Genomic DNA, 144,179 nt, shown 5'->3' with positions numbered 1-144,179 from the left:
CAATCCTCAGTTTCTCTGACCTCATAGCGGAACGACACAGTTCAGCACCATTCTCACAATCCATCCATAGAGCTAAAACCACCTCAAAGCTGACCATTTTATTTGTAAAGTCAAGTTTCGCTACAGTACAGATGTGTGGAAGAGGTAATACTAGGACTGCATTTTCAAATTGCTATTGGAGGAGCCCTGCCTACATCTCGGACTACAAATAATAAAGAAAATTGGAGATCAGCATATTTTCCAGGTCCCTGAGGATACCCACTGGAATGCAGCCACTTTGTTAAAGACCTGAACTGGAGGCCAAAGCTTTAGGGAGAAGGTCCCGGTTAGCAACCTTGACTAAATTTTTGGGATAATGTATAGGCTTCTGCAGAACAGCATTATTTTACTCTTGGCTCGAAAATGAAATGTTTAAATACTGGAAAAGAAAAGAAAGACTGCCTTGTTTTGGTTTAAGATTTGTAACAATGGTGATCACCTAATCTAGCCTTAGTTTTGTTTTACCCAGGCAATGGCACTTCACAGTTAAAGAAGATGTAATATCTTAACAGTACTCACGCTCATATACGGGTTCCCACAGCAGCTAGACAGGCACTGGCCATCAGGCTGCTGGTCACAATGGTCTGTCTTCCCCTTTTCGTGTTCATCTCATATGCACTATACTTCTGATTCATGACAATCTGTAAAGTAATATATTCCTCACCAAAAGCTGATGACACATCCTCCAGAAGAAGTCGTCTCAAAAGCTTTTGAGTAAAGAAAATAATTCACACATCTAGGAAAAAATTTTTTACACTGAGGGTTGTAGAGCACTGTCACAGGTTGCCCAGAGAGGTGGTGGATGCCCCATCCCTGGAAACGTTCAAGGTCAGGTTGGATGGGGCTCTGAGCAACCTGATCTGGTTGGAGGTGTCCCTGCTTCTTGCAGGGGGGTTGGACTGGATGGGCTTTGAAGGTCCCTTCCAGCCCTAACGATTCTATGATTCTATGATTCTATCTCTGTTTTCTAATATAATCCCAGGAATTATTATGGCTCATGTTGGCACGGCTTTATTCTTTAAATAGACATTGGAACATAGCCAGCTGCCAGAAACAATCACAACAGAGTTATCTACCTTCTTTCTAGGTTGAAGAAGTGTGTCCAGTACTAAAATCAGATGGTACTTGGCTTTACTAGCTCACAGCAATTGAAGATATGGCTGACTTTAAATATATGTACACACACAGTTATTATATACACAGCATTTCTACACCTCCTCAGCTGGAATTACATGCCGTAGTTCTAACAAAGAGTGTAACATTGTGCTGAACTGAGACTTCAGCGTATTCAAGTTTGCAAAGACAAAAAGGCTAGAAGAAGGAAATCAAGAAACCCAAGCAAATTCTGCTTTCGGTGCGAGCCTTTTTTCATATCGAGAACGTACCATTTCCGAGACATCCAATGGCAAATGTCTTATTACATTTTTCCCTGTAATACCTGTAGCAGGAAACACTTCAAGTGTCACTGTAGTGAGAGGGAGGATCTGAAGATCTTTCATCAAAAAATTACAAACACCGTATCAAGATCAAGCAGCTCCCACTATCTCCTGCTGTTGGCACTCAAAGCCAGACAAGGTTATTCAGTACAGATGGCTAAATTTTTATGGCAGTGATGCATCATCTTCAATCAGGATGCCCACCAGCATGTTGGTACTTGCACAGAAATTATACTGGGTCTGCACTGCGATCTATTTTGTTAGCTATCCTATCTTTGGTAATGTCCAGATCCTTTAAAACCAAGTGCACAAATACTGGTGGTTAGTGGTTTCTCCCTAACTGCATCACTTATACTTTGGCTACATTCATACCGTGGAATTGTAGCGTTTATATCTCTTCCATGCCACAGTTTGATATCCTTTAAGTGGAGATGGTCACATTTTTCATGAAAATACTCAGAAAATTCTCATGAAAAATTCAGAAAATACTTTATTCAGCCCGGCTGATCTCTAACCCTAATACCTCGTAAGTCAATGGACGTTGCATAGTGTTTGAAATAATGTTTCCCTCCTTCCCTTTCACACTCACTGCTATTTTATTTCAGTGAATGGCTTCTTGTGAAAAGCACATGAATGGAAGAATCCCAGCATGCCCCTTTTAAGCATTCATTTCATGCACTTCATCATAGTCTCCCTTCATCATCCCGTTTCTAAAATTAAGTTTTAGCATTTTTCCGTTAATACCCATGGTTTTCCATTCTTACATGATTTTTACTGCCCATCTCTCAACCTTTTTCTTTCAGCTATATTCTTTATTAGACACAGGGGCCAAGCTGAGCACATTATTCCAGAATATCCCTTCAGTAGCTCTGTGCTCTGTCTCCAGGTCTCTCCTTCCTTAAATAATACTGACTGGTCTGCAGGTTTTGCCTCCCTACTTCGCACCTCTTTTCCAGCTCAGTAATGAACACTCATAAATAAACCCAAGGACACCACTCCAAACAAGGAATATAATATGAGTATCCCCCAGATGGCAATTTTACCAATAATAATACAAGTTGTTTTTCTTATTACATAAGTAAGAGTTTGATTTGGGTAGGAAATGCTTTAGTGATGTCAGTTTTATGATGGTTTTCCTTTGGAGAAGTCATGGCAAGTAGAAAGAGCATTTCTTCTCTCATTTAACCTTTCTCACCAGAACGGCTCTTGGGACAGCATTGCTTCTGGAATTTATGATGGAGTAGGTGACACCGTCCCCACCATCACTCCTAGGTCTGTATAACATGTTATTACAGCAAAAGTGCAAGTACTGTGATAGAACACCAAGCCCTGAGGACCTGGATGTTTCCTGCCATTTGGCAGTGTGGCAAGGCTGCGCTGAGTACTGTGGCTTCTACTCCAAACTTTTGATTACTCAGCATTAACTCTTGGCCACAATGAACATGAGTGGATTAAGTATTGATTTCTCCTGTCTCTGGCCTGTGAGGGTATTTTAATTCTCTCAGATAGCTTAGTTATTCCTTGTAAAGAACTTATTATTCAAAAGCTCATTCAAGTGCAACTCTCTGTCACCTGATTCTTCTCCTCTTTTGATTTTATTGATGGATTCAGAGTACTGTAATTTAAGGGTGAGACATAAATTTCCTTTTCAAAAGATGTGTAAGGCTCTGTCATATTTTTATCATCTTTCTAGTTAATCATGCTAGTTTGAGTTGTAGCTCAACCAGTATCCTAGGCACTGAAGCATGACTTCTCTACTAGCTGTGAACATCGGCTGCCCACGTTCTTTCTGAATAGTAGGCACTTTTAGTCTGTGACGCGATACCTTCCTCGAGATTCAGCTGTGACTCTGGACGAAGTTACCACAGACTTGTTGGAGAAGGTCCAGAGGAGGCCACAAAGATGATCAGAGGGCTGGAGCACCTCTCCTATGAGGACAGGCTGAGAGAGTTGGGGCTGTTCAGCCTGGAGAAGAGGAGGCTCCGGGGAGGCCTTATAGTGGCCTTTCAGTACTTAAAGGGAGCTTACAGAAAAGTGGGGACAAACTCTTTAGCAGGGCCTGTTGTGATAGGACAAGGGGTAGTGGGTTTAAAATAGATGGTGGTACATTCAGACTGGACATAAGGAATAATTTTTTTTTATGATGAGGGTGGTGGAACGCTGGCACAGGTTGCCCAGAGAGGTGGTGGATGCCCCATCCCTGGAAACATTCAGGGCCAGGTTGGACAGGGCTCTGAGCAAACTGATCTGGTTGGAGATGTCCCTGCTCCTTGCAGGGGGGTTGGACTGGATGGCCTTTGAAGATCCCTTCCAACCCAGCCATTCTATGATTCTATGATCATTCCCAAATGTTCTTCACTTCCATGGATTCCTGCCCATATCTCTCAGCTGAGTTGTTCATGCAAACACTTCTAAACCTATCTCTGGCAAAGGTACCTAGATTGTGAAAATTAATTATTTAAACTCTCTGAGCTAAGTTGGCTGGTTTTCACTCAAATGGTTTAGAAAGCATTCCCACCACTTCATCAGAAGAGACCTACGGAGTTGATATTTTTAAAAGGTAGAAAGAATAGCAACTTTGCTGAGGAGACACAGGCAGAAGTGGTCACTTGTACCAACAACTAGCTGTGGAAGAGAACACCTGTCTGTAGATTCTGTCTGGAGGATGGGCTGTTGGCCTGTGGACCCTAAAACAGTAAGGTGTGTGGATGGGACTGAGAGAAGAAACCCCAGGAGATGAAAACCCAGGGTGGAGAGTTAAAAGTAGACTTAGAGGACTCAAGAGCAGTGGCCCATATGTACCTGCCAGATACTTATGCTGGAACATATACAAGGAGAGGGAAGTTATCTGCTAGGCAAAGGAGGCAGTTTGATGTGGTTAGCACTTGGAAGGCTCTGCAGCAGAAAAGTTTCAGAGAATTTTAGCCCTTTGAAAAGCTTTTAGTTTTGTTCTTACATAGGAATGATCTAGAGGTGACACTGAATTTGTATTACCATATTGATTAGTGCAGGGACTCACAGTTCTCAGCTGGGAGGATGTAGCCCTGGGCAAAATAAGTGCTTTCTGACATTGCACATGGCTGGGTAGAACACTTACAGCCACAATATATCACTTTGGCCAATACTTAAAGACAATTCCATGAACAATTAGACATGTACACGCATTCCAAGGCTATCCAGACTTACCATAGGCAAGGCCAAAATATGTTTTTGGAAAGAACATCAAACACCACACTTCAAATTTAAACCTACCAATACGGTCTACCGATATGACTTTCATATGGGATGCATTTTCCTACTTCTGCTTTCCACAGGGCATCTTCTCCAGAAATATGACAGTGGATAAGATCAGGAACATCTCTACCATATAGACTTGCAAGTATGGATCAGCAATTACTAAAGGATGCTCTACACCCTGCTCATCTGCATGACATAGACAAGCATTCAGGAGGAGACTGTGAGCTGGATGAGCTCGACCTAAATCTAGCCAGGATGTCCAACTAGAGCAACCACAGGAGTGATCTTCTGTTTCACACCTGAGACAGCAGTGTAAGGTTAAATGAAGCGCATATTGCTGATGCTCCTTTTCAGAGACAAATATTGGCGTTTCCAGACACAAAATAGGCATGGATTCCCCTGTTCTCTCAGCACTAAATTACTGGATGAGCATGCACTGCATGTGCAGTTTTATTGGCATCTCACTGAATCTTAAACTCTTTCAAAGCTCCACAATGAGTATCCACACTTTTTGAGTCATGTTACCATTTATTCTACACTCTTGTAACTTCCTTCCTTAGTCTTTGCTAATAACCTCTTTTTTTTTATCCTGTTCTCTGCCATTTCCCAGCATGCTTTGTGAAGAAAACCAATGCTGAAAAAATAACCTAATTTCTCTGCATGGTCTTCTCATTCTGTACCACTCCCCTCACTCTCTGACTGCACTATGAACAGGACTTACAGGCAACTTACCATTACATTTCCTATATATCCCATGCAAAACATCGTGCATATAGGCTGGAAATTTAAGTAGATGCCAGATGGAAGGTTGTCCTAATTCCTTCCTCCTGTGAAATCATTCTGTACCCTGTTCGTTGGGACAAAATTGCATGTGATTATGCAAATAAAGATGAAATTCTAACATATATGCTGTAGTTGAACAACTAGTACCCTTATTCCTTAGGTTTTCAGGGATGAAGGAAGGAACAAATATTGCATATGTAGAACCATCGTGAATCTTGACCCGTCTGCTTGGCCGCTCAGGCTGCCTGAGCTATAGGGACCAATTATATTCATTGGCAGTACAAAGAGGTGATTGTCCCGTAACAACAGTCAGCATGCACCCTTGTGCTAGAACACAATTACTCAAGTATTTTCAGGTGTTTTCAGGAAATTTAGGTGGGATTCATTGTCTCCAGTGCCCCGTGTCCATAGCAGAGGTGATTCTGTCTCAGAATTGGGGGATTGTCTCACTTTGGGGTCCATGTGCGATCAGTGGAGGAGGCAGCACCATTCATCTACTCTTTTATAGATGTTTACTGTAGCACAGGGCAATTTCTGTCCTATGTGTCTTGCTAAGAGTGTAGTAGAGTTCCAGTAAATCCTGGAACTGTCTTAAAGAAAGTCATGTGCAGATGTTACCAGAATGTCAGGATCAACAGATTTGAAGTAGCAGCAATCACTGCAAGCAAATAATTAACATCAGATAAGTTCACTGCCTCTCCTAAAGCTTACTTCTGTGGATGATAAAACAGCAAGCTGAAGATTAGGTCCTCCTCTGTAGACAAAATAACAAGTAGAGCACAAGTTGCTGCTGCCAAGTGCAAAAGGGAGTTAGAAAAACTATTAAGGACATCTCTTGTCCTTGAGAAAGGGAGGATTATTTCCATTCCACCAGGTATTCTCCTCCCTTTCTCTTGAGAATTTATATTCTTGCATGAGGAGCTCTTTCTTTATCAGAGTAAAATATTTTTGCGCATCTGCAAAAGCTTTCAGGCATCATGTCAGACCAACAGCATTTCCCAACACATAAGGCAGCAGAGAGCCCAAAACAGTTCTCCAGAGGAACAGGGAACACAAAAGAAGGCAAAACTGTTGAGGTGCCTACAAAAAGGCTTGGCAGAGTTCAGAGGGAATGCTGTCTGATCGCACTGAGATGGAGCTTGTAAGGATGTCTGTTCCTGCTGAAACCCCTATAGCCATCTCTACCCCTTCCCGAGCAGCTCCGTTCAGCCACAGCCTGCACTGACAGATGCTTTAACCCTAGAGCCGGCACAGACAGATGTTCAGTGATGACAGGCACCCGAGCTAGGTCCCTGATCAACTGGTTTTGCTCCCTGACAGCGCTCGGTTTCATACATTTGGGAAAAACAAGTTCAGTGAATACATAGTCCTCGCCTCTGGAAGATACTTGCATTATTAATTATTGATGTGTAGTAGTTTAATTCTTCCACCTATTGTCTCCTCACCTAGATTGCACTGGAGATGAAACAGAAGTAAGACACCATGTAAAACCAAAGACCCAAAGAAACTGCATCTCTGGAAATGATACCCTCGTTTCAAACATGAGGGTTGTTTGAGTGTAGGATAGGAGGTCTAGAAGGACTCTTTGAAGTAGGATATTTACCTCCTAGAACTGTAATCACGGCTGTAACTGCTCTGTGTGGATTCCAGGCTAGGATGGCACTTGTTAGCCACTCCATAAAATCAGTGGAGGTTTTCTATCTGTTCTAAAGTAATTCCTTATGAGATGTTTAAATATCTGTTTATATAGAGTAGAACAGCATCCTTTGGTAAAAATAATTCTTAGATTATTGATGTAGCATTAACTGCGCTTTTTCTAGACCAAATGTGGTGGTATCCCAAGGCCTGGGTGTATATTACACCTTTCCTGGTATCTTTCATCTGTTTCTTGTTTCTATGGCACGAAATATGTTACATTTTGGACATATTTGGGACATAGGAAGGACTCATATTTTGGAAAGTTGTCTAATTTTTCAAGCTATACCAGCTGGTCTAATAAAAAAAGGTTAGCAATAAACCTTGTCTCACCAATACCCAACTGAAGTGCAACCCTTTCTGTCTGGGTAACAGATGGTAGAAACCTGCTGCAGCCTGGAAGCTTTCTGCCTCTCTTGGGCATATTCAAAAAGGTAGTGATTTTTTTTCCTAAAATGCAGTAATTTACAGACACAAAAAAAAAAAAAAAAGAATTTTATCCAAAAAGCGCATGCTTACAACAGTGTGTTAGCTTCAGGACCTAACGAAATTTTTTTCAACGAGAAGTATGAAAGAATCAAAACCAGAAGAATGAAGAATTTATAACAAAGGGAGCACAGTGCTAGTGTTTATGAAAGAGGTCAGTGGAAATCTCCACAGGAAAATTTTTGTGAAAAGTTATTTACCCTTGATTTTTCAAAATTTATTTATCTGACTGTTATTATTTACTGGTGGTACTATGGGGGCTCAGGAGCAGATGAGCTCAGCACTGTGTATAGATGGGCAAATAGCTTTACAATTTAAATCCAAGACAAAGGGCAACAGACCTATATGGAGAGTGAGGAAACGATGCAAGTGCATGAGTCAGCAAGACAGCACGTATTGCCAAGTATTTTCTAGGCATCAGGGCCAAGGAGAGCTACGAGGAGGAATCTGAAGGAGAACAATGAAGGGGACTGATAGATATTTAACGGGAGTAGGGTTTTTTTCTGACAACGTGGCAAATATGAGACAGAAGCAGGAGCTGCTCTCTCAACATAGATGATAGGAAGAGATAGGAAGGAAAAGCTGTGGACCTCAGTGAAGGTGAAGAGATAGTTCAGGTTTGATGAGCACAGAAGGGCAACCCAGTAAAATCGTATAGATGTGGCTATGCATACAATATATGGATTGTATATAATAACTGCATAGCTGGAGTTATCCATATTCTAAGTAAAGTTATAAATGAGTTTCATACTCTTAAGTAGTTTGATTGTAGACATTTTCTACAGCTTCCTCATGAAAAAGACTTAAAGATTGCACAGAATTTCTGCCTGGGAGATGCATAGGAAAGGCTTTATCCTAGAGGAACCTAAACAATTGAGACAGTGTGTATTTAAATGAATTCAAAAAAGGTCAAAGAAGTCAAAACTGATACCCAGCATATGAGTCTGACTGACAAGCAAGATCATGGTACATTACATGGTGACTGAGAAAATGATAAATAGATTTGGGTAGCAAAGGCTGAAATGTCTCCCTTAGGTGGAGTATAAACCAATTACGCATCCACAGAAGATGTCAAATCAGGATGAGATTTTACTTTGAGCAGAGGGGGTAGGGCTCAGATGTCACTATTAGATATATTTCTACATCTGAGCTAATCACCCAAGCTCCCTTTATGTATGGTGGAGTGGATTAAGTGGATTTTAGGGCAAAATCAATTTCATCCAGGCTAAATATCTAACACAGACCTGTTCTGAATAAAAAGGTCCCTAACCTTGGTCTCTAAAAATGTCTGTTTCTCTCCACTGACTACAACAGACAATTCAGATGCCTAATTTAGCTGTAGACATCTATGTTACAGATGCCTAACCTTAGGTGAGATGACTCAGCCCTTGAGGCAGATCTGGAGCAGAATGGGAAATCTCCACAGTAGACCAGGTAGATTAACATACATGTGAGTGTGAGGCTTCCCAGAAATAAAATGCAAAGAGAATGAAAGTCCGTATGTTTTTTGTATAGTGCTGCTCGTCAATCTATCATGTATGAAATTGCTGCTTTTAGAAAGGATGGAAAAGTTCCTGCTCTGGACAGAGGCTCGCCCTGCATTGCACATTGGCTGTACTAGCATAAGGAAAGCAACAAAGTGATTTCCCTGATGATTACAGTTAAGCCCAGTTCCAAGAATACTGTCTGTGTATCCAGCAAACTCTCTTGGACATGTACATTTCCTTTGGCTCTCAAGTACTAGGGCTACAAAATACCATATAAGTGCATGAAATGTCCAGAGTTTTTTCCTTGAAAAGAAAGCTTTCATCATTGCAGAGCTGAATGCAGACTTTAATATATATTTATTTTACTGTTGGCAAGGACAGGTGGCTGTTCTGTGTACATGGCACATCCGCAAATAAAGCCGGTCTCACAATTTTAAGTTGTCTCTTATTTCCCACCCAGATATCTCGCAGCTGCGAATGAAGAGTATTTGGAGATAAACATGTTTTTAAAATAGTCACTTTGATAAAGAAAGCCGAAGCTCAACATTTTAATTAGAGTCTCACCACTGCAATAAACTGAATTGTGCCAGGATGAATCCTTTGGATGGATAAATAAGAACTGTGTGGATAAATAAAACAACAAATGCTGTTAGGTAATAAATCTAAGGTCTTTGGCTGCATGGTAAATCACTCTGTCGTGCCTATATGTGGGAAAGGATGAAAACACTTTGTGACTTTTGGCCTCTACAAATAAACAGAGATTCATAAGTTACAGGGGAAGGGGAGAAATAAAAAAATAAAAAAAAAAGCAAATTTGTAGCTGCACTAATTCCTGTGGTTAGAAAGTATTTGGATAATGATGGGATATCAATAATAACCAGGAAGCAGAACAACAAACAACATAAAACAGCAAACTCAAAGGCAATCAGCCTAGAGTTTTCCATCAAAGTCAGTTCTGAAAAAAAAAAAAAGGCAGATCTAAAACAACTATTGTGGATGAACTCACCACTGTGTTTCTACAGGCTGATGACATGATGACTGCTTTGATTTCAATGTGATGTAAAGCCAGACCAGCACGCTGTTGACATAGACCCATTGTTTCATACCAGCGGAAACACTGTTGAATTAACAGGACAGGTCTTGACTGATCCAGACCAGAATCTGAGATTGGAATAAGCCAACTGAAGCAGATTATTTGATGCTACTGGAGACCTTTCAGTCCTCTGACTTCCCCAGCCTGTAGATAGATCAAGTGTCAGGTAGCTGATATGCTGAAGTACCAGAGCAATGAGTGGCACGCGGGGGCTGTAATGAAATTCCCGAAGTCCCATCAAATTTCTCCTTGCACAGAGACAATACAGGACCAACATATATATATATATAAAGTCCTGCAAGATCTGTCCCACAGAGTCATAAGCCTAAATTTGCACGGGTAATACAGGGCCAGGGTGAAGCAGTATGCTATAGCAACCAAACGTGCAGGTCGTGTAGCTGCACCAGGGATGGCAACGTATGACAATGCAGAAGGAGACAATGGGTGGTATCTGGGCAAAAGATTCTCTGTGCCCAGACTCACGTCGGTGACATCACACCCTTGGCAGAGCTATGTAAGTGCTCTCAAATGTCTGTTTGGAGATGCAGAGCACAGTTTTGGCCTGAGCTGCCTTCTGTTCCACAGGGTAAGGAAAATGCCCTCATAGGAAAGACGTGTCCCCTGGCAAAATCTCTTGGCGTAGCACGTTGACTGCCCATCTCCACCGATGACACTGCTGTATAGCAACATCCCTGCCTACGTCACATCCCTTCATCAGCTTCTTGAAACAGAAAAGCCCTACATACTTACAAATTATTTTATTTATTCTGTTAGAACAGCAGATTCCCTTGTTTCTTATGTTTTAGTACCCACCTATGAATTTGGAAAAGTCAGAGCAATTTGCCCATGCATGAAAACCTACAAAGCAGAGTTTTCTTCCCACATTATTACCAGTCATCTCTGGCCCTAGTCTGAAGCTTGAAGACATTGGGTTCAATACAACATTACTATTTAATGACGTATTCTCCTGTATCAAGGCCATTAGCAGACTATATAAGTACTTAAATGAAGCTCATGTGCAGTTTCAACATCTTACCGAATTAACATTTGGTTAAATTTTTGTTAAATTTATGCTAAATTGTGTTAAAGTGCAGAACCTTGGCGTCAGAAATAGGGACCCCTTGTTCCCCCTGTGCATACAAGGAAAGCGCTAGGTCCCTTTCGGAAAAGAAATCTAAATTCACCCCGAGCATCATTTGGATGTCTGAGTCAAAGGTTTAGTAACATGTCTAGCCAAGCCACAGAACGTTTTCACATCTGGATGTGTCCCATTTGCTAAACTGCTTCAGTCTGTGAACAATTCCAAAATACACTCGGCTTTATTATTGTAAAAGAATGTAATGTTATATAACTAAACGTGAAAGCACATATTGTGGAATATTTCAGAAAGAACAACATGTTAAAACTGCACTTTTAAAACAAGGTTTGAATTTAACGGAGAAAATGGCCTCAACTGGTCTGCATATGTCAATAGTTTACTTTACGTAATCGGCTGAGGGCAGAGCAGCCTGCCAGGAGAGCTGCTTTTAAAATTAAAATCACACCAGTGGAATGGGGAATAGCTTTCTTACCTTCAGAGCAGAGATGGGCCTAAGCCGCAAATGTCAGATCTGGGCTGTTCAAAAGTTTGAAGCATTTAGATCCTGGGGTGTTACCCCGGTACATCTTTGAAGCAGATTTAGCAGTTATCCTCAAGGAATTACAGCTGTGTCTCTCTTTATAGTTCACAAAGAAATCCTGCAAGGTTATAAAAATAAGATCTTGAGATGAGGTGGATTTTCTGTTAAATATTAGCAATATCAAGACTGACTTTGCTCTGGTTTTATTGAATGGCTTCTTAGGCTCTGAAAAGTATCTCAAGTGCTTCTTCATCCTTTGCTTCTGAGTTGCCAAAATAACAACTAAGCTCATTCCAGGCCCAGATCTGTGGCGGTGTTAGGAGGGAGGTTGTGGTGCAGTGGAAAAATGCCAGGCCAGGCCTTTCAGAGACCTTTTGGAAAGGCCTTTAACTCGTCCACGTCTCAGATTCCTGCCTATAAAAAAGAGAAGTAGCCTTCCACCTTAGAACTGCTGTGGGAACGTGTGAGAAATATGTCTTTGATTGCAAAAGGCACTACTTACTGACAAGACATCGTGGTGAAAAAAGATGTTAAGATTTTTATACTTGGGCATAAGCAGAAGGTTTAATGTAAGAGAAGGGTAGACACCAGAGTGGACTCCTCTTTAATTCTTTGAGTTTTCTTTTAAGTTTCATAAAGATGGACCATCTATAAGTTGTCTGTTCCTCTGGAGTTTTTGTCCTTTATTATGCTGCAGAATTGCCTTTTTTGTTTAAATTTGGAGTTTAATAGCTCATCAGCTAATGGTGGTCCTCCCCGTCACTTTCTAGGCTTGACGAAACAACTCTCCCCATTTCTGCACCATTATCTAAGGAGGATACCAGCATGCTTAATAAACTGTGGGCAAAGTCTACCTCTCAGACACGCAGCTTCTCTTGAACACATTGAAGAGTACGAATACGGTTCTTTTTGTACAGACAACCCTCTCTAGTTGCATTTCAGTAGCAGGCAATCTCTGCGGTGGGAAGCACGGCAGCCTTTCCCATTCTGTGCCACCAGGATTACACAAAGGAAGGGAAGTGAGGAATACGTCATCCAACTGAAACTACAGAGAAAATTCAAGAAGAAAGGAAAACATCTGAGTTGGAACGTAGCCATGTCTCAGAGGTTAACAACCTACTTCTGTGAAAAGTCCCGTAGTCACAATGATAAAAAGTGGTCAAGGCCTCATGTTTCATTCAAACAGAAGGTTTATCAATGACATTTCCATTTTTAAAAGATCAAAATTCAGAGCAAGGCAGTTCTTTAGTGGGCATACTAAAGTTCTGGGTGAAACGTGTGACAAAGATGATACCTTTTTTGGTTAGGAGATCTTTAAAAATGGGGTATGTGTCAGAATTCAGTGAGTAAATCGATTAATAATTCTCAGCCTATGGCTTATTTGTGAATCATTTGTTTGCGTACTTTGCTATCCATTACTCACGTCGTGTGGCCAATTGCTTAAGGCGCTGTTTTCACTGCAAAAGGGATCTGTTCTTCAGTTGGAGATACCTGGGCCAGATCAGCTTTGCTCCCCCCAGCTGCATTTTTCCTTGAGTTTACAGAGATAGCAACCGCTGTGCCTTGCTTCCATTAGGATTTATACTGGGATAGCCAGCTGGAGAAAGACAGCTATTTTAATGGAAAAAACCACTGGGCTTGTGTTTGTTTTTTGTTCGCTTTGCAGCAAACATGTCACTTTTGTCCAAGACATTGTTTCAGCTCCCTAATTGAATGACGGAAATTTTTAAAGCAGAACAATGAAATGGCATTCTTCTGAAAAAAAAAAAAAAATCTGGTTGTCATCCAACTATTTGCAAATAATTCTGATTGCAGAAGCCAGAGTAAAACAAACTCATTGAAGTATTTGTGAATACATTTGGTATTTTGTATTTTTCAGTAGGTTCTGCTTACTACCACACTTGGGCATCGCTCTGTTCAGGGAAGGGAATCTTATTTCCCATCCAGCATCACCGGTTTCTCTCCCATTTGATCCTACTCAGTAAATAAAGTCACGCACCATGACAGCTCAGCTTTCCTCCATCTTACGCTCCGTGAAGCTTTAGCTCATTCTGATAAGAAACAAGATATCTAGAGGTAAGCAGGAGGCCCAGCTAAAAATATAACTGAATTAAAAGCTCACTTGTTGAACGCCTTTCTTGTTATTTAAGGTCTGCTTGTCAAGTGAGGTGACATTCAGCATTGAACTGGATCTCAGAATCTCAGCCTCAATCATTTCTGCTTTAACACAATAACCTCTTGAATGAAATAGTTTATTTCCTGGCAAAGGGCTTAACAGAGAAATTAGACTGTGCTTTGGCATGGCACTTAAATTGGCTTCCAGAAAGCTTGTGATTATCTTCTGAAGCCGGTTGAGCCAAGAGTCTGTTCTTTATCAGTGCTTCTTGGTCTGTTCCCTCCTTTTCATACCAGTTCTGCACAGGACTTCAAGTTAATGACTGGGACTGCTTGAGAAACTGCTCTAATTTGGTTCAGGACATCACTTCTAACTTTTTGTATCTTCATTTTGTTGCTGCAGACTGTCTCTTGTGCACATGTAGGAACCTTGGTCATCATCATCTGAAAAAAATGACTCAAGCTTTTAACTGACTGCTAAAAATCTCAGTTATTATTGAATATTCTTCCACTCATCTTTCTTTTTACCTGCATACTGCTCCACCTGGCTACTCTTCCAAAGGCAACGTGCTGAACTTCACTATTTTTTTCTAGTCTAACACCCACTGAAGTCAATGGAAGGATTCATATTGACTTCAGTGTCTCTGGGTTATGGCCTAGGTCTAGAAAGATATTTTCAAGTTACGATACTCATCATAGCTTAAGAGATAAGCGCTTACCTCTGGGAACATAGTTCACAGTGCTAGGTAGGCACTTACTTAAAAAATTTAATTATCTTTTTCAGCTTCTACAAAGAGAATTGTGTATCATTCCTAGAAGATAGGTACAATTATCATTCTTCCAGGATAGGCTAGAATCTCAGCAGAGAAGGCAATATTCAACCAGTGCATTAATGAAATTATCTTCTCTCTCTGAAAAATTGTCCCTCTAGAAAAAGACTGGAACATGTGGGATGAAAGACATGTTAAAGCTTCCATTGCTGCTGTTTACACAGATCTTGTTTTTAATAATGTCCAAAAAGACACAGTATTCTGTAAACATTAGTTTGTCAGATAGACAGCCTGACTGTGTAAAAGAGAAAAACACTTTAATTATTAATATAATAAATCACTCACAAAGGACTACAGAATTACCTTCTTCTTTCCTTGGGACATATCCTCTACAGGCAAAGTGGTTGGTCATCCCTCCACCATTCATTTTTTAGTCTGTTAGCCTGGAAATGCCCACAAACTCACAGAAAATGCCAGGCAGTATGAGGTCTGTGACAGACATTCCCGTGTAGCGAAATGGGAGTGCAAGTGTGAAACATTTTTCAGTGTGCCGCTGGCCAGTCTTGAAATCATTAGAACTTGCAGTCTAGAAGTGAGTCACTAGGAGGTGAAAAACTTCAAATTCCTTTTTACTAATCCCTTGAGCTGATCAGGCCCTTTCCTCTCTTGGGCACGAATGAAATAAATTAATTTTCCAGAATGCTTAAAACAACATCTCCATCTAAGTATTTTTGCATAAGCAGGCAAAACACGTAAAACTATAAAAGCAACAACAGAAAAATACAGAGGAATGTGAGCTATTTCCAAGTGACCAAATGTCACAGAGGCTCCTTCTTGAAATGTATGTGGTTTGCTAGAGAAAAAAACCCTTGCTATTGTTTGTTCCATCATCCTGGAGAGCTCTACAACAGGAATACAAACCTGTTTAATTCTGGAGAGTGATCAAAAGTAGGAAGAAATTCACAGAAACTTTGCTCTATTGCCTAACAACAGGACATGGAGTTAAGGGAAGAAACAACCAGGAACCACTGCTTGCATGGTGCCATAAGAAGGGTGCTTCAACCCTGATCTCAATTGCTGGCATCTCCCAAGAGGTTTAGGTGTAGCTGGTCAGCACCAACTTCCAAGCCTGAAGTCTACAGAGAAGTTATTGGCAGTGTTCAGGGAACTTACTCTCCTTTCACTTGCTTTCCAGCCACTAAATTGCTTTAAGGGAGAACCTAAAAACACATTAAATGCTTCCTGATAAATATTTTTCCATGTACACCGTTTCTGTACTTGTCACAGAGCTGTTATGGGAGTAAAATGTTCTACCAGCCGCTCTCTCTGCTAAGATGCCCGGCACATAATGACTGTGTTTGAGAGCCTGGGATTTGACTGTCAATACATCCAAAGCAGAGGAAACCCAAAGAACTTCATAGCTCTAACAGGGATGTGGAAAAGTTTCCTGGTTTAAAAAAAAAAAAAAAAAAAACTAATAATAGTCAAACAGCCTGTGAAAACTGGTAACTCCACATTTATGCCTGGTGTTATGTGATCCTTCCTCCCTTTGAGTTACAGTGGATACCTTGTTCCACCTTTAGAAAACATCCGGCTCAGTGGAAGGAGGATGTTTGTTCTGTTCTTCTGAAGAAGTTTGAAGCAGAGCCCAGTCTGGGGCCCCTGATGAAAGGCTTCGTGATGCCACGCTCCCTTGAGGAGATTTTGAAGGAATCTAATTTGCTGCAAGATACAAAAGAAACCGTTCACTTGAACAGGTTTTTTTCCCCTTCGTGCATAATGCAGTCCTCCTTTTAAGCTGGTGGATTGCTGTCGTCCGGCTTTGCTGAGGCACACACTGGCTTGTGGTGCATATCCAGTTTTAATATTTAAAAATACTGAGCACTCAGACTAGCATGGGTGGGTTATTTGCAATTACGAATGACCAGAATTTTCAAATTTGCTGGCCAAAGTTTTTGTCTGAGCAACATGTTTCTCATCTGACAATCTAGGTCACCTGGATATTTTTAAAGCTGATGTCATTCTTTGTTTCTTTATGATGACCGCAGAAGGCATAAAAAAAGTTTGTATTTGTCTGTTTTACATTTGTCCTGGAAGAGAGATTGGAGAACTTGCAAAAGTCTTATATAAAGTAACCAAAAAACGAGTCTTAACAAGACAAAGTATTTTGTCCACTGTTTAAAGCATAGGATTTTCACTTATTTCTATTGTTACTACCCATTAACTCAAATTTCTGGCACATACCCTGAAGAAAACCATATCTGCTCAAGATCCCACGACTTATACTTACTTAGCTGAAACTGCTGAAAAACTCTCTGCTGAAACAAAGGCAAAGGTTGGTTTCCAGATTTTACAAAGATATACAACAATCAAACAAGTTCCCAGACAAATAGAATGTGATGCCTCTAAAAATATACACGTGAAACCATCTCTGTCTTAGATGCCTGGTTCTTACATTGTTAAAACAAGGGCAGTTTATCTTTCTGCACTGCACCATGAGAAGATCAGTGGTGCTATGTGTGTCAAATTCCCCTGAAACGGCAATCTTCTCTTCTTTATCTAATAACTGGCCAACTGGGGCCATGCTTGGCTGCTGTTGACATCAATGATTCTACTGAAGGGACTAAATAAACAGTTACATGCCTAAAAGTGCTCACTCATGGGAAAGCATCTCTACAGTCTGAATCGCTTCAGCTTTACAGTAGCAGAAATGGGGTCAGAAACTTGCCCCATATCATTCTCATCTGGGCTAATGACAAGTTCACTGAAGACAGTAGCTTCTGCCTCTAAATGCAGGATGCAAATAAAACAGAAATTTTACCTCCCAAGATTTTTTTTGATGATGTGTTTGGCTTGTAGTGCTGATCCTTGTGTCTGTACTCTGCTTTGGTGAGACCCCACCTGCAGTACTGCGTCCAGCCCTGGAGCCCCCAACATAAAAGGATGTGGACCTCTTGGGACAAGTCCAGAGGAGGCCATGAAGATGATCATTTCTCCTATGAGGACAGGCTGAGAGAGTTGGGGCTGTTCAGCCTGGAGAAGAGAAGCCTCCAGGGAGACCTTATAGTGGCCTTCCAGCACCTAAAGGGGGCTTTAAAGAAAGATGGAGAAAGACTTTTTACTAGGGTCTGTTTTGATAGGACAAGGGGTAATGGGTTTTCAATAGAGGGAGGTAGATTCAGACTGGACATTAGGAAAAAAATTTTACAGTGAGGGTGGTGGAACACTGGCACAGGTTGCCCAGAGAGGTGGTGGATGCCCCAGCCCTGGAAACATTCAAGGTCAGATTGGACGGGGCTCTGAGCAACCTGATCTGGTTGGAGATGTCCCTGCTTCTTGCAGGGGGCTTGGACTGGATGGTCTTTGTCCTTTCCAACTCAAACCATTCTATGATTCTATGATCTGTTCAGCAGATGCCAAACCCACTGCTTAGAAAAAGTCAAATCATCATCATGCTCTGCCAGTACAGCCTGCTCCTGCAGAGCCACTTTGGAGTGATCTTGTAGCTACCACAGAGCAAAAAAGGCTTAAGATCAATTTTATCAATCAAGGTTTCTGTTTATTGAGTAGCAAACAAAGTGGATCAGATTGTTTCAGTTCCAGCTCCAGCGGGTACAGCTGCTATTTGATCTTGGCATGTTCCTTTCAAGCCTCACTGTGTGAAAGCGGTGACATTTTTATTTGTTTATTTGCAAAAAAACCCTTGTGAACATGTCCACTGCTCCATTTGGGGGCAATTCCATGGTGTTCAAATAACTTTTTAATCCTTCTCTTGCTGCAGCATGGGAAGCTACAGAAAGCTGGTTTCCCTTCTGACATCTCGAGCAGGAGCAGCGTACATCTGGGTTTTACTTCTTTTTATGACATTTGAGAAATTCCGTTGCTCGAGGAGTTCTGCAAAGAAATACAGGGAGACAAGAGTCACCATTACATAATGGCTTGGTCTGGATGTCTTGGACCAGGGAAGCTAGCCAGAAATACTGTCTTTATTATACATTATGGACTCAGGCTCCTTGAGCTCCACTGATTTTTGGACTGACAGGGGAGGCAAAGGTCTGCTTCCTCTAAAAATCTCATTCCTAAGAGCAAGCAGAGCCAGTCTGGCCTCTAGCATAAATTAAAACAAACTCAGAGAGGCATCAGCTCTACTGCTCATTGCTCCAGCAACACAACCTTACAAGCAATTTTCAAATTTGCCTTTAAAATAGTATTTATAAAGAGCATAATCTTGTCCAAGTGGTGTAAGAACATCTTGATAATAGTCTCTATACTTTATACAGGTTGAAAACAACTGATTAGATGCCCTACGTAAACGTGCTCTCAGCTTTGTGGTTCATCCATTACAATACTAAAAAAAGCTACATGAAAATTCACTTTAAACATGTCATTAACCTTCTTAACTCTGACCCAGCATGATTATACATGTTGGAAAGCTAACAATGTATTTTACATTGCAAATACATGTCTCTGTCCCAGTAGTTTCTGACCATAGAATAAATAAACGTGATTTTCCAGCTGTACAAGCTGAAGAAATTAAAGATCCTCCTTAGTAAAGCACTCAGCAGCTTGTTAATTTGAATAGCTCCCAGGGAAAACTTGAAGCAAAATAAATGACCCCTTCCCTTAACAAGAAGTTAGGGGCAGCAGATAAGGAAATTTGCATATGGGAAATACTTATTATTCACCAGCACTAAATGTTTCCTGTGCAAATTGGAAACAGAGAAGAATCTGAGCCTCTGCAGTGTTTTATGGAGGAGCTAGGAAGTTAATGGGAGAGGGAAGATACTGCTCATGCCTACCCCAGAAAATAGGCTAAAGCCAGCACTGGTAACTCTGCTGAAGAACTCCCATATTCTGTATTAAATGGGCTCTTATTTGCTTGCTTAAATTTGTGTCCAAGTAAGACAGGTCTGAGGAGGCGGCAGGATTAACACAGAGGGATCCTAATAATACAGATAAGTTTGCAGGGTCTTTTAAAATAGATATATAGCAGCTATAAGGGCAAAGATTAACTTTGCAAAGATTTTCAGAAGTGTCTGTGATTTACATCCACATGTTTACATGTTTACAACTAAAAAGGGCTCAATTTCACAGCTGAGGATCACAGTTTTTCCAAAAAACCAAGGCTTTCGGAGATATTTCAAGGAGGCCACTCGGACAGTAAATATGTTAGTGCATTCAAACCATCAGTATCTTTGGAAAATCTTAGCCACGAGGGAACCGGCTCCTTAATACTGTTGTAAGCTGTGTGAGATAACCAGCTCGGCTTTACTCTTCTGGCTTGCTCGTAATGCAGCCACTTCTGAGAAAAGCAACGAAAACATAGTTTGGTTGAAGTATTGCAAGCAGCGGTACAAAGCAGAAAATCTTCTATTCCTCTCACTGTGCGACAAAATCCAACCAATTGTGCTCAGATGTCCTCTTCAAGCCACCTAAGAGAAGCTACCTCACCATTTTGGCCACATTCCAGCAAGGACATTTTGCATCTAAAACTGGGGAAAAAAAAGGCCATAGAGGCAAATGATTTTGCAGGAAGATTGACACAAAGAAAAGCGGTTGGAGTATTTTTAACAGAAGCCAATATTTCACACAGTTTTACTTTCAAAGGCCTGGCGGTGGCTTTTGTTTAGTTTCTTTTGTACTTGGCCAGATCCCAGCCTACAATCTGCAGAACATGATCTCCCTTTCCTGTACCTGTGGGTTTTCTGGTAGCTTAGGATTAGCATCTGTTAAAAACTGCATCTTGGAGATCTCAAGGTCGTGCATTCGATTGGACCCACCAATATCTTACGTTAACAAGATGGGTGGCAGTGTGGGGGTTATATGACCCGAGGAATGGCTCATCTTGGGCACCTCATCAGTCATTAGCAGTCACGGGAAAAGCAATAGGTTTCCAACAGTGACTGAAGGTGGATATCAAATGTAATAGCAACCAGAAATAAGTGGGTTTTAGATTGGGGGCTTTTATTCAAACGGCTGTTTAAATGGCGTAAGACTGACCCATTACAAATACGCAGCTGTTTCATATGGAGCACTGCATATAAAATAATACCATAAAGTAAACCTGGAAAAGTAAGTTCTCTTTCTCTCAGCTGCACAGGTGCCCCAGTGCATGCTGGCTGCCCTATTCCAGTAACGCACAGATCTATTGGGATGCCCGGTGTGATATAAACAGCACAAAGCAGCAAGAACATGCTGGTGAATCTGACTCAGAAAAAGGGGGTACACATGCACATGTAATGGAGGTGGAGAGACTGTAGCCTGGTTTAAGAGCTGTGCATTTAAATCTGCAGATAAAGCACATGACACAGAGTTTTGAAAGGAGTCTGAAATTCCACTATCACTATAACACCACCGTTCCTTTTGTGTCAGCAGGAGCATCCCACTGCATTGGACAGACAGTCTGACCTTGGTGGGGAGAGACGTGAAGGAGAGAAGAAGAACCTGGGAATGGAGTGCAGAGAAGAAGAAAATATCTTAATGTCACCCTCACCTCTGGCTTTTATTTAAGCATTGTCTTTATCCCCCTTCCCGCATCCCACAAAAACTTCATATTGTTGCACTCTCAGCAAGAAGACTGTTCTACACTGGATATCCGCTCTAAATCACACAGGGGCTGAGAGCTCCTCAAAGCCTTCCTACAGTTCCTACGTGACACTGAACAGCCAAGATCTTTAGGCCACTCTCCACTGTCTCATCCAGTAGAAGAGCACAGGGCCATCAGGTGAAGCTAGGAGATGCCAGGCGTGGAACAAACAATAGGAGATGGCTCTTCATTCAATGGTTTGGCCACTGTCCCTTTTGTCTCTGTGTTTTAGGGACAAGGATTAGCCCAGCTCTGAAACAACTTCAAAGTCCTCCCTCAGAAACTAAGGAGGGCTGAAGAAAGACAGAAGGCGGAGAAACGGAAAAGCCAAATGATCACTGAGAAGAAGAGATGGTGACAAAGGTTTACAAATTTAAAAGTAAGGAACTAGAAGGTGGCAAAGAGCAAAGGACTCCCAATAGCACATGCCACTCTAGTAAGCTGCTGGAACAGCAGTGCTATTCTGTCCAGGAGCAGAAGGACAAAGGGAAATAAGCCTCACAGTCTTTGGGATCAGTGGAGTTTAATCCTTCTGTTAACACAGCTGGCTGGCTTGGCCAAGGCCAGAAGGAGGTAGGTGAGGAGGTTCCACAGTGTGGTGAGGCTTTAATTGGTACAAGTGTAAATGAAAAGGTGAGGAAAAGAAGTGCAGCCTCAAGAGGAGATTCTGGGGAAGCAGAAAGAGAGAACGCAGCCTAGCAAAGTAAATCTAAATGTGTGCCAGGCCTCACCTTGCAAAAAAGGCATACGTCAAGAAACATCTTGAGCTGATCTATGAATGTATTTGTGCCATAGAACCGTAGAATAATAGGATGGTTTAGGTTGGAAGTGGCCTTTAAAGAACCTCTCATCCACCTCCTGCCATGAGCAGGGACATCTTCCACTAAATCAGATGCCCCATCCCTCAAAGCTCCATCGAATCTGACCTTGAACACTTCCAGGAATGGGGCATCCACAAGTTCTCTGGGCAGCCTGTTCCAGTGTCTCACCACTGTTATCATAAAAAACTTCACTGCTAGAGCGGGAATTTTCCATTTTACGTCCAGAGTAATCAGAGGGATTAGATCAGAATATAAACTGGGAAACTGGATACCAGGCTAACTAACATCCGTGAACAAGAAAACACCAAGAGAAGAAGAAATCTCACTCTAAGGACAGAACATCTTAGCTAATAATTCCCCTGGATATTGGAAGTGAAGGCACAGAGATACACGAATGATGACTGGGCTCTCTTTGCATGTGTTCCAACAGAGCTTGGCACTGTTACCAGTACAGTTCTGGTAATGCTGAGAAGTGTTACCCACAGGGCTGACAGTGCTGGATATGCCAGCAGGCCTTAGCTCTCTAGCCCACAATGAATACAAGAAGAGACAATAAACAGACGGGGAGACATTAAGGGAAAACGGTAGGTTAAGGAGGGAACACCTATCTATCTTATCCATGACCTTTAGAAGACATCCATCACCTTGTTTTCTAAACCTGAAACACAATTACAGAACTACAGAGTTCAGAGGAACCACATATTTCTCTCTGCTCCTGTGGAATGACAGCGGTAGGTGAACTGAATCTTAAACAGATGATGGATAGAGGCATCTCCTTCCTTTTCCGGAAACTGGAGTCATTACTGAGACAGACAGCTGGATGGAGGAAGACCGGTTTGTGGCATAAATTTAAGTGTGAGAACATAGATTTTTTTGCCAGGCACCAGCTGTTTTGGAGACTCATTCGGATGATTTTTAAGGATAGGAGTTGCTTCATCTAACATAGAATTCATCATTCTTTCGGGGAATCCTATCCAGCTCCCGCAAGGAATGCCTTGTCCTAAGGGTGAGGGGAAGATCCCTATCTATCACTATCATGTATCCATTAGGATACAGTCTTCCTATTAAGCTTGAGGCCCTGTTTTGGCCCCCTGTACTTAGATTATGTATCTCGTTCACTGGGAGTTACAGACTTTGCAAACGCATTCCAAATTCTCCTTGATTTAATCAGCATAATTTTCTTTCCTAATGGATTAGCTTTTCCCTCTGGGATCCGAGAACACTTCAGCTGCAGCGAGAGCTGGGAGGGCTCACTGGTGTCACAGCAAACCTTCCACCATCCTGCTGTTCAGGGAGTTTATTCCCCGCTCCTTCACCAGCTGCTCCTCCTCTCAAGGTCCACTTCAATTCAGTGACCGTTGCGAGAAGCCCCTGTCACTTCTTATGGCCACCTCGCTGTAAACCCTGTGTCAGTAACCAGCTGCCTCCTGTCTCTGCAGTGACAAACTGCAACCTTCAACTCTGATTGATGGAAAATTTATAGCATCACAAAACTCCCTCTTACCTCCTTTTGGCATCCCCGGGACCTTGCAGAGACCTGACCTCCAAAGGTTGTGGCAGAGCTGCTTGTAACAGGCTCCAAGGAATGGTTGGAGTTTCCCTCAGACCTGCCCTCACATCCTGACTTTTCTCCTTCTACGTCAGCCAGAATTTAATAAATTTGGCTCTTTTCCAAGAAGGGAAACAAAGGAGGGAATGTCACCTTTAATTGCCACGTCTTGCTTTCCTCATCAGTAAAAGAAAGATAATAAAACGCATTTGCACACCTCTGACAGGTGTTGGGAAGGATAAATTAGTTAATGCCTGTAAAGCAGTCTGTAATTGCTCAAAACGTTTTCATGCAAAGTGTGAGGAGCATGTGGAAAAGGGATCACCTTCAGAGCTCAAGTGATGCTGGGCTGAGGCCTTACAGAAAGAGCCATTTGAAGAACAGCTGTGCTGTATACTGAGCTCACGCTTACTTCATTCTTACAATGAAAAAAAAGCACTGTACTCAGGAAAGTGAGGAAAAGTCCCATGGGAAGTGCCATCCACGCTGGTCTAAAGTTCTTCCTTGGCTTGGAAGGAAAATAACTAGCTGTGGAGGTGCAAGCAGTGCCTACCTGAGATGACTTTCGAGGTGTAAGCAGGTATCAGGAAACCTGTTGTACTGCTATTACACAGCACAAATTGGGCGTCTGGTCTACAACCAGATGTCAACGAGTCTGTGGGACTATGCAAAGGATGTTAAAAGAGGCACTATCAGCAGCCCAGATCTTAAAACATCATGACTCAGATTTCATTACCATGAAATTTGCTTTAAAATCTCTACATTTCCTATAGGTGTGTGGAGTGGGGTTCCGCTTCCTTCTAACTGGAATTCATAAGTCCATCCTTTGCAAACCTGAACACTAGAAGCCTCCCAAAGAAACAAACCAAAGTTGGATTTCTCACGTAACCACTCAATTCCAGAAGCTGAGCTTTCATGTAAAATGCAAAGAAGTATAAATGTCAACAGCAGAGCTAACAGCTTGATGAAGTGTCCTCCGTTCTTGGCAAAGGCTTCCTACTGGTGGCAAGTTCGGGCTCTGCTCTGTCCGCTTCTCATAACGCAGAGAAAGCAGCAGGTTGAGGGAAGGACACTTGTCACAACGTGACCCCTCCCGTGTAAAATCACCTCTATGCAGCGAGGACTATTGCTAAGGTGTAAAGGCTGCGTAGATTTATACTGATTTGCTGAGCAAGTGGCTTCAGAAATAGGTATGGCTTCTATCTGTCCTCACATTTTTGAGTCATTAGCCAGCAAGGCTGTGGCTCAGTTGCTTTCCTGCGACATGAGCAGCAATATTTACAGCACCTAGAAACAGATTGAGGAGGCGAGACACCCAATCAGTCTGAAAGCCAAAGAGCTTAGCCGGTTCCATAATTATGTTTTAAAATACCTGCAGTCACATCTGGAGAGCAAAGCAGGATACGTGTTCTCCTCCCCCTTCCTCCTCCCTTCCATGTGAGAGGTATGGTGCTATGATGCACTGTCCGAGGGCTAAGGTCATGTTTGCTTTGATCTGATAACAAATTGTATAATAATAGCTGCTTGGCATTCAAGAAAAAAAACCCTGCCTGTTGAAACTTGTGGTTTATCATCCACAGTGGAAACAAGGATTACTTCTTTTCAGGGACACGCCAAATGAAGGACAATTTGCAGGAGCCAAATTCCAGACAACTGGTCCACTCTGCAGCAACAATGCAATAAACCTCAGCTTCTAATACAGCTTCCAGCTACGTCTCGTACAGGAAACTTTGATGGTTGTGAGGTGGCGTGGGCCTGAAACCCAGCAAATCCCAGGTTCTATTCTTATTTCTGCTACAGGCTTGCTTTGCAACTGCTTATTAGTTTCTAGAGACGAACTGAAGAGTTCAATCTTACTTAAAATAAATTCCAGGGAGTATCACCTTCGGCAAGCTTCTGTATGGAGATAATGGTGTTTACTCCTTAGCTTTACAGAGTATTGGGGCTGTTATTACAACTGTAGTACTTTGACCATGTAAATGCTACGTTGTCATTATTTTCCTCCCCTTCGCTCTGTTACGTCTAAAAGAGGACTTCGAGATTTATTGGTCTCTCAGTCATCCTTCTTTCCTCGGTGTCAAACACATGAGGAAATCATGCTCGCCTGTGACAAAAGCTTGTGAGTCAACATTAAATACAGCTCAGGGTTTGACTCCTCTTGGAAGCTTGTTATTACATCACTGGAAGAAAAGGTAATGTGGCTGGAAGCCATAGATGAAGGATGTAGAATTTGTTGCCTGCTCTGTGGGTACTCACAGAATTGTCTTCTTCTGGCACCGTTGGGTTTCTTTATTTCAGAATCAATATTATCAACAAACCATTATTTCCTCCTTCAGAGGCAGATTTTTACTACAAATAAATATGCTTCAAATTCTGATATATTCAGAATTGTAGCTCACATTTCATTGCTTGGAATAAAAATGCTATTTTCAACATTAATATCTTAACTAAGTCAAAGCTTACATATACCTTGTGACTACAGACTCCCTCTGACGCCAGTACAAAACTCCTATACAGCCCCTTGGGTTACATACATATTCTGATATATATATCTCTCAGAAATTCTGATCTATAAAACACTCCTTCAATTAACAGGTTGCTTAAGAATTCTGATTTTTAAATGCTTCAACTCTTTCTCACTATTTGAAACCCTCTAAAGCCTCAAATGAAGATCTCTGTCTTTCTTCCTGAGCAGCAGTTCTGTTGCCTCGCTTAGTCATTTTGAAAGGCTGAATTCTCACCATTTTATTCAAGAACGGGGAGAAAAGCAGTGGAGTAATCTGTTCCGCGTTTGTTAAATACATAAATGAGACGCTCAGCCTCAGGGGACTGGGACTGGGAAGGGAGGAGGGCTGGAAGATAAATCACAGTGGAAACTCAGTAACTGTATTTCTCTTTCAAAACAGCCTTGCAATAATTTCAAAAGACATTATTTATAGAGCAGCACATGCAATAAGAGTTCAACAGGCACGGCGGACAGAAGGTTCCAGTCCCAAAACATGGTTCAATACTCAGTCACTGGACTGCCAAAGACCACTTGCACGATTTTCACATCCCCAAACTCCCACTCTTGCCTGCATGTTCCCACCTCTCCTCACTGTTACTCTGTGCTGACGCGCTTTAGAGCCACATCGCAAACTGGATCAGGGAACTCTGATCCGAATGAAAAAGTAACCCTGCAAAAAAAAAAGGCCAGTGTTATTTTTTTTTGTCTCATTAAGTTCCTGGTCAGATTCATATGCAACAGCAGCACATGAGGATGGCCGTAGTTGGAGGAGGAGAGGAATGTCACAGTGTCTGCTTAAGCCACCAGCAATGCCGACTAGCTAATTATTAAGCTAGTCCTCGGGTGCCTTCACTCCACTGGTCTGAGGCTTCACTTTGGACAGAGTGAGTCATTCCCCTCACTGAACGGCACTATTCGCAGAAAGAAAGCCTAAGGTTGTCCCCAGTTCTTGTGATCTTTGGGGGAGCCTGGAGTCATCTTACTCATGTGAGAATTTCAGTATCCCTTTTGAAAGGTCAGTTTAACGTGAATCCCTCCTGGCTGTGGAGGAAAAAAAAAGGATGGAAGTCAGACCCTAACAGCTCAAAATACTGAAAGCAAAGAGAAGAATCTCACACCCATAACAGCAAAAATGCAACGACTCCATAGCCCAGGCTAGGCCAAATGTATGGCTTTTATTTAACTCTTTTTCATTAGCCATTTTGCTTGCTGTTCATAAAGGGAAAATGATATTTGAAAAGTCGTGGCAGTCAGGTGAAGTCCCTGCTGACTGGAAAAAGGGAAACATTGCATCCATTGTTCCAAAGGGTAAAAAGGAGGATTCTGGGAACTACCGACCTGTCAGCCTCAACTCTGTGCCTGGGAAGATCATGGAACAGATCCTCCTAGAAGATATGCTGAGGCACATGGAAGACAGGGAGGTGGCTACACCAAGGGCAAGACCTGCCTGACCAACCTAGTGGCCTTCTATGATGGAGTAACTACATCAGTGGACAAGGGGAGACCTACGGATATTGTCTACCTGGACTTCTGTAAGGCCTTTGACTCAGGTCCCCATAACATCCTTCTCTCTAAGTTGGAGAGATATGGATTTGATGCACAGACTGTTCAGTGGATGAGGAATTGGTTTGATGGTTGCATCCAGAGGGTAGTGGTCAACGGCTAAATGTCCACATGGAGACCAGTGATGAGTGGCATCTCTCAAGGGTCCATATAGGGACCAGTACTGTTTAATATCTTCATCAGTGACATAGACAGTGGGATTGAGTGCACCCTCAGGAAGTCTGCAGGTGACACTAAGTTGAGTGGTGCAGCTGACACACCTGAGGGACAAGATGCCATCCAGAGGGACCTAGACAAGCTCAAGAAGTGGAGGTTCAATAAGACCAAGTGCAAGGTCCTGCACATGAGTCATGGCAACCCCCAGTATAAATATAGGCTGAAGGATGAAAATAGAGGGAGGTAGATTTAGATTGGATATTAGGAAAAAATTTTTTACACTGAGGGTTGTAGAACACTGTCCCAGGTTGCCCAGAGAGGTGGTGGATGCCCCATCCCTGGAAACATTCCAGGCCAGGTTGGATGGTTGGAGATGTCCCTGCTCCTTGCAGGGAGGTTGGACCAGATGGCCTTTAAAGGTCTCTTCCAAGCCAAACTATTCCATGATTCTATGATAAAAGCAGATTTCTGCTTAAAAACTGTGTCTCAAGGGAGCAGCAGAGTGCAGATCAGGATTATGGGCACAAGAAGACTGAGGGGCAAACAGTTTTGGGAGGAAGGTAAGGAGAAAGAGGGAAGGAAGAGAAGGGCATACGACGCAAGGACAAGATGGAGGAAATGTCAGGAACGAGACAGAGAAGACCTAAGGGTACATTTACTCCATACAATGAATGGAGTAGCTGGGTTGCAGTACACACTGCAGGTGTTCTAGCTCAGCAATCCATCTCATTACTCCACCTGCCTGCTCCATTGGCTGCTATAGTGTGCTCTAGAGGTGTAGCCTGAATTCTATTGGCCTTGCAAAGGAAAATATAGACCTTTGGGAAGATGCAGCAGGTGAGGGGAGACAAAAGGAAGGCATTTAAACCTGAGGAGAGGATAACAGCTGGCTGAGCAGATGAGATACATGGATTTTACGACTGGTTTCAGCCAGATTATGGGAAATAGGAGAGTTTGCAAGGCTCATTAGAATTTTTTCTCCTGTATTTTGTCATGCAGGGGCCAGCCAGGGATCATAGCTAGGCTTGCTTCAGCAAGCTTCAGTTTCAATCATCAAATCTTCTTCTGTTCCTGTGCTACAGGAAATTCCCTTGCAGCTTCTTAGGGCTCGGAGAAGTGTCAGCAGAGTTCTAAGGCAGAGCATGTGACTCCTGAGACTTGTGTCTTGCATGGGATCAAAGTTGTGTCAAAACCCCTGCACTCATGGGAAATCCTCTTCATAATTAACATTTATATAACGACTCTTTTACTGGCCAAGCACATGTTTACATTCCTTCCATCTGTTTTTTTAAGAGATCCTGCAGGCCAGAAGTTTTTGCAAGAGCACTAGAATTAGGTCTTTGTTTTCAGCTCTGCTCCAGCTACCCATCAGATATTTAGCAAGTCTCTAAGGGGACAAATGCTCCCACACATCCCTTTGTTTACCGAAGAACCTGGATGCATTCTGCTTTTGTTGAGAGTAGTGTCAGGGAGAATTGACAGAGAGCCTGGGGGGTGACTCAGCCATTCTACCTCCTCACGAATGGGATATGGCGTTGGGATAGAAAGGAGAGCTGAGGATCTTTGAGGAAGGATGCCCAACAAATGTCTCTCACCTAAGGAGGTCACAGCTCTGTGGAGTGTGCTGCAAAGTGAATCAGCAGCTCTGACTCACGGAGAGGCGAGATTTCTGCCTCACTCTCTAGCCTTCGAGGCCCTTCTTGTCTTTACGCCTCCTGTCACGGTGTTTGTTACCTGTTAAACGGATGGGCTGTAATAATCTCCACCCACCATGACTTTCAGATACATCTGATAGACAGTCTGGTATCTACAATCATCAAAGTCTTGAATGACGGAAGTGGTAAAAGATGTGGTTCCGTTGCCTTTTGAGTAACTCCTCTTCTGATTGCAAGTTCCCCTTCACTCTGGCTCACAGCCCCAGAGCCAGATTACCCCCAGCCCCATTTACCCCCAGTAAATTATTTAATTTTGGCTATAATCACAACCTCGCTCAGGACTGCTCATGAAGGGTCAGAAACCCAAATTTGGGGACTATTGCCTAAGAGTGCTCATGCTCTGCTGTGGTTTCTGAAGGATAGTTCTACAACAGGCAAACCATCTGTGCAGGGGAAAGTCAGCCCAATGGAAGGATGAGCTGTCCTTTCTAGGAAACAAAATGATCTGGATTAGAGAAACACCAAGAGATATGTTCTGTGATGTAATTTTGAAAAGTTCTTCAGGTAACTCCTTCTTCTAAAGCTGTGAAATGTCACATCTGGGAATGAGGCAGCCTTCATAATTAAGTTCTTGACAAAAAAAAAAAAATAGTAAGCATTTCTGAAGACAGAAAATAACAGTGAATGTAAATTTGTTAGCTGTGTGCACATAGCCCTCTGGTATGGGGGACAGCGTTGCTCCCAAACTGAGTTGAGCTGTCTATGGAGAAGGGAATGGTAAGAGCAGCTGCCACAGGAACTAATTTATTTAATATCCTTCATAACCTTAGTGGTAGGAATTCCAATTGCAATTTAAAGCAGGAAACCTTTGCAGGGAGGGTAGCAAGGAATTCTCCTCAAGGAATTTATCTGGAATCAGTCCTCACTACTTCAGGGAGAATCAGTTTTACCTTTTTGTAACAGGGCTAGTTTGAAGTCCACATCTGATTTAATCAGAGACTTTCTTATTGGACTTTTCATAAGTTTTTCATGACTTCTGAGAGTGTTTTTGCTTAAGGATGTCCATTTGAGAACAACAGAATTCTGCCCTTAAATTAGCACAGGAAAGTATCTGCTTAGTAAGAACTGCAGTTCCATCATGCACAGGCAGGGACTAAATCTGGGCTAGACATTGTAAGCACTTATAAGACGTTTACTCAGTTGATGTTTGTTCTTGTTTAATAAACAATTTATCCCGCGCTAATATTATACCTCTAACCTCATCAAAACCCATCTCATGCAACTGGGCACATAGAAATGAAAACATGGTGGCTTTTAACATCTTGACATTTGAAAATATTCGCTCAAGTTGAATCACTTCACAATTTTGATAGAAGACTGGATTCCCAAATCAACAAAACTATTTGTAGAGGATGATGTTCCTCTGTGTCAGTAAGAATGCCACAGTGTTAGTAAGAACGGCAAAAGGAGTTTACTGCTTTCAATGTGTAAGTGGTTTTCCTCAACATTTTCAAGTCACTGATAATCACATTCTCTACATTTTGTTTCTTTCAGTTGTCCACAACTTTAAAACTGTGCCCTTCTGTTCTGTTAAAATATGTGGACTAATCTCTGGTAAACCACCATATTTGATTTAGTTGAGTATGTTTTAACAACATTTTCGGTTAGCATAGTTAGTTCTTGTGCCAAGTATTACATTTTTTCATTCCCCACAAAATCAGGACAAATTGTACGTCTCCTGCTGTGTCCGAAGCTGATTTGGCTAACTTTCAGCTATGCTAATTAAAGAATAGAGCAATCTTATTTTTTATCTGTTTTAAAATACTACAGATACACTGCTGGCAACTTTACTTGTTTGGATGCAAAATTACTTAATTGCACAAAAAGTTCCATAGTTTTCTGCTATTCGTTTTCACATCCATGCTCAGATACATGCTGTAATGCCAACATGTCAAACAATTACAAAGATTTATCAAATCCACTTTCAGGATAAGGTTTAAGAATATAGATTTGGATAAACTTCAGTAAAGAGAATGTCATGGAACAGAGGAGAAGGTAAAAGAAAGAGAATGAGTATAGCAATACCAAGGTTTAAAGACCTTTACTGAACAAAACTTGCCAGGATACCAAAAAGAACTGTTTGGAAAAGAATGTTTTTAATGTTTCCTAACACTTAATTTAACCATTTAAAAAATATTTACTAAATAATGTTTATTAGCATCAAGCACTCTAGCCAACAAACTTTAAAATATTGTGGACCTAAAAAAAAAAAACAAAACGATTGATATAATGTCCCAAGAGTAAAAGGGTTTTGTTAATTTGAAGAGAAAAGCATTCAGATCAAGGAGGCACTAAATTTGCAGTACCAACTCCCTCCTCCTCTCCTCCACAATTTGTTTCTATACTGCATTGGTATTGCTGGCCGTACTCTAAGCTTACAGAGACAAAACCTATTCTGTTTGAAGTTGGTGGGCATTTTGCCACAGATTCAATAAAAACAGAATTTGGCATCTGAAAGCATACTGCGTGTGATGAAATATGGACCTGCAAAGTATTTGATCTGTGGTTTTACCTGCCTACACTGCTGTTTTCTTTACAGCTGTTCTTAGTTAAATGTTCTTTTAGGCATCTGATCTTTCAGGTCAACAAGCTGTTGCACAGATCTTCTCCTATTTATTTCCTCCAACTGGGTTATGTAATCCGAATCAGTTCAATGCATCTGATACACATTTTTGCTCTTTATCTTTTGCTAGTTTTTGGCTTAGGAGGGCTAAAAACCACAGGTGTACAGAACCTTCACCAGCATCTTGCTTTTGTAGTTCTTCCTAGATTTCAGCTGCCGTTGCAACGCACAAAGTCTTTAGCAGTGAATAGACCCTTGGTGAATGTTAAAAGTTAATACCAACACATTGGGTTAGTGTTTGACTTGAGAATATCCCAGTGCAATTTGAGAGACTATAATCCTTTCTTTTGGATCGTTATTCCTTCTTTATTCCTCTGGTAGCAAGCACTGCCAACATGTCTGGCTTTCCAATGAAAAGGGACACTGTATGAAAAGGCAAGGGAGGGCTTAATTGATTAGCAAAAGCACACAGAAGAAGTGGCCCAAAGAGAATTGGATAGGTGGACAGCTTAGACATGAGATACAAATCCTCTACCTCTCTTTGCTCCTGAATTCAGATTAAAAATGACCAGTAAAAATTCCGGTGATTTTGTGATCCATGGAAAGTGAATTTGTTGGCCTGCAGCCAGTTGCCAGCAGAAGGGTCCACATCACACAACTTCCAACACAGTAGGCATCTTCTGATCCGAAGTCACAGGAGGTTGTTGCCAGATTCACTTGTAGCTTTAAACCGATATGGATTTACCAGGAGGCTACCAAGGGAATTTTAGCCTTAGTGTAGCCCCCCTCCCACTCCACTGCTGTAGTGCTGGCAATTCATTTGTTCCCAGCTATCACCTCCTCGTCTCTCTGGTACCTCACCTCCATCTGCAAGGAGCGGAGAGCCAGAGAGAAGGCACGACCTGAGGCAGAACTATAAGTATGTACTCTCCTGCATTTGGCCCGCTGCTGTGGGATCTCCCCGAGGCTGATGAGCTAGCAGAAAGGTGGGTGCCTGACATATGGTTGTGAAAAAAGCGCTGTGGCCCTGCCATTCACATCTGGCCTGCATCTGTCCCTGGCTTCAGTGAAGGAAACAAGCAGAACACATAATCCAGTCACTTCTAGACAGGGGTCGTGGCTGAAGCACATTATCAAGACAAGCCTGCATCACTGCTACTCAGAAAGTATTGCTTCTTGAGCTCTGAGAGATAAAACTAGGAAACACAAGATGACAGAGAATGTGAAAACAGTCACTCCAATATTACGTGTAATTCTTTCTTCTCAGATCCTGAAAAAAAAAAAGCATTTTAGCATTTTAAAATATCCAGTTCATTTCTTTTTTTATGCATTCCCTCCATTTCACTGAATGGAAAGCACTTTCATTTATGTACTTGTGTGTACTGGAATGAATTAGGACAAATCCCCTATTGATTTTAAGGTTCAGAATAGCTTATGCCCCATCAGAATGTGGGGAAGCATTTAGTTAATGTTCTTTTCAGCGCAGCGGTTTGATTTAATCAGCATGAAGTCTGCCCACATGTAAATGCAGTCACTGACCCCTGAAGCACAGAGCCAAACGCTGATAGCCTGACTCACTTCAGCAGGCAAGATTCAGATCTCACATAAAGACCAGGGAGTGGGACCTACCTACACAACGCTTGAAACCAACTCATTGGCACAAATGGGTTTATTCACTTGAGGAAGGGAACTAGGATTTACTTTTGCTGCACAGACCCGGTAGTGAGAATACTTTTCACACATAGGTTTTCTTCTGGGTGAGAAGCCCCATTCAAGTCAGCATTGGCAGGACTGGACCCAGCTATTTTCTCTCTACAGTTGGCATTGCCAGCATCAACATTTTTGTTTTAGCTCCACATCAAAATTCATGTGGGTGTAAAGCTTTCCCAGACATAGAGCATGAGCACATGAGCCTCAACATTAATGAGGGAATCTATTAAGCTCTGCTGCACGTATGTGTGTGCAAGAGTGTGAGCATAAGTAGCAATTATAGCTTGGCAGCAGGCTGAAGTGGCTGTTCCATTCATAGTCTGCATTTTCATTTGCTTATAACTTTCCTTAAAAATATTCCTTTGGGGCTGAAGCGTGTTATGCTTGCTTTTGGCTCAAAGGTGACGGAAGAAAATGATAGGAGCTGCTTCTGAGTTACAGGAGGCCAAAAGGAATGCAGTTCCTCCTGCACTCACCCCGCCGGCTTGGTGCTCGTGAGCTGGCAGAGGAGTGAAATGAATGACAGTGCCCTCTCAGAAGTGCCCAGAGAAGGATTCTTATCAAACGCTATCTCCTGCCAAGTCTCACTCACGAACACTGCCAGCTTGGAATGACGGGGAGGAGCATTTGGCAGCAAGGCTCTGAGTTTTTGAGATGAAACTAGGGGGAAGGGATGGAGACTGCTACTAGTTGGGACCAGGCCACTTGTTTTTCCTGTATGAAAGATGGTCTCCAGAAATGTTGGGGAAGTATATCGGTGCACTTCTCATGCCGGTAAGGCTGCGTGGCAAGGTTTGTTTCTCCTTTTGGAGCATCTGAGCAAGTTAATGTGAGAGTGCCTGCTGCCAAGGAAGGATGTGTGAAAAAAAAAGTCTGTAAGAGAAAGCAGCGGGAGTGCATTAGGAATGCCTGCTGACGGGCAGTGCACGGCAGACACAGGGGACAGCACACCTCTCACTCTTCAGAGGTGTCAGTGTTTGACACATCCACTGGGAAGTGTGAACAAAATGTAGAGGAGCTTGTTTCCTTTCTGCCTTGCACTCGGGAAGGCATTTGTTACAGGCATTTGTCTGCCAGGTAGCAATCCTGGGTTTGAAGGCATTTGCTTACAGCATTAATGGCACAATCAATTTTGCAATGTGCAAATTTCATGTCAGGGTGAGGAGAGAAAGGTGTTGTAACACACAACATCATTCAGAAGCATCGTATTTGTTTTCCACCTCTACTTAGATCTTCTTATACAGCATGGGAGCTCCTACCCAGATATCCTGCCCCTAAGTGAATGCAGTAAAATTAGTTCTGATTGCTCCCCTCCTGTGAAACGGTACTGACTCACTTTCCTCCTTTCATACCTGCTTTTCTCATGTCAAAATTACATTAGCTCTCAGACACCTGCTTTCTTCCTTGACAAAGCCAGCTTCCTTTTAGGGAATAGAACAGCAATGGACATCAACTACGAATTAACTGGAGCCACATGAGAAGGTGCCACAAGCTGCACAGCTCAGAATACAATGTATGAGGACGGATGGTGGATATTGGTCTTACATAGAGAGGCACAAAAGAGGAAATGCAAGAGGAAAAAAAAGAAACACAAAGCTGGCACCATTTCCAGAAAGAGGGAAGAGAATTTAAAAAAGAGATGTCCGATTTGACATCGACTTGAGGAAGTTGGCTTTGTCTGCAAGGAGAAGACGTTTGGGTCTGCAAGGACAAGAGGTTTGGAGTAGATTGAAGACGGAGAGGAGCTAGAAGGAAAGCAGGTGCTGTAAGAGGAAAGCAGAGCAATAGGTGATCTCAGCAGGAACATTCTGGATAGGCTCAAGGTAGGTATTTAGATGGAAGAGGGTGATGTATTTGAAGCAGGAATGAACTGAGCATGGAATAACAATCATTAGGAAAGGAAGGAGCTGAGTGCTTAAAGTTTGAAGGATCAGAAACATAATTTCATACAAATTGGATACAAGGAAGCAAAAGTAAAATCTCACCGATCATCATACCTACAGAGGGTGGAAGCGGAGACAGGTAGCCTGGGAGGACTACAAAGAGGCTGTGCGAGTGGCCAGGGATCGGGTGAGGCAGGCTAAAGCCCTGACGGAATTGAATCTGGCCAAGGATATAAAAAGCAACAAGAAAAGCTTCTGTAGGTATGTAGGGGACAAAAGAAAGTCCAAGGAGAATGTAGGCCCCCTCCGGAAGGAAACCGGTGTCCTGGTTGCCCAGGACATGGAGAAGGCTGAGGTACTCAATGACTTTTTTGCCTCAGTCTTCACCGATAAGGGCTCTTGTCTCACCACCCAAGCTGTGGAAGGCACAAGCAGGGACTGCGAGGGTGAAGAACCGCCCACTGTACTTGAAGAACAGGTTCAGGAACATCTGAGGAACTTGAAGGTGCACAAGTCAATGGGACCTGATGAGATCCATCCGCGGGTCCTGAGGGAACTGGCGGATGAAGTTGCAAAGCCACTGGCTATCATATTTGAGAAGTCATGGCGGTCTGGTGAGGTCCCCGATGACTGGAAGAGAGGGAACATAACCCCCATTTTTAAAAAGGGGAACAAGGAGGACCTGGGCAACTACAGGCCGGTCAGCCTCACCTCTGTGCCTGGCAAGGTCATGGAGCAGATTCTCCTGGAAACCATGCTAAGGCACATGGAGGGCAAGGAGGTGGTTGGTGACAGCCAACATGGCTTCACCAAGGGCAGATTGTGCCTGACCAATTTGGTGGCCTGCTATGATGGGGTGACAGCATCAGTGGACCAGGGACAAGTAACTGACATCATCTACCTGGACTTGTGCAAAGCTTTTGACACTGTCCTGCACGACATCCTTCTCTCTAAACTAGAGAGACATGGGTTTGATGGATGGAGGACTCGGTGGATAAGGAGTTGGCTGGATGGCCGAACTCAGAGAGTGGTGGTCAACGGCTCAATGTCCAAGTGGAGACCGGTCATGAGTGGTGTCCCTCAGGGGTCCGTGTTGAGCCCGGCCCTGTTCAACATCTTTGTCGGCGACATGGACAGTGGGATAGAGTGCACCCTCAGCAAGTTCGCCGACGACACCAAGTTGTATGGTGCCGTCAACACGCTGGAAGAGAGGGATGCCATCCAGAGGGACCTTGACAGGCTGGAAAGGTGGGCCCGTGCCAACCTCATGAAGTTCAACCAGGCCAAGTGCAAGGTCCTGCACCTGCGTCATGGCAATCCCAGGCACAAATACAGGCTGGGCAGGGAATGGATTGAGAGCAGCCCTGAGGAGAAGGACTTGGGAGTGCTGGTGGACGAAAAGCTCAACATGAGCAGGCAATGTGCCCTTGCGGCCCAGAAGGCCAACCGCATCCTGGGCTGCATCAAGAGAAGCGTGGCCAGCAGGTCGAGGGAGGTGATTCTCCCCCTCTACTCTGCCCTGGTGAGACCCCACCTGGAGTACTGTGTCCAGTTCTGGAGCCCCCAACATCAGAAGGACATGGACCAGTTGGAAAAGGTCCAGAGGAGGACCACAAAGATGATAAAAGGGCTGGAGCACCTCTCTTATGAGGACAGGCTGAGAGAGTTGGGGCTGTTCAGCCTGGAGAAGAGGAGGCTTCGGGGAGACCTGATAGCAGTCTTCCAGTACCTCAAGGGGGCCTACAGGAAAGATGGGGAGAGGCTGTTCAGTAGGGCCTGTTGTGATAGGACAAGGAGTAATGGTTTCAAAATAGAGGGAGGTAGATTTAGATTGGATATTAGGAAAAATTTTTTTACAATGCGAGTTATAGAACACTGGCACAGGTTGCCCAGAGAGGTGGTGCATGCCCCATTCCTGGAAACATTCAAGGCCAGGCTGGATGAGGCTCTGAGCAACCTGATCTAGTCAGGGATGTCCCTGCTCCTTGTAGGGGGGTTGGACTAGATGACCTTTGAAGGTCCCTTCCAACCCAAACCATTCTATGATTCTATGATTTTATGATTCTACGTTACATGTGGACAAGAGGAATGTTGGTGGTGTAAACAAGCACATCTGAAGTAGTAGAAAGGGGTATCAATTTTAAAAGTAGCCTAACGTCATTGTGTGTTGTGGCTGTTTTGCAATATTCCAGCAGTCCTCAATGGTCGTGCCTCCTCTTCTCCTCACATGTGTCCTGGCCCCTTTGCACACCTCTGCTCATGGCCTGATCGAGTTGGCAGCATGTGTGAGCAATGAGAACCACGCACCTGGGCTATTTTATTTCACTGTGCCACTACCAAGTGCCACTTTGACCGTAAGTTTTCAGTGTCCCAGTTTCTTTATGTTTATCTTCTTAGAGGTGTTACAAGAACAAATTAATTATTGCCCATAAAATTATTTGATGCCGTTGCTATGGTGACATAAATTATATTGAATTCTTAGTATAATCAAGCTGGAGTATAACTCTAAACGTCTTTCATAGAAAAGCAACATTGGATAAATCTTTGCCAAACTCTTTGCAAATGGTTTTGAAATTATCTTACTGCTGATAAATGGGCAGAATTCTAGTAGGCTGGACAAAATTAGGCTACTCAAAAGGGCATCAATAACGTTAGATTGCTGTATACAGTCAGTGAGTGGCCTGGTTCTAGCCATGCAGCTGCTCTGAAGTTCTACGTTGCCAGAGGTGCACGAGAAATGAACCATACAGTCCTGCGAGGCCATGGACATGGGCTTATGTCATAGTAAGTTACATTTGGGAAGCCAAAGAGCTGGTGTTTTCTGTTTCCTGCAGTCTATTATTTTGTAGATCATCTCATGTCTCTTACTCAAACAGATGCTAAATTCCTGGGGCTGACATCAAATTCACCTTTCCTTAAAAGTTCAGGAAAAGACTGGAACCCTTAACAGCAAATGCAAATATGGTGATCCTTGAAATGGGTTATGAGAAACATCTGGATGGTAGCATGTTTCTAAATCATTTATACAACACTGAAAGAGTGTTTCCCAACCTTATTCAGGTGGCTTCACTGCCTCTGGCTTTCCTTCCCATTGCCTCCTTGCCCCATCGCTGTCCCTCTTACCATTCCCTTCAGCGGTTCCATCTCTGTTTCATCAGCCCAGCCCTATTTCAAGTTTTTTTTGCCTCTCTAGAACTTTTCTCAATCAGCCCCCTTCACTTCCCAGATTGCAGGTACCGGGTTTTTGTTGCTGTTTCCAGACACGCCCTCAAATCCTTGGTAATGAGTCTGCTACAGTTTATTAGCCTGTGCTCAGCGTTGTGCCTCACCACTTCTGTGCCCCAGAAGGGCTGATTTCCAATAGACCTGAAATTCAGCTGAAACTCCTGTTTTAAATCTGAAGCTGTATTTGATTAACAGTGCCCCCCAACCCACAGCTTGCCTAATTATTTGCAATAGTACGAAGCAGAGGAAGGCATGGATGCCAGCAGCACTGTGGACACCAAAGCACCCAGTCGGATTGCCGGCACGACAGCAGGCACCATACAGAGTAGAAGTGACACCGCTGCAAGAAAGTGATATAAGTAATAACTTACAGAGGCCATGCTGAGGCAAGGTTTTCAGCACTGTACGATACACGTGGGGAGAAACAGCCCTGCCAGCTTGTCTGTCCTCCAGGACAGCTGAATGCCAGTGAAACACCGACACTTTGGGGAGCTTGTGAATGCAAGATGCAGCATTTTCGCAGGAGCTGGATCCAGGCTCTGGAAGAACTTTTCACAAGAGAAAAGAATGTTGTTTAGGTTTGTCGCTTCACTAAATATAGGACTCCTATCTTTGCGTTAGTTTCTCTTCAGATACGCACTCCTTTCTCCTTTCATTCTCAAGCACACTCAGGCACACAAACAAAAACAAACGAGTTATAAACTAATCAAACTTGTTTTCTTCAGGTTGGAAAGGAAAAGAGATAATATTTTTATTTCAATTTCCAAATCTTTGGGAGGTGCTCAGATATTATCTATCAGAGTGCTTTAAGCTCCTCACTATAATGGTATCAAGTCCTTCCCAAGCAATTAAAAAGCAACAAACAATTACAAAAATATGTTTTCCCGTCTCTTGTTTCTGCTTATGAACAAAAAAAACACAAGCAGGATTTTTAACGGTGGGGTAGGACTGTGAGGATTCTGTGAGTAAAAAGGCTAAATTTATTTTTGGTTTTGGACCTCTAAGGTCATTTTTTGTCCCCTTAGGAATGAGATATTTTGTCCAAATCTGGTCTCAGTAACTCCTAGAGTCGCAAGCTTCCTCTGTTTGGATAGTTTCACAGTTCCTGGAGAAAGTGATGGGCAGAATCAGAGAAGAACTGATGGAGCCTAAATTACTTAGGCTAATTCCATGGAACTTCTCCAAATAGCAACTTCAAGTTGGGTGTTGAAATCCTGATCCTAGCTGAAGTTAGCATGAAGTTACCAGCAGTGTCAAAATTATTTATATCTCTGATTTACAGTATAATTTGGAAACAATAGAAAAAGATGATGTATTAACACCCATATGTGTTGCTGTATCAACAGCCTATAGCAACCTCAGTGTTTTCATGGTGTGAAGCTTTACGCTAAAGCTGTCTTATCTCAGAGTCTGCTGCTGCATACATCAGTGATTTATTTCCCCAGCATGGATATTTGGGACTCCAGAAGCAGTTCAGAAGGAGCCAAGAAATACAAACACGACAGTATCTTCAAAAAGCCTGGCATTATGAAGGAAGCAAGTTCTACATGTGCAAGCACTCCTTACACACACAGAGCAAAGGCATTATTTGGGTTCAGCTTTTGCCAGATGTCCTTCCTCTGACACCGATTTTCCTTACGCATTATAAACAGATAATCCTACTTATATATCCTGTCAAGCAGACAGAGCTGAGTATCATTTGTATACTACTTCTGTTTAAGTTGCCTACTAAATATTTCAGAGGCTTCATGGATGAGGGACAGTTCCAAGACTCATCAGGAGGCACTTCTGGGAGAGGAAGAACATTCGTCTGCTGGAATCCTGTGGTTTTGCTGTGTTATCCGCTGCTGCGCGTTCAGGAAGAAGAAGAGCCCTGTTGTAACGAGTAAGGAAAGTTGCAGGTAGCTGGGAGGCCGTGACCGCACTTTGGCAACGCGCAGTCGGAGGTAACGACTGCAGTAGCTGTTCCTCACTGTCCGCCACTGCGCCTGGGTCATATAGGCACCAGGCTTACAGAAGGCGCGTTAAGGAACAGTTAGCTACCTTTTATGAACAGAGACATTAAGTAATTTCGTACAAAATCCCAACAAGCCAAGGGCAGAGCCACCGTCTAAGTCCAAGAGCCCTGAGAAACACTAGCGGAGTAGCCAGACAGTGGGAGGCTGATCATGAAAGACCAGAAAACCACCAATTTTTTACGCTTGCCGTGATGTACATTCAAGAGATTTTTGGCAAGCGTTCAAAGAAAAGTAAGTCTGAGGTGAAGCACGATCGCAGCAACCACACAGCTCCAAACCCCTCACCGCCCGTGAACAGATCTTCCCTTTACGCTTGCATTGTCTGAGGTGACACAGAAGGCGTTTCCACAAAACTTTGCGAGCTGAAGGAAGACAAAAAACCCTCCCTTCGGGGCTGAGACGCGCCACGAGATTTCCCCGCGGCGCTTGAACCCGCCCTCGCCGAACCCAAACAGGGGCCCACCGACCCCCCCCCCCCGCCCAAGGCATCGCCCAGCTCTGGCGGGCTCAGCCCCTCCGCCCCCTCCTCAGGCCGCGCCCCGCCCTAACGGTCGCCCCGCAACGGCCCCTCAGCCCGCCACGCCCGCGCAGGGGCGCGCGCGGCGCCACGTGACACACCCTCCTCCTCCTCTTTTCCCGCCTCCTCCCCCCCCCCCCCAACGCCCCCGGCCTTGTTGCACCGAGGAGCTTTCCGCGCGGGGCGCGGTGGTGCGTGTCACGTGGGCGGGGCGCCGGGGATCACGTGATGCGGGCGGCCCGGAAAGATCCGAGGAGGAGGGCCGCCGCCGCCGCCATTTTCCTGCGGCGCCCAGTGCGTGTACCCCCCCTGTCCCCGGCCGAGCGGAAGGCGCGCAGGGGGAGGGGACGGCGGCTGGGGGAGGGGGGTGGGAGGAGGAGGGGTCCCTCCTCGGGTGACAGGTCCGTCCCTGAGGGCGGAGCGGGGGCCGCCTGCGGCACGGCGGGGTGAGGAGTCCGTGCAGCTCCATCCCCCGGCTAGTCCTCCCGTCCCGGCCCCTGAGGAGGGAGCTGAGCCGCTCTCGGTTTCAGCGCCGCCGAGCAACCCGCCATGTCCGGCCAAAGCCTCACCGACCGCATCACGGCGGCGCAGCACAGCGTGACCGGCTCGGCGGTCTCGAAAACCGTTTGCAAGGCCACGACCCACGAGGTCATGGGGCCCAAGAAGAAACACCTGGACTGTGAGTACCGGGGAGGGATGGCGGCCGAAGAGCTTTCCCCGCGGCCTCCCCGCTGTCCCGGGCTCCTGTGGAGCGGGGTACCCGCTGTGGGGCTGCCTCCTTCCTCACCGGCCTGGCGGGGATGTGAAGCCTCGTCAGGCGGAGGAGCCCTGTGTGTTTCAGCATAGGACATTCTCATGGAGGGGCGGGGGTAGGATCGGGGACGTGGCGAGGGAGAGCTTGGGAGAGGCTGCTCAGTGTATCTGCTCTCCAGAAGGGGCCTTGTTAGCTCTTCCCTGGAGAATGTGAGCTTCTGAAGGGCAGGACTTGCTTCATACCTCTTAAAGAGAACCACGGAGGCCAAGGAGAGGAATGGGCTGTAATTTCCTTACTAATGGATCTCACTTGTGTTTTGTGAGAGCAGCACTCCTCTAGAGGAGGTGCAGGAGTTTCAAGAAGGAATAGCTGATCAGTTATCTTAATTCTTTCTCAGATGGTCTACGAGAAAAAAAAAATTGCTTCTCTATCATTCTTGAAACTCTTGCACGTAGAAAAATGTGCTTGAGGAGCTAATCTCTCTCAGCAAGTCTTATCCTTTCTAGTCTGTCTCCTTCACTTGGGAAGATGGGCCTAAGAGGACTTCTTTAGACCTTCAGTACCTGAGCTTAACATCCTGTATAGGGACTGTCCATTTTTCAGCTTCTGTTTAAAATAGATCCAGGGTTGGAAGACTTAAAATGTCTTCTATCAACTGTTCCATTCAGGTGATTATGAAGAGAATGATGAACACCAAAGTTTTTATTAGTGTGTCTCCCACTAAGCTGTAAGGTCACAGGACTGAGGATGTTCTTTGCTTCAGTACCTGCTTAACTTGCGTTTGTTTATTCTAGGCCTTTTAAAGACCCTTTTTTCCACCCCCCCCTTTTACTCCCACTAATATGTAATGAAAGATACTGGAGAGAGATGTTTGGCTGTGCCTTCTGTATGCATGCTTTCTCCTTTCCTCCCACCCACGTCTGTGAGTAGAAGGCTAGGTCTTCGTGTATCTTGAATCTGTGCCTCCTGAGTCCCTCTGTATCCAAATGAGAAGACCAGATGATGGTACGAGGGTTAATTGTGCTGTAGTTATTTCATCTTTCCACCAGAACATGTCTGACTTAAAGGTTTAGGTGATTCTTGTTCTGTGAGTACCTAAGAGGGATTTTTTTTTTAGTGGAGTTCCAGAACAGCTACCTCAGTTTCTTCCTGGTATTCCCTCTTTGAGGTCATTTCTTGCATGAAGACTGAGTAGTAACCAAGTGGCTTTGTTATTTTTGGTCAGCCCATGGTGTCAGAAGTCTGAGGAAATTTTGAAACTCTAAGTAACTTAGTCTCAGGTAGAGAAAACACCTTTGTCATATGGCTTATGTATGAAATTGTGATGTTACTGGATTTCACAAAACAGAAGGGAGGCTTTCTGGAACGAAAAACTTTGTCAGGTTTAGCCTGGAATAGCGCTAAAAGTACAGTTTCAGTAATAGGGTGTTTAGCAGCTGAATTATTTAATGGTGTGAGCTTTATGAAAAAGAACACCAAGCAGACCAGACAGCTGCTCTTCAGGGTGGGCTGTGTATGTGAGGATGGTGTGCTGAACGCAGTTGGTGGAGGACGTCCTATTTGAGGCCTCTAGGATGTTGCTGTAGAAGGGTGCTTGAACTTTCTCTGAAAGCTGTCTGGTAGTTGCTGGATGAGAAGACTGTTTTTTGTATTTCCCTGGTCTGCTCTAGATTGTCAAAAGTCCCAGTTCCTGTCTACTTCTCAGAGAATTCTTTTATCAGAGCAAAGCAAACTTGATTTTTTAAATTAGTTTTACTGCTGGTCACTTTTTTATAGTGGTTAAAATAGATCATGGATAGGTAAGTTGTATGCTGCCCCTAATAAGTTTGTTGGAAGTTTCTGTTCCTGACATCAGGAAATGACACATGGTCTCATATTTTGGAAATTTTCTTTGTTCATACTGTTTATGGTTGTGTGTTTAAAAATAAATACTTTTTGCAGAAGCTATGACTCAAGCCCCACCTCTGAATTATTTGCACATATCTTCCTTTGCAACAAACAGTTTAACTACTAGATAAGTCCTATGAACTAACAGCTTGCTATGAATGGCAATTAATATATCAGTCTTAATAGGTGGCATGCTGCTTAAGTATTTTTCTAGCTGGTGTTTATTGTGATAATGATAGTTAAAACTTACTTTGTTAAACCTTCTGTCCTGCAGGAGTTGATAAGCTGAGTTTTCTCCTACTGTCCTGGAATGAAGTCTTAATTTTGTTGCACTTTCTGTGACCCTGACGTATATTCTTGTTAATGTGGTATTTGTATTGCTTGTACAGATCTCAAAATCTCTGACCATCCTGTTTCTGTAATTATTTCTTTATTAAGTTTGAGCCATCATGGACACATTTGAGTAGCTCAGCATCACGTTATCTGAACTCGTACAGTTGGAGGGAAATCCAGCATAGGCACCCATGCACATGATTATTCCCATCCTTATTTACTTTACTCTTGATGTCTGTGGACTTCCAAAACTGAAGTGCTCCCCTTCCTAGGTTTGTATGTTGCCTCTGTATTTCCCTCAGTCAGCATTACCTTAATCAAATAATGTAAAAAGGCATTCTCAGGCCAAAATGATAAAATATAACGTACTCTGAAGAGTGTTCTTTCTCTCTAATTACAAAGCTTAGTTGCTTGCTTGGTTTGAGGGAGAAAGAATTAGATTTTTTAATTTACAAGTGGGCATGGCATGTGATAGGTAGCAACAATCGTCTTAGTCATATGCTTGCACTCAGGATATGCTTTTTCTCCTTTTCTGGAGGTCCACTCTTATAGCTAGTATAAAGATTCTCTGTTTTGTAATCTAGATGCTGCTTTTGTAATGATGGATTACTTGTTTTGCACTAATCAAACAGACTTAATAGTCTTGAAACCCTCAAAGCACAGTTCATGAAATTTCTTTTACAGAAAACCTAGTTTCATTAGGACTTTGTCCTAGTTTTCACACCTCTCTGGGCAGTGGTAGTTCAAAACTGGTTTGTAGGTTTAACTTGTACACTGACTGAGTTTTATACAACCCTTTCTCTCCTGTTTGGCTTTTGGTTGCTGCGTTCTGTACTGTATAGTGCTGCTAACAACAAGTGCTTTAGGTTGTTAGAAAGTAAATGGTGCTGGAAAACTTGTTGCCAGGTTTCACTCTTTTTCATCTGATTCTAATGGAGGGAGAGGTGTGTTTGCCTGTGTATGTGTGGTGGATAATTCATATTAGGAAAACCAGAAGATACAGAGTTAATGCCGAGTAGGAGGTTTCGCTGGGTCAGTTCAGTGACAACCGCTATAGCAGTGATGTCTCAGTAGCATGAAAACATTTTTGTGTGTGTGTATGTTGTGGAGAGTAGTTAAAACAGCTTTGTTGTGAAACCTAGTTAGGGCTGGGTTCTTGAATGGGGATGGCATAGAAACCCTATCTGCTTGTAGCTAATGGAGTAGCGCTGTTTAAAGGAGAATGTGGATGGATGGCTTGGAAAGAAGTTGCAGTGCTGTAATTATCCATCCTTAACAGGAAATCTCTCTGTAGTTGTGCCAGAGTGTAACTTCCTTGAGTTCTTATTGTGAAGAAAAAAAATCTGTATTTCTAAAGAAGACTAAACCAGCACCCTGTGCCTGCTCAGTAGATGTTTGTGAGAAGCTGTGTAAGTGAAAGTAAATTGAGCTTCTTGGGAACTTATTTCCCAAGTCCCTGGTGTCAACTGTTTTGGTTTTGTCTAGAGTCAACTACTAGTGCAAATAAAAGTCCAGCTAAAGTCCAGCACAGCTTTCTGTCTGTGCTGGAGACAGCTTCCACTTCCACGTGAGAGAGTACGCAGAGGGTATCTTGTAGAATTGGGGACAAGAATCATTGCTTTTCCTTGTATCTCGCAACAGATTCATAGCAAAGTGTTTTAAGTGCTTTTCTGCCTTTGCATACTGAAGCATAACTGGATTCTTTCAGTGATGTGGTGAGTTAACTCCTGGTGTCTGGATACTACTGTGTTCTCCAGCAGAAATAGATTATCAGTGGTTCCTTTTATGGTATTGTAATACTTCACCAAATTCATATTTTCATTCTGGTTTTGGCAGGATTACCTGAAGTTTCTCGTGGCTTTGCTTCCCATTTTATAGTTGACTTAAATTTCTGGATGCAGTCCATTGTTATTTTTGCTTAGTTCTGTGTAACTATTTCAAATACTAATAACTGCATTATTACAACTTTCTTTTGAAGTATTCATTTTTCTTTCTGAAGTCTTCCTTGGCCAACTTTTCCTAAATTTTTACTGGAATTCTTTTGGAATATTTGTTTGTGCCTTTCAGTAGAGTATGAGAACTATCATACTCCTCTAGACTGCCAGAGGGCCAATTTTCTACCACAGCTGCTAATTTGCAGAAAGAATAGCTATTTAGTTCTGCAGCTGTTGTTTTATTTTACTTAGCCTGAAGCAATATTGCTTCATCTGAAGTAGAAGAGGCAGGATCTAAGGAGGAGAGGCTGCAAGACACCTGCAATCAGCTTACTGTGAATCTTCATACTGCCGTTGTTTCCCATCAGCTGTGGTTATTCAGGTGTCTGTAGCTTTGGGATGTAGCTCCAGTGATTGTGATTTCCCCCCCCCCTGCCCCCCCTATGCTGTCATCTCTTATATCTTCTACAAATTATGCCTGGAAGAGGCATTCTTTTGCAGTTCAACCTGTGACCTAATGATCTATTTCAATCTTAGCTCCTAATCTTAAAATCAGTTTTTGATCTGTGGATGTATAAGTTTTAAGTTGTTCCCAGTGACTTGGCTGGCAAAGTAACACTAGTTTCACTAGTTTGCATAATAATACAAGAGAGATGACTTATCCAACATGGAATTTAAAGCTTCTGGGTTTTGCGTCGTGTGCGTGGCCTTATGTAAAGGACATGATCAGTACGCTACGGTAGCAAGTGCTGCTGGTAGAATGCTGGGAATTGCAGAGATTATGCAGCAGATTAGAAGTAAACAAGAAATAACTGGCCACAAAGCTGCAACCAAGGGGAAAGGAAAGAAACTGAGGTACATGTAAAATTGTTGGGTTTTGATATTTTTCTTGTTCTTCTAGCCCTTTTCTCCATCGTGAAATGTGATTGTGAGCAGTGAGGTTATGAACTTTTATTAACTATGTATCCTCCTAAATTCAAAGGAAGTAGAAACACTAGTGCACTTTATATTTCACCCCTAGCTTCACATTAGAGCTTTATCAATTAGCTAATAGTTTCTAGATCACAAAGTAATGCCAGTAAATTCAGTGTTAAGTTGTGGTACTCTCAAGTCTACTAATGGCAAATCCAAGTTGTGAGTGGTATGCGACAAATCGGGTATTGAGATTTGAGAAATTAGGGAACTAAGCTGTATTTAACTGTGTGAAAATAACTTAATGACATTAAGCGTTTCATAGAGACTTAACAAATACGCTGGATTTTCCAGTTGTGACTGAACATCTTCTGTGCTATTTTGCTAAAGGAGCTTTATTAAAGTAGTGCTTATGTGGATCATTTACAGTAGTAAACATGAGTAAATCAGGCTTTTGTAAGTTTTACCTCAAAACAGAGAATGTAAAATAACAAGATCTACACCAAAACTTGTGAGTGTCAATTCCTAGCATGAAGCATAAGAAAATTTACTCGAGTGAATACTGGTGGCATAAAAGGAAATCCTGTGGTTTTATTTTTATTAATTTCATGACATATACATGGTCTATAAAATGAAAAATACGAAAGGTGAATTTTATATTCATGTTGAGCTCTCCTATATAATTTCCTTCAGACCTATATTAATTTACTGAGGAAGAGCTCTATGCATCAACCCCTCCTTTTTCCTTTTCTCCTGAGAAGACACTTTTGAAATATTCACTTAATGTTCTTTATTACTTCCTCCCAAGCAAGTAGTCCTTCAGTCTCAACATCCGTACGCTCTAGCAGCAGTGCCATTCCAGCAGCAGTGATTCTTTTGCTTATGTAGGAAGTGATAAGTTTGCACGGGTTGGTATTTCATAGAATCACAGAATGGTTAGGGTTGGAAGGGACCTTTAAAGCCCATCCAGTCCACCCCCCCTGCAAGGAGCAGGGACATCTCCAACCAGATCAGGTTGCTCAGAGTCTCATCCAACCTGACCTTGAACGTTTCCAGGGGTGGGGCATCCAGCACCTCTCTGGGCAACCTGTGCCAGTGTTCTACCACCCTTTTGCATGTTTACTCTAAATATGATACTTGCAGTAGCATGTAGCTCAGCTATTCCAGATGCCAGCCATGTGCAATAACATCAACAAAGTGTCTCTATTGTTTGTGACCTTTGCCGATTTTTTTATAGTTAACTTAATACAATTTCAAGAACAAATGAGGAATTCTTAGTAACACCGTTTCCTCGTCAAATGTTTAGTGTATGAAGTTTTTTTTCTGCATTAATGGCATGTAAAACCTGACTTTTTATGTCCTATTGAAAAGGTGATAAAGAAAGTAGTATAATTCCTCAATTAGTTTTGTTGAGAGAAACCACCCCATCTGCCCCCACAAAACCAGTAAACTGGATTTCAAGACCCAGAATGGGTAACATACCAAGTTTTAGACTAAACTCAGTTTAGAAACAGAAGTAAATGAGTTTTAAATGTATTTATTTATTAAATTTAGTGATGCCTTTAATCTGTCATGTAAATCCACTCAGAGCAGCTCTGTCTGTCATTTGTTGCTCTGTCTGCCAAGTCAGAAGGTTGAGTGTCTTGGCTATCAAACGGTAGAAGTAGGTGTCTTCATGTTCTTTGGCATTCTGAAGGGCTGCTTGTAACTTGCTTTGCTGTTGGTGGTTTGGATTGTTCTGGGGTGGATAATGAGCTGTAATGTGATATGGCAATGTTTCCCTACTTGTCTCTTGCTTTTCAGATGTGTACTTTTTGTTTTGGGTTTAGGTTTTTTTATGTATTATTGTGTCCTTTTCCCTTTTCTCCTCATAGGTTCAGAAGTCACATCAGCATTTTACCTACATTTTTTTTGGCATTTGCACTTGGTTTATTTGGCTGATGTCTCTGCTCTTGCTGACCCATGGGTTGATATTTAATTGGAAATAGGGGCACACTTGCATTTGATTTGTCCCCTTCCCCTCCCTCCCCTCGCCCAGTATTGCCATCATAGTTGTAGCCGTCATTGCAACTTATTTCAAACCTTTCTTTTCCACAACTTTGTGTATTCTTGACCTGACCTTATTTTTTATGTGAAATGTTAAAAGTTGTTTAAACTATTGTGATAGTTAAGCTGCCATACTGAGAATGGTGGTGTAATTTAATTGGATTTAATTGACTGTCCTTTTTTCAGTTTCACAGAAACTGTTGGTGTTCATAATTCTGCAGATATACGGTTACGAAGAGATTAAAAATAACTTTCATTTTAAAATCAACCTGTTAGGAATATTTACTTCATTACGTATAGCAGCTACGTACAGCTGTGGTTCACTAAGCAGTTCTTGATTTCTGTGTTGATGTAAAGCTAGCTTCACTGAATGTAGCTTCCATGCCTTCATCCATTCCTATCTTACAAAAGGTACTTAAATTTAATATTTATATAAGTGATTATGTCAGTTTGTAAGTTTTAGGGGCAAAATTCATGTGTTTTACTTGCAAGTACTTTTTATCATGAGCTACAAATAGTACTGTTCAAATCATAGTTGCCGTTAAACAGGAAAAAATGTCTTTCTGAACAACATCCTTGTGTTCTTTCTTCCTCTTAACAAAGCAAGTTTACTATTTAGAAATACATTGGAATCCTTAGGTAGATTTTAATTTTAAATTAATTCTCTGAGTGACAGTCCATATCACTTTGCTGTCATTGATACAGAAATGCTCTAACTAGCTGGTTTTTATTCAAAGTACTGAATTCAGATTTATTATCTTTTAATAAATTTTTCTATAATATATTAATAGCCTGTCTTAAATTCAGTAGGAGTTATTTCTCCCTGGACTACCTGGTGTTTCAGTCATAAGTGTCACAGTACAGCGCTGGAGAATAAAATTTAAGTATCAAAAATATACTTGAAGTGGATTTTAATCATAGGATTAAAGGAAAAGTCAATGGAAACCTAGTATGAATGCTTCTGCATTCCTGGGCTGTAGTTATTTATAATAAGGATATGGAATGCATTGTAAGTTGCTGCATTTGATTAGCTGTCTGATGGAAAAAGCTCAAGATGTGCAACTCCTGGCTGTAAACTGAAACACAGGGACTAGCACACCGTGTTGTGCTTTGGGGGAAAATGATGGTCTGGATACAGGCTTTTATTTTTGAATTCTAGATATTTAATAGGGAGCTACCTCAAGCTTTCTTTCAGATCTGTTCAGTTGGAATGCTTTGCCACAGCACTGCCGTCATTAAGCCTATCAAATGTAATTAAAGCTAAAGCATAAATTAAGTAAATTTCTTATCAGATTAATTTGCATTAAAAATATGGAATACATAAAGTTCGTTTCAGTGCTGAATTTGATGTTGATGGAAATCCAGAGAGACTCTTTTGTGTTAGTTTGCAAATACCAGGCAACAGCACAGTCGGTTCAACCTCTGGTGTTTGGAATTGCATTGCTATGAATTTGAAGCCCTTACATGTATAGGGGCTGATTTTCTGTTCTGTTTTGTTGGGGGTTTTTTTTGCTTTTTGTTTATACACAGTTATTTTATGAGGAGACTTTCTTCAGATTTAACTATCTGTAAGTAAAATAGAGTGCATTGGAGGACATACTGTTGTCCTTATTTTAAACTGTTAGTGAGGAGCGTTTGTAGACAGGAATGTGGTCAGCTTCTTGGTATGTAGTAGGGCTCACACTAGATGTTTTGACACCTAGTTCTGCTATAGCTCCATAATCATTTTGACTCTCTGAGGCTTTAGCCAGTGGACAAATCTTACTTTGGAGCAAGTGGAATAACTGTATTTTGCATTGTTAGAGCTTTTCTTTATGGAAGCATTTAGTTTTAAAAATAGAATAGAATCTGGCTGAAGTAATCTCTCCTTTTACTGAGGAGTAAAAGGCAGATGTTATTTACTTCTGCTCTTGGCTTTAGTTTATCTTAGAGGCTGTTTGTGATGGGGCATGTCACTGTGCATGGTAAATAGAGAAATTCCCATCTGAAAGCTGTGGGATATGGCAGAGTTCTTTGTGTACAACTTCCCTTACCAGTCCAATTTCAAACTTAAGGGTTTGAAGCTCAATGTTTGCTCTAAAACTTTGTGAAACTTGATGACCGTATGGTCACTAAGAAAGTGCTCACAAACAGTCTCTAAAATTGGGAGGTAGGGGGAAGGGCTTATCTGAATTTGTGAAACTTGGACATAACAGCATTGTTGAAAGAGAATGTGTTTTGCCTTGTAAGGTCCTTTACTGATTTTTCAGTAGATAAAACACAGCTTGATGTTTGGTGCTGGAAAAATGCAACTTCATTTTCACTCTCCATGTTCAGTGAAGACTATTCTTGCTCCACTTTAACCTGTATTTTAAAACTTTTACTCTGAGCAGCTTTGACACAGGCTATAAAGAACGGGTTTGATCCTTTAGCTGTTGTGCCCTTGTAAAAAGGTGCTATTCAAATGTGCACTGAAGCTGTACTTGGGATGTGCCAGGATGAGTTTTGTTTGCTTGGGGAGCTCGAAATATCTCATGGGAGATGTTAGTCTAAGTTGAAGAAGGAAGTAAAAGCTAAATTAGGCAGGCATTTCCAACATTTCTATTAATAGCATGGAGGATTTTAGCTGTTCCTTTACTTGACCACCTCCCTTCATGGGAGAGCTGCACACTACATGAGTGTCAGCTGAAACAGTTTTATGAAGATAGCTGTGTTTTGGTGGGGGAGGATAAGAATTTTTATTTATTTATTTGAGCTCCAGTGCTCTGTTTTATCCACTTTTCTAACAATTCATGTCAAAATCTGATCCTGTATTTGCAAGGTTAAAAGGTGTGAAAGTGACTGTCAGTGCCAAATCTCCTTTAATGAGTTCACCTACTTTAAATGCAACAAGTGAAATAGATAGTATGGAGTTGGTGGAGCTTGCATTGAAGTGGCTGCAAGAAATCCTTTAGATCCAGGTGTCTTGAATTTTAGTTGCTTAAAAAAATTAGTAATTTAGAAAGAAGTGACTCTCTTTTTTAACCAAAATTACTATAATTTTGCACATCACCAAATAAGTTAGCATGGAAAGAGCAGCTTCATGTTTTTTGTTATGCTTCTTTCTCCCATTCCTGCTGTGAAAAATTAAGATTAGTCCCACTTAGGAGTAGACAAAGTCCTATAGAGATGACTGGTATGTAGATGACCTTTCACATAAAGAAATCACTTCTGAGATTTAGGGGAAAGAGAAAGAAATGGAAGGAAAGCAACACAATTTCACAATTTCGTGTCTAGAATTCATTTCAGACTTTGTTGTCATCTCTGTCCCCGTGCTTTGTTATGAAGCCATTTTTCTTCCAGTTATTCAGCACAGAGAAAGAAAAATCTCAGACATGTTCTGTAAAACTCTGTATTCAGCCTGTTTTGTATAAGATCAAGTAGTACAAAACTTAGCCTGAGATACTAGTCCAAGTATCGAACTGTATAAACCCATGCTGTCTTGAGTGATTTTCTTCTGGTCACTTTGTAGGAGAAGATTGGTGTTTGATTTTCATTGAATTATGAACACTTGAAGTTTGAGAATTTGCTGCTTTGAACATTCAAATAATTTGTCAGGATTATTTTTTTTTCTTTTAAGTGCATTGTATGATATAATAGGCAAATAACTTAAATTACATTTGTCCTTGGTCTGTTAATTGAGATTTGGTAAGGAAAGCTTTGCAGCAACCTTTGAGCAAGTGTTTTTATTGCCTCTGTGTAGTTAGTGAAGAGGAGACTCTTATGGTAAAATCTTGATGGTTACTAGTTTGGGGTAGACCAGCTTCTCTACAGAGAAAAATGTATTCCTCAGCAATACTCCCTCATGAAATCTGTGTTTTGTTTTGTTGCCTGATTTTTCTTGACTTTGCTTTATTTTCCCCACTTCTCCCCTTTTTCCACTTTTGTAGGACTACTTCTTTTGTCATGGTTTATAAGCTCTTAAATCAAAGCTGCAATTTTCATTAAGACCTGTTAAGCTCTGTTTAGTCAGCTGAAACAGCAAGCGATCATCTGACGGGGCACTCCTGTGGATATTTCCTGAGAGATCAACAGAAAAGATGTACAGATTTTCCACACAAAATAGGAAACTTTGCGTAGCTGGATTATAGCATGAAGTGTGTGAAGTTTATTCATAGTGAGAATCTGGGCTAGAGCCTACTATCTGAGGAGTTGTGCCCCAACAGGTGAGCATTGTGCTATTTATAAGAAAAAGCATATAGCGCTGTCTTGTAATAAATAGTACTATTTTTTTTTTTTTAAATCTAAATCATTTGGACTTCCTTCTGTTTCTTATATGCTAGAAAATGCACCACTGTCAGTAAGTTTAGGTACTGGCCTTTTGATACTTCCTATATTAAAATAAACCCAAATTACTTAGTCATATTTGCATCTTTATGATATTGGAAGAAGCATGATGTAATAATCATACCAGTTTAGGGTACAGCTTGAACTTCTCTGGGTACAAAACTTTCCCAGTTTTTTCCCTTTATGGTATTCAACTCCCAATTTTGTTACTCAGTGTACATACATGAAAAGCAGTTAAATGTGATGTGGGGTTGTTGGGAGTTTTTTTTAGCCAATATACTGCAGAGGCAAAATAATTTATAATAGATACTGCTGCACCATTAGAATCTCTTGACAGTACAGCTTATTTTGTACAACAAACTAGCATGAACTCTTGACAAAAGAAGGCATGTTTCCACAAAATGATATGTTTGGGGAGTTTTTTTGCCAGTAATAACTAGACAAGCCTTTACTGTAGGTGAAGCTGTAGAGGATAGTGTCTGTTAAGAAGTACGTCCTACCATGCACTTAAAACTGTGCATTGTAAACATATTTAAGTGCATTGAATTTGTTGTGCTATGTAGTCTCTGGTTCACTGAGGACACCAGTACACTTAATGTGCTGCAGGCATTACACAGTCTGGGAGTTTGCATAGCAGTAGATAATGTGTTTTGGCATGAGTGCTTTCCAAAAACTGGAAAACCTTTGATTAAAGAAGGTCATAATCTGACCAAAAGACTTTGCTGTGCGGGGGGGGATATATGCAACTTCTGCAGTTACACCACTGATGGAGGTGGGCACATACAGAGGCATAACTCCTTTAACTCAAATACATGTTTCCTGACAGCTCTCAAAGGCATTCAGATGAAATGTGCTATTCTTGCTCTGAATTAGATTCTGTTTAGAAGGAAATCTAATTTCCAAAGTCTTTTTTTTTTTTTAAATGAGAGAGAATAACAGACATCCCAAGAAACTTTGCTAGATTAAGTAAGACTTGAGCTGGTGAAATGAGACAAATATTGAAATAGGGAAAACTCAAATCAGATGGCTTTAGTGGTTTTATCTTTGGTTTTGTCTACTAAACTGTGTATTAAAGATGCAGCACTGCCATTCAAAGGTGAAGAAATGTGAATTACATGTATGTGGTTAGATTTAAAATAACAAACCTCGGGGGAATTTTTTTACTTGAAAATCTGTTCAGTTAGATTTAGTGGCAGGAGGTCGAGCTGGCACTAACACTCAGTGGTGGTTTCTGTTTCACTATGCTGTAAAGTGTTGGTACACCACTGCTACAAAATTACTTTCTGGTACATCTTTTAGAATTAAACAATGTGGAAGTTAAACATCTAAATTACACTCGTATGAATACTTTGTGTACTACGAAGATACTTATATTTAGATTTAGGAACTGTGCTAGAGGTGGTTACTGACAAAATGTGCTGTCCATGAAGTCAAGCGTATTTTCTCCATTTACTTTCCTGTAATGCAGGATTAAGGAAGTCACAGACGTTGGAAAGGTGGCATAGGTACTTTGGCCTCCTTTGGGTATACTTTTCAACAGATTTGATCTGAATCCCTTGTGGGCCAGGTGAGTTCTGGGACTGGAAGCTTTGAAGAGAGCAATTTAGCTTTATTACAAATGGTGGCATCAGCAACTGTGGAACTCTACTCATGCAAGCTGAGATCAGGAGGTCTTAGCAGAAGGGTTAGATACTGAAGTAAACCCTAATTATGTTAAAGACCTACCTTCCTGGAAAAAGCCTTCTTGCTGCAAAATAGGTATAGAGTTGTGCTGATTGAGGATTTTTTTGTTCAGCAGTGTCTGCTGTTGACAAAATGGTTTCTCTATTACGGTAGACTGGGCTACAGTAATGTTACTGTACCACTACTAGCAAGCTGCCAGGTAAGGGCACATTGTTAGCACATTGCGTGAGTCTAGGAGGATCTGAGAGCAGGACTGGTTGCTAAATATTGGCAGTACAACAGCAGCTTGTATGTGTGTTTCACAAGTCTTGCTTCTAACACTCTTCTATTAGCACAACTTATTTTTATTGAATGGAGTAATAGCTATGGAGTATTTACGGACTAAGTTTCTTTGGAGCAGAAGGAAAGGGCTGTAAGTACATACTACAACCAAAATTTTGCAGTATGCAAAGGCAGATGGCTTGAGCATTATTCTTGTCAGAGAGAAAGATCTAGAGAACAGCATGGTAACACATTTAATATGTACGTGGTGATGAAGGGACCTCGGAGTTCATATCTTTGGCATCACGTCCTGGTCTCTCAACTGTCTATAAACCATGTTTTGTGCCTTCTTCGTGCATCTTAAGGTAAAATCATAGGATAAACTCGCATATATGCAGAGCGTTTGCTTGGAATAGCTTCCTGTTCTCAGTAGGAGACAAAGAAAGTGTTAAAGCTATAAATTTTCAAAGTCATCTTCAAAATAGAACTGTTCCACCTAATGAAATTCATTGTGCTTCCATCCATCCACTGTGTATGAGTATTCACACTATAAATATTATATTGGATGTGTAAATATTTATTGTGATATTTAATATAGTAATTTAATATTATACTCTAATATTGTAGAATCATAGAATGGTTAGGGTTGCAAGGGACCTTCAAAGGTCATCCAGTCCAACCCTCCTGCAAGAAGCAGGGACATCTCCAACCAGATCAGGTTGCTCAGAGCCTCATCCAGCCTGGCCGTGAACGTTTTCAGGGATGGGGCATCCAGCACCTCTCTGGGCAACCTGTGCCAGTGTTCAACCACCCTCATTGTAAAAAATCTTTTCCTAATATCTAATCTAAATCTACCTCCGTCTATTTTAAAAACCATTACCCCTATTCATATTAAAACTTAAATATTTCTTTCAATATTGAATCAGATGGCTGTCATTCAAACCAAAGCCTGTCCGGCCGCCTGTCCTAGTGTATTCTGAAACAGCACTGCTCATCCAGAACCTTTAAGGTATATAACTGCCTTCTAGCTCATCGGAACCTAAAGAAGTGGATGCATCCTCAAGTGTTTGCAGTTACATGCTCTGAAAACAGTGACTTAATGTTGAAGAAATAACTATTTGTAATTTAATTCATGAATGCACTGAAGCTCACATATAATCAGTGAAAAAGAATGTTTGTTTCTCCCTGGTTTAACTAGGGCAACGGGTTAAATACTTAGATTGAATGTACTGCTTATGCAGGAATTGTCATGTTAGTTGGCCTATACAGGCATTTTTCATTTTGTAATCAAGAATCACCTTTAGAATATGATTCATAGGCTCATTATTAAGCATGTTTGTAAAGATAGGATCAAGGTTCTAAGTTTACAGATACTTTTCAGTGGGAATAATGTACTAGTGTGGGGGGAGCTAATACTTATTTTGGACTAGATTTCGTGATAAAATGCTTTTAAAATGTGCTTGAGAAATTTAATGTGGAGCAAAATATTCAGTAGTTTTAGCATGTCTTGCATATTTCTCGGCCTTATGGTGCTGAAGCAGTAGTTGATTTGTTGTCTTGTTTAGAGGAAGAATGTAAGGGATTTTATTAAGAATATTGCTAAAACTTGGAACTTTGCAAGGATAAGGTTTTAGCGGAATTAATATCTTTGTGGCCTGGATCATTCATGCTGATAGATCTCCCCCTCACCCCAGGTTTAAATTTGTTAAACTTTGTATACGTGTTTCAGTTAAAAAATAGCGTTGCATTTGTGAGAGTGTCATTTTTGAGAGATCTTTCGGGTTGCTACCATGGTACATAGGAGAGCAATGTAATCAGTTTGAAGTACAAAAGGATTTAAAGTCAGACTTTCACATCCTCAGGCAAGACAGTTCTAATGAGCCATGGATCTGGTGTAGACTGAGCTGACAGAAACCTCCACGGGTATGAGCTCCCCTTGTTGGGAATCACTGTTCACACTTTGTGCTCAGTATAGCTGTGGACTTGTACTCATTGAACTTGACTTCGCCATTTATAAGCAGCACTATATATGCTTAAAAACTGCCTCTGCACGTTGGATGTGCAATAAAACTGTGTAATTTTGTACTAAAAAGAGCTTATAACTCACTTTTTAAAATGGTATAGTAAGAAAGCTGTGATGAAAAAAGCAATACCGGCAGAAATACCTAGAAGAGATGTAGCTTACTGTGTCAAAACAGTTATTTTGCAGAAAGATGTGAAATCACTGATAGCTATTCACATAAAGAAAACTTTGTCAGTATGCCATATCCGCTCCAGAAATCTATAATCTTTGATTTCATAACTGCATCCAGATATAATTAGCTTAAAAACATACCTGTCTAAAAGGGCAGAAAATGACACTGAGATAGTTCAAACATTAACAGGCCTTTTTTCTTTAAGCTTCACAAGAGAAATAATTGTGACCAGCTATTTAGTAGTTATTCTTTACAAGAGGAAAGGAATGCACAACTTTTTTTTTTTTTTCAGATTTTTGTTGTTGTTGTTGTTCCAGAGAACTATACTAAGGAATATTTATTTAACTTAGTTGAATTCCAATTTTCAGGACCTGGTAAACATAATCTGAAATAAAATTTCTGATTCTAGCTTAAATAATCTCTAAAATTTTTGGAAACTGTCTCTAAGAAAATGTGGACAAAAGGAACTGTAGAGGGAGGAGAGGACATGGAAAATTAATCTTTAGAAAGATAACTAATCTCTTAAATACATTTCTATTTATTGTCTTTGTTAAAATCCTGAAATATTAGTTATCTTCTGTTACAACTGATGTTGATAGGTGCAGGTAAGAAGCCTGAGTTTTGGTGTGTTTTTTCTGCATGGCTCACAAACTAAGTAATACATGGGTGAACTACTTCAATACAGGCTCCTTTCACCTTGCTATCAGATTGGAGGATATTTAGAGTAGGGGATATGTCCGTATCTGGTTCTAATGATGTATTTTATTAATAACTGGTATGTTGGAATATGCTATGTGTTAACAGAGAATAGCATTGTGCTAGGAATGTTTGCAGCTGCTCTTCAGACCAAGATTAGAAGACAAAGTTGTGCTGATAAATTGGAGTAGTACACCGTGAATGCCTGCAAGTGCAAAGTTCTAAATGGGTAAAGGAGGTGTCAAAGTTGAGTATAAAAGGATTATCTGAGAGTACGGGAGCACAAGGTGCTTTGGCTCATTTCATTTTCATTATAAACCAGCTTGGGGCACTATATTTACAATAAAATATGTTAGTGAAACTAGAGACTCCGGAGGAGATCAGCTGAGTTAAGATAACTGAAAAGTTAGGAAACATTGAAAGAAAAATATTTATTTTATTAAGAAAATGTGTAACAGAATAGTCTTTTCCATTGTGTTGATAGCTTTTATGCAGAGGACAGATATTCTGAGAAGGACAAGAGGAAGTTCCTTTTTTAATCTGCACCAGAACATTGGGCTTTTGAGATGCAAGATAGGTCTAAGGTAGCTTGGACTTACCGAAATGCTGTGGAGTAACAATTGAAGGCCAAGGCAGACTTCTTTGGAGAACGGTAGATGACTGTAGTTGGATGGTTGAGTATTGTTGCTGACAGTGGGAGGACTTGCCTGCTCCCCTCTTTCTCCTTATTCTTCTTACATTTGCATGTCATCATCTCCTCTTCTGTAGTGACTTTTGCCAGTTTGGTCTTCTGTGAGCTATTTTTTATTTTGTAGGACAATGGAAAAACTATGTGGGATGGTATCACCCTGTGTGTCGTCCCCTGTTGTCCCACCCACCACCACCTAAGTTTGGGGCTTTTTTTCTTTTCTGAGAAAGTAGTATGATTCAGAGAGGAGTATACCAGTGTTGGCATAACATAAGCAATGGAAAAGCGTGGCTGTTAGCAGGCAGAGACAGGAATGGGACCACCCTGTTTCCTGTCAGTGAACTGTTATGAAAATATATCCTATGGGTAATTGTGTGAAGCAGGGTAATTACGTGTTAATTGAGGTCCCTTCTAAGCTTTATTGATTTCTGTGATTTGATAGTGATTGAGATGTTTTGAAGGGCTTTGAAAATAAAGTAGCTAGTGTTTGAAATAACAGAAAGGGTAGTTAGTTGAGGGAGTCAGAAGGAAAGTGTAGTTTAAGGCTCACTCTTGCTTCCCCATTGACAGTTCTTCTAGTGTAACTGTTCATGTAACCATTCTGACCTGTTCTTGTGAATTTGTGTTGATCTAAAAAAAAAAAAGAACTTGTGATGTGTTACTTGCATCAAGATGTAGGTGAATTAAGCTATGATTTGTATTCAACTTGAAGAGTAGAAATGTTAGGGGAATGGAGGAACGAGTTAGCTTGTAGCAGTAGTCACATAAGCCAGATCCATTAGCTCCAGGTCTGTTCAGTTGTAAGCTTGATAGCCTTTTTCTTATATAAAAAGGGAGAAGAGTCATAAAACTGATCAGAACAAGCTGTTGCTGATTCTCGATCCACAAGAAGATGTCTTTGAGAAAATTGTTCCTCAGAGGGATTCAAGCTCCCACAGCCCGTAGGCTCAGTCCAGACTCTGCGGTAGCTGAGTGGAGCTTAGCAAACCTAATTGGTCTAAATGGAGCTTTTTAAGATACGGAGTTAGAGTAGATGACCTCCAGAGGTTCTGTCCAACATGAATTATTTAAAACTTGGTGATCCTGAGTATGTATAACTTTATTTTATTTATTCTGCTATGATGATCTGGCAATTCAGATTCAATTTTCTTAAATTGAGCTTAACAGAATACCAGCAGCTTCTCTTCTCTGAAAGCGTAATGTGATCATGTTTGCAGGATGAATGGAACAGCTTAAAATCGTCATTTTTTCCAAGGAGAAATGTATCTGATTAGATGAGCAGATAAGAGGAAGGATTGTGGTGTTGATATATTCAGTTCCTAAACTGCTCTAACTTGTTTGTGTGCCGTCATGGTACACTTGCACTTGTGTGATTGTGCCTGTAACTGTTTCTGGATTAATAAGACAAATGTAGTAGAAATTAAGAGTATTGTATTTACAGTTCGTGGCTGGAGCTGTTGAGACAACATTTAGTAGTATTGCAATGTTAGACTTTGAAGTGTGATGGGGGTACTCGGAAAGTTTAAAGATAAGACATTATTTGGAAAGCAATGTTCTGCTATGCCTAGAGAAAATGATTCTGTAAAGGTAACTTAGCCAGACTTGTTACTTCTGCAGTATTGGTAATCGTGGAGAACTTTGAATAATCATTATGAATGTTGTATCAAAATGGTAATTTGGCACCTACCTGTATGTGCAAAATAAGATTAAAAATAAAAAAAAAAATCTTGTCGGTGTGATTTACTTACTGTTTTTTGAGTTATGCTTCCCTTATTTTTAACTTGTTTTACTTTTTCATTTATTGATGCTTCGTTTGCTGATAAGTGTTTTGGTAGACACTCCTGATGTTACTCAGAGAAGTCATTGAAACAGTTGTCCAGCTGAACCCATTTTTACTCTTTTTTTTTTCACAGAAAGTATCTTTGTTAGTTTTTACAGTTCTCAGATGTAAGAAGTAAAGGTTAGTCAGGGTTGCTGTAAGAGTAACTCTAGACAGAGATACCTGAGGCAGTAACCGAGTTCACAGGGTTACTGATAAAGATTTAAAGTAGTTTCCAAGTATTGCAGTTAGAAATTGCAGTTTTGTGTAGGAGAGAGAACATGATAGTCTTATTTGAATTGGAAGAAAAAGACAAGATGCAACTTGATGAAATGAAAATATAAATTGTTGGCTGTAGAACAAGTTACTCTACATTATATTAAACTTGCCTTCTGCATCTTTTATCCAGCTTATCTAATATAAATAAGATTAAATCACATTCCTTTTTAAACACAGAAGGCCCTGAACAGAATGGATCATCTCAGATTTCTTTAACTCTTCCATAAATTATTTCCTGAGTCAGTGTATCTAGCTCTTAGAATAACTTCATATGCAGAGGAAGCATTTTTGACTGGAATTTTTACTGTTGATTATAAGGAATGTGTGTTCCAGATTTCCTTGTCCCCCTCTCGAGGGAACTTGCATGGAGCCACTAGGAAGTCTGCTGTAGAAAACTCCTTCTAATAAAGCAGTTTAGTGTCAATGGATTTATTCAGAAGAGAAACAAAACTATGTTTAGAACACATACTGTTTATGACATATTTTGTTTTAAACTGCAGAAGTAGGTATTTTCTGGAAATTGTGAAAATATTTAAGTATCCCTCAGTTGACAAATACGTTGTGGTCAGATTAAGTGTCATTTACTGGCTCAGACTGAAATTTAACATCACTTTCTTTTTCTAGCTTGATCACTTAAGTATGCCATTTGGAGCTTCTTTAGTTTGGCACAGGCTTTGTTTGCACTTAGCAAATGTATCTCTTTGAGGAAGAAATTAATTTTTTAAAACTGTCATTTTTCATGTTTAAATTGATGTTCCACAATACTTTGATTATTGATTTAAGACAGATTGTTTGCTTCTCTAATGAAAATTACTTTTTACATCCAGGAACATTCTAATCCTATTTTCTGTATTTAAATAAGGACATCACCTATAGAAGAAGGGGGAAATTTAGACATTGACCATATGCATACACTAAGTTAGTGAGTTTAAAATATCAGTTGGAATGTGTATGATGAGATTTGAATGTGTCAGGGTTCACAGTAATCGGAACCTTAAATCTGTAGAAGTAGATTTTAATAATGATTTTACAGCCAACCTCTGTATTTTGTTCTTATTTTAGTATTTCTGATTTCTTGCGGATTTTTTAAGGGTCCAAAATTATTTCATGACACAGCTAAATCCTCTAGTGTTTAAGTATTGAAGACTTTGAAAGGCTTGAGAGGTGGGTACATGCTAACCTTGTGAAGTTCAGCCAGGCCAAGTGTAAGGTCCTGCACATGGGTTGGGGCAATCCCAAGCACAAGTACAAGATGAGCGGAGAATGGATTGAGAGCAGCCCTGAGGACAAGGACTTGGGAGTGCTGGTGGATGAGAAGCTCAACATGAGCTGGCAACTTGCTCCTGGGCTGCACTGGGAGGAGCATGGCCAGCAGGTCAAGGAAGATGATTCTGCCCCTCTACTCCTCTCTGGTGAGACTCCACCTGGAGTACTGTGTCCAGTTCTGGAGCCCCCAATGTAAATTATAGACCAGCTGGAGCAAGTCCAGAGGAGGCTACGAAGATAAGAGGGCTGGAGCACCTCTCCTGTGAGGACAGGCTGAGAGAGTTGGGGCTGTTCAGCCTGGAGAAGAGAAGTCTCTGGGGAGGCCTTATACCAGCCTTCTACTACCTAAAGGGGGCCTAAAAGAAAGATGGGGAGAAACTCTTCAACAGGGCTTGTTGTGAAAGGATGAGGGGTAATGGTTTCAGAATAGAAGGAGGTAGATTCAGACTGGATACCAAGAAAAAATTTTTTGCACTGAGGGTGGTGGAACACTGGCACAGGTTGCCCAGAGAGGTGGTGGATGCCCCATCCCTGGAAACGTTCAAGGCCAGGCTGGATGCGGCTCTGAGCAACCTGATCTGGTTGAAGGTGTCTCTGCTCCTTGCAGGGGGGTTGGACTGGATGACCTTTAAAGGTCCCTTCCAACCCAAACCATTTTGTAATTTGAAGAGGATATGTTAAGTGTCCTATACATGTTTTCAAGGGGTTTTGCTAGTATTCCTAATTTTTTCCAATAAAACTGGTAAGTGTTTGAAGTAATTTCAAGTTTTGGGGCTTTTTTTTAAAATATATTTTTGAAACTGAAAAAGATTAGAATAAGAAGTATGTTAAATGCTTGTTACCTTCATAAGCAGCTTGCCAAGGTGAGTGGAAAAAATAACTACCATAATCCAAAATACTTCTTGTCATCAGCAGCCTGTTGAAAAACTCTTCTCATTAATATTTGATATTTGACTTTTGAAAACAAGGAGCTATCTTGACTTGCCTTCTATTCAAGGCAGGAAGGTGATCTGCTCTGGAAATTTTAAGGGAAGAATGCAACTAGAAGAAAATAATATGGAGAGATTAGGTAGTTCTAGTCTTTAATTTTAAACTTCACTCAGGTGAAAAATAAATTTTTAGTTCAGCTAATGACAGAATAAAAACTGACCATGGAACTTTTTGCAACTGCTGCAATGTGTGCCTTAATTCAGCTTCTGCTTCATTTGAGATTTTCTGTCAGGTGTTCCATTAACTGTGGTGTCTGTTTGTTTTTTCCTCAATAACTCCTCTTTTCCCTATTGCATAAAACTTTTCTGTGTCCTCCTGGAAAGGGAAGATCTGGCAGGCTTTTGTGCCTTGCCAGAACCTGTAATGAGACTATTTAAAATCAACATGGCTACCTAGATCATGTTAGCTGTTTTGGGAGGTGGGAGGAAGTTAATCTCAAACTCATAAAATGTCTTCAGAAATAGTAAAAGTAAATTAAACTTCACACCACCACTAAGTGCTTGCTATAACTATATTCCTAACACAACATCAAAGGATGTTATCTTTTGTATAGGGGTAAACTTTCTATAGGCATAAACTGCATCACTTGAGATCGTTAACCAATTTGCTGACTTCTGATCTTTGAAATTTTTCATTAATTTCTTAAAGACAGTTGACATCATTAGCTGCTGCGTGCCATTATGTGGGAACAGTCATGTCTCTGCTGACATTCTCATCCACCTCTTGGTAATGCCTAACCTGTGAAACCGAGTAACAGATGTTTATAGTCGCATTTGCATTTCAGTTAAGATTGCTTCCCAAACGAGGGAACGCCTCACATTTGTTGCTCTGTTCCCGTGATCAAATATTTGTCTCGAGTGAGAAGGATTAACATAAGAAAATCAGACGCTAACATATGGAAATTGGTATAACTTCGGAGTCATAAGATATGAATTGAGATCTAGACAGCTAGAGAAGGGAATTGAACTTGAGTCTTAGCAGAGCAGACACTTATATGGGGCGAGGAGTTGTTTCAGCTGTTGGGTTAAGTGGAAACACCAAGATTTTCCCCACTGTACATCATTTTCAAAAGTGTAATAAAAGAAGTGTTTCAGCTCTGAATGTTCTGTCACGTGGAAAAACTGCTCCCCTAGAAAAAAATAATTCTGTATCAATAGCTCTTTTAAGTGCTTTAATAAAATTCTTTTCTATGGCTGTAGGTGAAAGGGGAAAAGATTGAGCGTAAGCAAATGCACACTCCTGAGTAGAATTATTTCAAGTGTAGACACTGTCCCATATTGCACCATTAATGATTAGCCACAAGTGTTCCTTCCTGAGACTGGAGTATCAGTCACTACTAAGTTCTCTCTTCAATTTGAAAGCTAATCCATATGCTAAATGGATGGTGTTCTGTTGAACTCCTCTACGTGGACATAATTTCATAAGAACTATTACTCAGCTCATTCAAAAAATGTTTTCTATTTCCTTGTATATTTAAAAAAGAAACAGCTGTGTGTTTTGGCTTCAGTTATGAATTTGCCAAACAAGTAAACTTGATCTGATGCATACTTGGCTTACATTATGGATCCATCAGTATATATTTAAATTCTAATAATAACTTTTTATTTTCATCTTGTTAAGAAAAGATGAAGTGTTAAAGCAAATGAGAGCTTCTAGACAACTTCATAGTTTGTTGAGTAGCTTCACTTCTCCTCCTGGCATGCTGAACTTTTAGTAGTTCTTCTGCCACCTCTCTGGGCAACCTGCTCTGGTGTTTCACCATTCTCACTGTAAAAAAAAAAAAAAAACAACAAAAAAACAAACAAATAAAATACCTTACCTGCTCTGAGTCTGCCTCCTATTTTAAAACCATTACCCCATGTCCTATCACAACAGTATTTTTTGTATTTTAGAGTATTTAGATTCTGACTATTCTGGAAGAGTGGGGCAATAAGAATTTTTTGTGGAAGTTTTGTGTGTAATCGTATATGTATCCCTTTTATCATAGTATTTTTATTGTCTGAGCATTGAGTTTATCTGAAATAAAGAAGCATATACTGTCTGAAAGGTGTGTGATCTATTCGGAATGACCTTTTAAGCTTTGACAATACCTTGTGGTAGGGCAGAAATGTGTAACGTGCACATCTGCCCAAAGGTAATGATAAAAAAAAATTAAGTGTTTGCTTAGTTTAAGAGTGGTACTTTAATAATCTTTTTAAAAAAAAAAAAACAAAAAAACAAAAAACAAAGAAAGAACTATTCATATTTAGGACTTGTTGGGTGTAGCTGTATACATGTGTGTTTGTAGAAGATCACAGAATAAATTGGAGACTCCTGTTGTACCTGAAGCTAAGTGTGTGCGTATTCTCAGTATATAAGCTCAGACTTCTAACATATGGTTTACTCGACTGATCACCCAGAGTGTCTCTTCTGTGTTGATTTTGTGTTGGCTTGGGAAAAAATGAAATATTTATCTAGTGTGGTGAAGGTATACATGTCTGTGTTTAATCATGCCTTGTACTTCTAGTGCTTGTTAGTTTCTGAAGTTAAAATATGCATTAAGGCAAAATTTGCCCCTTTTGTTGTTAAGGTGGCTATTTCCATATTGAATCTTGCACTGAGTTGCAGTGCTGCATTTGTGACACCAATTTCTGTGACCATGGGTGGATGTCAAACACTGGCTTGACTCCTGTGAGAAGCTGTTTTGGAGGGCGCTGAGATTTGATCACAGCAGTACCTCTTGCAGGGAGCAAAAGAAAACATGCTGTCCAAGGAAAGCCACTCACGCATTGGATGGCTTCAGTGTGAGAACCGGATTCTTCAAACAGGAGCAGTAATAAACTGATCTGCTTGTCGTCTTTAGCACTTCTTTTTGAGCTGTTTCTTTCCACAGCTTTTTAAAAATAAATTTTACTGATTCTTACATTATGAACTTCTTGAGTTTCTGGTAGGACCTGTAACTTAGTTTCTTTTCTGGTTATAGTTAGTCTGAATATTGTCTATGAGCTGCTTCCCAGGATTGCAGTACTTGTTTCCTAATGGTGTCAAGGGCAACAAGAAAAGCTTCTGTAGGAAAACGAGGGAAAATGTGGACCCTCTCCGGAAGGAAACAGGAGATGTAGTTAGCTGGGATGTGAAGAAGGCTGAGATACTGAATGATTTCTTTGCCTCAGTCTCTACTGGCTCTAGCCACACTGTCCAAGTCACAGAAGGCAAAGGAAGAGACTGGGAGAAAGAAGAACTGTCACTGTAGGACAAGATCAGGTTCAAGACCACCTAAGGGCAAGTCCATGGGATCTGCTGAGATGCATCTGTGGGTCCTGAGGGAACTGGCGGATGAAGTTGCTAAGCCACTATCCGTCATATTTGAGAAGTCATGGCAGTGTGGTGAGGTTCCGGCTGACTGGAAAAGGGGAACCATAACCCCCATTTTTAAAAACTGAGAAAAAGAAGATCCAAGGAATTACAGGCTGGTCAGTCTCACCTCTGCTTGGCAAGATCATGGAGCAGATCTTCCTGGAAACTATGCTGGAAACATGAAAAATGTGCCTATCTCTAGGATAGTTTGTGGCAGATGCCTTTGATGCGTTCCTATCTAGCCTGACTGCCTTGTGTTTGCTCTGGGTTAAGAATCATGCGATCACTTACCCTGGGTTGGCTGATCCACATCTGCATGCCTAGTGTGTGGTAGATGCTGTACTTCAAATCAACATCATAGCCTTGCAGTAGCTGCTTTCTGTAGATGACTGCTGCTTGTTTCTTGTGTGCGAATCTTCCGTCTTACTGTACATCTACTGTACTTTTCACCTTTATACTTCTCTCACCTAATAACTCTTAGTTGTGTAAAGCAATGAATTGTTTGGTTCTTTCCTGTAATGAAGCCTGAACAGTTATGAAGACTGTAGATATCTTGGCTGGGAGTGCAAGTACAGTCTTTTTCTTACCTGGAGTATCATACAATATTTTAGTGCACATTTTGTGTTAGTTAACTTCATCGGGGTTAGACAATACAGTTACTTTGGCACGGGTGCAATTGCAAATCTTCGGTGTTAATGAAATGTTTGTATACCAGACCTTGCAGAATCTTTGTGGTAAAAAAAAGCCATAATCCCAAAGAGGACTCAAGTATGTGAAAGTTACTTAGTGGTAAAAATTTTAACTGATAAAACAAAAATAATGTTCAGTTTCTTCTATTTAAAAACAACATAGAACTGTTTTCTAGGAAAATCTTCTAGTTTTAACATCTCTGCTGAAATTGGGTGTATGATTTAGTGTAGGTAGGTACATAAGTCTTCTCAATCGCTTATAGAGGTTTAAGGTTTTGAAATCTTTAGAAACATACTCCTGTTGGACTCTTTTGGACTTTAACTTACTTAAGTCACATCGCTGTTTTTGCCTGTCTCCATTTTCTTATTCTTCTTCCATAGTATATAAAATTATAATTACTTTGGGTTAGAAGACACCTCTAAGAAGGTCAACCTTGTGCTTAAGCCACGGCAAACTTTAAAAGATCTCGTTGCTTAAAGGCTGTAGTGCCTGACCACTTTCATTGTGAAGATTTGCCAGCTGCAAGCTTAACTTAAAATTCTTGTTGCTAACTGCTACCTTATTTGAAACAACGATCAACGTTTAGTATTTAGTATCTGTATGTTGTGTGTCTTAAGGTCTGGAAGTTTTAGCAGCTTTTGGGTGGGTAGTACTTCCCAGGAGAGTTTCTTTTGCAGCTGTGTTGTGGGCATGAACGCAGAAGATCAATAGAGAGGGACTTTCCTTTCTGTAGTATTGATGGGGCAAGTATTCAGTCCTCCTCCTTCTCTCCTGTGACGAGAAGTTAAAAGATAAAACAGCCATCACACTTTGACCAAGGATTGTCCTTTTTTTTGTTTGCTTGATATTTTGGTTTGGTTAGTTTTTGTTCTTTTCTAAGGTTAAAGCTGTTCCACTTAGTGCCTTGCCCTTTGGTTATATACCTGCCTGTGGTATTGCTCATACCGTACCCAGAAATGAAGCAGTCTTGAGATATGTTGCTTTGGGCACTTAAGTTTCAAAATACGTAGCTAGTATTTTCGTAGGTGGGTGTGAGATGTGTTGTGTAAAGTGTAGGATGTGAAAATAATTATATATTTGTTCCTCTCCCTTAATGAAGGGTGTCTGAGGGAACAGGATAAATAAGCAAGAACACGGTCTTCCTGAACAGGCAGTGCAGCAGCGTGGGATGCAGGGTACTGTCTTCTCTTCTGCTATTTCTGTACTGTGCTGCTTATGCTACGGTTAGCACAAAAATTGCTGATCTAACTGGGATTTAACTGTACAAATATTTACTTAATTAGCATTGCTGCAAATACGTTCAAAGAAGCTTTTAGACCTAACTTTTTGGAAATGTATATGATGGAGGTACGATGGGGTATCAAGATACACCAGATTATAAAGCAAATTGCGTTTTGTAGACAAAGAAACTTCGTTTTACTAAACTTAGTTTGTAGTAACTATGGTATCACAGTGACGCTTTCCCTTGTTTGCATTTGCAAATTTACTTCCTTCCATTCAAGGCTGGATTTGCCTGTCTGCTTCTGTTCTTGCCTATGTTCTCTCCCAGTTGGCTACTAGTTCTCCTTCCTAATGTGCCTGCCCTCTCTGCCCCCGCCCCTCAAGTTCATTCATATGCTTTTCACATAAACACTCATCAGTTCTGAGAGGGATGATTTTCTGCTGGGTTACAGAGCCTGTTTTCTTTTACAAGCTGCAACAGATACAAAACATGATTTGAAAGTCTGATGGCGTTTTAGAAAACACATCTTCCGGCATGAAATATAGTCTAGAGCAGACATAATTTTTTTTTTTAAGTAATTTTAGGTAGTGGATTTTCAAGTGGCACTTCTTTGTTATTGTTGAGTAGTTGGTAAATGTTGCATTTGACCATGGAAGTTCTCACTTTCTAATATGCACTTGCACCTCTTATGCCAAAATATATGGTTTGACATCCTGTGATGCATATACCTTTGTATTTAATGCTCATTCCTGCCAGATAGCCGTGCACAAAACTGCTTCTATTATTGCTTAGGTGGGAAGACCTGAAGATCAAGAAGCTGCAGGGCTTGGTTTTAATGATCCACCTCAGAGCACATCTCTTGCTGAGTCATATCCTAGCATTGTCTTAACAGCCCCAAATCATCATCCAATAATAGATAACCGTGACTTAAAAATGAGGTCACGGATGCCTGTAGTCATCACAGTTTTACTTGTAGATAAAGGAATGGCTAGTCTCTCCATCTCATTACATTTTGAATGTTGAAATCATTTCCTGCTCGCTTCCTTTAATAATTAAACTTGTAAATAGCAGCTTTTTCACTTCTGGCTGTACTAGTTCTGCGTTCTAAGCCATGCTTACCTGCTTCTCTGGCTGAAGGAGGATCCAGTCTTTCAGGAGTCCTTTGTAATGAGTGATTGTTCATAGCTAGATACAAAACTATCTTCAAAGGTTAAATGCCTACCTTCAGATTAAACAGATGTTTCCAGTTAGCCTTAGTAGCCCATAGACAGGCAGGCCTTGGGCTTATTCAAGTCTTGATCCTTGTTGAGCTGTGGCCTTTGGCAGGGCTGTCAGTTTGAGTGAAAATTACTGTTTTATTTTCAGAGTGGTAACAGTAGTAAAAATTCATCAGTGCTATGTTGCATTAAGTTTAAGCTCCGTATTAAATGCTAGCAAGCTGTGTTATATCACATTTAGATGCTGATATAATTGCTTCTGTTGTATTTGTCACTGTAGCATTGTGATCTTAAGTCACCATTTCCTTCATCCGCGCTTGGAAATAAGTTACAGGATTATTATATGTTATTATATTTGTTGTATTGTAAGTATGGCATTTTGTGGTTACACAGTTGTGACAGAAGCACATCTAGAAGAAAAATAGAACAGGGTAACTTTTTCTAACAGCTGTTTGAAGAGTCATTAGATCTTGTCTACTGGAAGTCTAGGTTGAACAAAAATTGGATAGCTTTGTTTTAGCTAGCCAACCTCAGGTTTTGCTGTGCTCCTAACCATGTTTTTAGTTAACAACCCACTTTGTTTTAACTAAATTAATCTGTCACCTTCTGGCATTGTAGCTGGAGGCTTCTTTTTTCATTTAACATTTTCTCTGCCCTTTCTGAAGGTGTTGATTGCATTGTATCAAGACTAAGCACTATTCAAATCTTGCTATTCACATTGAACCAATATCTAGATAGGTTTACTGGTCCATTAGGAGGCCAGGAATCTGAGGACGCAGTTAATTCTAGTCGTAATCTTCTAGTAAAACTTGATTAAATGGTAGCGTGTAAGAATTATTTTGCTACTTAATGCTTTAGATGTTTGAAAGCTGGGAGTTTTTGGTCGGAGGTGATATAAGTCATTATGGTACTTCTATTCCAGGACCTTCTAAGGCAACTGCAAAAGTGATTGAGGACCTGGAATCCTGGCAGTGAGCAGAGTGGAATTTGTATTACGAGGTTCTGGTAGACCAGTGCCATGGTGCTTTGCAAGAAATTTATTTTATTCGGTTTTCATCAAAAATATTACTATATGAAATGAACGTACTGATTTTTTTTTTGGTGTCTGTGTTGTTGATCTTCCTTCACAGAACTCAATAATAATAATAATAATAAAATTTCTGTGTTGCAGATTTAATCCAGTGCACAAATGAGATGAATGTGAACATCCCACAACTTGCAGACAGTTTGTTTGAAAGAACTACCAACAGTAGCTGGGTAGTAGTCTTCAAATCTCTCATCACAACCCATCATCTAATGGTGTATGGAAATGAGGTAATACAAAAAATGATGTGTCTGAGAACAGTTACAGCACTTCATTCCTATAACTGTCACCTAAATGCTTCCACTAATTAGCTTTGTAAGAAAATCTTTATTTTTACCTTTTTGTTTCTAACTCTGCATGAACACGTCTCATTATGTTTGTCTACTTAGTTTGTTCCTACTTTAAAAGTTTGTAATTATAGAATCAAAAGTAAGTGTCCTGAATGCTGAAGGTACCTTTTTTTTTCCTGTGGTGTTAGTCAATAATAAAACAAACAAACAAAAACAACAGAAAATAACTTGAATGGGATTCTGAAGGCTGAAAATGGATGCATTTTTAGGTTCATACTCTAGCTGATCCAGATGTTCTTTTCTTCCAGAAAACTTGATTCTGAACAAATTTCCACCATCACCTCCTAACCTTTTATAGTGAAGATAAATATGTTCCGTGAGCTGGCTTTGGATGTGAACATCTAAATGACACCAAATACTCTAGAATAATTAAACAAAACCCCAATTTAGACAAAAAGGAATAAGCTTGTTTTGTTCCACAGTTTGAATTCTTATGGGCCCTACTTTTTGAAATACGAAGCCAAGCATAGCAGCAGCTTGAAGTGTCTGCATTTAAAAAAAAAAACAAACTATGCTTTTAAGGCTTTCTTAGAAGTGTTTGTAACCATTCCTTTTTGCTGCAAACAGTCAGTATAATGTAAGGTATATGAATTTTGTAATTAAAAAGGATAACTTTAGAAAATTACAAGCAGGATTTTGTAGAGAGAACCAAAACTTTTTATTTCAGGTCGCAGAGTTCTTATAGGTTGTGTAACTGCTTTCTCTGGCTGAGTGGCTGGGCTGTGGGGAGTTTTAAGTTCTGTACATACATGCATATATTTTATATGTATATATATACGCACACACACACACACACACACACACACACACACACACACAAACACACACCCCCCCTAGGTTAGCTGCGCGGGTTTTGTGGTCTTGGTGAAAATCTGTTCTTCGAAGTTAAGTAAGCCACGAGAGGGCAAACTTCTCATGTTGACTTCTAAGCGTTTTCACTGGGATAATTGGTGCTTTCCCAAACAGATTCTGTGCGCTTTTGCTGTGCTTGTGCTTCGAGTCATGTAAATTTTAAACTGATACCAATACACTTCATAGCGGTTAAGGGTATTTCAGGAGACCACTGTCTGAAGTACTTTCAATGTTAAGAATAAAACCGCTAGGCAAATTCTGCTTGCCAAATGTATTACAGAAGTAATGAGGGGAAGGTTGCTGCTCAAGATGAGACTTTTCATAGCTGGAAGTAGTGTTTGGACAATGAATGGGGAAATTGAGTGCTTATGAAAATATCTGGAAGTTTATAGTGAATCTGTAAATCCCTTTGTAAAAACAAAACAAAACAAACCCCAAAACCTGAAAATCATTTGGTCCTCCAGCTTCTGTGTAATGTGTTTATAGCTAAGTGCTGAATGCATTTACTCTTCTCCAGTCATTCTTTTTTACGTAACCTATGTATTTATACTAACGACAATAATTCCCTACTACGTTACACTAATCAGAGCTATTTTTAACTCTGTCAGAATGTTATTGCGAGTGAATGATTGGTTTGTTTTTGTAGAGACTCTCTATACAATGGTTCATGAAACAAAATTATTTTTCCTATTGAATTAAGATGCGGCGCCAGTGATCTGAAATATGTCTTTACAAGATGAAAATAGCATCATTCGTTTTGTGAAACATAATGAGATGCACTAAGTGTGATACTGTGTTAATGTTTTATATGGATTCTTATGTTTATTTAACATTTGATTTATAAACAAACTAGTATTTATATCACCTTATTTTCATATTTAAGCTAAGTACTATTACAATTGCATGCTGAGCAAGGGTGCTTTGGCTAATTAGTAAAATGAAATCAACTGTTATAAAATTGAAATTAGTGAAACAATTATGAGCCCGTAAAATGATGGGGGGATTTTTTTCAGAAGTTTGCAGTTCCATTCTCTGCCTTAAAATAAGCAAAGCCTTTCAGTCAGAGGCCTTCAAGCAGTATCTATGTGACTGATTTATTCACAGATTTATTCATAAAAAATAATAATTAGCTTCATTTGAAAATTTATCTGAGTTTTTAAGACTTTATTATTTGAGACTTGAGAAATCCATCTTAAAGAATAAAAGCTGAATTTAATAAGCTGGATAAAAAGAGTAATGTACCTCAGTAATGTAATAAAAGCATTCAAATTTTTTGTTTCATCTAGCGTTTTATCCAGTACCTGGCGTCCAGAAACACATTGTTTAATTTGAGCAATTTCCTAGACAAGAGTGGATTGCAAGGTAAGGCATCTTTTTCATGAAAAATTAGTAGTGTGCTAGGGGGATAATAAATACAACTTGGTAACTCTAATGGACAGTGTCATTTCAGAAGTAATTTTTCTGTCTGTTTTACCCCAGACTGCATTTCGTAATTTGAAATGCTGTTGTGGCATGGCAGATGCTGCCTACTGGAGGAAGTTGTTGCATCTTTTAGGAAAGGCTTGCTTATAAATGCTTCTGATTTTCTTAGCTAAACAGATCTGACAGTATTCCTCTTGTTTCTGAAGAGATTTTTACATTTGGAGAGGTATATTTTGATTAGTAAGTTAAATTGCAAAAAGTACGTCATATGTACATCAGATACAGCATGTCAGCAAAGCAAGAGCTATGTCTAAAAAAAAATAAAAATAACAACTTTTTGGGAGATTATTCAGAGACCATTTCATCCATCTTTAAGGCTAATTCTGTGGACAAGTAAGTTTCTTCTGGTTCAGATTTTTCAACTAAGGAGTCTTCCAAACTGCTACCCTGCAGTTCAGTGCAGTTCTGATCATACGTGTAGCTGTGATTATTTTTTTAAATTTCTTTTTTTCCTCCTGGTGTAGTTTCTTACTTTCTGCATTACTTTTTTTTTTATAGCTGCTTCTAATTTTTGCCACAAGGGTACTAAAACAGGCACACAGAGTGGTTGCCTGGGGACAGAAAGCTGCTCAGTGATAACCAAGAGTCTACCGAATTGTCTCATTTTACTGAGTCTTAACTTTCAGGCTGTCAGCATAGATTATGAACAGATCTTTTTCTTGGTCTGTCTCCTTACACTGACAGTTATCAAAATATTTCCTATTGCTGCAAACTTAACATAGTAAAATTTCTGTCATGTCTTAATATTTCCTTCAATGCCTTTTTTTCTTCTATTCAGTTGTAAATGAGAGGAGGAGTTGATGCAAACATCTTTATGAATGCATCATGTAATTTTTTGGGTAGTAATTTCTATCACAGTATGAGAGAACTTGCATAAAAATACTTTGATTTGCTTTTGGAAGTAATTTCCTTAAGAAGTGAAGTATAATTTCCACGCAGTTCATGTCTTCTAGATATTTGCAGTTTTGTCTGTTTGATTTACACAGTGAATACGATGATGTATAGTTTTTTGTAACACAGGTTGACAAAATCAGGTAAAAATATAATGAAACTCTCTTACATTAATATCTTGTGCTTCACTTAGAGTAAGGGTCTTGGTTTTTAATTGACTAGATAGGTAATAAACTTTTGAAACTTGTTTTTTAGGTTATGACATGTCAACGTTTATCAGACGGTATAGCAGGTATCTGAATGAAAAGGCAGTTTCTTATAGACAAGTGGCTTTTGACTTCACAAAAGTAAAAAGAGGGTAAGAACTAAGAACTGTATTTTGTTTTGCTTATCTTGAGGCTTTGTCTTATGTCCTGTAATTCAAGTAGAAAATACTGGTGTTAGCTTCATACTGCATGTGTAGAAAATATTAATGAAATTACACAGTAATGTCTGCTTTTCTCAGTTGGATGTCTCCTATGACACACAAAGGCTCAACTGTTCACTTATGTATATTGCCAAAACATTTGACTTCAGTTACTGTAATTTTACTTTTTTTAAACATTAACAGTTTAATATAAAGAAATGAAAAATAGTATGCATTAAAGTATATATCAAAAAAGTAGAACAAGGACAAGTTTTCTGTGATCTGCCACAAAGTTGCTTTGTCTTGCATATAGTATAGGGAACTGTGCAGTTAGCTGGTGTTTCTAGCTCTGGAATGTTTAAACTACAGGTATTTAGTGAAACACCTTACAGTCCTTCATGGTGTTTCTCTATTCTTGTCCCAAAATGTCCGTGTGAGGTTTACTAGGTTTGTAAAGGTAGTGCAATTCATACTTTTAACAGAACATTGTTGTAGCTGCTATTCTGAGTTTGTCTACAGGAATTAATTTTCCCTGGCAAGTGAGCTCCTTGAAGAGAAAATGCTTGTTAGAGACTAGGTACCTGTTTACATGTAAAATAGCACAGGGCAAAGCACCAGTAGTTGGGAAAATTACATGTCATGGTGAAGGATGGAATCAATTAGGAAATCTCCTTCATCAGGAAGACTGGAGAGCATGTGCTGGTCATGGTTTAAAGTCTTTCCATCTTTGTCTATTATCTCTGTATGCGGTCCTCTTTAAAGTTTAAAAATATAATTTTAGTTTTACGTTTGGGCATCGTTTATCATCCATACACAGAAAAAATTATATTGAAGCTAAAAGCTTAATTCTTAACGCACAAAAATCTCAGCTTAAAACTATTAAATGAATGAACTGCAGTAGTGGGCTCTCTAATGATACCTTGCGTTGGGGTTGCAAAGGCATTTGAAGTTTGCCTGAGCGCACTGTCTGGATCCCTTGTGCCTCCTTGCTAATACTGCACAGTCTGTTTGGTTTTGAAATGTGATGGTAAAGTAAAAGGGAAATGCTCCGGCTCCTTTTGTTCTTTCTGCCTTTAGAGATGGTTGGAGTCCCAGCAACACGAAATACCTAGCCTTTTCTGTGTGTAGGATGTGTGTGTGGTCAGGTGGCTGCAGGTACATTGGAGAGATACAGTTATTTTATAATCAGGTGGTTCAGGCCTAATGAGGTGAATTATTTCTCCAATAGCACGTGCCTGGAGGTCCTTCTGTGAGAAGGCAGGAATAACTGTTCTAGTGGCAGCAATCTACCTTTCCTACACCTTGATTTTTCTTAGGGGCTCTGCACCCATGCCCTACACATTAGGTTTATTGCAGTTTCTATTTGCTGTCATGGAGGGAGTGTACAGCGCAAGCAGAAAGCTGGAAGCAGCATGCTCCCCACTGCTTTCCAGCCTGGAGAACAGCCACAGCCTTTTCTGTGCAGATACAGTGTGAGATTTGCACTTGCAGGAAACATTTGGTTTGCTGTGTGCATGCTGATGAACTGTAAGGCTGTCTGATTTGTCTTACAGAAAGCAGTTGCTTCTTGTCACTGAGTGATTTAATCTTTTCCTCGATTGTTGCTTTTCTTGGATATTTTTGGTAATCATTTGATGTGGAGTTTTTTGGAGGGATGGTTTCGGTTTTTGGGTTTTTTTTGTGAGTTTTTTTTGTTTGTTTTTTCCCAAAAGCACAGCCAAATAATATTTCGTCTATTTAATCTGAACAATTAGTAAACAACCAAATATTCCTAATCAGCCATTAAAAGGAAGTGTCATATAGTCTCTGTAATCTTCCTGGAAAAGCTTGAAAAACATATTGCCATATTTGTTTGCTCTTTCTCACTGCTTTAAGTTGAGAAGAAAAAAATCCAAACTGACAATACAGACAGAACAATAATCAGGTGACTGGAAAAATGTAGCTAAAAATTTGCTTCAGAAGTAACCTTCAGAGCATTTTTTTTTGATTACCTGGTGCACTGTAGCTCTGAGTACTATCAATTTCTTTTCCTCTGAATAAAAATTAATCTTGAAGTCATATTTTGACCATATGACAGTTGTTTTTGTACGCTGCAGTTATTACAGTTGTGTTGGCTAGGCGGCATTCCTGAACATCAAAATTCCTGCTTTGAACGGCCATGATTTATAGAATCATAGAATCATAGAATGGTTTGGGTTGGAAGGGACCTTTAAAGCCAATCCAGTCCAACCCCCTTGCAAGAAGCAGGGACATCTCCAACCAGATCAGGTTCCTCAGAGCACCGGCCAACCTGGCCTGGAATGTTTCCAGGGATGGGGCATCCACCCCGTCTCTGGGCAACCTGGGCCAGTGTTCTACAACTCGCATTGTAAAAAATTTTTTTCCTAATATCCAATCTAAATCTACTTCCCTCTATTTTAAAACCATTATGCCTTGTCCTATCACAACAGGCACTACTGTTTTCTCTGAAGACCTGTTTTATTTTCTACATTCTGTTTTTCACTAACAATTGCCTTCAAAACTCAGGTGAAGGATTTTCTTTTGTTTTGCATGACAGGGCTGATGGAGTGATGAGAACAATGAACACAGAAAAACTCCTAAAAACTGTACCAATTATACAAAATCAAATGGATGCACTTCTTGACTTCAATGTAAGTTTAGCATGTCCGTGTCTGACATTGACTTTGTACAAACCTGCACAAGCTTGAAACATACGTCAAGATTAAAGGTTTTGAACTTAGTTCTATGTTTGTCCTTTTGTGTCCATGTTATCTGCACAGCTTAGAGTACAAATCGTTTTGTTTGTTGATAAACCCCCAAGAAACCAGAAAAAAAAAATATGGTGCTCACTGGAGGGAATGTTTCATGCTAAATAAGTGGGTTTTATTGTGTACATTGTGTAAGAATTGTTTGTTAATTTACAAGTTGATTATTTCTGCCCTCTGTCTTTTAGTTATGTTAGTTAATGTTATCATTAGTTAACAAAAATATCAGCCAAAATGATTTGGTTTAATTCTGTGCTGAGAGATCCTGTGTTGATTTGCTGTGCTGCTGCTTTCCACTACTAGCCAGTGAGATGACTGGAAATTATGCCTTGGAATAGAGTACCAGAGTTGAACTAGAAGTTTTTCAATAACAAATCAATTCAGTTAAGTTAACTTCTTTTTTCTGATCTTCCTAGGTCAATAGCAATGAACTTACAAATGGTGTAATTAATGCTGCCTTCATGCTCCTCTTCAAAGATGCCATTAGACTGTTCGCAGCGTATAATGAAGGGATTATTAACCTCTTGGGTAAATATAACTGCGTTCTGCTAAGTTAAACTTCCAGAAGTAAACAGTTGCAAAGAGCTGCTCTTTTCTATGAAATTGAAATAGTCTTACTGTAAAACATCAAAATCTTACTGTTCTTTCCAAGCTAGGTTTATTTCCAGGATTTTTCTGTGCAATTGCATTTTCCATTACATTGTATATACTGAGGTGGGTAAATGTCTGAAAGCAAAGACAACTGAAGATTTTTTTCACTTTTTTTTCTTGCACGGTTTTGGTGGGGGTTTTTTTGTTTGTTTTTTTTTTTGTTGTTGTTCTTTGTTTTTTGGGGTTTTTTTGTCTTATTGTGCTCGGTAGCAAACCCAAATCATGATATTGATGGTTTTTATTTAAGAAACCAGATCAGGTTTTATTTCTTTTTAAGTGGAGTAAGTTATGGTCAGTTACAGATTTTCAGTCACAGCATCTGTGATTGCTTGACTGTCAAAACGTTAATGTTGGTTGGTTTTAATGATTGTTTGGCTTATGTTTTATAAAAGCATATCTTATATTTTAAATATAAGAGCAGATCTTGTATTTTAAGGGGAATTACAATTTCACACTTCAGGCCCTTTCAGTTGTACACACTGGAAATGCAGGGGAGCCTAAATCTGGAAAATAAGTTGAAAGTAATCTATTGATTTGCTTAGTTTAGTTGTATTCAATGATTGCATCAAACTACCAGATGGCTGTTGTTATCCAGTGCTTGCAAAATGGAAAACAAAATGCAGAGTCAGTCAGTGAGGGACAATCATGCTTCCAATCTGAAGTCCCTGTCTCCTTCTTTCACCTCAGTAAGAATACTAGCGTATGGCTGCTTTCACTCATGTCTTGAGTGAAGCTTAATACAGAAACAGGGCTTGAAAGTGCTATTTCAAGAAGGGAGTTGGAACTCTCTCACTTTCAGCATCAGTGTTTTGCAATCAGTTGCACTTCATTGTAGGCCACACCATAACAAGAGGACTCAAGTCTGGCAGAGAATGTCAGGATTTTGCCTGATATGTGGCTACTGGAATAGAGTAGATGTTTGACTGCTGGATTGTAAAATTGCCTTTTTTTTTTTCTTTGCCCCCAAGAAGATAATATTTGCATTTCTTTGGGCTACCTCTTCTTAAACTTGATTGTCCTCTTCAGGGTGTTTATGCTTTTCTGAGATCTAGTACCTGCAAGGTAAGGTGTAATTGCCTGCATGTAATTATTAGCTCATGTTTGAGGGAGCTTTGCCATTTGTTAGGAGTAGTGACTTCTGCAGGTAATATAATAAAACAGATCTGCGGGCATTTTCTATTTGTCTTGTTTTATATGCTTTTACTTTGCATATCATTTGCAGAATATTTGGCTTCTTATTTAATGCAAGTATTCTTACTCTCTATAGAAAAATACTTTGATATGAAAAAGAACCAGTGCAAAGAAGGCCTTGATATATATAAGAAGTTCCTCACTAGAATGACACGGATCTCAGAGTTCCTTAAAGTTGCAGAGGTAAACTTTAGTCAGCCAAATTTTGCCCTATATCTGAAACAGCATATAAGGTCTTTATTTTCTCATAAAGCAGATACTTCTTCTTTGCAGCCTAATTGCAGTTCCATCAAGGGTCATCTTGTCAGTCTCTACCCTGGTGATTAGTTCATTTGAAGACTGTATTGCAAAACTTGACTACAAAATACTTACTGATTTATCTTTTACTTAAGGAGAGTGTGTAAATATAGATTTTAACATTTCCTTGGTTACATAGTAATTGTGAGCTTTCTTTGAAGAAGAGCCTTGCTTTAAACAAGTAAAGCAACCTTATGGTGATCTACTGCTTTCTGGTTTGAAACCCACAATTCCGCCTTAAATTTTAGATTAAATAACAGGTTCACAAATAAGAAATTGAGACAAGTAAATTAACATGCAATTATTTTTTTAAAGATGTCTTGGCTATAGGTGTGTTGATAGAGGAAAAAGCAGTTACCTTGCAAACTGTTTTTCTGAAGCATTGCTGAACTTATGTCCTAGTATTATGGAATTCCTCAGTTGATATATGCCCCTGTTCTTGCTTTGTTTTCCTTCATTATTGATAACTCTTAACAAAAAATTAAGCTGTAAAGCTTGGCTCGCTGTCTGTCCTGACAGAATGTCTCTGTCAGAGGTACCACCTTCATCTGTCTTCAGTTGATAACACTATTAAATGAAGTTGAAAGTATTAATCTTTCTGTTGCGATGATGTACATCCTACTGGAGAACATCTTAAGTTTGATCTGCATTTTAGAAAACAACTTATTTAAAAACTTTGAATGTGCTTTGTTTTAGCAAATACATGCTTTATATAAGTAGGCTTGAGAATTTACCACATAAATTGTGGGGTAAGCAAACTTCTCTAGCCTTAAAATTGTGAAACACTTGATTCTGACTCTGTTTTATTTCTAAGGTTGTGTCTGTTAAAATATCTCTGTAACATGCCTACTTCAAATGTGTATACGTTTAACAGAAGAATTAATTATAACCAGCCATTATAGAGTTCAGATTGTGGAGATTTAGAATGTGTATGAACAGGTTTGTGCTTTTTACATGGCTTCATCTTAATAGTGTTTGCTTTTTGAGCATCTCTGCCTTTGACAAATGCAAACAGGTTCTAAAGCTCATTTGTTTTTTTACAGCAAGTTGGAATTGACAGAGGAGACATACCAGATCTCTCACAGGTAGGTAAACCTATTATGTGTTTGCCAGTACATGTCTGGTTTGGGGTTGCATAATCAGAAAACCTTGGCGTTACGGTGTTCACTTATGCTTTCTTGCATCCAAGTTTGTGATTAAATCCAACCTCTATCAGAGCCTGGTTTTTATATGCAGTGATCTTATTGTAAAATATTATAGTTCAGTCCTGTCATACTCTAATTGAGTTTTAAGACAACCTGATTTCCATCATGCTTGAATATGCAATTTATATTTGTGAGTTTGCATAATGAGACTTTTACATGATACTATAAAGCTGTGGTTTTTAGCAAGCTTTCTTTTGGCTGTCTGCCCATTTAAATAATTGTGAAGGCTTGCAGAGCACACACATAGAAACGACTTTAAGTATAATTTCCTTCTTAGTTTCTCTTGAAATACTGACTGCTTCCGACTGTCTGCTTGCTGTTTCCTAGCTGTTAATTTTAACATCTCTTGACATATTTCAGTACTTACTGGTGAGTCATTATGACAGAGTAATGTAGTGAGGAGAGTACATCACCTGGTATTTTAAGTAATTAAGTATGTACAGGATGCCAAGATATGGTATAAGTATTCTGAGTTGTTGTACCAGTTGCCCCACAGTTGCATTCTCTGAAAGTCTTTTAACTACTGATTTACTTCACCTTAGATTCTTCAAATCTGTTCCCAAATGTCTCTTTTTGCAGGCACCGAGTAGTCTTCTTGATGCTTTGGAACAACATTTAGCTTCTCTAGAAGGGAAGAAAATAAAAGATTCCACAGCTGCAAGCAGGTGCTTATGCCCTTGTCCTTTTAAATAGTTGCTGAATCAAATGTTAAATCCATTCTTTTCGATTTCATTATAAACTAAGGTTTGCGTAGGCTATGTTGAAGACATTGTATTAGTAATGATAGAATAGCAAGTAATCATATCTTTTGCTGAGTACTTAAGGCAGCTTCTTCTAGGTCAACAGAACTGGAATCTAAGGAGCTGCAAGCACTTGCTGTAGAATGTCTCGTGTAGTAGTTTATATTTCAACTTCTAATCTTGAACTTCTGAAGAGAAACTAAGTTTTTTCATTTACTGTCTGCAAATGTTAATTTTATCTTAATAATTAGATTTCTGTAAGGTATGCAACATTTCTTTACTAATGCCCTTGTACTCTTATATCTCAACTTTAATCTCTCTTTTTTTTTTTTTTTCATTAAAAGCAAGGAAATGCTTTCAGAAATCTTTACATTAAGAATGGATTTTTAAAGTAATTGGAGATTAAAGCCATAATGTATATGGTAAAAAATGATTTGGAGTGCTTCCTGAAACACAAAAGAAGTCCTCTAGGTGCAACTAACTTCATTGTTTAGATTTTTAAAAAGCTTAATATTGGGGGAAGACTTGCAAAACTAGATAACATTTCTTTATTGCATGTTCAAAAAATAGAGCAGTAATATTTTGTGTTCTTTTTTTAAGGTAGTGACAATGTTAGTGCTTAGCACCATTTTGTTAACAACTTTTCAGAGTATTTGCTTTCTTTTGAAAGATTACTTCAGTTTGTTTTAAAAGTTAAGTATTTTTTAAAAATCTTTTTGCGCACTCTTAAACATGATGATAAATTGCAAACTTTTCCTGTGGAATATACTAGTTGCATTGATAGTTTCTTAACTAAGCATGTTAAATTAGCAGCACTTTGAATTGGAGCCCAGACTGTCGAAGATCCCCGTGTAGCTACAAATAATGCCATTTTAGGCAAACAGGAAAAGAGTAAAGGCTTCAAACATGAATGCTATGATGCAGTTTGAAGGGGAAACATTTAAGGGGGAAAATCCAATGTATAATTTCTAGGCGTTTTCATTCTGCAATTCATACAGTGTATCTTATTTAAACTTACCACTTTGTACAGTCTAAATTATAACCAATGTTATAAAGACTTCAGAAGGAGACTGGGCGGATACCAGCAAAGTGTTCTTTAGATGTTCCTATCACGTGTCACCTATTAACAACAAGCTTTTCTCCTGCCCAATTACTTTAGGGCTACCACCCTTTCCAATGCAGTCTCTTCCCTTGCAAGCACTGGCCTGTCCCTCACAAAAGTTGATGAAAGGGAAAAGCAAGCTGCATTAGAGGAAGAACAGGCTCGCTTAAAAGCTTTAAAGGTAGGCATACAGAATTTTTAATTGAAAACATTTTCATGTGTTCTTGTTTATAGCATATTAGGATTCTTAAAGGAGCAAAGGGGAAAACCAGTAAATACTGGACGAGTACAGTTGGCAAAGCACTGAAAGTAGAATCTTATGTGCATATACCATACAACTTGTGGAGGGTTTGTTAAAGTAGTTTCTGAAGGATTTGTGGTACCACTGACTCTTGTAATTATAAGTAGCTGCCATCAGTGTGTGGAATAAACAAAAATAATTCTTTAAATTCTACTTTACTTACCTCCAAAGTCATATACACAGATGTTGTTTCTGGATTTCTTATGCCAGCTCGCTTTCCCAACAGGAGCAACGTCTAAAAGAACTTGCAAAGAAACCTCATACCTCTTTAACAACTGCAGCTTCTCCTGTGTCGACTGCAGCGGGAAGCATAATGACTACACCAGCCATTGATATTTTTTCTACCCCTAGCTCTTCAAACAGGTATGCTTAATGGTGTTACTACAGTGAGATGCACTGCAGCTAGGGTTTCCTCTAAATTTCTGCTGCAGCGTGTACATTACAGAAAGTTGTTTGGGTGTAGAGTACGTTAGTGATGTGATGAGAAGCAATGTTTTGGGTAAAGCTGATAGGGAAAATAACCTATTGCCATAAATAACGTAAGTGTGTTTTCATTGTCCACTTCAGAATAGTTTCTGATGTGAACCAACTGCTGACAGCCCTTGTAGCTGTTCTTAGCTGGTGAGCCAGATGGCTGGAACTGTAAAACACACATGCTTTGTCCCCAAAAAACCTTACAAGTTAATTTGGGAGAAGTAAAATAAAAATTCAGTCTGGGAGGTCATAAAGTTAATACCGAATTTAATGTTGCATTTCTAGATCTTTAAAAGTAGAGTGGTAACAAATATTCTTGGTAGATTTTCAGAAAAAGGAAAGCCTGAAACAGGGTTTGAAAGGAGAGAGGCAGGTTTTGCAGTCTTGAGTTGTATCTGGAACATCTCTGTCTGCAAGGACTTGCAAAGATAGTGCAAGAGTACTCACTGCACGCTAATCCTGATCTTGGACTAGCAGGAACTGTTAGTATGAGTAAGTGTATGATCTTCATTCTGTAAAATACCTGTCAATCAAGCAGTAGCAGAAGGTACAGTGCTTTTATCAGTACAGAAGGAAATAGCTCTCTGAAAGCATATTTTTGCTTTGTGATCCTGAACCTGAAGGATTGCTTAGTTGTTCTGTTAGAGCTCACATAAGAATCTACTGTTCTTTTAAAGTAGTCAACGCTTTCACAGCCTTCTTTCCCCCTTAGAAAACTATTGTAGGAAATTACTTGACACCAAATATGTGGAAAATGGCTGAATCACATGTTACTTTGTCAGTAACTGAAAGACTTCCTTGAAAAAAAGATTTTATTTTAAATTGCTTTTTAGAGGCAAAAATATTTGAAACGGGTGTATGCTTTGAACTAGTAACTTGAATATCTGATTTTGCTTCTTAAGAGGCGTGAAACATGGAAACATCTGATAAAGCTTCTTCAAACAGCCAGAAAAGCTACATACATAGTGAAGATAAGAGCATTTTCTTTTAAATTCAGTTGCTGGCAGTATGACTGCTGTAAGCAAAGAACAGATTTTACAACAGGAGCTGCCGTGAAGGGCATATATATTGCATCGTAAGTTCGGTTGTCTGCTGTTAGATGCCATGTGTCTGATTAATCTCTACCATTACATTGAACAAGCTTTACATTGAAAATTATTTTAGTTCTGCTGCTCACCATACAGGGCTGTGCCAGGCCATGCTGCTTTTAATAGGAGCAGTAGTGGCAAAATGTGATTCCAATCACTGTTGCAATGAAATAGTAAAAACTGAATGATACAAGTGATTGGGTCAGCAAGAGAATATACAGAGATCTCAGATGTCACTACTGGCCTTTAAACTATTGTGCCAGTCTCATTTCAAAAGAGGCTTGGATGCCACAGTGACTTATCTTCTGTCCATAGTAGCAGCTGTACATGCAAAATTTGGTTCATTTAGTGTGCTAAAAAGTTCTATGTGAACACCAGTACTCCTTTTTTTTTTTTTTCCTCCAAGATTTATTTAAAGCAAGAAATGAACTCTCTGCAAGAGGATGAATTTTACAGTTCCTGTTTGTTTTTTGAAATTATTGCAGCAGTTATATTTCAGACTTCACCTTCTTTTCCATGTGATGTTCTTAGGTCTCAGTTTGGTTTTGAATAGTCTAACATGTGCATTTAAATGAGTGTTTATTCACATAACTGATGTGTGATGAAGTGTTTCCAGGCTTCTTTATATTTTACTTTCCCCAGAGTTCTTTAATAGCTCATGGATGTCAGCCAGTTTCTCAGCAGTGGTGGATAGTGGAAAGATAAGAGTTGTGGAATTTAGATGTAACATTCTGGTGGTGCAGCCCATTGGAGTTCATTCTGTCAGTCTGCACTTATCATACTGTAGGGCTTTCATGAGGTCATCTTGAAAGTTGGTGAAGATTGCTGAACATAACATGCTCTAGTCCTGGTGTTGGACTGTGAGAAAGATGAGAAGGCTGGTTGTCTTTCTGACTTAGACAGGTTTGACAAAAATCACGTGGCATAACATAGAATTTAGCTTGCTAAATTAACATTTTTCTACAGAAATGAAAATGTGAAATTCACCAGACTTTCTGATTTTGACTGAAATCTATCCATTTTGTAAAAACCAGTTTGTAACCACGCTTTCCTTACTGTTGACAGTCACTGGCGTTTACCTTCTGTTGAAAATTGTGATGTAGTTCAAACAGTTATATTTATCTTTGTAGCACTTCAAAGCTGCCAAATGATCTGCTTGATTTGCAGCCAACTTTTCACCCGTCTGTACATCCTATACCTGCTGCTCCACAAGTAGGAAGTACCTGGGGAGGTAAGAATTCTGAATCGGATTAAGGTTCTAATTGCTGTGGCTGTGTTCCTGTAAATGTTTCCCCTAATCTGCGGGCTGTTTCTTTCTTAAAGACAGAGATCTTGCAAAGGCAAGCTACGAGTGGATGGAGGGAGTGGAAAAAGTGAAATCTGTGTATTTATTAGCATAAAATAGCAGCCTGTGGTGATTACAAAGGATTTTGATATGAGGGTTCTTAGTAACAAAGTTACTTTAATTGTTGACCAGCTCTGTTGGCCTCGTAAGTGCTGTCTTCAATAGTCACATAGCAAGCTGCAGAAACTTAGCTGTGAGAAGTCCGTTCTGTGAAGGTGTCTGCCAGGTAGCTCATGTTGCATACAGGAGAACTTAAATACAGATTTATTATTTTTTTTCTTTTTACACGTTTTAAATTTTGTCTGATGTTAAATAAAACTTGTGGTGGTAATAGAACAGAACTTGGATGAGGCATGAAAGGAGGCAGTTGTGACAACTATGCATAGAAGGCAAGAAAAGACAGAGTTAGTTATTGAAAACAAAATAAGGCACCTCTTTACAAATTCTCTGCTGTATTTCATTTAACTACAAAGGTAAATTAGCAAAAAGCTTTTGTTGGATCTCTTTAAGTGAAGAGACAAAATTTATAAGGAACTCTTCCCTCTAAAACTTACTTCAAAACACCCAAATTGTCGTTCTGCCCAGTTGCTAGGGTGGACTGACTGAGATGTTAGATTATCTTACTGATACAGGCAAGTCCTTAAACCAAAGAGGTAACCAAGAGCATTCTAGATAGCCACAAATGTTACTTCAAGATTAGTTTGAGTAGAGCATGTAGTCATTTACCCAAAACTGTTTTTCTCTTTGCTGCTTTGCAGTGTTGCAGAACACTTCTGATGCAGGTAGCACACTGCCTGCTTGCACTGTTGGTTATACTGGTGGAGGATTTAAAATCTCTTACAAGGATGTTTCTTCTTACTTTTCTACATAAATTACACTTAATAAAATAGTAAACTCCTGAACTATGTGCCTCTTTCAAGATTACTTTTTATTTTATAAATCAGATGCTTGCAAAAATGCGTTTTTTATGGTACGAAAATTTGGGACTTGCTGCTTCAGAAAGTTTTGTAGGCATTGGAATAACTCTGTTCTGAAGTTGTACTTCACTATTTCTTTATATGAGCTACAGCTTTTCCTAAATATCTTTCCAGTTATCTAACATATCTTCATAATAAGCAGTGTATGTATTCTACTTTCCTATTTACTTTTTGCTGTGTGCTTTACATGTTGTGTACCTTCTTATGTTTGTTTGTAGGGAAATAACATGCAATTTTGAGTGACAGAAGCAATACTAATATATGAGATAGCTTTGAAAATCAAGTAGGTAACTTGTCCTTTAGTTTTGCTGAGCAGAGTATCTTTTGAGAAAGATGCAGTAAGGAACGTACAGGGTTATTTATACAAATTTCAATATTTCATAGGCTTAGAGTTTAGAAATTGAGAAATGTTTTGACTCATTGTATTTGCTTTCTGTAAAATGTCTGTTTCAGCTTGCCCTATTTGTTTCATGAAAGATAGAAGGGGAATTTATCTTTCTCTTGAAGGTCACATCACAATCTAGTATTGCTTTATTAACCTGAAAATTGAGCCTGAAAGTTTGTTTGTGTTTGTTCAAGGTTGTGTTACTCCTGGTAAGAGTCTTCAGTAACAGCCATTGCTATATCTGCTTACTGTTGACACAGTTCTAAATACTTGTAAGATTTAATTCACTATGAAGATTTCAGATTGTCTGCTAAAATTTTAGGCTAAAATTCTGAGATCACCATTTTTTGTTACCTTTCATAAAAATAAAAAAGAAAAAAATCTCGTCAGCTTTACAGACATGAACACTCGCTTCACATAGGTGAGGTAGATAAGAAGTGCTTTCCACATTTTACAGATGGGGAAATCTGAGCAATTAACTGACTTGTCTGAAGTCATACGGCAAGTCAGTGGCAGAGCCAAGAATGGAACCTGAGCTATTTCCAGTCCTGTGCTCTAACCACTGCACAGCATCCCTCCCTTAGGTAATTTTCTGACATGATGATGTTTGTATTTGGTGTATATGGTGACTTTGAAGAGTATCGGACCAGCTACAAGTTGCAATGGACTAAAATCAGTTACTGTTTAAAAAATTTTATGCAGCAGCTCTTAGGTATGTAATAAAAGGATAAATTGTTCCAAAGACCTTATCTTTGGGTTGCTGCCGTTTGTCTGCGCTTGCAAAAATGTTAAAGCTAATGAGGTTAAAAACTCCTGGAGACCGGGTTCTGTAATTGTATGGTTTTCGTTTACTTTTTTCGAAGTGTAAGAGATGCCACTGAAAAACCAGTGGTGTTGTTCTCTCTCTCAGGTGAAATACTTCTAGTTGGGTAACTTAAAGGTACAAGTTTGCAAAATTCCAATTACTCTTTTAAATGCACCTGAGTTGTTAATGCCTAATGATAGCCTGAAGGTGCAGGGTGATTCCATTGACACAACCAGATGCCATGTGTATTCAGGAATGAAACTGGGCTTTAGAAATGTTGAGGTATTGCTGCCAGGAGAGACAATAATTTTAGTTCTCTCAATATTGCAAGGATATAAACTGCCCAAACCCAGTTAATTTTCAGTTTCCTTTGCCACTAGCATTGGCACATTTTGAGGGTTGGACAAGATTGAACACGCTGTCTAGAATTAGAATGAGGCAGAGGAGCCAAGAGTCTGAGAAAAGATTACATTTCTGAGAAAATCTTGATAATCTGAAGTTGTATTGCATTGTCTTACTAGTCAAAACACATGAAAGTCCATATACAACCCTTAGGATTTGAGAACAAAGTAGTATGTAGTAATTTTCCTGTTGAGTACGTGTGTAAAACAATTCCAGTGGACAGTAGTTTCAGACAAATATTCTTGTCCTTTTTAGCTTCTTTCATATTGTTTTATATGAGCTGTTTATTGGGATTGTTCGGAGACCTTTCCAGCTGTGTCTGGAATATTTGCCAGCTGTCAAGTTGTACTTAAACTTCAGAACCAAAACAAGTGTATCAGTGTGGAAATAATCAGTTTGACCTCTCTGTTTGGATTTTTTCCAATTACAAGGAGAACCAATAGAATCAGAAGAATGTGAAGCAGCAACAGTAAAAGCAAGCAGGTGCTGATTAAAGAATAATCTGACCTGTTTTATTGTAAGATCTGTTTGTTCTACAGCTTCTAGAATAGCATTCAAAGCAGACAAGAGTTTTAAGCAGTACCTTAAAGCAAGGACTTGGTTTCAGGTGACTGGCTGATTGGCTTGTCCACGAGTGCATTAGGTGGTAGTATTACTGTCTAAAACATACATAAGAGAATACAAAGTTTTTTATTCCTGTTTATATTAGAAATACTATATTAGCTTACTCTGCTTATGCTTTATTCAGTGTTTGACGCTGTCATTTTGCTGACTGAGTGATTTAGAAAAAGGCTTTTTAAGGTACTTCACTTGTTCCTGCAACATAGCCAAGCAATTTGAGAAACAAGTCAGGTCTTACTGAATAAGATATCTTGAGCTTGCAGATAAACAAAGTGTGTATTAAGCCTGCAAAGAATAATGCAGTTAGGATTTTAAAACTTAATTTTCTTTAGGACTTGCATATGACTGAAACCTACATGTTATCAAGCTGTGTGGGATTTATAGCTAAGAACCAGGAGGGTCAGACTCAGGGAGAGCAAATAAGTTATAGTTTGAAGCTGCTACACACATCACGGTAGTACTTATAAGACCTGTGGATATATTGGTAATCTAAATAGATTTTTTTTTTTCCCCCCTCAAAAAAAAGGCCAGAAACTGAAGTACTTAAGAAATCTCTCCTATGATTATTATTCAGGCATTTCTCTGTAGTGATTTTTCCTAGAAAAGTAAGTTGCAGTACTAGGCACAGTTAAACAAATAGGGCTAGATGCAACTCTTGCTGACCTCACTAGTGAGTTCTTGAGTTTTCCATCAAGGATTCATGTGCTTTGAAGCCAGGCAGCTAAATCACAGCTCCTTCTGTCAGTAAGTATTGTAGCTGCCTTTCCTATCCTGTTTTTCTGTTGGATCCTGGAGTTACAGGAGCATTTTAGCTTAGCAACTGTATCCCTTCTTAGGAAACTTCAAAACTCTCCTGTGTACCTCGGGAAGTGACTCATATAGATGCATGTTTCCTTCATTCCCTAGTATGGTCCGACAGTTTTTTAATAAGAAACATTTTCCTAGTTGCTGCTCACTGGCTGTTGGCCTCAAAGCAGAGCAGGTTTTTGCTTGCTTGCAGCTAATGGTGTATCCACAACAAACTTACTGCTCCTGATGCTGCAGGTAATAAGGAAAGCGCTTTTGTCCTGTATCCAACCTTGGTGCATTCATAGCTTTTGAAACTTTTATGATGCCTAATAAAAAAGAATAAAAATCCATAACACAGTTTGAAGAAAAAGGAAAAGTACAGCTCCATTGCTTTTGTTTGTTCAGGTTTTTAAAGCTATCCTCAGGATGGTATTGCATCAAATCCTCACTCAGTACCTGGGGTTCTGTTATGCTAAGAGGCAACCTCTGCTCTAGGGAATTTGTTGCAGGTGTCAGGACATGACTGAGTGAAGCAAAAAGTGATCGTGTTCAAAGAATAACAACATACTAATTTTCAGTATAAAACACACTATGGAAGAAGCACACTTTATAAGACCAAGATGGTAATATTTTTTTTTTAAGTAAATGTGTAGCTGATATCTGTAGTATTTTTCTTGAGCAGAGAACAGATAATTCTGGACAATTTGAAAATTAAACTGTTAACTAGGTCATCCCCAGTTTAGAGATGTCAGGAGAAGACTGTACTTCCTGGACTCTTCTTAGCTCTTACTCTTCTGTACTTAGGAAGCAGCATGTAACTAAATCCATCTCCCTTTTCTTCTTTCTCTTGCTCTCCGGAATTGAACAGATCCTTTTTCTGCTACTGTTGATAGTGTTGATGATGCCATTCCAAACCTAAATCCTTTCCTTACAAAAACTAACGATGCTGCTCATCTGTCTGTGTCTTCTGATGTATCTACTTTCACCAGTAGGACACCCACACATGAAATGTTTGTTGGTAAAGTACCGTTTTAAACTAATTTCCTATTTCCTAAAAATTTTAACATTATTTCCATTTCTTAAGTATATTTGTGATGCTAGTTCAGAAACTAAAAGCTGGTCATTTGGGGCTGATTTTGTGCTATGTTAGAACTTGATTTAGTAATTGTGCCATGAAAGTGGTGTTAAAATCCTTGCTTGGCTACAGAGTCTCTTATGCTTAGGAATTTTAAGGTAAAATACTACATATGCCTGAGAACGAAAAGAAAATGCTGCTGCTTTGTTCCTCAGGTTGAAATGTTCTTTTTAAACACAGGAGCTTAGTCCAATTTTTTTTTTGTAGTAGGTGTTTTTCCCCCCAGTCATGTTGATATTAAGAAAACTGAGAAAGCCGTGCACATTCTGGTGCATGGTCTGCTCAAACTATTTGCCCACTGGGCACTGAACTAATAACTCACCTCGTTAAAACTGTTGAAATCTTACTTTGGAGGTGATTCAGCATGGCTGTTGTTCTAGAAATCCTTCTAACATTTCTGTTGGTGCAGCTACAGAGTAATTTGATTACTCTTCAATGTGAAGAATTAAGTTAGCTTTCATAGACTAAAAATCAATTAATTAAAGGTCAGTTCTGTTCTTAAGCAAAGCTAAATTTAAAGACAACGATGCTGCATCAATAAGGCTTTCTTTTTGCAGGTTGAACCCCACTAGAATTGACCACAGAAGAATCCAGACTCTTATAGCAGAGAGATCTTTAATATCTCTGATATCAGAGATAAAATAAAGGGATCTCTTTAGGAATGTTCATACCACCTACACTTTGTCACCTTAGCTAACTCGTTTCCTAGCTTATCTTTGGTTTGTGGAGAGAGAAAACAAGCAAGATCAAGCACAAGAACTCTTGCTGTGAACATCTCTCCACAGTTTCCAGGGAGGATTAGTTGGCTGAGGCAGTGGTATACAAGGACTTTAAGCTGGTACAACAGCGTAATAACCTGGCGTATGCTTCTAATTGGTCTTTTGCACACTTCCAGTAAAATTTGTATGGTTCATCTGAATGTAGAACGACCATTTGAAATAAAGCTTTTTTTTTTAGTATGGTGGTTATTCAGTCAGATAGGTTTCCTCTGTATAATTTGTTCTGCGGTCACACAAAAAGTTGCAGCAGTGCAGGGCTGTGAACGAGGAGCCTAATGAGCTTTTGTGTCACTCACTGGTTTGTGTGGTATTCAACACGTGACAGCCCTGAAGTCACTGGAGGTGGATGGCATTGACACATTGCTTTCTCTTCCAGTGTCTCATTCTCTAAAGATATATGTGCAACCAAAGTGTGACCTCCTGACAGACTGACATGTGAAATGTAAATGTAGTTTTAGCTGTAGCGCAAACAGGATGCTACGATAATGTGAATGTGGATTTAAAATCACTCTTTCTGGTTCTTTAGATCATTACAATCCATTTACTGAGCTAAATCCCTTTGTGGCAACCAAATATGAATCCACTATTGGGCTGTATCCTTATACTTCAGGTATAAGAAAAATGCCTTGAAGCTTTTACACTAGTTTCTTCCCAGGGTGTAAAACATGGCATTTGCTTGGAAAAAAAAAGAGTATTTATCCTAATATAGCTGTAACTTTGAAACTGTGCTTTCCCCTTTTGTGTTAGAGATGATGTAAACTTGTTTCTTACTGTTATGTCTGATGTGTATTGATTTCATTCCATTGATTCTGTTATTAGAGTATATGTGGATTGACTGTGGTTGACTGACCTCAAACTAAATTTTTGAATAGCAGATAAACAGTGTATCTTGGTTCTCTTTCTGTAACTCTCCCTCTTCTCCTTTCCTGGCTTTCTCTCTCGTGTGATATGCCGTATCAGATTCTTTTTGTGGTCCTCAAGCTTACCCTAATGCTTCTCATTTCCGCAATGAGCCTCCTTCTGTAGCTGGTCTATTTGGAGGTAGGTAATGGGATACAGCCATACCACAAACACAGAAATTTGGATGTGTTGTGTGCCTAGAACTAGTAGATCTGTTGTTGGCTACAGAAGTGCATTATTATAGTGGCTCCAACTCTTATTCATGTGCTTGTGCTAGGTGTGTTGTCACAAATGGTATATATTTTTTTCATTTTGTGTTACACTAAGGCTTATGTAGTCTAAACATGAAATGAGTATCTCCCCATTTCAGGTTCTCTTGTAGTTTACATGTTGCTACATACCATACAAAAGACTTGCATGTTATAAGTACCTTCTCATCTTGCTCTGCCTCATTGCTTTTAAGGTAAAGGGATTGGGATGTTCTTGCTGCTTACAGTATTTTTGTTGACACTTACTCTTAAACAGTGCACTAAACTAGTACAAAGCTTTGCGACGGAACATGAGAAAGAGGAATCTGCTGCATTAAATTACTGGCTGGTGATCAGTGCAGCTGTGTAATGTCTGTGTAGTAACCCAGCACCGATGCTGGTTCTGGAACACTGTCCTGACAGTTGCTAGATGGGCTGTGCGAGATGATAATCTGTCTAAACCAGGTTCAAGAGGGAGCGTTAACATTGTTGCTACGCAGGGTTTAGGAAGACCTTCAATAGATGGTTTATGGAAGAGTTAGTTCTTAAGTGCACCATAAAGTCATATTTTGGTTTAGTGTCTTTGAACAGAAATTAGCTAGAGTCCTTTAACGAAAGGTTATATACTATGTATGACTCAGTTCCCTTTGTTCCATATCCAGAAAGCAGGATGATTAGTTTCTGTCAAGTCTTGTTGGTTTATTCTCTCAAAGGAACTCCATTAAAAGTACTGACCTTTGCGCCTTTCAAAACATCCACGTTTGACAAAATGCCCTGGACTGGTGATTGATACCAGGAGTAGGATTTGATCTTTTTTGGAGGCTGACTCAAAGGAGTCCTATGCATTGTTTTGTCTTCTGGCTTGTCTCATCTCGTTAGCTTCATAAAACTTGAAGCTTCCTAAAATGTGAGAGCAGGAAACTCAGCTTGTTTCGGTTAAGGCCGTTTTGTAACGAAAAATATGAGCTATTGTAAGTCAAGTTTTCTTTGGTACAGGCACGGTTTTAAGAGTTGCAGGACATCCCATCAAAGGAATTCCTATCCGCAGTTCAGAGTCTCTGAAATGGCTTGTTACAACTTGACGGTATACTTGTCATAAAGATACTCATTTTATTTTGTTGTTTATTCACTCCCTATCTTTTCCCACATTACTGCTTCCCATATTTTGCTATATGCTGTTTTATTTGATTTTAATGAAAAGTATGTTATTTAAATTCTTAGAGATGGATGCTTTTGAGTTATCAGTTGTATGTTCCTTTCAGATAAATAGGAAGGAACAGGTAATCGAAATTTATGTGACATTTGTGTTCAAGAATGGCATCCTATAGTTATTACATTTTTAGGTGAAATGACTTATTTCAACAAAATCGAAAGATTGAAATAAGGTGCTGTCACAGCAAGCTAAATGAAATCCAAGAAATATTCTTGGTCAGTTATTTCCACTCACTGCGATGTTTTACTGCTTGAAGTATTTGTAATCCTTTTCTTTTATTTCTCCGTATCATCAAAATTTCTGTTACAAACCAGAAGAGCTAGTTCTGAAGATAGCATTGCATTTTTGAAGTGCTTTTCATATAAAGGAATAATTACTTCTGTAATTGCCTGAATATTGAGACGTTGTACATGCATGTATGAATAGACTTGTGTGTGCGATATATAACACTTAAAAAATACTATTTTAGAAACAAATTGGTATTCACTTCCATGTTACTGAACCATCAACTTAATACCACCTAATATGATATGCAATACTTTGCATTGCAAATAAGTAAAGTATTGAAAAAAATTGTGCATTTGGAGAACACTTACAAGTAGATTACATCTACTTTATGGATATTTAGGAGGAGACAAATGGAGTAAGTTTGGACAGGAATTGGTGTTAAAACTTGGCCTTAATTCCCCATATCTTGCCATAATTACTAGAAACTTAACTCCAAAATATGGCCTCCTGCCAAATGTGTGTCCAAAAATAACAAAGTAAACATTTACAAAAATTATGAGTAGTAAAAATGTCTGATCAAAGGCAATACTAGTCATCTTGGGACAATATGGATCTTACTCCAGTTGTATATGAGAGCTACTCAACTGACATAAAACATGGAGGAAATAATTTTCAGGCAGGTGATCTTGAAATAGATTCTTTAACCAGACAGCTTCTTTTCCTGGAGAAGCATGGTGATTATTTCCCTCAATAAGTTTATTGTAAGTATTTGGTAAAAGGATAAGGATGATGTGAATAGTTAGTCCAGAAATTTAGCAACTGTGGGCAGGAGGAGCGTCTTTTATGGCCTTTCTGCCTGATTTTTAAGACAAAACCTTTCTTTGGAAGAGTAACTCCAAATAAACTTCAAATAAACTGCTTCCAGCTCTCTTACTTGCTTCTTGGTGTCAGGGTGTAATCTGGACCTTTGAGGTGTTCCTAGTCTTTCTGCAGTACTTAATCTACGTATTTACGTGGCTTGTCTTGCATAAAGAAGGTGGGTTCATGGGAAATGCTGTATAAGAACATTCAGCTTCTTTCTTCTTCCCCACAGGGTTCACTCCATCTCCTGTTGCTCAACCACAGCCATCAGCTGGCCTTAATGTTGACTTTGAGTCTGTGTTTGGAAACAAATCTTCTAATGTTGTCCTAGATTCCGGTGGTAAGACACTTACTAAAATAGATGATGTATGTCCTTTAACTTTTTTTATTCTTGAGGTATAAATCTCTTAATCTCTGCTTGCTCATACTGCTGTGACAGGGTTCCAGCTGAAGAAAAGAAAGCTGACTTTAAAAGGTCAATAGCGGTATTCTTAATCCATTTTTTCTTTATTAATCAAGTAATTTTTCCTTACGCACTATTTCTGTGTGCACCCTGCTGAAACATTTACATTGATTTCTTTCACTTAAATATTTTGTACGTTAAAGCTTCACGCAGTGGACAGCCTTCATTTTTACATGCTGTCAACTGAAATTAAGTCCCTGTTTGTAGAATGTGGTCAGAAGAGGTAAAGTTGCATCTTAATTTTATGTATCTGTGCAACACATTTTTGGCACTTCTTTGCCAATATTATTTCAGAAAATGATAAATTATCAAAACATACACGGTTAATTTGGATTGTAGCCATAATTAGTACTCTTTCTGTCCTTGCGAGCATCTGGAAAGTAAATGCTTTCTGGTCTTTTGACACTGAACTCTTGACATCGGATTCATTTGGCACAAATCAGTGATCTGCTAAAAGCAAATACATAAACATTTTTACAAGATTGAAATACTTCAGATATTTATTACTTATTTTGTTTTACATTTTGATTGCTTTGCAGTCATGAATCCATTCCATGTAAAATTGGTGTCACATAAGTTAATCTAGTAAAGTGAAATCTCCTTTCTGTAGTAAATATCTCCTTTAACAAAAGGCATAATAAGTTTTATCCTTCTTGTATAGTGTAACATCACTAGGTTAAATTTTGCATTTTAGACATTGTGTTGAACTTGCTGTCTATCTAATTGGATGTCACGACATTCACAGGAGGCCTGTGATTTAAATAACTTTTTTTATCTTTATCATTCCAAGGCTTTGATGAACTAGGTGGTCTCCTAAAACCAACAGTGGCCTCTCAAAACCAGAGTCTTCCAGTTGCCAAAGTACCACCTAACAAATTAGTGTCAGATGATCTGGATTCATCGTTAGCCAATCTTGTAGGCAGTAAGTATTGAACTGCTAACACACAAATACTTACTTAATTCTTTTAAATGAATAGAATTTCAGTAGTATCTTTTCTACTTTGTGACAGATTTGGGCATTGGAAATGGAACTACTAAAAAGTAAGTATGCTTAATTGAAAGTTGAGCATTTTGATTTTCTTGATAGTAAATTTTTATGAAAGTACAGATTCAAACCTGTGCGTAACAACATAATGTTAACGTTAACCTTCAGAGCACATCTGAGGTTATACCTTGTATGAGAAACAAAGTACAAAGAGTTGTTGAGAGCCGTTGGAAGGTGGCTGTAGACTGAGTGGTAGTGGCAGTGATAACAGTAGGCAAGATGTCCTCCTGTCTCTGATTCTTTTCAGACTCTAATATATATTTAGGAAATGAGTTCATCCAAATAGTTTTTTGTAGCTTTAGGTAATCTTAGCACGCCTTGTAAATACTTTGTGTGATCTGAGTGGGTGCAGAGTTGTATTGAAGGTTGTGAAACTACAGCCTCCAACTTGTGGTCAGCCATTAAAGAAATGAACTTTGAAGCAGGACGTGTTTTAGAATAGTGAACATATCTAGCAACAAAGTTGAGAACGTGATGAGCAAATCTCAGGCTTATCAGGACCATCTGTGTCAGCTCTGAAATGATTTAGAAATCTAGTATGTGGTTGCTCCTAACTAAACTATCTTGACCTAAGGAAAGTCAGCTAGATCAAATTACCTGTACTGAGGAACTTGAATGAGATTAAACAAAGCTGAGGTTGAACACGTTACCTTACTTTCCCTAGCCAAAACAAGCTGTCATGAGACCTTTTATCAACTCCTGTGCTAAATGAGTTTCTTCACTAAGAAAAGAAGCCACATTTCCAAGAGGAAACTTTATTTACCTGAGGGAGTTTTTTAAGAAAATCCAATGTTTTCTAACAATTCTTAAAAAAAATTTATTTGAAGTGATGTAAACTGGACTCAACCAGGTGAAAAGAAACTAACAGGTGGTTCCAACTGGCAACCCAAGATTGCACCTACAACTGCGTGGAATGCTCCAACGTTGGTAAGCAAATACTCATTTTAAAATAGTGAGTTCCCTGCAACATAGGTACGCAAGCTGATGTATAACAGAGAAATTTGAAAGTCATCTATAGTTGCAGTAAAAGGGTAGTAGAAAATTGAAGAAGTGGTCAGTTTGAGATGTGTACTGCTTAGATTTGTTTTTCTTAGCTGTGTGGTTGTACTAAATAGTTTGTGATGTGATGTGCAGATTTAGCATAAACTTCAGTAATGTTTGACCAGCCTCTCTCATGGCAAGGTGGCAGCCTTCGTGTTTCACTCAAGTGACGTAAAACTGTGAATTCCACTCGTGTGAGGGGCCGCTTTGCAGTCTAGAAAAGTAGAAGTGTGAAAAGCATGTTCTTCAGGTGCACGGATACGTTAAGTATGTATACGTTACAGCTCAGCCTGCTCTGGGGATGAGCACGGGCAGAGAGATTAATCTTCTTGATATTTGTAGAGGTGTCTGTGCAGTGATGTGGGCTATAGCTTTCTTGACATACGTAACTACTGCTTCCCTGGTGTGGGCTATAGCTTTCTCGACATACGTAACTACTGCTTCCCTGCCCCAATGTGCGCAGTTGTTTAATTGTTTTAATGCACATCAATTTTGGTGATCAGCTTCATAGTGTCTATTGTAGCAGGTAGCATTGCAAGGATTTTGGGGTAGCATGTATAGCAAAGGCTCTTAATTACATGTCCAGATAAAAGAAGTTAAGAGTTTACATGAGTAAACAGAACATTTTTGCATGTGAATCCTACTCACCCTTTCACCGATGACCTGGAGAAGCGTACATGGACAGAACAGGTAGCAAACCGCCCCTGAGGATTTATTGCATTGGCTCTGTAGCTGGCTGGGGGAGGTTGAATCCACAGAGTAATAATACGACATTGCAGATTTGGAATGAGAGAGCTTGTCTCCGTGAATCCATCACCTCTTCCCTACTGGGTGTCCCTTATCTAGCACTACAGTTAGGCAGGGAGAAATGTTTGTGGGCCTTACCAGAGGGTGGGTAGATATTGAAGAAACCGTAACTGCTCACTTGCTTTAATGACTGGTGGTTTGAGTTTACTCGTGTGCTTGAATCTGTTTAATAACTCATGTCTTGTATATACATCTTCTTGTGACAAGTCATTACATTTAGCAGCTTTTGTTATTTAGAGATACTGTTGAGACGCTTCTCTTCCTGTGAAACTGTTCCATTCACATAAAAATATTGAAACAGCAATAATCTAGGGGGAAAAACGTTGGTCTTCCTCTGCTGGTCTATTTATTATGGAGCTGCTGCTGCTTGCTAAATAAATATGCTTTTGAAAATAAGGCTTTCTTGTCTTTGGAAAAAAGGCATATTCCAAATAAATGGACTATGCAAAACAATTACAAACTAATAACCATGACAGTATCGCAGGTGATGTTGTCTCAGTAAATGACTTGAATTACAAGAACATGTTGGGGTAAATATTTAATGTATTTGTGAACTAAAATGCTATCTGTGTATATTCCGTTGTGTAAGTATTTGCTTCTAATCCAGTGTTATTGCATTATGTAATTGTTCTCCCTGGGAAATACAGAATGGCATGCATTTTCCACAATACGTAAGTGAAACAACCCACAGCCTTTTTGCAATCGACTGGCATGCTGATATTAACCACTGCTGTTGCAGAATCTCATAACCTTCTTGCTCTTTACACATTTCTCATTTTAAAATCTTTGGTGTGCCAAAAATTGAGCTTTTCCTAGCATACACGAACTTCATAGGTGGTCTGCAGGCTCTTGACTCGAATGATGGCATGGGAAATACCAAGATTATTTTTCCTTGCTTTAAAGTGTACCATTTGCTGCCAGAGAGCTGGGGTGTGTGTCTGTGCTGCCTTCAATGCACTTGGTGAATTCTGAATGAAGATAAAAATATTTGTGTTTGAATAACTGCATGAAACCTCACGGGCTTCTGTTATACTTGGCACTTTATCCACATTTGTTGTAGATCTTGATTTATTTTTTTATTTTATTTTGTGGGGAGAGACCAATATGTCATTAATGCTCATATAAAAAAAAAAAAGAAAAAAGAAAATCCGTGCTGAGAGTTTATAAAGGGCAAGCAGTAACCTGTGCTTGCTGTCTGAGGAATGCGGTCTCTCATTTCAAAGGATTTTTTAAAATTTATGTCAACAGTGATATTGGTCTTTCCCTGTATTCTGTTTTTATTGCAGGGTAACTCTAAAACTAAAGGATGGTAGGTCCAGACTTGAGCACTCAAATTTAGTCAGGATGTTTGGATGCATGTAGGTGTGGATACACAAGCAAAACAAAAAAAAAAAAAGTTATTTTCAGGATAGCTTTGCCAGCTGTGTGAAATATGTGGATAGTGCACAGCCTAGGCAATTCTTGATCGGGGAAATGTGTTCTGATGGCAAGTGAAATGCCAGTGGCTGCTCTCTGTGAGAAGGCAGCTGATACCTTAGAACTGAATTCAGAAGCAGCTTTGCTGATGTCCTGTTCTTGATGTTACGATTTATCTGCCTTAATTCAGTATTATTAATATTTTGTCGCTTCCCTCTTTTCTGTATCAATAATCTCTGTGTACCAAGAAACGCATGTGATCTTTGTCTTGTTGTGAACAGCAATCCCCGCAGCAATAGCATGAAAATTAAACTGTTTTTTCTTAGAGACCAACAGGAGGTGGAGTGGACAGACAGCAAGTTATCTGAATATTTCTGAGCACTAGTGTATAGTCTGTCCTCCTAAGAGTTAATACTAATTTAGAAAGTGGATAACGAAACTGTCGAACAAAGAGTGTGGTTAGCATATGAAGAACTCTTTACTATATTTTTCTTTCAAAGAGTTATCAGCTGGTTTTTTAGGTATATGTTGCCAAGCTGTTTACAAAACATAGTTTCACCCCAGGTTTTGTCTGTTGACAGCAATCTTAGTGTAACTTCATAAAAGTTAGCATAGGTTAAGGGTAATAGAAACATATCTGCAAAGTACTGAGAGGACTTTAAAGTTGTTCAAATTCACTCTACTAAGAGGGTGAGTGAGAGGGAATGCAAGTTGGATATTCATGTTGGAGGTGAATCTATGTTGAAGCATGGTAGGAGAATCCCCATAGCGGGTACGTCCTGGCTAAAGAGAAGAGAATTCCTGTAATGTCGACAGAAGCAACGGTAATTTGGTCTTTCAATCTTTAAAATTCTTTCTTAAGACTCCTTGTGTACCGTTACTTCTAATTTTGAAATGTAATTATATACTTCATGGGACTGAAAAAATGCTTCTGTTTCCTGAATTTTCTCCTCAGACTTCTGTGTCTCATACTGTGTTCTTAAAACAGGATGCTGAGAGAATGGTAGCTTGCAGTTTAATTTAGTCAGACAGAATCCTAGCAGGTTAAAAGCAAATACAGAATTATAGATTTGCCATGATCACCTAGAAACTTTAGCTTAGGTGTTATATTCCATCTGAAGTAACTTGGATATGCTCTTAACATGAGACTGCAAATTTTATTTATTCTTTGCTATATTCATAATAAGCCAAGTGCTGCAGTTGACCCTTAGAAAGCAATGTCTTACCTGTATGCAGCTGGTCTCTCCTCCTCTCAGTTGACCACTGTTTTTCACACCAGGCACCCCCTGTAATGGCATATCCTGCCACGACGCCGACGGGAATGATGGGCTACGGGATGGTGAGTGGAACTCCTGCGACTCGAAGCCAGATGCTGTGTATCATTTGATTGCTTATAGTTTGGTAGCAGTTGCTTTTCTGAACTATTTTAGTGAGGACTGAATTTCAGTTCCTATTGCTTTGTTCTTCACCAAATCGTTAAGTCCTAGTTGTCTCAACTACTTCAGTGGTTTTTGTCTGAATTTGTCTGCCCTTTCTTACCTCACTTAGTTTTTCATTAACTTTTTAAAAATTAAGACAATATCTATTCTTGGTGGGCTTTATTGGTGTAGAAATAAGTGTATCATGTGAGTATAGATAACTACATTCACTGCAAGAGTGTTTTATTGGTGAAGTGAAACCTTCCTTAAATACTTGCTCCCAACCTCAGCAAAATGATCTGTAATGATCGATGCTACAAAACTCCAAGTTTGTGACACTTGCAGTGTGTTGTGTCAATTGAGAATTGAATCTTAGTGACACACCAATACTGAAGGCTTTTGGCATAAACTTGCTGCTTGTTGGTCTGAAAAGCTGTTCAAATTTTTGTGCTTATCTCAAATTTAAAAATTTCTGAAATGATACGCCATAACTTTTATATTAGTCTTGTTTTAATGTAGCACGGCTTTGAATGAATAAAAGGGGAGAGAACTTCCTTTGAACAATTATTCTGTTAAATGGCTTACAGACTCATATAACAAAAATAAGCTAAATGTTTCATCATACAGTCAAATTAGATCAATGACTTATAACTTGTATATACTCCGTAACTGAACTGCCAAAGTGGCCAGCTGTGTCCTTGAGGGTCTTTTGGGAGACCATGTTCCCCATTACCCATCCAGGACTCCTGTCGTATGTCCTGTGCGAAGTCGTTGTGATTAAACTACCTTCAGTGTTGATTCAAACTTGATCCGCACAACTTTGCACTGATGGTACTGGAAGCATTTTTGTAGTGGCAGTCTAGTAGCAGGCTTTTCCTTGGGGAGGGCACACTGGGACAAGCAATTTGTTAGTACCTTTGCATTCTCTGGCTGCTTCATTGTGCCAGAAGTTATTTTTAACTTTTTTTGTAGGGTGTTTTCATCAGGGTCAGTTTCTTGAATGGGTTCACCATGTGGTTACCCAAACAGCTGGTTGGCATGATAGAAGTAGCAGGATTCATCACGGAAAAGCTGATTGGAATGGGGATTGTTTCAGTAGAGCTGCTGCTGGGGATGAACCTCTGCCTGAGGGGAGTGCGAAAAGCAGTGCCAGAGATGGGCGTCTACGTAAAATAAATAAAACCTGACTTCTAAGACCATTAATACATGTTAAACTCTTAATTTGGCTCAGCCAGAGTGTCAGTAACACTTTAGACTTTGATTGCATCACGACTTAGCATTAATTAACATTGTACACAAAGTTCTTAGTTTTCAATTTTTCTTGAACTCTGTCAGCTCTGTGTTGATACCCGTAAAACTGTTCTTGTGCTTTTGAAGGCACACAGGGAAGAGCTGTCAGACCTCAGTTTTGGGAACAAGAGGACCACCACAAATGCTTGTGCTTAAACAAGTATTTTAGTGTGTCAGATCTTTGCAGCAAGAGATTAAAAGAGCTCAGTTGTTATTGAGTACTCCTTGAAAAGGCTCTAATGTTCCTTTCCAGTATTCTTTATTTGCAGAATGTTGTAGAAGGATCTTACGTGATTGCATATATCAAATACGACCAAGACTTTTCACCCACTTACCATTTTCCTTTCTCTCCTTAAACTCTTGCAATGAATTAATGCTATGTGTGATTTGATGTTGTCTGGCTTTTTTTTTTTTCTTTTTTTTTTTTCAGCCATCCCAGATGGGAGGCATACCAGTAATGACACAGCCAACTTTAATATACAGTCAGCCAGTCATGAGACCACCAAACCCTTTTGGCCCTGTACCGGGAGCACAGGTGTGTATATTCAGAATCACTGGTGCTGGGAACAAATTGCAGCTGAGTCAGCTTCTTTAAAGTACTGTAATATTTCCTTGTGTTGGACAAATGTATTGCACAAGCCCAGTAGTTCAATGTAAGGATTGCTTCCTAGCTGCTTATATCCGGGTTGGCAGCATCAAGCTTATTTTACAGAGGCAAAGAGGATAGCATTTTAAGGCATTGTTTTTCTGGGAACGTGACTGAGGTTATCCTGACACTTCAGGGAAAGGATAACAGTAGTTAATGTCTGTGCTGTTTGCTGAAGACAGGCTTCTTCCCCAACGTTTGCATTCTCTGCTGCTTTACCTCTCAGCGTAGTTTTGCGAGGTTGCGCTATCACAGCTTTTTCCTGAGTATCTGTGGGGCTGTTCTTTCAACTGTTACACTTTAAAGGATGAGATTATAAATTAACCAAGTGTGGAGTAGCTGTGAACTTGTAAATGTTAAGCTGCATGCTTATGTTACAGCATTTTGCAGGGGACAAACAGGGTGTGTGTGACCTTTCAGGTCTGTCAATGTAGTAAATGGGTTTGAAAAGAATGTGGTATCGAACTTGGTGAAACTGCAACCCAACACCTGATTGTTACTACTGACCGCTCTCAGTAGGAGGCATGTGATGTGTTCACCTGGTTGTAACCGATGGATTCTCTGAAGGTTTCTGTATTCCTCCAAATTTTTGCAGAAGATGGTATTTACAGCATAGTGAAGATATGCGATAGCTGCGCAAATCTGTCTGGCCTTTCTCTGTTCAGTGGGATGTTAGGGTAAACGGAGTGTTACTTACATGGTCTGCTTTTCTGCTTGCGATACGTCATGTGTAGATTAATTACCTAATGTTCTGGAATAAGAGTGTGCTTGAAGGGTCACTGAACATTGAGAAGAACTGGCTTTACCAACACTGCAGTTAAATGCTTACCTCTTATTCTTTGTTTTGCAAACTTCTGTCACTGGGAAGTTTCTATCTGAACTCATTTTTTAACCCAATAGCCATCTGAAGATAGTGTTTTTGGTTTTTTGCAACATTTTTAAAAATAGGAGAGGGAATGGACAAGCTTGAACACCTTCATGCTATTTTCAGAAAATACTGAGGTCATTAAGACTGTTGTGTTTGTGAGCTGTAGTTGGAGGCAGAGCCAAGTTTAGCTGGCAGATTGGAACTCCAGTATTAACAGTGTGGTTTTATTTAAGTTCAGTGCTTCTTTGTCAAAGCTCACACTGTACAACAAGACTCTGTTAGAAGAATGTAATATATTGGGACTGTATTTTGATCTTTCTATAAAGAGCTCTGTCTTTATAGGTGACTGTTTAAAAACATGCATGTGTACCTTCATTTAGGGATACGTTGGCGTACGTGTGGGTTTTGGGACTAGAGTGTGGATGGAAGAGAGTTCAGCAGCAGGTTGAAAAGGAAAAGAGCCTCAAAACTTTTCTAATGCCTGAATCTGCTCCTTTAACAGGAAAGCCTAAGTTGTGTGCTGCCAGCAGGCAGTACGTCCATCTCCTTCCCTAAAATAGAGCCTTGTGGACAGACTTTTAAAAACTTATTTTTTAAAGGCTTTATCTGAAAGGGCCACAGTTACCTTTCTGTAGCTAGAAATGCAGTTTTCAATTGGCTTTCTCTTGGACTTCTGAGAGCTGCTTTGCACGTTCACTCTCCCTTAAGACAAGTGATTTGGTATCTTTCACATGGGTTTTATACTACTTGAAAAGGAACAAAAAAGTGTTTATGAGACTTCTTAAATAGAGAACAAATTAAAGGATCCTCAAGGATAAGAGGTTTTTTCTACAATTCCTGAAAAATCAATTTTGAAATGACTCTTTAAAAAAAAAAAATATCTGCCTACCTGCCTAATCCAGTTATAAACAGGTCTGTAAAGCCGGGTGAGCCTTTCTGCTTCAACTGACATTGCAGGGCTTGGTGTAGGCTGAATCCCAGCTGGCTGTCATAACAGGAGAGAGAGGAATTAGTCACAAGTGAGGTGTGGAGAGCTGTACTTATTGTGCTTATCTGACAGCGTGTTTGGCTCCTGTGAGAAGTAATTTGATTAGAAAACCATAGCCTTTGTATCAACACTCGCTGTGTGACCAGGAAGGATTTTCTGAGACACGCAGTCGGCATGGCTTGCAGGTGTTGAGTTTTCAGAAGTCTGACGTCCATAAAGCGACTTAAATGAAACCAGATCTGCATGGGAGAGCGGCTTCCCCGCGTACAGCAGAGATGGCATTTACTAATGTGGAGCCACGGGGGGGAATTACGATATTATGACACTGAAATTACTGTACACTTAGTCTTGAGGTTCTTCTGAGAGCATGTTTGTCAGGTCAGGTTTAGTTAATACTCCTGTTGTGCCAGAAACAGAAGTAGGAAAATAGAGAAATAAAAATGTGTGTTCTTGGGGGTAAGTAAACAAATCTTGCAGAATGAATAATGGTTATCTGAAAGGCACGCAGTTCCTGACTTGATACTCTTAAGGATTTGTCATAATAAATTTACTTTTCCTACCTGTAGACAGACCTGTTTTGCCTCTCTGTCAAGTGTTCTGTTTACATGCATGCAACTTTATTTCTAATTGTTGCTATGAAAAGTAAGTGTAGTTTGGTTTTTTAAGGGCAAAATAATTTGAAACAATTGAGAATGAGACTAGAACAATTGCTTCTTTGAAAATCTAGGTGCAGAAAATATTCGTAATTTTAAAAGAAACTGTTGTGTACCTCTCTTTTTTTTTTTTTTTTTCTTTGAAATAATTTATCTTGCGTTAGGGTCAGTATTTCCCACTTGAGAAGGAAAATAATAGTTTTTATCATGATAAAATAGCAGACTTTTCTCACTGCAAAATACATCGTGCTACCCAGAACAGTGAGACTGGTCGGAGTTGTTTGATTAAATTTTAGCTGGCAGGGCAGAGAGGGTGTGTGTACGAGGAAGGGACGGGCTGAATCAATGGTCCCAACAAGGTTAAAAAGTAGTCAGAGCGATGGGAGACGCGATATGGTGCAGCAAACAACACATTTCAGGCTAGCCAGATCTGAATGGTGTACAATTAACTGGGATATAAACTACCCATTGTAAGTCCTGAATGTCGTAATGCACAACGGCAGCGCTTGAATATTCGCCACCACAAAAACATTAGCGTTTTGGCTGATATAAAATGGTACAATACTGACAAATCAGGAGTATGCCTTTACGTGTTACCTGTTCTCCTCTGGTTACTCCCAAAAACAGATAGCCTCAGGAGGGGAAGCAGCTGAGTAGTGAAAGTTTTAAGATTTAAAATACAATAAAGAAATTACTTGGTCTGCTGCCGGCATCTGTGTGAATTGCAACACTGCAGTTGTTAACGTCACTGAATTGTACAGATAAAGTAGTTGGAGCGGTCGTCTGGTGGTGATGAAGCATAGGTAAACATGCAAATGAGTGGGCTGGCTTCATGGGGGGCTTTGTTTTGTTGGTTTTTCGTTGGTTGAGTGTTTCGTTTGGGTTTTGGTTTTGCTTTTGAGGCTTTTTTTTTAAACTGGAGGAACAGGAGATGAAGTTCAGGACAGACTTATGCCAGAAAGTAGACTTTGCAGGTGCTCCTTTTGGCACATTAGTCCTAAAATATATGCTAAAGCAGCTTGACAGACTTGTTTAATAAGAAACCGGTGTTTAGCTAATGATGGGAATCGGCACTTACGGATGAGTGGTTCTGTCATACTATGACTCCAGGAAGTTTTTTGTCTTTGGAAGCGTTGAGAAGTGACAACTGCTGTTGGAGGCGATACCGAGCCTTGGGTCTGGTCCCGCACAGTGCGTTGCAGTTCAGATCACACAAGCACTGGGCAGTTAGGAGGCTCGGTCCGCAGTTCTGGACGTGTTAGCGCTAGAGAAACCGATGGCCAGTGCTGCTGTTTTAAATGTTTCTCCTTGGAAACTGCCAAGGTAGGTTGTGGTTTTCAGATGTATTTATAGGTGGTGTTTGAGATAGTATAGTTAGCTTCCTACATTGTATCTCTCTCTAACTTCTAACTATACTTTCTCCTTTTTAATGATTAGAGGAATTTTGTTCAGCTATGTATTTTTCTGTAAGGTACCGTGTCTTTTCTAGATTTGACTGGGGCATCTAGGAAGTAGCATTGTCAAGTTTTCTCTCGGTATTTAGCCTGAACAGACTTCCTGAAATTTCACCTCTGTTTCTGGTTACGTGCTGATGTTGCACAAATGACAGAGCTCTAAACCTACCAGTCTTCCACACTGCTTTCAAACTGGGACATTACTTTGGACTTGGTATCAATTGGAGATCTGCCAACTCAATTTAACAGGGCTTTTAATGTGTGACTTCAAGGCATTTGACTGTGAAGAGGAAGAATGTCTCATGAAATTGAGTCGCGGCAGGCATGCCTCGCTAACGTTGCAGCTCTGCTGGACTTCAGTCTGGCTCAAATCCTGGAGAGCTGTGGGGTGTGTGAGCTAGGGCTTTCCAAAGGGAAGACCCAGGTTTAAAAGGGGAACTTCTGACTTCCTGAAACTGCTTCTCAAGCACTTCCCATTCTGTCTCATGACTCTTCCATAAGCTGTTTATGGGGACTGGATCCGAGTGCCCCATTGGGAGGGAGATAAAGATTCCAACCCAGAGAGAGACAATACTGGTCCTGAAAAATTTAAATTCCAATGGCAATATTTATACTCTGGGCACTTCTGCAAGCAGTTCCCATAAGCATGTTCCCTGTCATGCGCAGGCTGGCAGGCATTCAGTATTTCCAAAGGAAATACGTCTTCATACGACGTTTTTTGCACTGGCTGTGAAGTGTGAGTATGCTCTGGTGATTAGCGACTCGATTGTGAGTAAACTGTTAAAGTGATGGAACCTGAAATAGAGAAAGCTGACTTTTATTTGTAACTGCAAAAACATGCAAGTTCTGTGCGGCAGGAGGGCAAATAGAATTTAATAAAGCACCATTTATAACTGGGGAAGAACCAACAAAGAATGGAAACAGCTAAAAAAAAAAAATCAACCAATAGCAGATACTTCTGCAATTACAGCCTTGCAGGTTCCTTGGTCCCTTCCAGTAGCAGCAGCTGGAACCAGTATTACCTACTGTAAATGATGGCTTGGTACAACTGGATTTGTAGTGTGGTGCTCTAAATTCGTGGCTATAGGATTTAATTTTTGTTAGTGTATAGATTATTGGTCTCAGTCTTCAGTTCTCACCTAAAGCGGCAGTAGTTGACAAACTCTCATCTTTTTTTCTTTTTCCTACCCCCAGAATATATCCCATGTTCTCCTCCTGGGCTCCAAATTGAGGATTGTCCAATATCTGCTCTCCAGCCTCTTTATATACACATCCTCTTTTGAGAGGAAAAGATGCTGAGAGGTGTTTCTTCTGGAGAAGGCACCTGGAGGGTGGTCATGCTCTGGCCAGACCCCCAGCCCCACCTCTCTCTGCTAGTACGTCGTTTTGCCAATAAAGTGAGGAGAGCGCTAACCTCTTTCACAGGAGTCGGGCTTTGTTTTGTATCTTCTTTTGAAGAAAGCCGCTGTGAAAGTGCAAGGTTATCTGCTTATTTGGCAAATGCCAATGGAAGTTTCCTTTCTGGAGGGTCATGTCCAGCTTGTTTCTGCATTACACCAACCATGGAAGAGGCTTTCTGTTTTCCATATGACCAAATACCTTGTTTTAATAGTTGATTTCTGCCAAGTTTGCCCGTTAACCTCCCCTTGTCCCTTCATTACACGTTCAGCTTTCATATTCTGTCATTCTGAGACCTTTTTTTCTTTTTTTTCTTTCCCTCTCTCTGTCGTCTTTCCTACTAGCTGTCTGCAGCATCCAGCCCTTCCAGTCAGAGTCCTCACAGAGCCTCAGGAAAGGATCCCTTTGCAGAGCTCTCTCTCCAGGATTTCTTGTAGAACAACTTAGGTATTGTCCATTATTCTGGGGAGATGCTGGTTCGTTTTTTTTTTGTGATATAAGACAAAATTAAAGTTCTAACTCAAGTTTTATTAACATGACTAGAACTGTTTCTGAAGAAAATAGAAACGAGTCATGTTGAGTTGGAAGCACTGTGGAAGTGACTTGGAAACTCTGTATATTTAACTGCAGCGGTTTAAAGGCCTGATCAAGTCATTTTGCTTCAGTCCGTTGGAAATAAAGTTTGGTAGTTCCTTTCTGAACTGCAAGAGCCGGCGCCCGTGGTGCTTTGCTGCAGCTGGGGAGAAGGAGCTGGTGCTACCTGGTAGTTACCATTTCAGCAGGAAAATGGTTAGGGTTGGTGGTCAGCAGCGAGCACCTGACTGCTGCTGGCGGTCTGCTCGTGCGCTTCACCAGCTTGCTTGACCAAAGAGTACAAATGTGCACTGGAGTTCCTTCTGTTCTTTTTTTTTTGTCAATCAGGGGCAGGTGGGAATTCAATACTAAAATAAGTGAAAACATGAACAAATTCAAAAATACCTAGTGTAAAGGAAGAGTAGGCTTTCTAGCACACAGCATCTGCTTTTCTTTGTGCCCTTCTCTGGTTCAGCATGAAAAATGACCTTGAGTTCTCTTCATAATGATGTTGGTCCGTCTTACACTGCCGCTGGTGACGATGTTGCATGGGTAAGTAGGGGGTTTTATTGTTGGACGAGCCAGCTTTATGCAAAGAGATGTTCAAAGGCTGGTGTAGTTGGATGACTGATAACTTCTGGTTGTTTTCTGACGCTGATTTTGTAAAATTTTGACTTCTCTTCAAAACTTCACACCTTGGGGTAGCTTAGACATTTGAAGAATGGAAGTTTTTGAAGGAAACACAGGTTTATAGCAAAGTTCTACTTCTGTTGGATGTTAACACGAGGGTGTTTAATCTTTCCAGATTCAATTTATGTAACTGTGTTAGATGGAAGAGAAAGGAACGTTTCCAAAAAGATGTGCTCACCAGTAAACCCCCACTTCCAGGAAAAAAAATGAACTTCAGTCTCTCAAACTCTCCTCTTCCATTAAATGATGCAGTGAAATGATGAAGACCAATGAAGGAACCTGGGACGACTCCGTAAGAAAACATCAGTATACAACACAATGCCAAGAATTGCCGTGAATTAAGACGAAGATCTATTTTTTTTTTGTCCTGGTGATTAACACGTCGATACTTTCAGCTTCTAATAATATCCATAATTGGTAACACACAAAGAGAAGCCTTTGTTCTGGAAATTGAGATTGGTGTTTGGAAATGCTGTCTGGAGTGGAGATGTCCTTTACCGTAACTCGGAACAAGACTTTGGGTGGGGGAGGGTCAGATCCTAACTCTTAATTCTGCAGTTACCTTTTCTTCAGTCCTCACAAATGTAGGCACAGCAGTAATGGAAATTAACTTTTTTTAAAAATTATATATTCAGTTTGCAGTAGACATTCCTTATGTATTATTGTTTGTATTTATTTATGATTATCAATTTAACATAAATATTGTATCAAAAAAAACCTCCTTATGAAAATGAGTATGGATGTATACAGTATGTCTGATTTTTATCCACAAAGAATGAATCTGATTCAGAATGCTTTTCAGCTGACATACAGAGCACTAAATATTTTAAAGGTCTGAATCTAATGAATTCTCAGTATAGATGGGAATTAGGGAAGAGCTGTAAAATGCATTAATCCTTATAGTCAATTCTGTGCCTAGGATTTTGCAAGGGAACAGTTAACTGACTAGAAGAAGCACTACATTTTTAATTCAGCATTAGTGCATTGGGAAGGAACTTTATTGCTTTGTGCTTGGCATGTCATTATTTTTACATTTGACATTATAAGGCCTTTCCAAAATGAATGTGAGGAATTGCTTTCACTTTAAGACTTTCCTTCTTTTCTGTACAAAATTGAGGTGTAGTGTGTTGGGGGGGAAGCCTTTTCATTTGGCTTATGCCATGTTTATGAACATGTACCTTTTAAAAAGTAAAAAAAAAAAGGGGAAGTAGCTTCCTTACGTGTGTCTAGTGGGTATTTAGTTAACGAAGAGTTAAAGTAGCACTGTTGATCGGTGCTTTGTGTAAATACATCATAACTTTTGGGTGGAGTGGGGCCTTCAGAAGGATAGTCACCAATATGAAAGCAATTCTGTACATGAATTAAGCATACTTGCTGCATTGTCTCTGCAGATTCTATTTTTGTTTAAAATATTAAAATGTATGTTAGCAAAAATGGGTGGATTTTCAAATAAAATGCAGCTTCCACAGAACTTTTGTTACGGTATGAAAGTCTGAGGTGCTTCTTTTCTTTTTGCTGCTTAAAGTGTGCACTGATAATTGCTTTGTTTACTTAATAAAATACCAAATGTATTTCATATGTGGAAATTGTATTACAGGACGTGCAGCACTGCGGACCTGCGAGCGACGCGAGCTGTGCGCCATCTTCCCGTGGTGCTGCGGTCGACGGCCTCGGTTCCGCTGTGACGAGCTGTCTCACTGAAAGCTGGATTCCTTACTTAAGATGATCTTTCACGGTCTCCTAGTTTTTCAAAATATTCATGGCAATAAACTTGTACTGTTTATAACTGAGCAAGAAGTATAAATACGCCAAAATAATTATTTAGGCATCTTTCCTGGTCTTGCAGCGGAAGGTAACGCTGGTGAGGCTTTGAACAGCTTGCGCAGAGCGTTGTCTGCTTCAAATGCTGGGTATCGTCCCAGGGAGCTGTGATCGAAATGGAACTTCCTTCTCAGCTCCCTGAGGCGTGTCCTCAAGGAGGTGCATCATCAAGCGATCGGTACAGATCAGTAGATTTAAAATCTGTTTTTAAAAGCATGAATTAAAAACCTGAACCTGTTACTTTTAAAGTATTTAATGCACACATCCAGATCTGGGGAGTCTGAAATACAGTTTACTGAAATCTTTACCTTCCTCCAGCTGAGGCTTTCAGTGTGGGACTGTAACCACCAGAGAACAGCTTGTTTCTAGTTTTTGCCTGCACTTAGAATATAAAAAATGTGAATTGTCTGCATCAGGGGTCAGCTGGAAAAAAGTGCACATTTTGTGTCCTGTTAGCTAAATCAGTGAGCGCTGGGGTACACAGTCTGGAGCTTGTGTGAAAGACTGAGGCAGACCAGCCTCCGCCATAGCCCAGTGTGCTGGGTGGTTGCAGGAACAGCCCCCAACTGTGTCTTTTTAGGTCTGTGGTGTTCTCTGCACAGTGGTTTCAATCCTTTGTTTCGAGGCTGTTGACTGAGGATAGGTCTGATTTCCTAGTTCTTAAATCTTTTTGGTCCCTTGGACACCCCCTTTGTGAGGCTGTGGACCTGAGGTTGCAAATCATGCAGGTGCCAAAAATCCCCAAGCAAAACCAAACATTTCTGCAGGGATGATCAGTTTGGTGATTAGTCTGTCTCTCATCCTTTACTGCTTGCTCATGGTTGCTCTGTGTTCTTTAGCACAGCTGCTCTGCAGGTTAAGCTTTCTTGTCAGAGGCCTTGCTGATAAACCTTGCTTTGGGTTTGCTCTTCAGAGACAAACTGGCTGGTGAATTTTCCTGAGGATTATTTTCCCATTTACTTTGTTCCTACTAAGTATGTTTGCTTCTGGTATCACTGGACTAACACTCAGTTGTAGCTTAATTAAAAAAGCATAGCTCATCGATATGTTTCTTTTGCATTAGTGGCCATTTTCAACAATGGGGGTTGTGAACACCTGGTTCTCCTCAAAATTGGGTTCAAAGGCTTTTTATTCTAGAAGAGCAAACTGCCTGGGAAAGCTGCCTGCTCTGCCAAGCCGTGGAGGATGCAGGGCTGTGTTAGAGGGCTGTGGTTCCTTTTAGAGCTTTGTGAAGGAAACTGGTGTGTTGGAATCATTGCAATATTTTTTAGCTTTTTAATCAGATAATTGCGTATTTAAACAACTGGATTTACTGCTTGAGACAATTATTCTTGCCAGAACATGAACCTGACCAGCCAGTAACTTCAGGTGTTTTCTAAAAGCCCAAATGCAGAATCTTAATCTGAAGACCGATCTGAGTTCTTCTGCTGCTTCTGTTCTTTGGTTCAAAGTCACAAACCAAACTGAACAGTTCTGTGCAGTAAATTGACGCTGACAGTACCTCAGGAAATGTTTAAAAACTGTTGTTGCCTGACTTTACGTGCCATCAGATGGTCGGTTCAGCCAGCTGCTGGAAGAAGTCACAGGCTCTCCTGGCTTGCCTTCAGCAAGAGGGAGGGACAGGGTGAAACCTTGAATCTTTTATTAGACAAAAAGTGCCTGTTTTCAGAGCCTGCCATAAATGTTGTAGCGCTAGAAATGACTTGCAGCTTGAAGGCCACGACATAATTGAGATAAAGATTGTGGCAGAAAAATGAGAATTAAGTGCCAAAAACAGTGGGAAAGATAGGAAATGGCGATGGGAGCAGGAGACTGACAGGATAATGTGAGGGGTGGTGAAGAAACGCGCTGAATACGGAAGAAAAAGCAATGTTAATGGGAGCGTCTGTGAACTAAATAAGTGCTTTCTCCTTGGCCTGGTGGCAACATTTTAACTTGATCTTTGCAGCTCTCTCACACTGCAGCGGCGAGACCGGAAACGGTCTTGGCATCTTCTGCTGAATTTGCCCAGAAAACAAATCTCTGAGTTACTGATATTTTCTGCGTTCAAATGGGAGCATGAAGGGCTTTGGCTGATCGGGATGCTACGTCCTGGCTCAAGCAGGAGAAGGAGTGAGGAGAGAGACCCCTGAGCAGGTTCCCCTGGAGGTGCGATGTTGCTGCCACCCACCTGGCACCCTTTTGTAGCTGAAGGCTGAGTAAATGAAATACCCATTTCACGTGTGGGAGATGACTTGCCCAAGATAACCAATCAGTCTAGGAGCTGAGTAAAACACATTTCTTATTTATTTTCTTGCTTCTCTGCTGATGAAATTTCCTGAGGCAGAGATCAAAAAGCCTTGGAACAAGCAGAACTTCCTTAAAATGCTCCTGAAAAGGTGCTGGATGTCTGGCAGCTGCAGTATCTGAGGAGAGCTGGGGTCTCGGATTTATTTTCATAGCATGGATCTCTGCTTTGTTCGCAGTGGTAACTGCTGAACTTCCCCCATGCCAACTACAGCAGTTGCCCAAGTATTGTTTTCTCTAGAAAAGTATTATTTGATCCAATTTTAGCCTCTTGCTACACTTTAGTTGCTAAAAGTGAGGAAAAGATCCAGCAAATCCTAGTTTTCCATGGCTCAGGGGAGATGTTCGATGGGCCACGTAGGGGAATGGTTGTCGGCATCTTGTCACCATGTCATGTCCTAAAACAACACCGCGTTTGTGGTAGTCTGCAGAACACGAGCTCTGGAGTGCAGCAGTACAGAGAACCATCCTTACTTCTACTGCGGACTCAAAAATCCAAGGGAAAGTGTTTTTCAGAAGAACATCCAGCTGCAAAACATCAGTGGCTTGCGATGCTAATACCCTCGGATTCGCTGTTCCTTGCTTGTCACTATCGTGTAACTTTTCACTCCATTAGCTTCTGCCTTGACCTTATTCTGGGAAACTGCTTTTAGCCCACAGAAGCGGAGCGTTTAATAACTTCTCTCTCAGAAAGCAGCCAAACAAGAACAAATTCTGCAGAACGAGTCTCCTACCCTCATTTCCCAAAACACACAAGTCTGAACCTGTGGAAAGATTGCCTCGTTATATAACCCAGCTGCACCGGAGGCTGCAAACCTCTCAAGAACCAGACCAAAAGTTAAGTAACCTCCATTCCTTGCAGCTCAGGCTGGGGAGAGATCACGCTTGCGCAGCCAGACTATAAAGCGGTATAACCCAGTGGCTTGGCTCTACGGGGAAATTGCTCAGAGAGGGTTCAAAGCAGCAGCGTGCTGAGGTGAGCAGCTCCTCTCACTACCTGAGTGGGTACAGCGGACGCAGGACACCCAACTCTGTTAGGCTTTTTAGGCATTTATGGGTTGATCTTTCTCAGTTCCAGCGCATGGACCTCAGTTCTGTTAAATTACTTTATTACCACATGCTTGCAACATGGGTGATGCTCGTATTTCTTTAATGCTGAATTTCCAGTGAACACCCGTGAGGTTTTTTTCCTCCTGTTGAAATTGCAAGTGCCTTGGGGTTGTGTGCCAGGAGCTCAGCCCAGGCTTTGCTTGGGTTATAGTTGTGGGGGGACACACGGCCACCTTTCTGCATCTTCTAGCCCAACCAGTGTCCTACAGTTCTCTTGTGCAAAAGAAACAGTGAAGAAAAACTGTTTCATAATGCTGGGAATTTAAGGGTGACTCCTGTAAGTTTTGCCTTAACTGGAGCAGGGAACCTGGCTCCCATTGTTTAGGAGTTGGAAGCATTGGCCCTGCTGCCAGAAAGTGGACTGATCAGCTCTCTGGTTTACAACATGTTGCTCATTTCTGATTTTGCCAGTAACAAAATTATCAAATCCAGATGCCCCATTTGCTGAAGAGCTAGCTTTCTGCGGCGAAAAGCCTCGTGCTGCCCTTAATGCTAATCCTACAGAAACCAAGGGGATTTGGGACATTTCACTGAAGATGTTTTGCTACAGGCTGTTGCTTCTGGCTGGTGCAGGCTGCCTGTGGCTGTACCCTAATTAGCATGTTTCCGATTTCCTTTTAACTCCCGCTCACCCACAGAGGCATTTATGGTGAAAGACTGAACAGGGACTCGAAGAGGCAAAGTTTCTTTTCTCCAAGGCAGAGGTTTACGTTGCCATATGGCCTGCACATGGGGACAAGCAGAGAAGCCTAGAGCTAGACCTTACATTTACATTGCTGGGAAATCTGCACGCCCTCCGGGGAGCGGTGGGAAGAGGGAGAGGCCTCTCTTTAACTGAAAAGCTGTTCAGCCTAAGCCACGTTCTAATTCTGTGACTAAAGGAAAAGCTAAACGAAGCACTGAGCAGAACTAATCTCTCTTTCAAGTAAGCCATTTCATGGGGCTTGCACTGCGCTCAAAAGCAGGCAGCGGAGCCGAGGGGAGGTTTCTGTTGTGCTGAAACCGTTGCCGCCTCGCAAGTACGGATCCCGGTCCTCCTGGCGCTCGAGCGCTGGGAGTCACCTCAGTCCCCGCAGCGACTCGGTTGGGTTACAGCAGGGACACGTCCAAACGCGTTTGAGTGTTTACTACGCGGCAACGCGAGTGAGGTTCGGTCTGAGATTAAGGCTCCCACCTTTACGTCTCCGCTCGTGAGCTGGGTTTCTGAGGCGCTGCAGTCAGTGGAGCCCAGAGAACAGTTCGACTCACCTGCAACTCCAGGAGGCAGCTGCTGCGCAGGAATAGCTGAGCTCGCTTGAAAAATGAAGAATGTTTGCATGGAAGCGCAGGATAAGCTGAGACACTGCATAGCTACAGGTTGTTTAAAATGTTTACAGTTTTTAAAAAAAGCTTTATTCCAGCTTTTTAAAGCAGCTGTTTAACCCATCAAGGGTTTAAATCAGATTATTCAATGCTTTCACAAGTTTCTAAATAGGAAGACCCGTAGGTCAGAAGCCTGCCTGTGCCTGTGGGCAGTAACCGCAGTGTGTACTCCTGCGGGCGTCCAGGATGTGCAATGAGGGTGGGAAGAAAACCCCACTGAATCACTGCACGAAGATGTATGTTCACAGAGACCAGCCACAAACAACAGATAAAGGGCTACACAACATAGTTTGCCAATTCTAAAAAAAAAAAAAACCCAACTTTTATTATTTTTATGCTTTTCTTTTTCGTTGTTATTTCAATGTATTAAGTAAGTAGAGGTTTTATGGAGACAGATAAAAATAAATCAGATATTCAATTTCTAGCAATAGTTGAATTATGCTTGGATAAAGCAGGTTCTGCTTTAGCAGGGTATTAAGTATTTTGTAACAGTTCTACATTTTATGGCAGCCTGCATTTACCCTTCTGTGTCTATCTTTAACCAACCTCTTCTTTAGGTAAGGCCTTGATCACCTGAGCTGTGGTGTTACCAGTAACACCACCTTCTGTGCGGCTCCAGCCCGGCATTTCTTCTGCTTCTTCGTGAATAGGCATGGCTCTTCCAACCACACACATTAGTGTTGTCTCCAGAGGACCCAGTTTTGAGTATTCCTTAAGAAGAAAGAAGAGTATTCTTCTGCAATTACATTGAAAGCAACCATTCTTCAAAAAAAAACCCATAGCAAGTTCCCTTTTCAAAGCAACTGTAAAGATGTAAAGCCCTGGGCTTGCTGTTTGGTAGCATCAGTGTTAACGGGCTTGGTTGACCCTGCTGGCCTCTTCTTTTCCTGTGTGTTTTCACCAACAACACTTTTTCTGCAAACCGCGTTCTGCTCCCAAGTTCAGTTCTGTGAGAACAAAACTAATCCAACAGCTCGCTTACTGCCAAAAGAGAGAGGTCCAAGTCCAGCCATGTGCTTCCACCAACATCTCTGCTGGCTCTGGTCTTCTCCAAACCTCTGTGTCAATTCAGTTGACTAACCCAACAGAAAACTAATTCAGGAGGAGAAAGACAGGCACGCTTTTCTGCTGGGCTAGCGAGTGAGTCAGCTACAGAAAAGGCCGACGTGCACTACGGGTTCTCTCAGGGCAGGAGCAGGAGCGTACAGGCAGGGCCAGGGAGGTGGAAGAAGGAACTCTACAGTGCAAGCTCTTGAATCAACTCTGTTTAGTAAATTCATAATAGTTGCTATGCAACTATTTTTTGCAAACTATATTTACAATTATGCCTTTGTTTTTATAAAGTACAAGAATATCAGCAGCACCTATGGCCCTCAGTGGGTGGGCTCTGCAGTGCTAACAGCAGGAAGAAAGTAGTAAAGCTAGGCTTCCTCTCCTAAGGCCACAGCTGCAAGGAAACAAATGTCTGGATAGATTTTTTTTGTTAAATGTAAAAAGTGTAATGACTCTTCAGGACAGAGCCACTCCTTAAGTTAGTCTCTGATCAAGGCAATAGGATGATTTCACCAAACGCAAGTTGCAGACTATTAATCAAACTAATGTCAAATTTCTAGAAAAAAAAAAGTGTTGGCGGTGGTGTTTTTGTTGGTTTGTGGTTTTTTTAATCATTATTGAGTGTGTTTAAATAGAACACTCAATAGTAAAGAAACATGAATGAAGAAGTATCTTTACACAGCAAGCTCTGCAGTCTGCACCGTGTCTGCATCATCCTTAATTTGCAGTAGAAATCAATGATGTAATGTATTTTCCAAGAACAATTAGTTTATTTACAAATGTATTCAAGCCCTCATCACTCAAGAGAGTAGTTTCAAAGGCACCCAGGAAGCATCTTTTTTGCAACCTAGGATTGGGGATCTCCTGGAGCAGGTGCCATCACCTCTTTTGAGAACCACACAAACTCTGTCTATTTACGTAGAACCTCTGCCTTTTTATTTTCTCAAATCCTGTGTTTTTCACCCAGGAACACCTTTGACCTGGCTTTCCCTTGAAGGATTAAATGACTTGTTGATCCTTTAATGCTACGATGCAACATAATTTCTGAAAGGATCAGCGTCCAAGCAAACAAGAATCTGTGCAATGCCATAGGAAATGGTCACTTGGTGCCATTCAGGATGCTTTCTAGGGGGAATTTCGTCCTGACACTCACATATGTTGATACCTAGGACAGGACTCAATTGCCAAAACAATGTGTCTCGTGCCATCAGAAATGCCCTAAGGCATCCAAAACATCCACTGGAGGCTGGCCTGTATGACACAGGAATAGGGAGTAGAACACTCCTGGCAGTAGCTCGTGCTCAACACTGGAATATATTTGTGTCTGTAAAAGACCGGATTAATTTAACTCATACCTGGAAACCTTTTTCATCTTCGTACAAGAATCTATCAAGACCTGGAGTGAATGACTTTTCCCACAGCTTCCCATCACTGTCTTGAGGCTTCTCAGACTGAATCTCTGGAAGGGCTTTTTTTTCCTGACAGGGGACTGTGGCACTTCTGAGGCTTTCATCTCCATCTGTCTTTGCTTTGTAAAGAGTGGAACAATGATTTGTACGCAATTGTTAAGCTTTATGAAGACCAGAATTAGTACTTGCTCTGAGCATTGCCTGCAATCTTTCATGTGGCTTGGCCAGTGCGATGTAAAGAACAGCTTGGTAGGATTTTTAATGGGCAATTCAAGCAAAGTGTTGACTTTGCTCACTGATTTTTCTATGTTTATTTCTGTTTGCAATTTCTGATCAAGATCAGGGACTGAAATTGACTGGAAGTTAGAAATAACGGCTCTGTGGAATGGGGCAGGGGAAAAAATAAGCTTTTATCCATTCATCTTAAAACCTATATAGCCCTGAATAGTTAAAAAAAATAGGAAAGGCAGCAAAAACAAGTAAGACTTTTCCTACATCCATGCATGTTGGTACAAGTTCCTGCAACACAGCTGGTCTACTTGTAACTCCCCTGAAGAGCTCACATTTGCAGTTGAGTGATTCTCAGGAATCAGACAATTCTGGACATGGACTGCCAAGTTGTATGTTTGCCTGGGACAGTGACTTGACCCCAGCTTACTGGAACAAAACCTACTTCTCCCAGTAACTATTGTGAAGGTCTAGCAAAAGTAGAGCTGAACCGTTTGAAGTAAACGTGTATCTAATCCAGAAGTCTTAGTCAACACGTTTGCTGGCCTTCCTATGGCTGGAACTGATCAGAACTTCAACAGACTTGTTCATATCTGTTTAGTGTCAATTTGTGGAACTCACTTCTTTGATTTAATTTTGTCCTTTTTTCCCCTCTCTTTCTTCTACTCACACAAATATGTAAAATAAAACACACAATACTAAGGAATCCACAGAAACCACCCTAAACAGACAAGCACACTCACATGGTCCCTCTTCCCTAACGGAATATCCTTTTCCGGGACATGCCTACCAGCCTAGCTGGAGATTCAGTGCTGCTTACCAAGATTTTTCAGTTCAGGCTGAGCGCCGTGTGGCTTCATCTGCTCTTGCTAGGGATTCGTTTAGAATTAACTCGGCTGTGTCCCTATGAGCTGAATGACTGTAAAGGGCACGTACGCTTCAAGTGAAAGCCACTGCAAAGTTCAAAAGTGTCCTCTCAGGTACGAGAGAATAATGGAATTTATGGATCAATAAATAACTGATTAAGATATGACTCATATCTTCATAAAACATGGCCAATCCTATTAACCGCATTCCAGGCTAGCTCTACAGTAATTACATCCAACATTCTAAATATCAATTTCAATTTTAAAATTCTATTACAGGTAGATTGTGGTTTTGTCTTCTTAACACAAATTATTGCCATTGCTGTAGTGGCTGCAGTTAAGTGGGAAATTAAGTGTTCACCATGTAAAATAGGCAGTTTGATAAAAAAGGAAATAAAAAGCATTTAAACGTTCAGTGATTTATCAGTTCTTATAAGCTGCTGGCATCTGCTTTACCTGCATACTCTCTATACTCTACTTCCTTCATTTCATCCTTAGGAGATTCATCTTGCAAGCCAGCTCCCTGGGTAAGAAACAGATGCCTGTGAAATTAAAAAAAATAAAGTGAAACTCGTATTAGAGGTCTGAACTTTCTCTCTGAATTGACCTGTGCAATCTTTTGGCGGGTGGGAGGGAGGGCAGCCTTTCTGAAAGCCGTTTGCTGCCTAACCACAAATGCAGAATAGCGCAATGGTTTAAAAATGCAATGGAGGCAGCCAGGTACCTTAGTGGAGAATACGCTGCTCTTTTTATTCTTAGTGCCTAAGTTCAACTATGTCCATGAGACTAAAAGAAAATAAATGTTATCGTCTCCAGTCAGTCCAACATTCAAACCACAGCTGGCAGCTCTCACTTAAAAGCTGTCCAAAGTTTGGACAGGAGAGAAAAATGGTCACTTCTTAAGGACTTGGAACTTTTTTATGCAATATGGCTACAATCACTGAGCTGGGACTGGAAAATAAAGATGGATCCTTCCCATTGTTACATCGTGTTTTTGATACCATTAGGGTTGACATTTCGTGGCTAAATTAATCTTTCTCTAGGGAACAAGTTAAATAACTTAAATACAAAAGAAACTAATACTAGAGACAGACCTATCCCAAGGCCTCTTCCTTGCTTGGTACCAGGTCATCTGTTGCACTTGAGGCTGCAAAACTCCATATATTTCCATGTTAATCTTCACATCCTTAAATATTTTGCCAACAGTAAAGGAAAATCTATCACTCAGCACTTGATCTGAGAAGCTGCATCTCAGACAATTACAACAGAAAGAAACTATTTCCAAGCCCCAAGGGTATCCTGGCTAAAATAAAAGTGAATATCACTAGGCCATTATTAAATCTATTAAAGAACCCACTTTATTACCTAAATTTTGGTATTTAGGAGGTTACAATGTCACTGTCATCCTTCAGAGATACAAGTCTCACACATACTCAGTCAAATCCTGCCTCCTCTCAACTAGGAAACTACCTTGGCTTTGTTGTGGAAGAGCCCAAATAGCTCAAGAGGCAGAAGGGAGCATTACCTTTTTAAAAAAATTAATCACTTGTAAGTCTGTAAAGGCATCATTTTACCTGGGTACTCCCAGAATCTGAAGTCTGGTATCAATCTGTTTTGTCACTAAACCGATATTTTCTTCTTCCAGGAGCTGAATAGAGGCTTCCAAATCACTCACTTCCTTTCGGTATATCTTAACCTTTTGACAATTAAAAAAAAAAAAAAGTATCATCTTAGAAAGACCATACCCATTTTGAAAAGCTTTCACAGTAGCTATCTTAATAGAACATCTAAAAATCACATAGCTATATCAGCAAGACGGGGCATTTGGTGGAGAGAAACAGTGACACATTTTCAGGTAAAAGGAAGGCCCCTCTGGTTGTTTCACACCTTTATTAGAACCTGTTAATGGCCCAGTTCTGTCAGTCACAGTCACACATTTGGGCTGTGCAACCCTGACAGCAGAACCTTCTCATGTCGTCAAACATGTCTGGTAGATAGCAGCTCTGGACTTTTCTTTTTTTTTTTTTCTTTCACAACTGAGCTTTGAGAGAGAAAAACCTTCTTTGTAGAGTTAAATTCAGGCTCTTGCTCAGCAAGTGTTGCTTTTCTAATTCCTGCCTGTACACAAAACCTTCTTACCTAAAATCAGTGAACCTTTCAGTCCAAGTAACCCATGGTATTGGATAAACCCCAGGCTCTTCTTTCTTTTGGGCTGGTAATCACCCCATATTGCCATGAAGTTATATTAACCAAAGGATACCAGTTATTCAGTTCCTACAATTCCTCTCATTTTTCCCAAAGTGCAAGTTCTTCCCTCCTTCACTGGGAAGAGGAACGTACTATGGGACAAACACCTTCGCAGAAATCGCAGCCATACGCACGTTTAAAAGCGGCACCTAGTGATCTGAATGCACCTGTTCTCACCAAAGCCAAATTAACCCAGCTATAATCATCCAAATTGACAGTTAAAAAACTAGTTCCCCTTTCTCCCAGGATTAAAAAAGGTGAAAATGACAGGACATCATAAACCAGTAACAGGATGTGGCTTGGCACAATGAGGTGACACAGCTTTGCACCATCTTGGTGTGACAATGTAACCACGGAAAAATGTGACCGAAGTCTCCAAATCTGTTCAAATTTGGAGGTAACTAGTTTAGGGTTGTTTTGGCAAATCATTTTTCAGTTCAGTGGCCAAACTGAAAAAAAAATTATAAATGTTGAACTGGGACAAAACTGAAATTTTTGGTTTATCTCTCCAAAAGAAAATACTGGCAGAGTCTGTCAGCTACATATAAACATCAGCCTGAAAAAGATATTTCATGCATGTAAGAAAAACGGAAAATGCATGGGTGAATTCAGAGGACTGGAGAAGTCACTGATAATAGTTTTGTTTTCCACAATTATTCAAAGCACTAATTCATAACACAGGAAACTTCTAGTTGAGAGAAAAGAAACGAAAATCCCTCGACTCTGCGGTGAGAGCCTGTCAGGGGATGAGAGTACTCCAAAGCGGATCTCCCTTGTTGACACCGGCTAATACATGTGAAACTCCCAAGTGTTCAGTGAGACAGGGAGACGGGAAGGGAATTCTTACTCATTCAGTGATAGGATGTATAGATTTGAGCTCCTGCTTGTTTATACACATTAAAACATTAATTCTCTCCTGTTGACCCCTACCTCATTGCCTCAGAACCTGTGGTTTGGACACCCTCCTCAGAAAGCTAAACAACTCAGAGCTCATTAAGGGGAGGAAGGAAACCCATATCCCTGCATCCTGGCAAGTATCTTAAAGTAGTAAGTAAACAGGGGAAACCTCTGCCAGGTTTGTTGATGTGGCATAGAATAATAATAAATTCATTTATAAATTTCCAAAAAAGTTTTGCTCAGTTCTAAGCTGTGAGGCTGTAAAGGTGGGGAAGGGTATTTCCTCCCCCAATCTCTTGCTTGAATTTGATCACAACAAAGAATCTGTATTGACTGGAACAAAGACAATCAAATTTTCACAATGGAGAAATCAATTTCCTAAATTTTGCTCACAAAAAAAAGATTTTCCTTGACAAGAAAAGTTACGCTTATCTAATCTATAACTCTAAATTGCCGTTAAAGGACAGTATCAAAGCTATCAAGTAATCAATTACAACGATGTATGATTTTGATTTTCCTCTCTTCAGTGTACTAATCTTCAGGGTTTATTTATTATCTCCCATTTAAAGCTGTCTCAAACCCTTTCTCCAAAAAGGTTTCCAACATCCATATTCATTTTCTTTCAATACAGCAGCACTAGAACTCCAGTGCAATTCACTCTTCAGATACTTGAATTGTTGAGCCTTTACACTGGGTAGTATCCCAGTCTCTGTAGATATAAATACTTACTTGTATGGAACGTTGTAGTCCTTCATGTAACTGCTTGGGTAGGAAAATGGGTTCTTCATTTGTGAAAGGAGAAGTTCACCTTTTACCTTTATTCACCACATACATACGCTGTTTGCTAGTCAGGATTACAGAGTAATTACAGACAATCACTCTCCTTTTCCTAGGAAAGCCTTCAGAGGCCATCCCTGGAAACAGTTATTACTGTAGGCCATTGCATTTCAAACCTGAATTGCCATGATAAATAGTATGCAAGTGATCCTCTTACCTCTTCTTTTAGCCATTCGTTCTCTTCAATTTCTCTGCGAATGTTTTTGTCTAAGTATCTCACAGCATGCTGAGAAAACACAATTTAAGATCTCGTCTGAAAGCAGGACTTTGACAGTGCTGCATACTATAAAGAAGAACCTTCTGCTGTTTAGCAGGAAATAATTAAGAAACATCCACACAACACACTGTAGCATCCCCTGAGGGATTACAAGGGGATTTAGTCCACAAGGCCAGCTGTTTCTTCTCCATCATCCTCTCTAGTGCAGTTTCTATGTCAAGCAATTTACCAATATTTTATAATTTCCCGTATTAAAATAAAACATTTTCTTTTTCCCTAACAAGATCTGCTATGTTCCCACTACTGTCAAAATCTTGCTGTTTTCAGGAAATCAAACTTTTTGCTATTAAAAAAACCCAAACAAAATCACAAATGAGGTAGCACTGATCTTACAACTGACTTAAACATGTAGAGGTCCATGCTAATGAGCCAAGGATACAATTTAATTATTAATCAGTGAGTGGAAAGGAACAACCAGGAGGAAACACACCCCTGTAGATCAGAATAGATCAGTCCTTTGGATTATGTTCACACACGACTCAAAATCCCAGCGCTGAAGTAAAGGAATTTAACTACCTCACAGACCCAACCAGTGGTTCGTACTGAAGTATGCTTTGCATTTTGTGAGTGTAAAAAGCCATCACCACAAATACTTTGTACATCATGTTTGCAAATCAGAGCTGGCAGAGACGACAAAAAATCTGTATGTCAATAACTCTAATTTTGACATCTTTAAAATGCTGTACTTTACAAGTACAAAACAACATTTTTTCTCAAGTTGTAGACTTCCATGCAGACAGTCTCTTAGTGTGTTACTGTTTTTTGAAGTCAATGCAAATGTCAAAATCAAAGTCACAGCAAAAGCGACACATTCTTGAACCAGCCATATCAGTGCCCCGGTTTCCCATACTTTGTTTGTAAAATGCCCTCACGTCGACTCATCGTTAAGCTGATGTAAAATTTAAAAAGGGACATGTGGGTATAACAATAACCAATGCCACGTTTAGTAAGAGGATTTAACTCTCAATTTATTAGAAAATTTCCAAGTCTTAATTCAAGTTAAATTAATTATTATTGCAGAGTACATAAATCCTAACTGTGATGCAGTCCGTTAGCACTTTTAGAAAAGGCAGAAGGAATACCTCAGGGGCTTGTTCCTTGCTTAACTCCACATGCCTCTCAAGCAGTCTGTCCTTTTCTTCTTTCACTGCCGTCAAAGCATTTCTATAATATTCTGTGAAACAAACAAACAAACAAACAAAAATCAGAAATCATTATCTGACATCAATTTCTCCTGACAATAAATAGATAATTGGCATGTTTTCCTAACTGGAACTTATCAGCCAGCATCATAGGCATAGATGCTCCACGAAAAAAAGGACTCAATAAAAACCTCCTCCATAAAAATTTTCCTCCTAAACCCAAAGGACAGTATTGTTAACTACAAAACTAGAAGTCTAAAGTGGCTTATGCATTTCTGTTGGCAACTACAACAGCCAATATATAGAACAATTCTCTGCTAAAATATTGGTATCTTAAACTAAAATTCGTGTCTATCAAGAGCAGAGCTCCTGAAGACATGTGAGAGATTTGCTTAGAAAACTTATTTTTCAGGTACAAAAATGCACACGGCATTTTTTTCAGACAGTTATTATACAGAGCCTAATAAATTTTGTGATTAATCTAAGCCTTCCAGAGAGTTCTCATTCGACAACAGAACAAAATAGAGAATGTTGCAATTACCTCAACGATTTGCTTTCATCGTTACTTGTGGTCATTATTTAGAAACTGAATTTGTTTGGCTTCAAGTTCTAGTCACTTCATATATAATTATTTCATCCTTCTCTTCGGCTGTTTTTGTGCTATTCTAAATAGCTCACTGCTGCCTGGTATTTTTTTCCTTTTGAAGGAATGAATGAGGTGATTGTAGTAATTTTCTTTGAAGGAAGGCACTTCGTACTTGTTGCAGAGGCTTGAACTTCAGCCTAGCTCTGCACTTGTGTTACAGGTCTGGCTGTAAACGAGTACCTAGTCTTGGACTCACCAGCTCCAGCTCCTCTCCCAGCTCAGGTGAAAATTAACTCTATCCTAACCAGAACCAGGACACATTGTTTCTAAGAAGGACGCTATTTTCCCTATCTCTCTCACTGCAATGCTGTTTTCCTCAGACCTCACATAAATGCATGGCTCTCTTTTGCTTCCTCTTCCTTCCAGCAATTTTGTTTAAAATGTCATCTCCAGATCACATGAACTGTGCCAGTGTCAAGCCCTTCAGTGGTGCCTACAGAGACAAAAGCCCCTTCACCTGTGCTGATTCCCTGAGCCTGTTACACATTCAAGGAGTCAACAAGCCCAATTTGCTGCTGCTGCATCACTCAGGGAAGCTTGTTTGTTGCTATTTTTTTTTTCTTTTTGTAGGCTAGAAGACTATATTCCCCAGCCACATTAGAAGATCAATTTTAGGAAGTTGAGTTAAATTGTAAGCTAACATCCAGTACTGGCAGCATCATTTTGCAGTATGTTAATTAGGCAACTGCTATATGTACGTCTGTCACAGTCTTTCTATAAATACACTTCCTTATGACCACACATTTTTGGCTCTGTTCCGTGTGACATGCAGGAGGTCAGACTGAACGTTCCTACTGGCTCATTCTGGTATTCTATATAAAAGCCCATTATGTCTTTCATTTTATATTGCAGCAGCTGTATAGCAAAGTTTTAAATTGATTAAGAGAACAGAAAACACATAATGAAAAATATTAACCTCTGCTGAATGCAGAGCTGAATATCTGACAAGGTATCTGGCAACGTAGAAAACACAGGGCAGATCTTAATTGTGATAAAATATGTTTCAAGAGACAAAAGTATCGCTAGCTGGCTCTTATCTGCAGTAGTTGATGCCTGGTAATGGTTGGCACAGAATATACAGAGACCCTTAGAGCAGTGTCACTGCCTGTTACTACCAGCTGCTTGGCTGTGCTCATGCATACTGAGAGGGACATAAAGGAAGAAAACCAGGACATCCTTCTCCTGTTAAAAGCATGGGCCATGTAACAGCAAAATATTGAAATGATTTTAAAATAATGGGGTAGTAAAGAAATCTCTGTAAAGCACTCAACACTACATAAGCTCTCAAATTAATTCCAGTGTTGTGTCAGTATTGAACCATTTCCCAGCATTTGTATACATCTGTACTGGCAATTTTGCAGGGCCTCAGACACAAGACTGTGCAACGAGGAGGCAAAGTTCAGACCACTGGCTAAACAGCTCCCTCTAGTCCTGCATTTAAACCAGTGTGGTTAATTGAAAAGCCTCTGTTCCAAGAATAAGCTCATACTACTTCCCTGTCAAAGGAGTTTTCAACATGTTACGTGCCTGTAGCATGATGAGAAGCAACAAGAGCACAGTTAACATTTTCAAGTACGACTGCTAACTGAGTCCTGTGTGTAGGCGACCTCAATACATGTAGACTTATTTTTAAAAAACTGCTGTCCTTCACAATAACAATTTTTAAAATGGGGTGCCTGTATTTTACAAGAAAATAATGAGAAGACAAACTTATCAGTTTGTGTCCACAGTTTCTGTAACTTTATCAAATTCTTTAATAAAGGGACTTTCACAGAGAGAGCGTGTTCTTCCATTTCATAGGATTATGCAGCCTAGTTTAGGCGCACTGTCTTGGAAAAGCTGATATAAGTTACTATAACTTGGCATCAAACTAAATTTATAATTTAGTTGATTCCCAGAAGTAATACAGAAAGGCTTGCATTGCACTAGCTGTAAACTGACCTGTAGCCCTGTGAAGGTCTTCTTTGACTTCCTTGATGTCTTTTTCCAGATTCATAATCTTGTTGGCCTGTACTTTACTTCCTACATTTTTGTACTCCAACCAATAATCCCTCTCACTCTGCTTTGCTGAAAGTTTTCGCTCAGTCTCTTCAATCTGGGAGTGCAGATCTGTTAAAGTAAGAAGATGAGAAGATAATTTAATTTCCAATTTCTTGAACTGATAGTTCATAATTCTTACGACTTCATCAAATTCTTTAATAAAGGGGCTTTCACTGGAATTGGAGAAAGAAGGGTGATTCTTCTACACTACAATACATTACAACATGATGGCCTCTCATAGTGTCAAGGGCCACCATCATTGCTGAGAACAGCTTGATCTTATTCTGCCAAGGAAAGACAAGAGTTCTCACTGAAATGTTGTAACCAAAGACACATATGACTTCACTCCCACTGAGAATCACAAGGGTGGCAGCCAGAACTTTCAAAATCAAAACCACTTCTTTTCTTTCTGTCATCAATATATTTTTTTATCTTCCAGTGAAGCCAGTGCATAGAGCTTTCATGAGTTTCAGCTTAATGGAAAATATGAAGCCTCTGTACTTGCACAGTAACACACATCACTTGGAAGGAACAAAACAGAGTCTAATATATGGGGTCTGTTTCTGTAAAAGACCCACTTGTTTGGAATTGTAACTGAACTTAATTAACAGATTTACTTATAAGCCCTCCACAATCTCATACCATGTTTAGAGAGCTTAACATACCTTTCAGAAGTTGTTCTTTGTCTTTAGCATACTGCCACATTTCTTTCAGTGACTCTTCCACATCATCCCTAGTTACAACCTCCTTTTCATCTTGTTCTTTCTCCTCTTGTTCTATTTGTCTCAGTATACGCCTGATGTGTGCCTGCTGTTCTTCCTTCAGAAGGTCATTCTATGAAAGAACAACAGAAGAAAAGGCATGTATTAAAATTTTTTCAAATTAGTTTTTAAAGTTACAAACTTAATTAATAAAGAAAATTAAAATCTGACCTAGTGCCAGGTCGTGCTGCAAAACCTCTCAGCTAAACCTCTATTCCTCACATTCAAAAAGGATGGAAAGGAAGGGAGAGTTTGTAAGTCCCAGAAGTTTCTCAGTAACTTCAAGACCATTGCAAGGAAATGAGAGTCAAATGACTGCTGTACTTTGTGCAGCACATGAATAGTCCTCCATTGCCTTTAAAGGGAGTTCCTTGGGGGTCGATTTAATAACAGTATTTATTTGTAGGAGTTATTTATTTCCCTTCAATATTCTTCATGACCATGTACCACTTTCATGTAGAAATGTCATCAGATAATCCGGTCACTTGCGTATAACCATAGGCAAGGATACCATAAAGGAGCAAATAACCATACCAGCCAAACTGCTACAGTAACTATGCAGTAGAGAAAGACTCAAACATTCCCCACTTCTAGAAGGATTAACTCTAACAACTCAGAAGCATTAAGCAGGAAACAAAGAATGGAGCTCAAAAAACTGTCAAGACATGGGTAAATTAAACAAATAGCATTTCAGGCGTGCCCTGAAGTACCTTGCACAGTCTGAAATATGAAGGAATCCTTGAGAGACCATGATCTAGCATCAAACTGGGGGAATAACCATAAGGGACTTCAGATGCCTACGGACAGAAGAGCCAAATGCCACTTGCACTGATAGTTAAGGCCACAAATGAAACACAATCCAGGCTTCAGGACTGAAAGAAACACCAAGGAAAGCTAAACAGATGAATACTTATAAAAGCAGGGCAAATCTCAGGCATGGGCAGGACAGAGAGATAATTGTTTCCATGTTTCGCTGCCATAAGAAGTGCAGGCTGCAACACTGTTTAATCACACTATCCAGTTTAAGGATTTTTGAGTTATTTGAATTCATTTCATTAGGTGACTGTATATATATCCACTTTCAAAGTTCACTGCTCTCAGTCATCAGATGCTATATTACTGTTCTTTATATACAGTTCTTTACATATGGTTCTTTAAAGGGTCATTCAGCTGTGATTAGTAACCCTGTTTCTAAAAAGGACACAGCACAACTCTCAATCCACAAGAAAGTGACTCTTCATCAAGTAGTGCTAAAAATTGCACCTAGACAATTGTGTGATTGTAAATTGGTTCATTGTAACTAAGTTTGCAAGAATAACTAAATTCTCATAGATACCTGTGAAATTCCACTATCTGAGAAGTGAATCAAAGAAGGTCAGCAAATTGCAGTACTTGGCTAGATCTGCTAATGACAGAAAATGAAGTTAATTTATTTTATTCTGTGTGCTGAAAATGTATTCTTTACTTCCTTGAGGAATAATTGCAGGATAGTTTAAAAAGGCACATCTGAAGGTACTGCAGTAAAGTTACCTACTGAAAGGTGGGCTTGTTGTCCTGTGTTTGCTGCAGAGCTAGATTAAATACTTAGGTAGTTACTGAGGATCTTGTGCATTGAAAAACACCTTCATTGAACTCACTTTTACTACTGCTGTGTCCAATTTCTGCAATATTCTACTCCTATAGCCTTTTTTTTTTTTTTTTTTTTGGTATGGTTACAGGACGAGGGGTAATGGTTTTAAAATAGAGGGAAGTAGATTTAGATTAGATATTGGGAAAAAATTTTTACACTGAGGGTAGTTGAACACCGGCACAGGTTGCTCAGAGAGGTGGTGGATGCCCCATCCCTGGAAACATTCAAGGCCAGGTTGGATGGGGCTCTGAGCAACCTGATCTAGTCGGGGATGTCCCTGCTCCTTGCAGGGGGGTTGGACTAGATGACCTTTGAAGGTCCCTTCCAACCCTAACCATTCTATGATTCTATGATTCTATGAATATTCTACTCCTATGGCCTTTTTCTTTTTTTGCATGGTTATATTTAGGATATCTATGCTTTATGTCACATTCAATGCAGATAACTCTTTAACTTCCAAGCACATGAAGTGACTCAGTAACTCTAGTTTCAGTGACTGTAAGAAATTCACTGCAATGACTAGTTACAGCAAATGTAGTATTAGGATGAAAAGAATAACATTGAATCTGTGAGTTAAAATACCACGTAGAAAATGTATTGGAAGAAGGATGCATGGTCACTTACTCTTTCATGACATTCTTTGTTCTTTTTTTCCACTTGTTTCAGATCAGATAGAACCTGATCAATTGCTGCTTCTTTTGTCTCAATTCTGTGGAGAAAGAGTAAAAAAAAGCGAAGTTCTTACAAAAGCAGAAGAGAAATGTTATTTAAGATAGATTAGACGTAAATACTACTGAAACGTTTACTTTCATATCATATTGCCTGAGTCATTTTGGTAGGTACCACTGACCACTTAGTACACATAAAGAAATTATTTCCCATATGCATCTGAACCTTCATGGTAGCTTGGAGCTACTCCTACTGAGAAACAGACTCCCTGATTATACTGCTGCATTGCAACCACTAGAGAGGATTAAGCTGGTTTATTCTTTCCGGATGTGGTTTAGCTGACCTGTTGCACAGGCCTCTTTTAGGACAAGATTTTTTGTTCTCCAGAAATATTTCTTACTCACCACTCACTACACAGGAATCCTTGGCAACTCACTCAGACATAGTCAGCAGAATCCCAAACTGGAGAATCAAATGGAATTCAGTTCTTCTGAAATTGCGGTTTGATGAGCTTCATAAACTGCATTTGTACACCAAGAACTTGTTAGCCTTTAAGAAGCTCTAAGGGAATAGGGACTGCAACCTGAGTAGTTTCCTCTAAGTATGTTTATACATTTTTGTCAAAGAACTAGCTCACTGCTTTCACAATTCTCATAGACTACTTGTCATTCTCTTTGCCACAGCTGTAAAATAAGTGCTTTTTTTCTGGTGTTCTCTCTTTTAGAATGAGAAACGCTGGATTGCAAATGGTGTCTATTTGCAAAATTCCCTGTAATCTTTCTCTCTTTTCCTGGAATTCATTCACCGTACGGCACAATAGAGGCAAGTATTACAATTATCACACTAGCTTTTACTGTTTCAACAGCTATTGTTCCTTGGGTTGTTGTTTGGGGAGATTTTTGCCTCCCTGTATTCTATTAAGTTGTTTCAAAAGAAGGTAATTTTTTTTTCCTGGCTAAATTTAGATTATTCAGTCATGCAAATTGCAGGTTACTACATTTGCATGCTCTGGTGTCAGTGTGCTCCAAAGTATTCTCCAGGTTTTCCAGTACAAGGATATTAGTTAGGGAGGCTAGAACAGAGATATAAGGGTATGGTCGTGATGGCTACAGGGCAAATATCTCACTTATTAGACAGAGGTGACAGCTTGGCCTCATACTGTGACCTCCTAAATTACCTGCAATTTGAAACCATTTCTGTATTTTGAATACTGCTGTTGATCTTAATTTCTGCTACTTTAAGATCCTCCATGAAGTGGCAGTCTATATTAGTCACTTTGTTAACATAAAAAAAATTCTATCATCAGTAGAATTTGCTATTTTGTCTGCTACATATTAGAACTTTCCTCCTTAGATTATTTTTCTATGGTATTTGTCAGATTCAAGAAGCTACAAAACAGCTAAATTGATTATTCCCTTGATATTATTTTTCTCAACTCTGTATACTAGGTTTTGTCTAGATGATTTCATAATCTAGAAACAACTTTCCTCTCTAGTACCATGACAGTTTTGTCAATCATCTGTAGGATGCTACTAGAGCAAGTAATTCACAGGATTGTTCATAGAATCATAAAATAATTGGAGTTGGAAGGGACCTTTAAAGGTTATCAAGTCCAATCCCCCTACAAGGAGCAGGAGCATCTCCAACTAGATCAGCATGTCAGCAGATTGTTGTTCCTAACCAATCCTGAAGCAGAAAACTACAGAAAATGAAAAAAAAAAAATTGATATGAGTAGCAGCCATTCTTCTATGTACAGAAGAAAAAGCAGGAATGGAAGTTAAATAAACACTACACATCTGATAAACCCTAAAGTGAAATGCAAAAGATATTAACTTGTTTGATTACGCTGCTTTGTCCAATAAAGTGGTACAGAGAAATTACAGATTACAGAGGTGAAGAGATAGAGGGAAAGAGAGAGCAAGACGGAAAGAGGTGATCAAGAGGGAGATGAAGAAAGATAAAGACAGAAAGAAAAATACTTTTCTTCCCTTTTCCCCCTACTATTGCTGTAAAACGAAATATCTTGTGCCAGTACAGCACACATTTCAGTGGAAGACTCTCAGACACATTAGTAATTTGCTTGGATATCTGAATATGTGTAAAAATAACTTTATCAGAAAGTGGTGTTTTTTTTTTATCATCAGTCTAGTATACAGTTTGCTTATTTCTTAGCAAAATATGGTTTGTTGATTTTTTGGATGGTATTTATTTGTGATATGATTCAGCTAAATCTGGTCTGTTTCATTACTGAAACTTGTACTCTGTTCCTTGTAAAATGAAATAGGAAATTCCACATAAACTCTGTAAACTCCTATAGATGTCACTAGAACTACATGTGGTTGCTCTTCAGTTTGCTTACCCTGCTTTTCATTTCCACAACAAGGCAGTACTCCTTGCTCCCTAATTGCTGTTGAATATCGGATGCTGTTGAGGTTTTTCCCTTTCAATTTCTATCTCTCTGATAAAAGTCACAAACCTCAATTTTTCTCCTTTCAATCATCTACCTAAGAAACTGGAGATCAAATAAATGGGACTATTTTGTAACTGCTTCAGATATTCTCCCCTTAGCTTTTATTTTTGTCTGCTTGATTTTAAGATTTTACGAGACCTTTGTGTTATCCCTCCATTATTTTCAAAATAAAACACTTTCCTTTGTGCTTCACTCTCAGCTGCACCGAGGGAATGAACCAAGGGTCTTGATGTTCTGGCTAGTGACTAAATACTTCTGTGAACACCAAGGAATTCTAAAAAATACAGTCAAATGTGATCTTGCAACTTCAGAGTATGCAACTTGCTACTAACGGACAATATTTTTTTTTGTTTCTTTGTTTCTGATAAAACTCTTTTTCCCAAGTTATAACCTAATGGCATAAAATTGTTTCTAACCCACTTAAATGCTTTCTTATCAGTATAGTTTAAAAAGTAGCCTTGAAAACCCAAAACAAGAACACAAAAGAACACCACACAACTACCACAGTCAATCAGCTCAGGCTCTGAATTGGATAAGTTGTCTTTGTTATCTGCTTTGTCCATTCACATATTCTATATGAGTGAAAAGTTAAATATACTAAACCCACTGAAATTCTAGTAAGGCTTCTGGGAAATCTGATTCAGGTTCTGTAAGCTGTTCTTCTGATTTCTCCTCTTTCTTCTTCTCTTCCATGCTTTTTGTTGTACTTGTGCTAGAAGTTAGATCTAAAGGGAGGAAAGGGCGGGCAGAAAAGAAGAAAAACCGTGAGAAATGAAAGACTTACAAAATGTCATATGTTCACCAGCCTTTGCCACTTGTGACAAGTTCTTAACAGTTCTGAAGTAAACAAAACAAGATGTTTTGTTGACAGCAGTAATCCTGCCCAGGGTAGCACTCAGGCCCGTGGTTTTGGGTCATCCTGAAGAGTTGTGCTGAGTAACAGATACATTCATGAGCAGCGGCCTCCAACACTAGTTACTTATTGCATCCCTTGCTGTGAGTGTTTTACATTCTTGCAAATCAAACAAGCAGTTGTTCCTTTTCCAGTCCTTTGTTTTTCTTTATCAGGCTTGTTTTATCGAGTCTGCTTGTTAATATGCATCTCTCTCCCTCTCCTTCTGTTCTCCTAGCACTATGAATATTTGCCTTTCACTGCAACTCTGATATCAGTTGTCATTGTTAGAGCTGAAACAAAACCACTCTCTGAAGGGATATGCATGTCAGCAGTATTCCCTGGGTGTGCTGTCACAACTACCAGCCTCAGAATTCAACTGACAATGAGTAGTTCTGTAACGGAACTGGTAGCATATATTACATAAAATTTAAAAAGTCACAAGAAAAGGGCACTCATGAAGATTCCTCACTTTTAGCGGAAACATAATCAAATGCCAAACCCAGATTAGGTCATATGAATAGGAGGTTTTACTAGTGAATGAGTAGAAACATTGTATATAATCTGTTTTCATATTAAACTGCTTTTCTGAATTTAAGTTCTGAATGCTAACAATTATCACTCTAAAAGCTAAAATTGATAACAACTTGTTCTGTGACTAAATACAGCAGGCTGGATACTTTTCCTATTAAAAATAAGCACAAAAGAACAGAAAAAAAAAATCAGTGAAAAGCCACATAGCAAGCCTGCCAAATCTCTGTAAAATCAAGGGAATGAAGTTAAACCAACTATCGACAGATGCACTCTAATCCATACGCTGGCGCATGCCTTCTGGCTGCACTCACCATACCCTGAAGCAAGGCAGTGTCAGCTTTCTGTATACAAAATAACGTTCTACCCTAAGTGAGTAGGAGGAAGTTAGGTACTCCGCACCCCTAGACACTTTTGACATTTCCAGCCCAAATGCAAAAATGCAAGATGCATTTTTTTAAGTGTAAAAAGAATCCGTCATCCTTCTTCAATGCAAAATTAGCTGGAGTGGTACTGATTCAACTTTCATTTGAGCATTTATTTTACTGATTTTCCTCAGAAATTGAAGTTCACTGCAGCAATCCCTATTTTTTTTTTCTTTCGATCTCTATCCCTTCCACTAAACGGATAATCAAATCCCCTGCTTAAAACTGGATGCAAACTGAAATACTTTGAGCAGCCGTACTTTGAAAAAGTTTTAGGTTTTTTTGGAACTCCAGCCCCAGGTGAGCTCCAGTGATATATTTATGAAATTCTTCCTGTGCAGGGAGCAACAAGAAAGCCTCCAAGCTGTACAACAAGGTAAAAACAGTGCTATAATAACAGGTTTGCTGGATTTTGCAAACCATAGAAAATACACAAACATGAGAGAGAAGGTAATATATTTAGGGGGACTGAGAATTGGGTGCAGATTTTAAACCAGCAGGAAAACATTTGTAGAGGGAAAGATTTATTTCTTCTCCCCTCCAAAAAAATCATCAGACATAACTCTTGACTGACCCCTATTATCGTTACCAGCACTTTCTCAATCAATAAATATACTGCTGTTATATCCTTAGAAGAAGCAAGCAGATCCCAAACACTGCAACTCAAGGGCTGTGACTTTGCAGACACTCATCGGGGGGACTCACATGGGCTTGGTCACTGCCACCAGTGACATCCACAGCAGCACTTGCACCCACACTGGTACCCCTGTATCTCAAACAGCTGCACTATCAGCAGCTTCTGCTCCCTTGGTAATTAATATCAATCAATAATTACCTCAGCACTCTGCAGCCACACGGTAACCCCTTCCCCATCGCCAAAGCAAGGTAACAATTCCCTCTACCCTCAACTCCTTCCTGCATGTCCCTTGCACCCACAACCCTCTTCATCACCAGGCACCTCAATGGGCGAAGCTGGGCCACCCCTCGCAGCGGCCAAAGCCTCCCTGTCTGCAGCCACCAGACCCCACCAGTGCTCCCATTCTGTGCCCAAGCCCCGACCCGTACTGTCCCCGGCCACCTCTGAGCACCCACCACCAAAGTGACCCACACAGTCAGGCTTTGAGGTATCTCCCCTCACCCTGCCACCACCCACACCCAAGTCCGCCCCATGGCACCTGTGCCACACCCCACCCTGCACCCTTAAGACCTAAACGGTCACCACCGCCCCTCAGTCACCACCAGTATCCCTGCTGCACCCACACGCTGTTTCTGCTCCCCGGCAGCCTCCCCTCCCCGGGCCCGGCTGCCACCGGGCCACCGGTCAGTCAGGGCCTTCCGCCCGCCGCGGAGCCAACGGCCGCCGGTCGCCACGGCAACGAGGAGGCCCCGCCCCTCGGCGGGTTCGGCGGGGCGGCGGCGCCCCCTGGCGGCGGCGCGCGGGATCGGCCGCCGAGGGAAAAGCCCGCCAAAAGCGCCCGGCCGCCCCTCGGCGGGAGAGCGGCCGGCGCCATTGCCGCGGGGAGACGAGGCAAAGCACTCCCAAGCGTCTCCTGTAGAAACAGCCAGGGGAGGTGACGGCCTATTCGCCTTGTGATTTCTCTACCTGTGACACTCCCACCTTAGTAAATGAGAACAGCACACGTTAACAACAGCCCAGGGATAATTTAAGTCCCTGTGAAGGGATCTCCATGTGGCAATGGTCATACAGCACTGCATACAGTAACTCCCCTTGCCTCGTATACCAGTGCTGTGCAAAAAGCCATGCCCCAGCAGTGAGGACAGGGTGTCAGAAGATGGAGAGAGGGGCTGGAGGCTGATCCTGAGCTACTTCAGCTTCTCTCTTGCTGGCCAGCAAGCCTCCATTGGTTTTGGATGGGGTCTGTATGTCGTCCTCCTTCATAGGACATCAGTGCCTGCTCCACATAACGCTGGGAGCCATAGTCTACTACTGAAATAAGTTGTGAATCACTATAATAAATGCCTTTGTCCTCATTCTTGGGCAAAATTCACATTTTCTGACTTCGTTCAGAGTCTTTGGCCAGTCCTGTGGGAGCTTATGTTATCCTATGACAAGTCCTGTTTGACGTAGTACGGCGGTCTCTGTAAGTAAGTACATTCATTCAAGTAAAGACAAAACATTTTTAGTCCTACAGGCAGAGATCATAATTTGCAGCGTGTCTACATTGAAGACAGTAGGATGATGCTGTTTGTGTTCATTCAGTAGCCCCACATAGTTGTTCAGATGAGAAAGAAAAAAAAAAACAAACCCAAAAAAACAAAAAGCCCAACTCATAAAAAAACTAGTGACTTTTCATTTCCTCCTCCTATTATTATGGATTGAATGATGCTGTTAGCACACAGTAGCCAGCTGACACGTAAGCCAGGCATTGAATAGAAGGCAGGGAAAAAAGAAAGAACAGAGCCTTAAGTCAGCTGGTAAAGAAAAACACGGCCTTGACCTTCGTACTTTGTAGCACAAGATCTTTAACTTGGACATATTTAAATCCCATTATGCCAAAAAGGAACAGTGCTTAAACTTGACTGCGGGTAACCTTTGCCTTTTTCTATCTGCATGGGCAGACAACATTTACATCATTTAGAAAGCGTCATCTTACATCCAGAAAGAGAAAATATTATGAAAAATTTGAGTCCCTGTTTTGCAGGTTAACAGTGTTGCTAGGATCAGGCTGTGCTTTCAGTTCTTCTCTGACCCCCTGTTAACAGGCCTGAGCACCGGTGCCAGGACAATCTGCTCCATAATCTTCCTGGAGCCTGACATTAGGCTGACTGCTCTGTAGTTCTCTGCATCCTTCTTCTTGCCCTTGAAAATGGGCATGACATTTGCCTTTTAATAGTCATCAAGAACAAATATACATGATATACGCAAAATATATAACATATACATATACAGAAATATATATATAAAGGAGTTACCTAAAGGGAAATAGGAAGAGAAGATGGAGGAGAGAAATAGCTTAACACTTCAAGAAAGGTATTTCAAAACATCTCACAGATGCCCCTGAATCAAAATCCGGTTCAGAATTGAATGCTGATGAGCATGAGACTGCCATTTGAGACAGACTCCACTTCTGGGAGTTTCAGCTCTGGTTTTTATGTTGGCTAACTCTCAGTGGGGGCTTGCCCAAGAGGAGCCATGGAAAGATCTGAGGAGGGAAGGAGAATTCCTACTCCTTCTATTTCAAAATACCCAACAGGTGTTCGAACACTTCAGTAAGCCCTGGAATTCCCATTCTGCTCTTTTTAAAACCTGCTCCTCTGCAAAGCCTGGGATGGGGTGAAGGTGATGGGCTTTCCTGATGGAAAAACAAACAGCTCTGGCTATATTAAAGGAAAGATGGACCAAGAAAACGTTTATTCTTTCACATACTCCTCCTGACACATACAGAAAGCCCAGTGAGAGTCTGAGGAGGCAGGGATAGAACCTGGGAAGGGGTCTGAATGTGGGACTTGGGAGCAAGGCAGAAACAGAGCATCTAACTCTGGAAGTCCTGTGTTTCACCAACAAAATGCCCATCATGAGAAAAAAATGTAAGACAGCAGAGTATTGCTAGGGCTAGTTTTGAACTGGCAGGTCCTGCTGCTTTCAATAAATATCAATACTGATAAAAGGGCAGGGGCAGCACGGGCCATTTGAGCGGTTGCCTATTTAACTAACTAGAGAAATTAAATGAAACCTTTTGTGAGCACCCTCTAGGACTGGAGAAGTCTTCACTTTTTGGGGGGTATTTCTTTCCAGAAGAAATTCTGGAAAGAAATTCTCAGACTTGCATCCTGAGGGAAAGAAACCCAGAAAATGCAGATTGCAGCAAAGAGAGGCAATGCAGAGAACATGCATTTCCTTCTCAGTGACCTTGTAAGGTGGGCTGTGGAGGGCGCCGCTGAAAGAAAAGTCTTACAGCAAAGTTCACTCCAGACAGCTGGTTCCTGTTCTGACGCCATCCCTCATCTGAGTTTCCCACTGAGCTGTCCCACTGACTTGAAAACTGAAAGAAAATTTCTTATGTTTTTTTAAACTTTTTTTTTTTTAACTTTGGAAATCTGATAAGAGAGGGTAAAGCCACAGCAAGCCTGGAAATTTCCATGCAAAGTGCCAGAACCCTTTTTTTTATACCTCACTGCATATAAGACAACTGTCACAGACTAAAACTGCGTATTGGAAGGACCAGAAAGCACCTAGTATAAAGGGTTTAATGACAGAGGACTATCTAATTAAACATGAGTCAGCACTTCTCATCGATTGCAAAGCAGATACTATCTTGATCATTCCTTGAGGAAAACTGCAGCTGTCCATAGACTCCTCCTCACCTCCTAGAAATCATCAAAGAGCAAATTAGGGCCTCACTGTCTGCCTCTAACGGGCATTTGAGAGCAATCTCTAGCAGTGCTGCATAATAGCTCAAATTTAAAGTGCCCTGATCAGTGGCAGCAGGACTTTTGTTTCTTTTGTCTTGGAGTAAAAGGGCAAGAAAAGGAAAGGGCCTTTCGTGCACACTTGCTCTTTAAAGCCATCTTTTTCATGATCATTATTATCAAGCCAATCTCTGTCTTACCACAGAGAACACAATATACAGCTAAAATACCCACACTGTTTCCTTTCACAGTTTACACTGCCAGAATGTATTTTCTTGTTAGGTTTTAAAAGATTTTTAAAATTATGTTTTTGAAGACTTACTTTTTAAAGATGTAAAGAAATGCCTTCTGTTGGTAAGACGGCAGAGGGTTTGTCTCTCCCTCGTGACATGACCCAGCAAAGAGGTCAGAAGTGGTACGGCCATATACACACACACATGCACACTAGAGAGCCACTCACCTCCTCAAAAAAAGGTAGAAATGGAGTTTGATAGAAGACAGGACAGACAACGCTCAGCAGGCTCAGGCCGGGAAGGGCAATGTGTACACCAGACCCACCAGTTACAGCTCCATCCGGCAGAGGCCAGTTCACATGTGACTGGCCTCTTTTATCGTAGAATCATAGAATGGTTTGGGTTGCAAGGGACCTTCAAAGGTCATCTAGTCCAACCCCTCTGCAAGGAGCAGGGACATCTCCAACCAGATCAGGTTGCTCAGAGCCTCATCCAACCTGGCCTTGAATGTTTCCAGGAATGGAGCATCCACCACCTCTCTGGGCAACCTGTGCCAGTGCTCTACAACCCTCAGTCTAAAATTTTTTTCCTAATATCTAATCTAAATCTACCTCCCTCTATTTTGAAACCTTATTTTGTCGCCTTATCCCTTGTTTTCCCATGCTTGTTCCTCTCCAAACCACCTTTATCCCTGCTTTTTCCCATCTTTGGCTCATGCCTTGAATATCCATAGCGGGTCTTGTGCAATCTGACAATCCTCTTCCCTTGCACCCCACAATGTGTCCCGCACCCCAGGCAGTGAGCCTCCCAGTCTGTAAAGTACCAAGGCTCCCCTGGGACAGCCCTGGGAAGGCGTTATTTGGGCTCCCTGACCTGCCCTTGTGCCTCTATGCTCCATCATGTGTGGGAAGATGGACTTGATGGGCTGATAGCTCCTGTGGTGGGCTTGGAAGCAGCTAAGCAGGGTATTTCTCAGGCTCCTCCACCCGCCGTTGTTCCTCTGCCTTCCTTTGTGTGTGCAGAGAAGAGCCTTTTTCCCATAACCTAACAGTGTAGAAGGTTTTAAAGGAAAAAAAAAAAAAGACCTTAGGGCCCAGGATACCAACAGAAGGATGCAAAGCAAGAGGTGATGTGGCCAAAGCCACCAGCCAGGGAAATGTTTCTACAGCAATGAAATCAGCGGCATCTGAGTTAGCTGTGCTGCGTGTTAGTTCACATCAGGGAGCAGCTGAGTGTTCAAAGGAGGTTGAGATTCTGTCTGGAGGAAGCCAGAGGAAGGAAAGCGGTATCAGGTGGATTTGCTTCACTAGAAGTTACTCTCTTCAACGAATACCTGCCATTCTGTTACCACAACAAAGCACTCGTTCGTTTTTCCATGACTGGGAGATGTGATGACTTCCTTTTTACTTTGGAGAACGGCTAGAGGGAAAGACATGTTGAATGAGGAGGTGAAGGAAGAAAGATGATCCCCTTTCTGAATCTGGTAGGAATATCACTACACAACGACACCTGCAGGGTTTTTTTTTTTTCTCCTAAAGATGTTGTAACACTTTGTGTTGCACTGCAAATCAAAAATTTAATCTGAACCCACTTTAAGAATAAATCACTAAACTAAATGTGAGTAGCAAAGAACAAATATATGTTTTAATAGACACAGCACGCACCCCATCCACAGTTTCGCAGCTGTCACTTGTCACGATGCTGGAGGCCTCTGTCACCTGGAGCTTCCTAGCAGCAAGGAGCTGCTTTTCCCTAAGCGTGGGTCCAAAGTCCTTGATTAAAGGAGGAGTTGGTTTGGGCAATGCGTACACCAGACCCACCAGTTCCAGCTCCATCCGGCAGAGGCCAGGCGCACCCACAGCTGTCAGCCGATTCAGCGGATCTGGTCTAAAATGACTCAGTTTTATCCCTGCCTTTCTTTTGGTTTTTTTTGGGGGGACTGCTGTGAGAGTGGAAAAAAAGAGATATTTAACACAACAGAATGTATTGAGCCATTTTTCTTATATCATCTCCCCCTATTCTCTCGGAGGGTGGGGGGAGCGAGAGAGAGACTGTGTAGTCTGGTCCCGATCGGGGCTGAACTACGACATCCGTGTACCAACAGTGCCAAAAGGGCCCCCACTTCTAATTAACGTACCAAACCACATTTCTTGATCTTGAACAGGAGTTCAGTGTGGGTTTGCAGCTTAGGGTGCTGCATTAGGATGGATAAACAGGCTATGTGGATAAGAGATGCTTGAATGAAAATTATTAAAACTGAGTTTTAAGCTTTCACAAGATCTCCAATTCACTTTGATTTTTGTGAACTAAGTGGAAGCCTTATTAAAGGCTTATTAAGTAAAAATTTTACTGGATAGTGCACAGAGCATGCTTTAGTCCCTGATTTTGTCAATGGGAAGGAAAAGGAACATATAAAATACATTAAATTGAAAAGACACATAATTTTTCAAGCCTTTATACAGGTGCCATGTATACTAAATTTTCACTAAAAAGTATTATCCAAGTTTGAGTAGGAGGTGAAACATAAGAATTTATGATTAGCAGGAAGACAGTGCTGATGACCTAGGATTTGGGGAGCGAATGGATTCAGGCTGGGAACACCACGGGGAATCCTGCAAACAAGACCGGAGCAAGCACCTCATGGGCTGCCCACAAGGCACAGCAGTCCCCAGTCCTGGGCACTCCAGAGACTGAAATCCTCCAGCTGTCCCAAACCAGAATTAAAATATAAAGCAAAGGCCGTGAGAAGAACTTGCATAACATGAAAACTCCACCATGCCAGCTCTCCGTGACAGGGCGATGATGCTGTCATCCTGCTTCCGGAGGGATTCCGTCTTCGGAAATCACCTCGCTGCCTTGGCTGCTGAGCGAAGTGCATTGCAAGGGGAAGGTCCTGCAGAAACACCCAGCGAAATGGCAGCGTGTGTATTTTCTGCCACTAATTAAACAGAAAAGCACTCACAGTGGCTTCCTGGGCAAAGAGATGACGGAAACCTCCACTATCGCTGCCTGGATCTTTACTGCAAACAGGGGCGTATGCTCTCACCTCTGAGGTTACCTGTCACCAGGTGAAGTGAAATAATGATCCTTTTACCTCAAGCCAGCTGCTTGTCACCAGTTAAAGTGAAATACTGATGATTTTACCTCAGGGCAGCTAGCCAAGTCATGGTAACAGAATAATAGAATCACAGAATCGTTAGGGTTGGAAGGGACCCTTCAAGCTCATCTAGTCCAATCCCCCTGGCAAGAAACAGGTTCCTCAGAGCCCAGTCCAACCTGGCCTGGAATGTTTCCAAGGATGGGGCATCCACCACCTCTCTGGGCAACCTGTGCCAGTGCCTCACCACCCTCAGTGTAAAAAATTTTTTCTTAATATCTGATCTAAATCTACCTCCCTCTGTTTTGAAACCACAATCCCTCATCTTTTCACAACAGACCCTACTGAAGAGTTTCTCCCCATCTTTCCTGTAGGCCCCCTTGAGGTACTGGGAGCCCGCTATAAGGTCTCCCTGGAACCTCCTCTTGACCAGGCTGAACAGCCCCAACTCTCTCATAGGAGAGGTGCTCCAGCCC

At 40.3% G+C, this 144,179-nt stretch overlaps 2 protein-coding genes across 8 annotated transcripts; one reads left to right on the top strand and one right to left on the bottom strand.

The window, feature by feature from the left end:
* Positions 1-41,952: 41,952 nt before the first annotated feature.
* Positions 41,953-111,988, top strand: PICALM (phosphatidylinositol binding clathrin assembly protein). Of its 6 annotated transcripts, XM_086739697.1 has the most exons (23): positions 41,953-42,251; positions 71,257-71,399; positions 73,658-73,733; positions 75,000-75,102; positions 77,708-77,801; positions 78,332-78,443; positions 79,834-79,940; positions 81,098-81,139; positions 81,839-81,924; positions 83,159-83,282; positions 83,629-83,765; positions 86,095-86,195; positions 91,157-91,306; positions 93,163-93,243; positions 95,885-95,992; positions 96,906-97,037; positions 97,126-97,156; positions 97,988-98,087; positions 99,656-99,679; positions 101,704-101,763; positions 103,563-103,667; positions 109,484-109,586; positions 110,518-111,988. In XM_086739697.1, exons 1-22 carry the CDS (start codon positions 42,122-42,124, stop codon positions 109,574-109,576), a joined length of 2,139 nt encoding a protein of 712 aa, XP_086595823.1. In that variant the 5' UTR covers positions 41,953-42,121; the 3' UTR covers positions 109,577-109,586; positions 110,518-111,988. The 6 variants fall into 6 exon arrangements, 5 of the variants coding, with proteins under 5 accessions (XP_086595823.1, XP_086595819.1, XP_086595820.1 ...); XR_015257516.1 differs by lacking the exons at positions 91,157-91,306; positions 93,163-93,243 and adding an exon at positions 110,188-110,247 and having other exon boundaries at positions 41,954-42,251; positions 110,500-111,988; XM_086739693.1 differs by lacking the exons at positions 91,157-91,306; positions 93,163-93,243 and having other exon boundaries at positions 41,954-42,251.
* A 5,298-nt stretch (positions 111,989-117,286) lies between these two features.
* Positions 117,287-137,346, bottom strand: CCDC83 (coiled-coil domain containing 83). 2 transcript variants are annotated; one of them, XM_086742951.1, is made up of 11 exons: positions 137,263-137,346; positions 134,762-134,879; positions 131,639-131,723; positions 129,289-129,457; positions 128,525-128,692; positions 125,878-125,969; positions 124,676-124,744; positions 122,112-122,233; positions 120,994-121,079; positions 119,390-119,562; positions 117,287-117,692 (listed from the first exon to the last, which is right to left on the bottom strand). In XM_086742951.1, the coding sequence occupies exons 2-11, from the start codon at positions 134,845-134,847 to the stop codon at positions 117,519-117,521; spliced, it is 1,224 nt and encodes a 407-aa protein (XP_086599077.1). In that variant the 5' UTR covers positions 134,848-134,879; positions 137,263-137,346; the 3' UTR covers positions 117,287-117,518. The 2 variants fall into 2 exon arrangements, with proteins under 2 accessions (XP_086599077.1, XP_086599087.1); XM_086742961.1 differs by having other exon boundaries at positions 117,597-117,962.
* Positions 137,347-144,179: the final 6,833 nt, after the last annotated feature.

This window comes from Chlamydotis macqueenii, chromosome 1 (genome assembly GCF_036417535.1).
Source record: "Chlamydotis macqueenii isolate bChlMac1 chromosome 1, bChlMac1.mat, whole genome shotgun sequence".
Classification (NCBI taxonomy): Eukaryota; Metazoa; Chordata; class Aves; order Otidiformes; family Otididae; genus Chlamydotis; species Chlamydotis macqueenii.
Note: the sequence above shows the minus strand (reverse complement) of the source record. Positions and strands in the feature narration are given on the sequence as shown.

Coding starts and splice junctions, on each gene's coding strand:
- PICALM (XM_086739697.1), top strand. CDS start 42,122: ATGTCCGGCCAAAGCCTCACCGACCGCATCACGGCGGCGCAGCACAGC. Junction 81,925..83,158: donor GATTCCACAGCTGCAAGCAG/GTGCTTATGCCC, acceptor CAATTACTTTAG/GGCTACCACCCTTTCCAATG. Junction 97,038..97,125: donor GTTAGCCAATCTTGTAGGCA/GTAAGTATTGAA, acceptor ACTTTGTGACAG/ATTTGGGCATTGGAAATGGA.
- CCDC83 (XM_086742951.1), bottom strand. CDS start 134,847: ATGGAAGAGAAGAAGAAAGAGGAGAAATCAGAAGAACAGCTTACAGAA. Junction 124,745..125,877: donor GCAAGGAACAAGCCCCTGAG/GTATTCCTTCTG, acceptor GTGTTTTCTCAG/CATGCTGTGAGATACTTAGA. Junction 122,234..124,675: donor ACGAATGGCTAAAAGAAGAG/GTAAGAGGATCA, acceptor AATTGTCAAAAG/GTTAAGATATACCGAAAGGA.